General features: G+C 45.7%; 4 protein-coding genes, 1 long non-coding RNA gene and 1 pseudogene across 13 annotated transcripts; 2 read left to right on the top strand and 4 right to left on the bottom strand.

Moving 5' to 3' along the window:
* Positions 1-13,325: 13,325 nt before the first annotated feature.
* Positions 13,326-16,832, bottom strand: LOC129469605 (E3 ubiquitin-protein ligase RNF126-like; annotated as a pseudogene).
* A 21,764-nt stretch (positions 16,833-38,596) lies between these two features.
* Positions 38,597-68,044, bottom strand: SCPEP1 (serine carboxypeptidase 1). Its single transcript, XM_055258822.2, has 13 exons — positions 67,898-68,044; positions 64,892-65,040; positions 59,951-60,040; positions 57,593-57,748; positions 57,152-57,226; positions 54,056-54,128; positions 50,226-50,263; positions 49,605-49,733; positions 48,186-48,279; positions 46,754-46,867; positions 44,270-44,407; positions 43,076-43,239; positions 38,597-39,192 (listed from the first exon to the last, which is right to left on the bottom strand). Exons 1-13 carry the CDS (start codon positions 67,971-67,973, stop codon positions 39,130-39,132), a joined length of 1,359 nt encoding a protein of 452 aa, XP_055114797.1. The 5' UTR covers positions 67,974-68,044; the 3' UTR covers positions 38,597-39,129.
* A 4,632-nt stretch (positions 68,045-72,676) lies between these two features.
* Positions 72,677-93,746, bottom strand: LOC129470728 (uncharacterized). Of its 5 annotated transcripts, XR_010117985.1 has the most exons (6): positions 93,275-93,739; positions 80,383-80,690; positions 79,453-79,720; positions 74,909-75,032; positions 74,689-74,835; positions 72,677-73,815 (listed from the first exon to the last, which is right to left on the bottom strand). It is a non-coding gene; the product is annotated as an uncharacterized lncRNA (long non-coding RNA). The 5 variants fall into 5 exon arrangements; XR_010117982.1 differs by lacking the exon at positions 79,453-79,720 and having other exon boundaries at positions 93,275-93,729; XR_010117983.1 differs by lacking the exons at positions 79,453-79,720; positions 80,383-80,690 and having other exon boundaries at positions 74,689-74,770; positions 93,275-93,746.
* COIL (coilin) lies at positions 93,437-117,769 on the top strand. Of its 2 annotated transcripts, XM_063628437.1 has the most exons (8): positions 93,472-93,716; positions 103,517-104,624; positions 104,746-104,832; positions 105,079-105,126; positions 107,721-107,790; positions 112,399-112,487; positions 115,367-115,450; positions 117,645-117,769. In XM_063628437.1, exons 1-7 carry the CDS (start codon positions 93,472-93,474, stop codon positions 115,448-115,450), a joined length of 1,731 nt encoding a protein of 576 aa, XP_063484507.1. In that variant the 3' UTR covers positions 117,645-117,769. The 2 variants fall into 2 exon arrangements, with proteins under 2 accessions (XP_055114795.1, XP_063484507.1); XM_055258820.2 differs by lacking the exon at positions 117,645-117,769 and having other exon boundaries at positions 93,437-93,716; positions 115,367-116,318.
* On the bottom strand, positions 102,114-102,847 carry LOC129470727 (small ribosomal subunit protein uS8-like). The gene is made up of 2 exons (XM_055258824.1): positions 102,744-102,847; positions 102,114-102,411 (listed from the first exon to the last, which is right to left on the bottom strand). Exons 1-2 carry the CDS (start codon positions 102,839-102,841, stop codon positions 102,114-102,116), a joined length of 396 nt encoding a protein of 131 aa, XP_055114799.1. The 5' UTR covers positions 102,842-102,847.
* A 4,388-nt stretch (positions 117,770-122,157) lies between the features above and the next one.
* LOC129470725 (TBC1 domain family member 3G-like) lies at positions 122,158-135,147 on the top strand. Of its 4 annotated transcripts, none has more exons than XM_063628440.1 (14): positions 122,158-122,267; positions 123,500-123,569; positions 123,732-123,814; positions 125,108-125,147; positions 125,619-125,699; positions 126,152-126,259; positions 126,592-126,701; positions 127,956-128,004; positions 128,530-128,650; positions 129,365-129,459; positions 129,845-129,916; positions 130,380-130,479; positions 130,849-131,001; positions 131,982-135,147. In XM_063628440.1, the coding sequence occupies exons 1-14, from the start codon at positions 122,251-122,253 to the stop codon at positions 132,473-132,475; spliced, it is 1,593 nt and encodes a 530-aa protein (XP_063484510.1). In that variant the 5' UTR covers positions 122,158-122,250; the 3' UTR covers positions 132,476-135,147. The 4 variants fall into 4 exon arrangements, with proteins under 4 accessions (XP_063484510.1, XP_063484515.1, XP_063484514.1 ...); XM_063628445.1 differs by lacking the exon at positions 131,982-135,147 and adding an exon at positions 131,283-131,832; XM_063628441.1 differs by lacking the exon at positions 122,158-122,267 and adding an exon at positions 123,092-123,222.
* The last annotated feature ends 2,878 nt before the right edge of the window (positions 135,148-138,025 follow it).

Raw genomic sequence — 138,025 nt, 5'->3', positions numbered from 1 at the left:
AAATCATTTTTGTCACTCAGGCTAGAGTGCAGTGGCACAACACAGCTCACTGCAACTTCCATCTCCTAGGCTCAATGCGTCCTCCTGCCTCATCCTCCTGAGTAACTGAGACTACAGGTGTGCACCACTGTGCCAGGCTACATTTTCTTTTTTTTTGAGAGGAAGTCTCACTCTGTCACCCAGGCTATGGTCCACCCAGGCTGGAATGCAGTGGCGTGATCTTGGCTCACTGCAACCTCTGCCTCCCAGGTTCAAGCGATACTTCTGCCTCAGCCTCCCGAGTAGCTGGGACTACAGGCACGTGCCACCATGCCTGGCTAATTTTTTTTTTTTTTCTTTTGTATTTTTTAGTAGAGATGGGGTTTCGCCATGTTGGCCAGGCTGGTCTCAAACTCCTGACCTCAAGTGATCCTCCTGCCTCAGTTTCCCAAAGTGCTGAGATTACAGGCATATGAGCCACCATGTCCAGGTAATTTTTCTACTTTTTGTAGAAACAGGGCATCCCTATGTTACCCAGGTTGACTTTGAACTCCTGGACTCAAGTGATCCTCCTATCTTGGCCTCCCAAAGTGCTGGGATTACAGGCACATGCCACTGCTTATGGCCTAAATAGTTGTAATACACTGTTTGTTTGTTTGTTTGTGTGTTTGTTTTGAGATGGAGTTTCACTCTTGTTGCCCAGGCTGGAGTGCAATGGTGTGATCTCGGCTTACTGCAACCTCCACCTCCCGGGTTCAAGTGATTCTCCTGCCTCATCCTCCTGAGTAGCTGGGATTACAGGCATGCACCACTACGCCTGCTAATTTTGCATTTTTAGTAGAGACAGGGTTTCTCCATGTTGGTCAAGCTGGTCTCGAACTCCTAACCTCAGGTGATCCACCCGCCTCAGCCTCCCAAAGTGATGGGATTATAGGCATGAGCCACTGTGCCTGGCCCCAAAGTCCTGGGATTACAGGCTTAAGCCACTGCTCATGGCCTAAATAGTTGTTATACTCTATTGTTTAAAAAACAATAATCAAAAAAAGTCTGTACATGTTCAGTAGAGATGCAATATTTTAAAATATGTTTGATCCTTGGTTGGTTGAATCCATGGATTTGGAAACTACAGATATGGAGGGTCAACTGTATATCCAAAGTAAATGAAATCAGTATCTAAAAGAGATATCTGCACCCCCGTGTTCATTGCAGCCTTATTCACAATAGCTAAGATGTGGAAACAACCCATGTTTATCAACAGATCAATGGATAAAGAAAATGTGGTATATATACATACATAACGGAACATTATTCAGCCTTTAAAAAGGACATTCAGCCATTTGGGACATGGATGAGCCAGGAAGATATTATGCTAAGTGAAATAAGCCAGGCACAGAAAGACAATTACTCTATGATTCCACTTGCATGTGGAATCTAAAAAAGTTGAACTTGACTTGGCGTGGTGGCTCACACCCGCAGTGCCAGCACTTTGGGAGGTTGAGGTGGGCTGCTTGAGCTCAGAAGTTCGAGACCAGCCTGGGCAACATGGCAAAACCCTGTTTCTATAAAAAATACAAAAATTAGCCAGGTGTGGTGGCATGTGCCTATAGTCCCAGCTACTTGGGGGATTGAGGTCAGAGGACTGCTTGAGCTTGGGAGTTCAAGGCTGCAGTGAGCTGTGGTACCACCAGTGCAAGTCCCTGTCTCAATAAATAGATAAATAAAATAAATAAAAATTTAAAAATTAAAAAGTTGAACTCATAGAAGCAGAGTAGAATGGTGGTTACCAGAGGCTGGGGTGTGAAGGAAGTGAAGAGATGTTGATGAAAGGGTACAAACTTTCATTTATAAGATGAACAAGTCCTGGGCATCTAATTTACAACATAGTGTAACTTGCTGTATCATTTACTTGAAATTTGATGAGGGAACAGAATTTAAATGACCTCACCCCACCACACACACACACAGTGGTAAATATGGATGATGACAGGTATGTTAATTTGATTGTGATGATCATTATATAATGTATATGTATATCAAATCATGTATATATTAAATATATACAATTTTTATTTGTAAATTTGTAAATTAAATTTTTTAATTAAAAATATTGACTGCTGCAAGCTCAAAAGACTAAAAGGAAAAATAAAATGGATGCTGTGTCTCAGACGCCTCCCGTTTCTTCATTTACCTGTAGTTTTGCTCCCACTTCTTGCCTCTCCCTGGTCCACAGCCACTTGGGAGCACCCTCGAGTTAGGGCCAATCTGTTCTTCCTCCTGACAGGTGCTTCAGATCCCATCCAGCAAGGATCATTTTCAGAAACTTTCACTTTCATATCTATCCAGAGCTGGAAACTGGGCATGTCCTTCCAAACAGTTGGCAGGAAGCTGGTTCCCAACCGCTAAAAAGCAATAAAACCAAGGCCACTCCTGCAGAAGAAGGCTTCTAACAGCACAGGATTCAAGCAGCAGTGTTTGTAAGTGTGGCCGGATCAGCAGCTGTGCGATCAAAAAGCTTATACACCATGATCAAGTGGGCTTCATCCCCGGGATGCAAGGCTGGTTCAACATATGCAAATCAATAAATGTAATCCAGCATATAAACAGAACCAAAGACAAAAACCACATGATTATCTCAATAGATGCAGAAAAGGCCTTTGACAAAATTCAACAACCTTCATGCTAAAAACTCTCAATAAATTAGGTATTGATGGGACGTATCTCAAAATAATAAGAGCTATCAATGACAAACCCACAGCCAATATCATACTGAATTGGCAAAAACTGGAAGCATTCCCTTTGAAAACTGGCACAAGACAGGGATGCCCTCTCTCACCACTCCTATTCAACATAGTCCTGGAAGTTCTGGCCAGGGCAATCAGGCAGGAGAAGGAAATAAAGGATATTCAATTAGGAAAAGAGGAAGTCAAATTGTCCCTGTTTGCAGATGACATGATTGTACATCGTCTCAGCCCAAAATCTCCTTAAGCTGATTAGCAACTTCAGCAAAGTCTCAGGATACAAAATCAATGTACAAAAATCACAAGCATTCTTGTACACCAATCACAGACAAACAGAGAGCCAAATCATGAGTGAACTCCCATTCACAATTGCTTCAAAGAGAATAAAATACCTAGGAATCCAACTTACAAGGGATGTGAAGGACCTCTTCAAGGAGAACTACAAACCACTGCTCAATGAAATAAAAGAGGATACAAACAAATGGAAGAACATTCCATGCTCATGGGTTGGAAGAATCAATATCGTGAAAATGGCCATACTGCCCAAGGTAATTTGTAGATTCAATGCCATCCCCATCAAGCTACCAATGACTTTCTTCACAGAATTGGAGAAAACTACTTTAAAGTTCATATGGAACCAAAAAAGAGCCCGCATCGCCAAGTCAATCCTAAGCCAAAAGAACAAAGCTGGAGGCATCACACTACCTGACTTCAAACTATACTACAAGGCTACAGTAACCAAAACAGCATGGTACTGGTACCACAACAGACATAGATCAATGGAACAGAACAGAGCCCTCAGAAATAATGCTGCATATCTACAACTATCTGATCTTTGACAAACCTGACAAAAACAAGAAATGGGGAAAGGATTCCCTATTTAATAAATGGTGCTGGGAAAACTGGCTAGCCATATGTAGAAAGCTGAAACTGGATCCCTTCCTTACACCCTATACAAAAATTAATTCAAGATGGATCAAAGACTTAAATGTTAGACCTAAAACCATTAAAATCCTACAAGAAAACCTAGGCAATACCATTCAGGACATAGGTGTGGGCAAGGACTTCATGTCTAAAACACCAAGAGCAATGGCAACAAAAGCCAAAATTGACAAATGGGATCTAATTAAACTAAAGAGCTTCTGCACAGCAAAAGAAACTACCATCAGAGTGAACAGGCAACCTACAGAATGGGAGAAAATTTTTGCAACCTACTCATCTGACAAAGGGCTAATATCCAGAATCTACAATGAACTCAAACAAATTTACAAGAAAAAAACAAACAACCCCATCAAAAAGTGGGCAAAGGACGTGAACAGACACTTCTCAAAAGAAGACATTTATGCAGCCAAAAAAACACATGAAAAAATGCTCATCATCACTGGCCATCAGAGAAATGCAAATCAAAGCCACAGTGAGATACCATCTCACACCAGTTAGAATGGCAATCATTAAAAAGTCAGGAAACAACAGGTGCTGGAGAGGATGTGGAGAAATAGGAACACTTTTACACTGTTGGTGGGACTGTAAACTAGTTCAACCATTGTGGAAGTCAGTGTGGCGATTCCTCAGGGATCTAGAACTAGAAATACCATTTGACCCAGCCATCCCATTACTGGGTATATACCCAAAGGTACAAATCATGCTGCTATAAAGACACATGCACATGTATGTCTACTGCGGCACTATTCACAGTAGCAAAGAGTTGGAACCAACCCAAATGTCCAACAACGATAGACTGGATTAAGAAAATGTGGCACATATACACTATGGAATACTATGCAGCCGTAAAAAATGATGAGTTCATGTCCTTTGTAGGGACATGGATGAAATTGGAAAACATCATTCTCAGTAAACTATCGCAAGGACAAAAAAACCAAACACCGCATGTTCTCACTCATAGGTGGGAATTGAACAATGAGAACTCATGGTCAAAGGAAGGGGAACATCACACTTCAGGGACTGTTGTGGGGTGGGGGGAGGGGGGAGGGACAGCATTAGGAGATATACCTAATGCTAAATGACGAGTTAATGGGTGCAGAAAAACAACATGGCACATGGATACATATGTAACAAACCTGCACATTGTGCACATGTACCCTAAAACCTAAAGTATAAAAAAAAAAAAAAAGTGTGGCTGGATCAGTATTTCAGAATTCCCCTCTACTCTCATCAAATTCCCTTAGGACCTCCCTGCACACCTCACCTTTTGTGACTGAGTCACTGGCCTGCAGAACCAGAAAACAAAGAAGGTGAATTCAGGACAGTTATATCCAAAAATGCTGCTGGGCTGAGCCAAGACAAAGATTGGAGGACACATTTGCAGAGGAATATGATTGTGTTTTTTTGCGTCTTTGTTTGTTTGTTTTCGTGTGAGACAGAGTCTCTCTCTGTTACCCAGGCTAGAGTGCAGTGGCACAATCTCGGCTCACCGCAGCCTCCACCTCCCGGGTTCAAGCGACTCTCCTGCCTCAGCCTCCCAAGTAGCCGGGATTACAGGCCTGCACCACCATGCCTGGGTAATTTTTGTATTTTTAGTGGAGAGAGGGCTTCGCCATGTTGGCCAGGCTGATCTCAAACTCCTGACCTCAAGTGATCCACCCGCCTCGGCCTCCCAAAGTGCTGGAATTACAGGCATGAGCTACAGTGCCCGGCCCTGATTGTGTATTTTTGGCTGTCTTTTAAAGTGTTTGGGATTTCCATGTTTTCCCCTTAATCTATAATGAGAACTTGGAGTCATTTGGAGAAAATCTGAATGTAGAATCCTTCTAGATGGGGACAGCTTTCTTCCAGTCATTCATAGTCATTTCAACCAAATCCCATTTCAGTGATTTTTTTTTTTTAGCAATTCTCCCTTTTTGAGAAATTCTAAGATATCTAATATGGATCTTTCTTCTTTTCTCCTTATCTTTAAAAAAAATTAACAGACATTTTAGAGCAGTTTTAGGTTTACAGAAACACTGAACAGAAAGTACAGTTTCTACATCCCTCCTCTTCCCAGGCACAGTTGCCCCTACTATGAACATCGTACAATGTTAGTTATTACAAATTAGTGTGCTACATTTATTACAACTGACGGATCAATATTGACACATTATTATTAACTCAGGTTCATAATATATATTAGGGTTCATTCTGTGTGTTGTACAGTTCTATGAGTTTTGACAAATGCATAATGTCATGTACAATATCAGAATCGTTTCACTGCCCTAAAAGTTCCCTGTGCTCCACCTATTCATTCCTCCTTCCCTTCTAATCCCTGGCAACCACTGATCTTTTTACTGTCTCTATAGTTTTATGTTTTCCAGATTATTGTCAGGGTGCATGGCTCATGCCTGTAATCCCAGCACTGTGGGAGGCCGAGGCGGGTGGATCACCTGAGGTCAGAAGTTCGAGACCAGCCTGGCCAACATTGGAGAAACCCTGTCTCTACTAAAAAATACAAAAATTAGCAGGGCGTGGTGGCACGTGCCTGTAGTCCCAGCTACTCGGGAGGCCGAGGCATGAGAATCACTCAAACCCAGGAGGCAGAGGTTGCATTGAGCCAAGATCACGCCACTGCACTCCAGCCTGGGCCACAGAACCAGACTCTGTCTCAAAATATATATATATAAAATATATAGTTACAGAGTCATACAATATGTATCACTTTCAGATTGGCTTCTTACATTTAGCAATATGAATTTAAGTTTCCTCCATGTCTTTATGTCTTTTTTGTTTTTGTCTTGTTTTTCTTTTCTTTTTTTTTTCACTCTGTCGCCCAGGCTGGAGTGCAGTGGCACAATCTCAGCTCACTGCAAGTTCCGCCTCCCAAGTTCAACGATTTTCCTGCTCAGCCTCCCGAGTAGCTGGGACTACAGGCGCTCGCCACCACACCTGGCTAATTTTTTTTTATTTTTAGTAGAGACGGGCTTTCACCATCTTGGCCAGTTTTTTTAGTAGAGACAGGGTTTCACCATCTTAGCCAGGCTGGTCTCAAACTCCTGACCTCGTGATCCGCCCACCTGGGCCTCCCAAAGTGCTGGGATTACAGGCGTGAGCCACCGCGCCCAGCCTTGTTTTGTCTTGTTTTTTGATTTTTGAGATGGGGGTCTCACTGTTTTTCCCAGGCTGGTTACAAACCTCCATGTTTTTTCCTGGCTTGATGCCTCATATCCCCCCTCCCCTCCCCATTTTTTTATTGCGGTAAAATACACACAACATAAAATTTACCCCTGTAACTTTTTTTTTTTTTTTTTTTTTTTTTTTAGGTGGAGTCTTGTTCTGTCACCCAGGCTGGAGTACAATGGCATGATCTCAGCTCACTGCAACCTCCACCTCCCGGGTTCAAGCAATTCTCTTGTCTTAGCCTCCAGAATAGCTAGGATTACAGGCATGCACCACCACACCCAGCTAATTTTTGTATTTTTAGTAGAGACATTGGCCATGTTGGCCAGGCTGGTCTCAAACTCCTAACCTCAGGTGATCTACCCACCTTGGCCTTCCAAAATGCTGGTATTACAGGCACGAGCCACCATGCCCAGCCCACTGTAACCATTTTTAAGTGTACATTTTAGTGATATTAAATACATTCATAATGTTCTGGTACCATCACCAGTATTCAGCTCCAAAACCCTTTTCATCTTGTAAAACAGAAACTCTATATCCATTAAGTAATAAAATTCTCCTTCCTCCTTGTTTTTTACAGATATGGTCTCATTTTGTCCCCCAGGCTAGAGCACAGTGGCACAATCACAGCTCACTGCAGCCTCGAACTCCTGGGTTCAAGGGATCCTTCTGCCTTAGCCTTCCAAGTAGCTGGGATTACAGGTGTGAGCCGCTACACCTGGCTTGCTTTTCTGACAGGTTCTTGAAGGGAATCCATTAAAGCCTAATTAATCAGAGGTATCCCAGGAGCGAGCTTTCCTTCACCCTTTTGTATAAAGCTTCTCTTTGCTTTGTGAAGATCTCAGTGGCTATTGTTACAATGTGAATCAGGTTTCACTCTTAGGCAGTGGGTTCAGTAATAGAAAAAACACCAACTTGCTGAGACACGTGTATCAAATGGCAAGATGATCTCACCAAGCACTGTCCTCCTCAGAATTTATTTTGGGTGCAACACACATTAAGGACATAGTGGTAAACCAGGCTTCGAAGCCATCTGTGTGAGAGATTTGCCAGAGGCATGAAGACATCATATCCCCAGTGTCTCTGAAAAGGAGAGCTCTTTGCCTTCCATCACAGGCATAGGCAAGTACCCTGCAAATCGCTTCCCACTCAACACAATAGTTCTTGTTGCTATTTTATTTGTGAGCTACGTCATACATGCAGAGGAGTAAAGAAAACATATATGTGTCGTTCAATTGTCAGTTTAAATTGAACACCCATATAACCACCACCAGGTCTAGAATAGTATTCAGCCTCCTCCCAGCAGCCCTTGTGTGTCCCCCTATTCCATCCCCTTCCCTCCCCCAGAGTGGCCACAATCCTAACTTGTGGAAACCATTTTCTTTCTTTCGTCTTTAGTGTTACAACTAAGTGTGCCCCATAAACAAGCATCAGTTTGTGAATGTCATATAAATGGAATTAGACCGGGTGTGGAGGTTCATATCTGTAATCTCAGCACTTTGGGAGGCCAAGGCAGGTGGATCACCTGAGGTCAGGAGTTTGAGACCAGCCTGGCCAATGTGGTAAAACCCTGTCGCTACTGAAAATACAAAAAAATTAGCTGGGCATGGTGGCAGGCACCTGTAATCTCAGCTAGTCGGGAGGTTGAGGCAGGAGAGTTGCTTGGACACTGTGGTGGTTGCAGTGAGCCGAAATCACACCACTACATGCCAGCCTGGGCAACAGAGGAAGACCCTGTCTCAAAAAAAAAAAAAAAAAAAAAGAAAAAGAAAAAGGAATGATACTGTATGTATTCTTTGTGACTTGTTTCTTCCTCACAATTGTTCTTAGACAAGATGTGAAGAGGCCTTTTTGGTGCCTCCTGATGTTTTCCAGGTTGGTGGATTCAGGAGTATGCTGTCTTCACAAACATTTCTGGCCTCAAAGTCACACTGAGCAGCTTGGGCCTCCTAGCTCAGCCACTTACTAACTGTGTGACCTTTCTTGTCCTCCTTTGTAAAATCAGAACAAATTATTCCTGTAGACATGAGCACCTCAAGAGCAGCAGTGTTCCTCGTTTGCCATTCTGTTCTCAAGAACTCTCAGTGCCTGGTGCTTAATGAATCCTGAGTGAACACAAGAGACATGGTGAGATCATGTATGTAACGGCCTAATACCACCCCTGATTTATAGCAACTGCTCAATACATGGGAGCCAGTCTTATTATTGCCACAGTGTTATTTATTTGAATATGGGAGGCAGCCTCTTGGATGGACGCCAAGGAGTCCGACCTCCTGGTATTCTTGTGTTTGTACATCCCTAGACTGTACACCGGATATATTCACTCACTCCTAAGAAATAGAATGCAGCAGAAGGGATGGAATGTCACTTCCAAAATTATAAAAGACCATGGCTTTTATTTTGGGTCCTCTTTCTCACTGAGGTCTCTTGGATTGCTCACCCTGGAGGAAGCCAGCTGCCATGTCATGAGGCAGCCCTGTGGGGAGGCTCATGTGATGAGGTGACCAAGTCCTGTAGACAACCACAAATGTGAGCTTGGGAGTGGATTCTCCATCCATTTGAGTCTTTGGATGGGGCTGCGGTCCAGGCTGACAGCTTGACTGCCACCTTATGAAAGACCGTGAGCCAGAGGCACCCAGCTAAGCCATGCCTGGATTCCTGACCCACAGAAACCGTGAAATAACAAATGTTTGTTGTTTTCCACGACTACATTTTGTGGCAATTAGTTACACAGCAATAGATAACTAATTCAGTGCCTTTTCTTGGGTGAAAGAGTGCTGACAATTTTTAGAGCCTGTGGCAGACAAGGAGATGCACTTTTCAGACCCCCATTTAAGGGTGGGCTCACTGCCCAGCTGCAAAGAGTTCAGTTCACTAACAGCCTTCAAGTCCAGCTCAGCTTTCCAGCTGAGATCATGCTCTTCTTGGGATATTCTCCCGAGTCAATGACTGGGCAAGGGGGTGGAATAATGGCCTAGCCATCTCTGCTCAATGCTGGACCCCTTCAATGGGTAGTTTTTGCTTTAGAGCTTCCTGTTTGGCTGGTAGAGACTTTGACAGGTCTCCTTCCATGGGTGTTGCTCCCCAATAAACCTTTCTATTTTCCATCCCCATCATAGCTTCTGCTTCCAGAGAATCCATTCTGTAATGAAATATCTACTACACAGAAACTCAAGCTTTCAGCCAGGTGCAGAGGTTCTCATCTGTAATCCCAGCACTTTGGGAGGCCAAGGCAGGAGGATCTCTTGAGCTCAGGAGTTCAAGACCGGCCTGGGCAACATAGCAAGACCCTGTCTCTGTGACACACACACACACACACACACACACACAAATTAGCTGGGCATGGTGGTGCATGTCTGTAGTCCTAACTATTGGGAGACTGAGGCAGGAGAATCACCTGAGCCTGTGAGTTCTAGGCCGCAGTGAACCATTATCCTACCTCTACTCCAACCTGGGCAACAGAGTGAGAGCCTGTCTCTAACAAACAAACAATCAAATAAAGGCTTAAGCTTTGTAGCCAACCCAGACCTGAGTCCAAATACAGTCTCTGCCCCTTGCTAGCTCTGTGACCCTGGGCAAATTACTTAACTTTTCTGAGCCTTGATTTTCTCACATGTAAAATGGATGACAAATAATGTAGGAGCTGAAATGGGATACATATAGTGTAAAACAGAGTTCCCAGCTTCTAGTAATAGTTAAAGGATACTTTTTTTTTTTTTTTGAGATGGAGTCTCACTCTGTCACCCAGCCTGGAGTGCAGTGGCGTGATCTCAGCTCACTGCAACTTCTGCCTCCTGGGGTCAAGTGATTCTCGTGCCTCAGCCTCCTAAGTAGCTGAGATTACAGGTATGCACCACCATGCCTGGCTAATTTTTGTATTTTTAGTAGAGATGGGGTCTCACCAGGTTGGCCAGACTGGTCTCGAACTCCTGACCTCAAGTGATCCACCTGCCTCGGCCTCCCAAAGTGCTGGGATTACAGGTGTGAGCCACTGCGCCTGGCCAGGAGAACTATTATCTATCCACAGACTACACACCAACTGCTCTCTTTACATTTTCCATAAAATGTTACTGGCAATTGATACAATGCATTTCCTATTATATCTATAGTAGACCTTTGACATTTGTGAGGATCATATCCTTTACCTTTATGAAAACTCAAGCTACCAAACACCACTGTAGCACATATTGTCACATACAAAACAAAATAAAGTACAACTGAAAATTACACATTACTCTGGTGTGTGTGTGTGTGTGTGTGTTTCAAGACAGGGTCTCACTCTGTCACTCAGCACCCAGGCTAGAGTACAGTGGCATGATCAGAGCTCACTGTGGCCTCGAACTCCTGGGCTCAGACAAGTGTTCCATCTCAGCCTCCCAAGTAGCTAGAACCACAAGTGCACATCACCACACCTGGCTAATTTTTATTTATTTATTTATTTATTTTATTTATTTATTTATTTTGAGACGGAGTCTCGCTCTGTTGCCCAGGCTGGAGTGCAGTGGCGCAATCTCGGCTCACTGCAAGCTCTGCCTCCCGCGTTCACGCCATTCTCCTGCCTCAGCCTCTCCGAGTAGCTGGGACTACAGGCGCCCGCCACCACGCCCAGCTAATTTTTTGTATTTTTAGTAGAGACGGGGTTTCACCGTGGTCTCGATCTCCTGACCTCGTGATCCGCCCGCCTCGGCCTCCCAAAGTGCTGGGATTACAAGCGTGAGCCACCGCGCCCGGCTTATTTTATTTTTATTTTCGTAGAGACAGGGCCTCGTTATGTTGCCCAGGCTGGTCTCGAACTCTTGGGCTTAAGTGAGACTCTTGCCTCAGTGCTAAGGGCTGGGATTTAACAGGCGTGAGCCCCTGTGCCCGGCCTTCACTACTCTTTTAGATCCTTAACAGTTCTACAAGTAAGGAACTAAAGCTGTATAAAGCTATTAAAAATAAATATGGCTTCAGGAATGCCAAAGCAATTTGGAGGATTGCTTCTCTTGTTGGCACTGAACCTTATCACATCAGAGGGCTGAGCCACTGCTGAATGCCACCCTTTTAATAAACCCAGACATCTGAAATTTAACAGGTCAAAACCTGTTTCTCCTACAGTCTGTGTCACCTTGATAGATAATTCCAAGCCAGAAAACAGGAAGCCATCAGTGATAGCTCCCTCTTATCCCTTACCTCCAATCCAACATCATGTCTTACTTATCTATTTGCTTTCCTTCAAAATGGCCTAAATCCCCTCACCCCTTTCCATTCTCACTGGTACCACCCCAGCTTCTTCTCTTTCAAGAGCCTGCTCACTCGCTCTCCTCTAGTTTATTCTCCACGATACAGCCAGATAGCTCTTTTTAAAATGCAAACAATGATGAATTTCCATAATTCCCCATGCATTTGGAATAACCGCTGTACTCTATCTGTGCAAGCTACCCCCAGCACCTCTCCACAATCTGACCTGCACTTCCCCAACATTCCCTTCCAGGAGTCAATTTCTGTCTTGTCTTAGATCCACCCAATCCATAGGCATCCCCTGTGTCTGGAACTCTCTTCTACACCTCTGGCTGCAGGCTCCTTTTTCTCCTTCAGATCTGAACCTAAACATCACCTCTACATGGAAGCCTTTATTAAGCATCGTCTGAAATATGTTCCACCACATAAAGCTTCCTTCTATTATTCGCAACCACAGCACCCACGTCATTTCCTTCTTTGCATGCATCCCAGTTGGTCAGGACACACTTATTGGTTTATTGGAGGTTTTCCTCCATTTGTTGCAGTTTCTTTGAGTGCAGAGGGCTTATTCCTTGTGTTCATCCGGAGCCAATCCCAGTGCTGACCACAATACAGATTTCATAAATACAGTAAATCCAGTAGTTCCCCCTTACCCATGGGGGTCATGTTCCTAAACCCCCAGCGGATGCCTAAAATCACAGATAGTACCAAATCTTTTTTTTTTTCTTTGTAGGTAGTGTATTTTAAATAGCTTTCAAGACACACATATTTTTTCCTTTAAAAAAGTCTGTTGGTGGCCGGGCGAGGTGGCTCATGCCTGTAATCCCAGCACTTTGGGAGGCCAAGAAGGGCGGATCACGAGGTCAGGAGTTTGAGACCAGCCTGGGCGACATGGTGAAACCCCATCTCTACTAAAAATACAAAAAATTAGCCGGGCGTGGTGGCGCAAGCCTGTAATCCCAGCTACTCAGGAGGCTGAGGCAGAAGAATCGCTTGAACCCTGGAAGCAGAGGTTGCAGTGAGCCGCCGAGATTGTGCCACTGCGCTCCAGCCTGGGCGACAGAGCTAGACTACCTCAAAAAAAAAAAAAAAAGTCCGTTGAAGCAGTTTTGTTCTTGAATTTTGCTGGTCATTCTCATGGTCCCGAGCCCCCGAACTCCGGGTCGTGGAGGCAGCCGAGGGGGAGGCTGGGAGCCCACGTGGCCTATCCTGACGGCGCTTGCAGCACTGGTGGAGCAGCTGTGTCCCCCGTCTTGCCACAGATCATGCATGGCCGCCATGTGAGCTAAAACTTCCATTTATTTCAAAGCAGTAATAATTTAAAATTCTAAAAATCTTTCCACCGCTGAACGTTTAGAGGGTGAGGTTAGACAAAAGACGCGGAGGCTGAGGACGCCCGAGAGGGGACCATGTGGCCCACGCCTTCCCGAGCCAGGGAGCCGGTGGGCCGGGCCAGAGTCCTGCCCTGGAACAGGCGGGGTCTGTAGCGCTGACCAGCCAAGGGTGGCGCCTCTGGGGCAGCCAGTCTGTGGGTGCCGTGCGGCCCTGGCTGGGGGTGGTTGGGAAAGGCCCCGCGGTCTCCCCGCAGCCTCAGGTGCAGCGGGGCAGGGGTGGGTGCCGGCCCACGCGGGCTCAGGAGTTACTTGTGGCGTTCTCGTTGCTGGGCGAGCTGGAGGAGGGGGAGGACGACGAAGAGGAGCAGCTCATCCCAGTCGGGCCGGGGGCGGGGGTGTTCGTGGCCGTGTTGTGTCCCGGGAGGCTTTTTCGGCAGACGGGGCAGCTGTGGTGCTGCTCCAGCCGGTGCACGATGCAGCCATCGTGGAACAGGTGGTTGCAGGGCAGCTGCTCGCCCAGCGCGTAGTCGTCCTTGCACACGGGGCGCTCGGGCCCGGAGCCTACGTGCTCATCGGTGGCGGGGACGGTGGGGAAGGGACTGGATTTTCTCTTCATCTGCGGGTGGGGGACCCGTGTTTTCAAACTGATTGAGGAGCTGTGCGAAGGCGTCCAGCCCGTTGGCCACTCGCGCGTAATCCATAGGGTTTGAGTGAAGGACTCTCCAAGGACCCAGGCTGGGGATGGTGGCGGGCGTGATGATGCCGTTGACGAGCTGCTGGATGATCCCTTCTAGCGTGGGGAGGCGGAGGCGGGGCTGCCGGGCGCAGTACGGGGCCGGGACTGATGCTCTCTCTCCCACGGTCTCTCAGGGCCCTTGCTGCCGTCAGCCTGCGTCCCAGGAGGGAACGTGGGGATCTCGAAGCTGTCGTCAAAGACGCCGAAAGCAAACTGTCCGGAGCCCTGCGGCAGGTGCTGGTGCACGTTCTCCAACGGCGGCCGGCTCTGATCCGTGGGGGCAGTGGAAGGGGCAGAACTGTTTTCTGTGCTCCTGGTCTCTTCAGGAAGCTCCTCGATAAAATCAGACGCGCATCTTGGGCACATATAATCCGATAGGCGCGGGACGATGTCCAGGGAGCAGCAGTGGCAGAAGAACCGTCCTAGCTGCGGCGACGCCTCGGCCCTGGCCACCGCCCCCTACTCTGCGCCGCCCGCCCCCCGCGAGGCGCCAGCCGCTGGCCGTTTGCTGCTCCCTCGCTGATCGGCGCCCAAACCTTTTATATACTATGTTTTTCCTACCTACATATCTATGATCAAGTTTAATTTACAAAATAGGCGCTTACAAAGGAAGCGATTAACAACAATAACGAATAATAAATAGAACAATTGAGTCAAATAAGGGTTACTTGAACACAAGCACTGCAATACCATGGATTGGTCTGATAACAAACAGCTACTAAGAGACTAATGGGCAAGTAGCATCTACAGTTCAGATACACTGAACAGCCGGAGGATTCACAGGCCGGGAGGGGTGAAGCAAGACGGTGTGAGATTTCATCATGCCACTCAGAATGGCAAGCAACTGAAAACATGAATTATTTCTGGAATTTTCAATTTAATATTTTTGGACTACAGTTGACCGCAGGTAACTGAAACCGTGGATAAGGGGTACTACTGAATCTGTATTTTGAATTTTCTAGCTAAGAATATCACCTTTTTTTTTTCTTTTTTGAGATGGAGTCTTATACTGTCGCCCAGGCTGGAGTGCAATGCCACGATCTTGGCTCACTGCAAACTCCGCCTCCCGGGTTCAAGTGATTCTCCTGCCTCAGCCTCCCAAGTAGCTGGGATTACAGGCACCCACCACCACACCCGGCTAATTTTTGTATTTTTAATAGAGACAGGGTTCCACTATGTTGGCCAGGCTGTTCTCAAACTCCATCCGTCCGCCTTGGCCTCCCAAAGTGCTGGGATTATAGGCATAAGCCACCGTCCCCAGCCAGAATATCACTTTTTTACAACTTTTTTTTTTTTTTAATTTTGAGACAGGGTTTCTCTTTGTCACCCAGGTTGGAGTGCAGTGGCGCCATCACAGGTCACTGCAACCTCTGCCTCCTAGGCTCAAGCAACCATCCTGCCTCAGCATCCCTAATAGCTGGGACGACAGGTGCCCACAGCCATACCTGACTAATTTTGTGTTTTTTGTAGAGAAGCATTTCACCATGCTGCCTAGGCTTGTCTTCAATTCCTGGGCTCAAGTGATTCACTTGCCTCAGCCTTTCAAAGTGCCAGGATTACAGGCATGAGCCACATGGCCAAGAATATCACTTTTACCTTTAACAGATATTTCTTTTTCTTCTTCTTCTTTTTTTTTTTTTTTGAGACAGGGTCTCATTCTGTTGCCCGGGCTGGAGCGCAGTGGCATGAACAAGGTTCACTGCAGCCTCAATCTCTTTGGCTCAAGTGATTCTCCCACCTCAGCCTCCCAAGTAGCTGGGACCAATGGCATGCATCACCCTACCTGGCTACCTTTTAAAATTTTGTGTAGAGACCAGGTCTCACTATGCTGCCCAGGCTAGTCTCAAACTCCTGACTCAAATGATCCTCCCGCCTTGGCCTCCCAAAATGCTGAGATTACAGGCATGAGCCATCGCGCCTGGCCAACAGTTATTTTTCTTTACTGCGAGAGTCTTACGTTGTCATGGTAGAAAAGATTAGACTCCATAGATTAAATAAAAACATAAAATCATGTTACCCCACATTTAGAGCCAGCCACTATTAGCCTTCAGATATATTCCTCCAGGGCCTTTTTAATGAATCTCGATGCAGGGATATATATGCTCCCAAGTCCTTCAACTTTCTGTGGTCGCCTGTTCTTTGACAGCCAAATAAAATGTCTTGGTCCCATGCCACGTGCTGAGGGACATCAAGTCTTCTTCCAGTAATTTTCCAATCCCTGGTTCAGCTGAATCCTCACATCCATTTCCTAAAGTTGCTGTCTGCTCTCTTCTCTGCTTTGTCCCTGCACCCTCTACTTTGTCTCCATCTATCGCCTCCTTTGTCTGTCCCTAAAGGTCACTAAGCACTAAGTGGATAACTAAGTGATGATTCTTCTTTACTGGAGTTTGGGATCAAGAAGGTGATCCCCAACCAAGCACAAAGTGGGAGATGACATAAGTTTCAGCGCTGGCCATTGCTGCCAGCAATGGAGATTTCTTGTGTACTTCTGCGTCCAAGGTCTTGGCCTGCTGCTATCTTGGTCTTCTCCTTTCCACCTCCAACCAGGTCCTTCTCCACTTTGCTACACATATCAGGACCTTGAAAATAGAGTCTTTCTGACCTATTAGAAAGAAAGATCAGATTCCTGGCACTTCTGTTGTGCAGAACAGCTTAGCTCATCTATACATCTATACTTTTCTCTCCTGATAGAGCTTGTCCAGGTACCTGCTCTTTCATAGTGGGGGGAGGGGTGACAGTGGGGTGGGGATGGAGACAAAAAAAGGCAGAGATATCAAGAGAGTTTCCACAACTAAGAAACAAGATGTCACAGGGCCCTACGACCACCCTCTGCTTCAATGACTCATTTGAAAGGCTCACAGAACTCAAAAAAATGGCTAGACTCATAGTTTAGTTTATTGCATTGAAAGAATACAGATTTACATCCTGATCTAGTTTGAATGAAAAAAGAAAAAGAAAGAAGGAAGGAAAGAAAGAAAGAAAGAGAAAGAAAGGAAGGAGGGGAAGAAGGAAGGGAGGAAGGAAGGAAGGGAAGGGAAGGAAGGAAAGAATACAGATTACCAGCCTGGGCAACATGGTGAAATCCCATTTCTACCAAAAATAAAAATAAAATAAAATATAATATAATAAATTTTAAAAAATTAGCTGGGTGTGGTGGCGGGCGCCTGTATTCCCAGCTACTGGGGAGGCTGAGGTGGGAGGATCACCTGAGCCTGAGAGGCAGAGGGTGCAGTGAGCCAAGATCACACCACTGCACTCCAGCCTGGCAGACAGAGAGAGACTCTGTCTCAAAAAAAAAGAAAAAAGAAGGAAAGAAGGAAAGAAGAAAGAAAGAAAGAAGAAAGAAAGAAGAAAGAAAGAAAGAAAGAAAGAAAGAAAGAAAGAAAGAAAGAAAGAAAGAAGAAAGAAAAAGAAGGAGGGAGGAAGGGAGGGAGGGAGGAAGGAAGGGAGGGAGAGAAAGAGAAAGAAAGGCGAAGGGAGGAAGGACCATTATTTGCTTAACAGATCCCATATTATTAGACATTAACTTGTTTTCATTTTTTACTGTAATAGATAACACTTTAACAACATCCCTGTAATTATGATGGTGGTGCTATGTCCAGTGCTGTTATGACTCAGAGAGAAATTCCCACATGATTACGTCCTGGTTCACCTTATGAGGAGGGAGAGCTCCCCTCAGGCTAAGTCCTAACACATCCAGTCTAGGGGGCCTTACAAGTGTTGTGGCCCCAGGATAGTTACGGGGGGCTGTTTATAGACAATGGGACAATGAGAAGCTGGCTACCTTGACTCCCTGCCCCATCCTCCAAATGGAAGGTGCCTCTCTCTAGAATCCATCTTGAGGGCTCCGGATTCCTCCTCCTCATTTTCCTCTTCCTCTGTTGTCCCTCCCCTCCCCCACCCCACCCCAAGCCCGGGTGCATCTCATCTCGGAGTTGTGAGGGAGAAGGCTCCAGACCCCTCCTGTGTCTCAGCCCAGCAATTGCTTTTACAGAGGTGTAAGGAGGGAGGAAAGCAAACCAAACCTTAGGGTACAGGGAATGAACAAGAGAAGGAGAGGAATACATCAAAAATATTCATTGTGAGTTGGGCACAGTGGCTCATGTCTGTAATCCCAACACTTTGGGAGGCCAAAGCAGATGGATCGCTTGAGCCCAGGAGGTCGAGACTGGCCTAGGCAACAAAAATTAGCCAGGCATGGTGGTGTGCACCTGTAGTCCCAGCTACTTGGGAGGCTGAGGTGGGAGAATCACCTGAGCCCAGGAGGTTGATGCTGCACTAAGCCATGGTCTAGCTACCACACTCCAGCCTGGGTGACAGAAAATATATGCATTGTGACATTTGGAGCTACAACTCTGCCATAAAACAACAGCAGCATCTGCATCCTTCATTCAATATTTCCTTAAGATAGGTTACTACGTATTAGGCATTGATATGGTTTGGCTGTGTGCCCACCCAAATCTCATCTTGAATTGTAGCTCCCGTAATTCCTGAGGGTTGTGGGAGAAAGCCGGTGGGAGATAATTGAATATTGGGGGCGGTTCCCCCCATACTGTTCTCGTGGTAGTGAATAAATCTCACATCTGATGTTTTTATAAGGGGTTTCCCCTTTCACTTGGGTCTCAATTATCTGTTGCCTGCGGCCATGTGGGACGTGCCTTTCTCCTTCTACCATGATTGTGGGGCCTCCCCAACCACGTGGCACTGTGAGTTCATTGAACCTCTTTTTCTTTGTAAAATCCCCGGTCTCAAGTATGTCTTTGTCGGCAGTGTGAAAACAGACTAATACAGGCATTGATTGTTACAAGTGCTTTCCAAATATTAACTTAATTTTCCTAGTAGCCTACGAGCTTAGGAACGTTTATTATCCCCACATTACAGATGAGGAAATTGAGGCATGAGGACATTGAGTAATTTGCTCAAGGTCATGCAGGTGTAATTGGCAGAGATGAGGTTCCAACCTAGGCTGTCTGCCTCTCTGTTTGCTATGTGGCCTCTCCTTAGGAGGGAAATTGAAAAGAATGCATGCATTTCAAGGGTTTCAAAATAGGTGCCCTCCTGAAGGTTGTTTTCTATTTTGAACTTCCGTGTAAACAGAACAGTATTCATTTAATAGTTATTTGTTGAGTGCTTACTACGTGCCAGATGCCGGGGCCACATCGACGAACCAGACATAAGCCTGCTATCAAGGAGTTTCTAGAAAGCAGGACAAACACCATACTTGGCTGGCTGTGCTGTGGTATAGACAACAGCAGGGTGCCCTGGAGCAGTCAGAACCATACTTAGTTTAGTTTTAGGGTTAGAAAAGACTTCTGGGCCCAAACGCAGTGGCTCATGCCTGTAATTTCAGCATTCTGGAAGGCCAAGGCAGGAGGACTGCTTGAGTCCAGAAGTTCAAGACTAGCCTGGGCAACATAGTGAGATCCTGTCTCTACAAAATTTAATTACTCAAGTATGGTGGTGCATGCCTGTGGTCCCAGCTGCTTGGGAGGCTGCGGTGAGAGGATCGCTTGAGCCTCAGAAGTCAAGGCTGCAATGAGCCATGTTGCGTCACTGCACTCCAGCCTGGGCAACAGAGACCCTATCTCAAAAAAAGAAAAAAGACGTCCTGCAGGGCACGATTTATGAACTAAGAGCTGGACTGATGAGGAAGAGTTAGCCAGGAGAGGGGGGACTTTGAAAATGTAAACAGTGGGGCTACACTATAGATTTTGAGGGCCCTAGGCATTTTACTTTCATGGGCCCCTCCCTCCATTAAACAAATATATTAAAATACATATTTTATGGCTGTGTTGGTATAAACATATAAATTACTATTATATATTAAAACACCTTTTGCGATTTAAAAGTCCATTGTTTTTCTTTCTGATTTTAAAGAAATTAAAACATGTTCATGGATCCCTAAAAATATTGTGGTCCCCAAGTGCTGTGCCTTCAGAAGTCAGCAGAAATGGAGCCTGGAGGTGGCAGGTGCAGGTGAGAAAGACCTTTGTCAGCCAAGGAAAGGGTTTAGATGTGATCCCGAAAGTTGTGGGAGCTACATATGGGTTTTAAGGAGGGCAGTGTGAATGGGTTCATTTCAGAAAGATCCTGTAGCTTCAGTGCAGAGCATGGCTGGGAGGGGAGGCTGGAGGTGGAGTCATGAGCTCTGAGTGTGTCAGAGGGATCCAGCAGAGATCTGAGGGCACACACAACCAAGGAAGGAGCCCAGGGAAGGGGACAGACAAACTTAGACACTAACGGGGTAAAATCAACAGGACTTGGCAATTGGTCAAATGCAGGGGTGAGGAGAGGGGGCATCCAAGGAGATTCCCAGGTGTATGACTTGGGCGCCTGAGTAGAGTCATTTGTTACACTGCAGATGAAAAGAAAAGGAACAGATTGGAGCGCATGGTGGGAAAAAATAGTTAAGCTTTTATTTTTCAGCAGTATTGAGTTTGTGATGCCTTTGAGATATCCATAAGGAGAGATTTTTCAGAGGCAATGGGTCAAATGGTTCTAAAAAAAATTGCAGTGATTTAAAAAGTATCATGCCACTATCCACTGTCAATAGAACATATACTCTATAGCTTCAAGGGACTTCAGAGTTCTTAAGGTAATATCACATGTGTTTTCATTTTGTGCTTCTACTATCATGGTTAAGGGCATGAACTCTAGGCCAGGCACGGCTCACACCTGTAATCCCAGCACTTTGGGAAGACAGGGTGGGCAGATGGCTTGAACCTAGAGTTTGAGACAAGCCTGGGCAACATAGTGAAACTTTATCTCTACAAAAAAAAATACAAAAAAAAAAAAGTAGCCGGGTGGCATGCACTTATAGTCCCATCTACTCAGGAGGTTAAGGTGGGAGGATGCCTTGAGCCCAGGAGGTTGAGGCTGCAGTGAGCATGATTGTGCCATTGCACACTCCACCCTAAGTGACAGAGTGAGACCCTATCAAAAAAAGAAAGGGAAAAGAAGGAAGGAAGGAACGAAGGAGAAAAAGAAGAAGAAAAGAAGAAAGAAGGAAGGAAGGAAGGAAGGAGAAAAAGAAGAAGAAAAGAAAAAAGAAAGAAGGAAGGAAGGAAGGAAAGAAGGAAGGAAGGAAGGAAAAGAGAGAGAGCATGGGCTCTAGCCACAGACTACATGGTTCAAATCTCATGAGTGCCACCTTGTAACTGTGTCATATTGGGAAAGTTATTTAAACCTTCTTTGCTTCATGTTCTCCATCTGTAAAATGGGTAGAATAACAGTCCCAGCTCAGAGGTATATGATTAAGTGAACAAACAGCTACAAAACACTTAGAGCAAGTGCCTGGCATTTAGCAAGCACTCAGTAAGGACAGCTGTTACTATTCCTACCGCAGCAGCGTGCCTATTGTCTTCCCCACTGCTTAGACCTTTCTGTGGTAGCGGAGTTTGCAGGAATCCTCATCTGCACTATCTTTCATTGCATCTCCTCCTGGCCACTGTTGCTCATATCTGCCATATGGATGAGAAAGGAGTGTGATGGTGACCAGGGTTTTCTGGAGGGTCTATGATGGGGCTTGGCATCCTGGAAGGAGTAAACATTACAAATGGTGGCATTCAATGGCAAAAGCCTTTACGAAGGTCTCGGAAGGAGGGAGGAGTTGCTAAAATGGAGACCTGTTCAAAGCTGGAGGAAAGGGGGAAACATTTGGTTCATGGTAAATGAGCTTGACTTCGTTTAGTCCATGTTAGCCAATAAGTTTCCCAGAAGTTCTCAAAGCAACTCCTTTTGCTGACCTGACACTGCAGCTGCAGTCAGGGTTCAGCCAACCTGCGTAGCAAGACGCTAAGGTGAGGCCAACTGGCTTCCCAGATAACATAGAAGGAACAAATCCCCGAGTTTGTTTAATTCCGGCCAAACTTAACCGAACGTAGGAAAAAAAATTGATTTCCTAGGAGGTCTGAGAGCTGTTGAGAATATGTGTATAGTAAAGCAGACTAGGGCAGGGGAGTCCCAGATCATCTTGTGATCAAATCAGATGGACAGGACTTTGCCAGGCGCTTTTCATATTAGTTCACCCTCCCAACAATCCCACTAGCAAAGTGTTATTCACCTCTTTAACAGAAAAGTTAAATAATTTTCCTGCAGTGATCCAGCCAGGAAGGGGTAGAGCTGGGACTGGAGCTGGGTCTGTTTGACTCCAGGACCTAAACTCTTTCTGTGGATCAAAAAGATGGATAGGCCGGGTGCAGTGGCTCACACCTGTAATCCCAACACTGGGAGGCAGAGGTGGGAAAATTGCTTGAGCCCAGGAGGTCGAGACCAGCCTGGGCAACATGGTGAGACTCCATCTCAAAAAAAAATAAACAAAATAAATAAAAAATTAGCCAGGTGTGGTGGCACGTGCCTGTGTTCTCAGCTACTTGGGAAGTTGAGAGGGGAGAATCACTTGAGCCCAGGAAGTTGAGACTGCAGCGAGCTGTGTTTGCAACTCTATGTATGCTCCAGCCTGGGCAACAGAGCAAAACCCTAACTTGAAACAAAAATTAAAAAGATGGATAGCAGTGCTGAGCTTTGGGGCTGTTCATGGCACTGTTCTGTGTTGTTGTTAGCAAATAATAATTAACATTTATTACCCTGTGCTAAGACTCTTATGTATATAATTTCATTTGCTTCCCCTAGTAACCCTATAGAGAAGATACTATTATTCCCTTGCTTTTGCAGATAAGATTAAGGTATGGAGACTCTGAATAATGTGTCCAAGGTCACACACCTAGTAAATGGCAAAGCTAGGACCCAAGCCCAGGGAGTCTCCAAAACCCATGCACTCATGCCGCATGCTGTTCTCCTACCAGAAACAGGAAGCAGCAGCTCTCAGCACTAACCCCAACCCCAACCCCAACAGTTCTAAAGTCCTGTTCAGGGGCAGGAGGAGGAAACTGCAGGGCCAGATAATTCCTGCATGAGCTTTGGAACCAGGCAGCGCTAAATTCACACTGAGCCTGGCAACTCACCGTGAAGACTGCGTCTCAGCTTGGCCTCCAGCCTCCTCTTCTCCATCCAGACCCAGCTGTGGCTGCCTGCTCCTTTCTGCCATTTTCCAGGATTGTGGTGTGAACACACAGGGAAACAAAAGTGCTACAACCCCGTCTGTGTCCGGCCCCGTTCTCTCTTGCTTTCCGCCCAGCATCAACAGACCACAGCGCCCCCTCAGTTTCCCCAGAAAGAGATTGCTCACCTACACTCACAGCAATAGTGAATGATGTGAAATTAACTGAAAGTTTCAAGGCAGAGCTGGGGAAGGGGATCTACTGAAAACGATTTCTTTTTTATTCTTCCATACTTCTTTTCAGCCTACCACCCATTTCTTGTCACCCCACCACCTGGCTTTTCCCTCCACACATCCCCTGCCAGGGTAGGGGTGGTGACCCAGAGGGGACTTCTCTCTTCTCTATGTCTTGCTCTTCTCTGTGGTTTTTCTTGGATCCCTGCTCCAGTTAACCGCCATCTTTTCTTATCCAGCACACCGTTGGGTGCCTCCCTCCACAGTAAGTGCCATTCTCTCCCTGCAAGAGGCTTCCTTGGCCAGTACCCCTTTGCTAAAGCTCTTTAGTAAAAGGACTACAGTGAAAATGGTCATTACAGCCGGAGCTGTAGTGCTTATCTTGGGAAGGGAAGCGCGACTGCCTTTGCCTGCACTGGCCTTTCCCCCACTTCCTCCATTTCCAAAGGTCACTGGTTTCAAAGTTCTCGGCAAGTCTGCCCTGAGCTCCTCTTTTCCCATCTGTGGGTTTCTAGCTCCTCCTAACAGCAAGAGGGATTTGTCTCTGAAGGTTGCCAAAGGGAGTGGCAAGAACCTCTCAGAGAGCAATTACCTTGAAGAGCCCTCCCTGGAGAACAGGCTCTTTCTTTTCCAAATTGGAAAATCCTCACGTTGTGCCAATTAGTCCAGAGGGCGCTTGGAACTTTACCAGCCGAAACACACAACTCTTAAGGGGAAAGTGAGCAAGAAACAAAGGCAAACTTCAAGGGGCTGTGGCAGGAGCCAGGTGGCTTTTAAAGAAAAAGCACAAGGTAAGAACGAGCTGTGACCCTGGTGGAACACAGCGTTAAATCCATCTCAGAAACAACCATCACTGATGAAGTGCGGGACTTTTTTCTCCTAATAAAGTGTAGATTTCATTGCCAAGTACTACAGCCAACCCCAGTACCCTGGAGGTGAAATGTCTATTTTGAAAAAGGCGTAACATCAGAAACATCCTGATGCCCATAAGTAAAGGGATGATATGACCCACTGAAGGTTAGTTAGTTATTATAGTAACAGAATAGCCCCAGCCTGGACAACATACAGAGACCCTGTCTCTACCAAAAATTTCAAAATTGGCTGGGTGTGGTAGTGTTCACCTGTGATCCCAGCTACCTGGGAGGTTGGAGGGTCACTTGAGTCCAGGAGGTCAAGGCTGCAATGAGCTGTGACTGCGCCACTGCACTCTAGCCTAAGCGACAGAGCAAGACCCTGTCTCAAAAAAAAAAAAAAGAAGAATGGCTGTCTGGGCACAGCACGATGGCTCACATCTGTGATACTAGCACTTTGGGAGGCTGAGGCTGGTAGATTGCTTGAGCTCAGGAGTTTGAGACCGGCCTGGACAACATGGTGAAACCCCATTTCTACAAAAAATACAAAAGAATGGTGGCTCATGCCTGTACTCCCAGCTACTTGCGGGCTGAGGTGGGAGGATCCCGTAAGCTTAGGAGGCAGAGGTTGAAGCGAGCCGAGATTGCGCCACCGTACTCCACCCTGGGCGACAGAGTGAGACCCTGTCTCAAAAAAAAAAAAAAAAACAAGAATGGCAAACATGGTTACATGTTTCTTTTTAATCATATTGGCTTTGGGATGCAGTGTAAGATTTATTTTGAAATATATTTGCTGCCGTTTTTATACTTTGCCAAAGACAACACCCAACTTTGTTTCCTGTCCCCAGGTGAACAGCAGCTGATTGTTTGGAGGAGCCTGAAGGTGTATGCAGGCTGGCAGAAGGAAGCTGGCTTGGATGAACATCTTGCCATATAGAGTCACAAATTGAATGGCCCCTTTTCAGCTTGGTTGAGAGCAAGCTCCTGAAGCTTTAATCTGGGGTCAGTTTGGGGAAAAGAAGAAATCTTACAGAAACTGGCCAGGACATATCACATGTAGGTTGGAAGAGGGACATTGACAGGGGCAATCTAGTCCAGAATGAGTTCTGTATGCCAGAGGACACCAGACCAAGCTATGTCACTGATGATGCTATTTAATTCCAGAGGGAGTCAGTTGGATGCAGCTCTTGTTTTGAGTCTGGCCCTAATGCTTTTGGCTGACAAATTCCTTTTTCTTCTTTTGAGGCAGGGTCTCACTGTCACCCAGGCCGGATGCAGCGGCGCCATCACAGCTCAGGTGGTCCTCCCACCTCAGCCTCCCAAGTAGTTAGGACTACAGGCATGCACCACCATACTTGGCTAATTTTTGTATTTTTTTGTAGAGACAGGGTTTCACCGTGTTGCCCAGGCTTGTCTATAGCTCCTTGGCTCAAGCGATCCTCCCACCTTGGCCTCCCAAAGTGCTGGGGTTCCAGGCATGAGCCACCATGCCCAGCTTGGCTGACAAATTCTAATGGCAGAAAAGATCAAATACCAAGATTGCTTGTAAACATCACAGCAAAATATTGCACTTACTTCACTGACCCCTGAAGTGACCACGTTTTTCTTTTGTTTTGAGACAGGGTCTCACTCTGTCACCCAGGTTGCAGTGCAGTGGCATGATCATAGCTCACTGCAGCCTCAACTTCCTGGGCTCAAGTGATTCTCCCACCCCACACTCTTAAGTAACTGGAACTATAAGCATGCACCACCATGCCCGGCATTTATGTTTATTTTTATTTTTATTTTTATTTGTAGAGATAGGATCTCACTATATTGCCCAGGCTGGTCTAGAACTCCTGGGCTCAAATGATCCTCCCACCTCGGCCTCCCAAAGTGCTGAGGTTACATATCTGAGCCATTGTACCCAGTCAGTGACCACTTTTGAGAAACAAAAAAACATTCCCAATCCTAACATATAGATCTGAGCCCCAAAGCGTCTGTGTCTTCGCCAGATTTGATTTACTTTAACTAAGTACATTGTTTAAAAAAAATTAAAATAAATAGAGAGGGGGTCTCCCTATGTTGCCCAGGCTGGTCTTGAACTCCTGAGCTCAAGCGATCCTCCATGTTGGCCTCCCAAAGGGCTGGGATTACAGGTGCCAGCCACTGCATCTGGCTTTAACCAAGTATATTCGAACACATGTTCTTTTAATTTAGGGTTTTGGGGTTTTTTTCTTTGCTTTTTTACATTGGTATATTTATTTTTAAATATTTTCTCAGCAGTTGCTTTTTCCTAATTCAGATGAAAACAGGGCCTGGCTTGGGCTTTAGCAAATTAAAACAGGTTATGCTTCTAACGAGCAGAGTTAAATGTGTTCCCAGAGAGTTGCCAGTGCCACTTTATTTTTGGTTACAGTTCTCTCAAGAGGACCTTTTAATAGCTCTTGAAGTAGGGGCAGTAATCCTTGGAAACAAGACAAACCAGTTTTCTCCCCTCTACCCCACAACTCCCTTTTGCCTTTTACACTTGAAGCAACTAAATTAGAAGTTGAATGTCATGAATCCTATAGTTTTACTTGAAATTTCCTGCCGCTGACACTAATGTTTTCTTTTTTGTTAGAATCAGGAACACTTAAAAAGTCAAACCTCCTCATGACCTGATCTCAAAGTACATTTGAAATGTTTTTTTTTTTTTTTTTTTTGAGACAGAGTTTTGCTCTTTTTGCCCAGGCTGGAGTGCAATGGCGCGGTCTCGGCTCACTGCAACCTCCACCTCCCAGGTTCAAGTGATTCTCCTGCCTCACCCTCCTCCTGAGTAGCTGGGATTACAGGCACCTGCCAGCACACCCAGCTAATTTTTGTATTTTTAGTAGAGACGGGGTTTCACCATGTTGGCCAGGCTGGTCTTGAACTCCTAACCTCAGGTGATCTGCCCACTTCGGCCTCCCAAAGTGCTGGGATTACAGGCATGAGCCACTGCGCCCGGCCTGTAATGTTTTTTTCCCATGGCAACATTTCTCAGCTATTCTGGGCTTATGAAGAAGAGTATAACAATGCCTTTCCCAGTTTTAAAACCACATTGTATTTAGTCAGAATTAGGCATGGCTGTAAGTGGTAGAAAAAACAAACCAACAGTAGCTTAAGATAGAAATTTATTTCTCTCCCATGTAAAGCGAGAAAAAGAGTACAAAGGTGGAATGGTGGCTCCAGTCCTCAAAATCCGCAGGGACCTCGGCTCATTCTAGCATATCTTCCTACCATGATCCCAAATGGTTGCATTCACATTCCAGCCAGCAAAATAAAAGAGGGGGAAAGGGAACAAAAGGCACACCAAAGGGGACGGTTTCCAGCTGCTGCCAGAACACTTCTGTTTATATCCCGGTGGCCAGAACTTAGTCACGTGGCCACACTTAACTGCTGGGAAATGTAGTATTTTTTTTTTTTTCTGGATGGCTGTGTGCCCAGTTAAAAATTCTACCTCTATGCCGTACACCCTAGGGCCTATGGTCTTAAAATTTACCAATTTCTATCAATTTTGCCTTGAGAATTTGAAACACCTCTTGAGATTACTAAATAACAATATAAGGTGGTATAAAATCAGTATCAGAAATACCCCCACTCTTTATAATATTCACACAACATTTTACCAGAATTTTGCTTTTGGGAATCCATAGTAATTAAATAACTCTAAAACCAGAAAAAGCTTTAAGCAAAACAATGTTCATCAGTTATTTATAATCAGAAAAACTGAAATGACACTTTGAGAGGCCCAGGTGGGCAATTGCTAGAGCCCAGGAGTTTGAGATCAGCCTGGGCAACGTGGTGAAACGCTGTCTCTACAAAAAAATTTAAAAAATAAGCCAGGCATGGTGGTGCACACTTGTAATCCTAGCTACTCGGGAAGCTGAGGTGAGAAGATCACATGAGCCGGGGATGTCGAGGTTGCAGTGAGCCAAGATGGCACCACTGCACTCCAGCTGGGTGACAGAATAAGACCCCGTCTGAAAACAAGAGAAAGAAAAAGTGAAATTTGAATAAATGTCAAAATATGGAGGACTGGTCAGATGAAGTGTACAACATTTTCTTAATGGAATATTATGTATCTGTTAAAAATGATATTTACAAGGCCAGACACAGTGGCTCAGGCCTGTAATCCCAGCCCTTCAGGAGGCCAAGGCAGGAGGGTTGAGGCCAGGAGTTCAAGACCAGTCTGGGAACCAACATGAGACTTTGTTGCTACAAAAAATTGAAAAATTAGCAGGGTGTGGTGGTGGCACCTGTAGTCCCAGCTATGCAGGAGGCTGAGGCAGAAGGATCACTTGAGCCCAGAGGTTCAAAGCTGCTGTGAGCTATGACCATCCCACTGCACTGTGTTCTCCAGCTTGGATGACAGAGCAAGACCTTATCTCTTTAAAAAAAAATTATACCGACAAAGAACTCACAGTAACATAGATAATTCTTATAATGCCCCGTTAAATAAAAAATATAGGGATATGAATTAAGCCAAATGACTTTTTTGGGTAATGAGACTTTTAATAACTATTTTCCTACATTTCTTTATTTTCTAAATTTTGTTACTATTACACTTACTAGTTTATTAGAAATAAAAAATATCGCTGGGCACGGTGGCTCATGCCTATAATCCCAGCACTTTGGGAGGCCAAGATGGGTGGATCACCTGAGGTTAGGAGTTCGAGACCAGCCTGGCCAACATGGTGAAAACTGTCTCTACTAAAAGTACAACATTAGCTGGGTGTGGTGGCACATGCTTGTAATCCCAGCTACTCTGGAGGCTGGGGCAGAAGAATCACTTGAACCCAGGAGGCAGAGGTTGCAGTGAACCGAGATGACGCCATGGCACTCCAGCCTGGGCAACGAGAGTGAAACTCCATCACAAAAAAGGAAAAATAAAATAAAAAATATCCTATCCTCTAGTCTCTCTAGTTACCTACACTTGACCCATCTTTAGGTACCTACACTCTACCCATCTCATAGGGCTCAGTTTAATCTGACCTCCTGTCCAAAAGTTTTTCTGGCCATTCCCTCTCTTCTGCATTATTGCTGACACCACTTGTAATGGGAAGTCATTTCTTTTTTTTTTTTCGGAGCAGGGGAAGAGCCTCACTTGGTTGTCCAGGCTGGAGTACAGTGGCATGATCATGGCTCACTACCTTGACCTCCCAGGCTCTCCCACGTCAGCCTCCTTGAGTAGCTGGGACTATAGGTGCACACCACCATGCCTGGCTAATTTAAAAAATTTTTTATAGAAATGGGGTCTCCCTATGTTGCCCAGGCTGGTCTTGAACTCCTAGACTTAAGCAATCCTCCTGCCTCAGCCTTCCAAAGTGTTGAGATTACAGATGTGAGCCACTGCGCCTGGCAAAAGTCTTTTTTTTTTTTTTTTTGTCTTGCCAGCATCAGGCAGAATCCTCTGATGAGAAGCTACTGGGGCCTCAATGAGGTTATACCTTTTCTCTCTCTCCTCCTTGGTAGATACAGAGTAGTCCTGTAGGCCCACTAATCAGATGCTCCAGCCCAGGACTTTGAATTGGTGGAAATAACTTTGTAGTCTACGTGGGCTTTGGATATTTGAGGATATTAAGATATTTTTAACTTGGGGGGTAGTAGGGGAGTGATGATGGTATTATGGTTGTTTTTAAATTCTATTTTTAAAATGTAGGGGTTCAAGTCCAGCAGAAATGTTCTATCTCTCCATATATGGAACCGAATTGCCTATGGGATAGTACTGAAGAAGTGGGGCTAGGGACCGGGGCAGTGGCTCATGCCTGTAATCCCAGCACTTTGGGAGGCTGAGGCGGGTGGATCACCTGAGATTGGGAGTTTGAGACCAGCCTGACCAACGTGGAGAAACCCTGTCTCGACTAAAAATACAAAAAATTAGCCAGGCATGGTGGAGCATGCTTGTAATCCCAGCTATTCGGGAGGCTGAGGCAGGAGAATCGCTTGAATCCCGAAGGCAGAGGTTGTGGTGAGCCGAGATCGTGCCATTGCACTCCAGCCTGGGCAACAAGAGTGAAACTCCATCTCAAAAAAGAAAAAGAAGAAGAAATGGGACTGGCACAAGTGCCTCTTGCCTGTAATCTCAGCACTTTGGGTGGCCGAGGTGGGAGAATTCCTTGAAGCCAAAATCTCGAGACCAGCCTAGTCAAAATAGTGAGACCCTCTACAAAAAAAATAATTAAAAAAAAAAAAAAGAAAGAAATAGGGCCTTTAGGAGTGATTAGTGGGGATGGAACCCTCATGAAAGGGCCCTCACCAGGCACCACACCTGCTGGCATCTTGGTTTTGCACTTTCCAGACTCCAGAACTGTGAGGAATAAATTTCTGTCATTTATGAAGGGCCTAGTCTAAGGTAATTTTGTTATAGCAGCTGGAAAGGACTGAGACACTATGTAGTTTCTATGACACCAGACACAAGGCATTTAGAAAAAAAGGGTTTTCTTCTTCTTCACAGCGAAAGGAAAAACTCAGTTCTTCACTTGTGACACCAGATGTGTGTGTGTTTAGCGGGGGTTCCTATACCAAGCAATTCTCCAATTCTCTGGAGACACCAGCTGGGTATACTACAATGCAGTTCTGACATGATCTATCTGAAGTTAGTACCTACCCCACAGCTGGTTGCCAATCAAAAGTCCAGGTTGTCACCTGGTGTTTCTGACAGGCTGTGAGTCAGAGGGTCCCATGATCCCTTTCTTGAGTTTAATCGTTTGCTAGAACAGCTCACAGAACTCAGGAAATGTTTGTTAGTCCATTCTCACATTGCTGTAAAGACATACCTGATTGAGAGGCCGAGGTGGGCGGATCACGAGGTCAGCAGATCGAGACCAACCTGGCTAACACGGTGAAACCCCATCTCTACTAAAAATACAAAAAATTAGCCGGGCCCGGTGGCGGGTGCCTGTAGTCCCAGCACTTTGGGAGGCTGAGGCAGGAGAAGGAGAATGGCATGAACCCAGGAGGCAGAACTTGCAGTGAGCCGAGATCGCACCACTGCACTCCAGCCTGGGCAACAGAGCAAGACTCCATCTAAAAAAAAAAAAAGAAATACCTGAGACTGAGTAATTTGTAAAGAAAAGAGGTTTAATTGGCTCATGGTTCTGCATGTCGTACAGGAAGCATGGTACTGGCATCTGCTCGGCTTCTTGGGAGGCCTCAGGAAACTTACAATCATGGTGAAGGTGAAGGGGGAGCAGGCACCTCACATGGCCAGAGCAGGAGCAAGAGAGAGACTGAGGTGCTGTGAGAGGCATTTGAACCAGAGCGACTCCATCTTGAATAGGGACTGGATGAAATAAGGCTGAGACCTTCTAGGCTGCATTCCCAGGAGGTTAAGGCATTCTTAATCAGAGGACGAGCTAGGAGGTCAGCATGAGACACAGGTCATAAAGACCTTGCTGATAAAACAGGTTGCAGTAAAGAAGCTGACCAAAATCCACCAAAACCAAGATGGCAACAAGAGTGACCTGTGGTTGTCCTCACTGCTACAGTCCCAGCAGCATCATGACAGTTTACAAATGCCACGGCAATGTCAGGAAGTTACCCTGTATGATATAAAAGGGGGAGAAACCCTCAGTTTTGGGAATTACCCATACCTTTCCCAGAAAACTCATGAATAATCTACTGTCTTGTTTAGCTAAAAATGGGCAACCAGCAGCCCTTGGGGCTGCTCTGCCTATGGGGCAGCCATTCTTTTGTTCCTTAACTTTCCTAATAAACTTGCTTTCACTTTACGCTATAGACTCCCCCAAAATTCTTTCTTGCGTGAAATCCAAGAACCCTGTCTTGGAGTCTGGATCTGGACCACTTTCTGGTAACATCTTTCTGGCAACCACGAAGGGACTATACTGAGGAGACCCCTGACCCACAGGAAATAGACTGCAGCACCGATTGGCTGACTGTGGGTAAGTGATGGGGTACCCGAGTAAAGGATGGGATTGGGCTAGAGGCCCAACTTAGAGGAGTTAGAGTCTCTCCTGAGACAGAGAGGGTTAAAGGCCCCAAGAAAAGGCAACGATGCTTGACCGAACCTGGGTTCGAGGCCCAACTTAGGAAGGTGAGTTCTTCCTAAGATTTAGTGGGTAAAGTCCCTCTCAGCTAAGTACAGGTTTGGCACTATGGGACGTTAACTGCTCTTCTATTTGGATTAATCTGCCTTGCACTCTGCTGACAGCTGTGGGTGACAGGATTAGGCATGCACAGGACCATGGGACATGGGGAACTATTTTTCTCCCCAAAAGGGGAAACTTGCGAGCTGATGGGACTCCTGGAGAAGATCCCTTCACGACTGACAAGCAGCCATCTGAACTTTTGGGTCAATGTTGCTGCAATGGCTGGGTCTTTCTCTGGCCTCCCTGATTGCCTCGCCTTCCCCACCCTGCTGCCACCAATGCTTTTCTCACTTTCTCTCCTTTCCCTTTCTTATCTTTTCTGCTACTCAGGGTGATCATCTTGCCCAGAGACCACATATTGAAACTCTTGGTCGGAGGTTAAATTAAAGATGACAGGGCCCAACCCGGGGCAAGTTTGAGCTTTGCCAGTTCAATGTTGGGTGCTAAGCAGAGGGGTTCATGTCTTTGTTTTGTCACACGTATTTTACTCTGGCAGGAATGGAAAATGTTAATTCGGGTCCCCTGTGTAGCCGGTTGCAGGGGGCAGCTTACAATATTGAGAGGCTTTTGCCTGTGGTTCCATGATTTTCCTTTGTGTTGCAGCTTGGCCCCCAGCGCTTTGATGCAGCAAGCAAGGTCGCTAAGACCGCTCAAGGAAAGAAAACCCAGAAACCTGATACAGAAGTTAAGAAGAAATTACTTAGGCAGATAGTGAGGATACAGAAGTCCTCAGTAAGGTTTTCCTTTTAATGAAAAGCAGCCCCAAATCATTTACCTTTCTAACAAAGAGCAGCCTATAAAATCGAGCTGCAGACATAGATGCCGGCAGTCATGTCAATCATGTTCAAAAGGGCGGCTCTATCTTCTCTTCTCTGCCAACCACGTGTATATTAAGGAGCAGACAGGATGGCACCGGCCAAAGGGAAAGTTCATTTGCATAATAAGATTAGGGTGGGGCAGCCAGCCTTCCCAGTGCACTATGTAAACATCATATCTGATCGAACCAATCAGCCCTAGGTAAATCAGCCGTCACCTCCTCAAGCCTGATTATAAAATTGGGTGCATCCACCACCAGCCAGTCTTTTCCTCTAAGAAGTCCCCTCTCTCTCACTAGAGAGAGAGCTGTTTTCCTCTTTTTTTCCTTTCTTTTGCCTATTACACCTCTGCTCCTAAACTCCTTGTGTGTGTCCATGTCCTAAATTTTCTTGGCACGAGATGACAAACCCCGGGTATTTACCACAGATAACATCACCACTTCACTGACATGTCAGCCAAAGGGTAAGAATTTCTTACCAAAGTTCTGGCGTGTGTGTGTGTGTGTGTGTGTGTGTGTGTGTGTGTGCAAACTGGCCGAATAAATGGTAAAAAGCACTGTTTTTTCTTTTCTTTTTTTTTTTTTGAGACAGAGTTTCACTCTTGTTGCCCAGGCTAGAGTGCAATGGTGTGATCTTGGCTTACCGCAATCTCCGCCTCCCAGGTTCAAGCGATTCTCCTGTCTCAGCCTCCCGAAGAGCTGGGATTACTGGCATGAGCCACCATGCCCGGCTAATTTTGTAGTTTACAGAGATGGGGTTTCTCCATGTTGGTCAGGCTGGTCTCAAACTCCCAGCCTCAGGTGATCTGGCCCCCTCGGCCTCCCAAAGTGCTGGGATTACAGACATGAACTACCATGCCCGGCCCAAAAATCACTGTTTATCGCCTCCACAGTTTTAATTGAGAAAAAGGATTCATGAGGCTTGTCTTAAGCTGCGGCAAATCTGGTATGTTTTGTGTGTTTTTACGTATTGTTCTGTCAGAAAGAGGGGTACCTTAAGATGGAACACAGGCCTAGGACCCCATAAGCCCACCGTTCAAGATGACCCAGCAAATTGGTCAGTTATGTCTTTGGGAGCTTGACCTTATAACCAAGCTCCTCTTGGTTTTTGCCATCCAGGGAACAAGAATTTTGAGGTTCATGTTATAGTTAGCCCTATAAATTATCTTGAGCAGTTAAAAGCTTTTGCAAGTTTGAAACTGGCTGCTCTGACACCTTCTGGGAAGTGCAATAGAAACCACCCAATCCTGGCCTGGCGCGGTGGCTCACGCCTGTAATCCCAGCACTTTGGGAGGCCGAGGCGGGCAGATCACTTGAGCCCAGGAGTTTCAGACTAGCCATGGGCAACATGGTAAAACTTCATCTCTACAAAACTTTATCTCTACAAAACTTCATCTCTACAAAAAATACAGAAATTAGCTGGGCATGGTGGTGCATGCCTGCAGTCCCAGCTACTGGGGGCGCTGAGGTGGGAGGATAACTTGAGCCCAGGGAGGTGGGGGGTGAAGGCTGCAGTAAGTTGTGATTGTGCCACTGCACTTCAGCCTGGTTGACAGAGCATAACCCTGTCTCAAAAAAAAAGTTTTTTTGTTAATATTTATGAAAATAGATTCACATCAAAAGAAGAAATACTCATAATTATTACAGTCCTCGTTTCTACAGTGGGTCACAAGGTCATAGTACTTATGACTGCCCTCATCTATGATTTATTCTGCGTATCTTTTGCCCTCGGCAAGCACTTCAGTTGGTCATGGCTTTTTGCCTGATGGAATGACTTAAATCTTTTGTGAAGGGTCTCGGCCATTAGCGGTCTTAATTGGGTTGTTGTAGCTCTCCATTGACCTCAATCAGAGGATATGGCAGTACTAGGGGATGCCCCAAAGGATCTCCTGCATTCTCCCTTCTTACGTCCATTGTGTAGGAGCAACCCCATTTCCTCTTGATAGTCAGGATCAATCACTGCAGACAGCACTTTGCCTGTTGATGCAGTGCCCAAAGAGGCCAGATGGTGGCTTCAAGCTCCAATTTCACGGATTATCTGCTGTGTCTCCTAGAGAAAACATTTCTCTCGTTGTAACTAAGACCTCTAGACCAGCAAAACCTAAAGTTGCAGGGATGGGAAGCAAAAATTCTACCACTGGATCACTAGGGTTAACAGTGAGAGGAGTCACTTTCATTTTTATCCCTTGATAACTGGACTCATGAGTCCTGGGTATGGGAGAAACAAGGCTGTTGATTTAGAGCACATACCACATACAGGAGGGTGGTGCCCCAGCCCTGCAATCTATCCCCACCTAGCTGGCACTATAACTGAATTTTCAGTTATTCAACCATCTGTCAAGGCAGTTGCTTCAAGAGGATGGGGAACATGGTGAGAGCAGTCAATTCCACATGTATAAATTCACTGCTGCCTTTCATTTGCTGTGAATACCATAGTCATGGATAAGGCACTCCGTAGGTCCACAGATGCTAATTTTGGCAGAAGCATTGTGGGAAAGGAAGGCACATCTATGTCCAGGGCAAGTGTTAATTCCATTGAAAACACAGTGCTGCCTGCCTCATAATAAAAGTGGTCCAATGTAATCAGCCTAACACCAGGTAGCTGGCTGATCTCTTCAGCAGTGATGCCACATTAGGGGCTCAGTGTTGTTTCTTCTGCTGGCAGATGGGGCACTCAGCAGTGGTTGTGACCAGGTCACCCTTAGTGAATGGAAGTCCATGTTGCCAAGCCCATGCATAGCCTCCATCCCCACCGCCATGGCCACTTTGTTCATGAGTCTACAGGAGTGGCTGAAGGAAGCTAATAGCCACAGAATGGGTCATCTACCTACCTGATTATTAAAATCTTCCCTTGCCCTAGTTGAATATTCAGATGGAAAACAATGATCTTCATACTTGGCCATTCAGAGATCTAATCTCATACCTCTTCCTCAGAGCTTCTTGTTATCAATTTTCTAATCAAGTTTTTTTTCTTTTTGAGACAAGGTCTCACCCTGTCACTCAGGCTGGAGTACAAATATGGCTCGCTGTAGCCTCAACCAACCTCCTGGGCTCAAGTGATTCTCCTACCTCTGCCTCTTACGTAGCTGAAACCACAGGGGTGCACCAACATGCTGAGCTAATGTTTTTATTTTCTGTAGATACAGGGTCTTATCATCTTGCTCAAGCTGGTCTTGAACTCCTGGACTCAAGGGATTCTCCCACCTCAGCCTCTCAAAGTGCTGGTATTATAGGCATGAACCACTGTGCCCAGCCTTCTAATCAAGTTTCTCCAAAGTTCCTGAATACCCAGCTAAATCATGAATTGGTGCAGACTTATTCTTCTGTTCATTTCCCCTTCCAGGGAAAATGAAGAGCTGAGTGCACTGTTCCAAGTTCTGTCCACTGGGAGGATTTCCCTTCACACCATCTTTCCGGGCTGTCCTGGAGCGTGGCCATGGTGCTATAGCCATGCACATTCAGGTGACGCATGCATACTGTGGAGCACTGCCTGTAAATCAAGCCTGAGAGTTGTCTTCCTTTGTCAACTGATCACAGGGATTCCCTAGGAAGGTAGGGGTGTCTGTTGAAGGAGAATGTTATACAGCAGGAATAAGAGCCCTGGGCAAGTCTAGGAATTTACTTCAAGATCTTAGGGCAAGACACGATTAACCTGTCCAGACAGCAATGGAAGGGCGGCTTCTAATGGCCAAAAAAGTTTGAGGTCCCCTAGCTTCATCTGCCCAGGTGACTCATCTCAATGTTCAGAATTACATTTCTTCTCAACCAATGCACTAACTTTTAACAGAAGAGACTCTGTGAGGTTGGGAATTCAACTTGCTTTATGATTCACTGCTTTGTTGGATGGTTCACCAAGACTCACAAGGCTCAGTAGCAGGTTATACTAATAGCTAATTTTTTTTTGTAACAAAAGATGCACATCAAAAGCACAGGTAAAAAGGATACACATTGGTGACGTCCAGGGGTATCCAGCACAGGCTTCTAAGGTTCTTCCTTTCCATGGGCACACTGGAGTTCTTGCTAACAGTGAACCACAGCGACATGTGTAGTCTCTGTCCCAGGAGCCTATTTTTAGTCTCAGGGTCTGAAGGAACTGGTCATGTAGACATAACCTGCTGTTAACTGTTTCCTCACAGTCTGCAGGAATAAGCTGTGGGTTTTTTATTTTTTTAATTTAATTAATTAATTAATTTATTTATTTTTGAAGAAGAGTCTTGCTCGGTTGCCCAGGCTGGAGTGCAGTGGCGCGATCTCGGCTCACTGCAAGCACTGCCTCCCGGGTTCACGCCATTCTCCTGCCTCAGCCTCCCAAGTAGCTGGGACTACAGGCACCCGCCACCACGCCTGGCTGATTTTGTGTGTGTGTGTGTGTGTGTGTGTGTGTAGAGACGGGGTTTCACCATGTTAGCCAGGATGGTCTCCATCTCCTGACCTCATGATCCGCCCGCCTTGGACTCCCAAAGTGCTGGGATTACAGGCATGAGCCACCGTGCCCAGCTGTTTTTTTAAATCTCAGCCTTTGGCCAGGCTTGGTGACTCATGCCTGTAATCCCAGCACTTTGAGAGCCCAAGGCAGGTGGATTGCTAGAGCCTGGGAGTTCGAGACCAGCCTGGGCAACATAATGAGACTCCAACTCTACAAAAAAATTTTAAAAATTAGCTGGGTGTGGTGGTGCATGCCTGTGGTACTAGCTGCTTGGGAGGCTGGGGCAGGAGGATCACTTGAGGCATGATTGTGCCACTGCACTCTAGCCTGGGTCACAGAGTGAGACCCTGTCTCAAATAAATAAATAAATAAATAAATAAATAAATAAATAAATAAATAAAATCTCAGCCCTGCAACTACAGAGGTGATATTTCTTTCAGACAGTCCTAGAAGCTGTTAGGATCCCCTATGCAGATTTTTTTTTTTTTTTTGAGATGGGGTCTCTGTCACCCAGGCTGGAGTGAGTGGCTTGATCATGGCTCACTGCAACATCAACCTCCCTGGCTCAAGTGATCCTCCTGCCTCAGCCTCCTGAGTAGCTGGGACTACAGGTATGTGCCACCATGCTCGGCTAATGTTTTTATTTTTTTTGTAGAAATGGGGTCTCCCTATGTTGCCCAGGCTGTTCTTGAACTCCTGGGCTCAAGCAATCCTCCTGCCTCGACCTCCCAAAGTGCTGGGTTTATAGGTGTGAGCCACGGTGTCAAACCTCCTTTTGTAGATCTTGAGCTATGAATAAAAAGTTAAAAGTCCTGAGCTAATTATTTTGATTTTAAGGAAATGTGGCAATCCTTTGACTAAATAATTACACTTTTATGAATTTATTCTAAGAAAATAAGGAGGTACAAAAAAATCTAACTATCAGGGTGAATCAACAGAGCACTATGTATAATAGCAACAAACTAGAAATTATTATACTTGTCGGAAACAATTGGGAATTTTGTAAATAAACTAGAGTACAACCATAAAGTAGAATGCTCCACAGCCATTAAAAATGTTATAGAAGAACATTTATTGACATGAAAAGGTATTTCGGATATACTGATATGTCAAACAAATAGTAAAACAACATAAAGTAATGATTCATTTTGGTAAAAAATATATATGTATATATATATATAAAACAAATTCTGCAAGGACATATGCTAAATTGGCAACAGTGCTTACCCCGGGAAGGGGGTATAAAGATGTTGATTTACTCTTTGGGTACCTGTATTTCCTAGTCTTTCTATAAATCACATCATTTGCTTCTGTCATAAGAAAAAATAATATCTATTATCATCCTTTATTTTGATCAAAACAAATCAATTTTTAAAAAAATCTTAGGTTTTTTTAAGAAGCAGAAATAATTTCCAAATTGCCTCCAGACAATGATTTTTGTCCTCTGCGGAAGTGGTCAGAACCTTCTTGATCACAGCCCCAGTTAGATACAGGAAAGAATGGCGCTTCCTACAGCTTCAGCGGCCTCAGCTCCACTCTGTGCCCCAAGGCCAAACCAGCTCATCTCCAGCTCCATCCATCCTATTCTTGCTGAGTCACCAGTCTCATCATCTTCAGAGCCATGTCCCCTTGGTCAGAAGGAACCTAGAAAAAAATATCTGAGTTAGTGTTCCTGGTGCTATTCCTGGGGCTGGGGTCAGAGGCAACATCCTGAAACCTTGCTCCCAAAAGGGAGCCAGCTCTGTGACAGCAATCTGTGCACATCCCTGAGAGTGGGTCCTTCCTGAAAATGACTCCTGCACTGGATGAAAGCTCTTCTGGGCCCCGACTGGGCTGGGTGGCAGGGACCTGGAGAAGTCAGCATTTAAGACAAGAACCGTCTACTCCATTTGGGGCTGATCTGTTGATTTCTTGGTAAGGGTCATGCTCATGGTACTAGACCTAGCCTGTTCAAGGAAGAAGAAAGATTCTAAACATTTTAAAGGAGTCTGTCTAGAAGAGATCCCAGATTGAGAATAGAGAAATGGCTGAGAAGGAAGCTCACAGGAGAGAGCCGCAATTAATAAAAACAAACAGGGCCCTTTGGATGGCATCCGATTTTCGCATTGTTATTCAACTTTCTTTTGTTTTCCCTCAGATTTTTAGAATAAGTCCTTCAAAATTTCCTTCCCACACAGCATCAAAAGGGGGAAGGGCAGAGGCCTCAGTTTCTCCCCTACACAGAAGGGGTTGGAGTGTATGGTCTCCCCATTATGCAGTTCCCTGGCTCCATGATTCTCTATGGAGTGTATGGTCTCCCCATTATGCAGTTCCCTGGCTCCATGATTCTCTATGGCACACGCATCCTTGACTCTTCCGCCAAGAGTTCCCAGGAGGCACAGGCACGGTGGGGCATCCTAAAATGTCATTTAATCAATGAAAGGGGAAGTGGTTTGGGGACGACTTAACAATAGTCTCCAAGGGCTATTTTAAGCCTGTCCCCAACTGATCTGTTGTTTTATATGTGACAAAAGAGGAAATGGGCCTGAACTCTAGTATACGAGCGCGTGGTTGGCTTGTTCCATGCCCTCCTACCAGCCTCGGCAGGGACTTCTCTCTAGTGCAGGCTGAGCATCCCTCATTGGAAAATCCAAAATGCTCCACAATTCCAGCCTTTTTGAGTGCTGCCATGAGGCCACAAGTGGAACATTTCACACCTGCCCCATGGGCGGCTGCATTCAAAATGCAGGCGCACAACACACAGTTTATTTCTGCATCCCCAAGGGGGTTACTGTACAGTAACCTTTTAATCAAAACACAGCATTGTAGGTAGAGACCAAAAGCTGCTGTTGCTTGTTGTTGCTGTTATCTAGCAGCTGACACAGATATTCTGGTCATGCTACTGTGCTGCTCAGTTACTCTGAACACAGTTTTTCCACTGTATTAATGGTATGTTGTATTTCTTACTGTGAAGTACTTATGTGTGACTATGTGCAAGAAAAAGATTGCTTATCGGCAGCGTATAAATTTGGAGTCAGAAATGATATGATGCCCGACAACCACAGATTGGTTGAAGAGCCATGGGTGGCTGAAACAGCCACCCTTTGCTCTCTAATAACTCAATGCACACAAACTTTGCTCCATGCACAAAATTATTTAAAATATTGTACAAAAGTACCTTCAGTCTATGTGTATAAATAAGGTGTATATGAAACATAAATGAATTCCATTGCCTAGACTTGGGTCCCATTCCCAAGATATCTCATTATGGATATGCAGATATTCCAAAATCCAAAAAAACTAAAAATCTGAAACATTTCTGGTTCCAAACATCTCAGATAAGGGGTACTCAACCTGTAACAGTGCTTGGCTCTAAGACTTCCTAATTTTTTTTTTTAGTCAATATTGAAGGTACTCAGATCCTGAGAGCCACAAATAATGCCCTCTCCCTCTGTGCCCTGCTGCCTTGTTTGTTCTCCCTTTAGATTAAGTCTATTTGTTTATTTATTTATTTACTTTTTGAGACAGAGTCTCACTCTGTCACCCAAGCTGCATGCAATGGCACGATCTTGGCTCACTGCAACTTCCGCCTCCCAGGTTCAAGCGATTCTCCTGCCTCAGCCTCCTGAGTAGCTGGGATTACAGGTGCCCACCATCATGCCCAGCTAATTTTTGTATTTTTAGTAAAGATAGCTATGTTAGCCAGGCTGGTCTCGAACTCCTGACCTCAGGTGATCCACCTGCCTTCGCCTCCCAAAATGCTGGGATTACAGGTGTGAGCTACCACACCCAGCCTAGATTAAGTGTCTTTTGAGAGTGGGCTGCTTTCTCTGGCTTCTTAAAGGAAGCTACTGTCTCTTCTCCTCACTACCCATTCATTTTCTCCAGTCTTTCCATTCTGGCTTCTGAGCTTGCCACCTCACCAAAATATCTCACCAACGCAGGTGCCAAGGACATCAGTGTAAGCACATCATCACTCACGATCCAGCCCTTCCTGAGTTCTCACTTGGCACTGCAGGCCCCTCCCTGCTTTGGGGATGCCGCACATCCCTGGTCTCCCTCCTCACTTATCTGGCTGCTCCTTTCTCAGTCTCATTTGTAGGCTCTTCTTCTGCCTTCTGTTCTATAGGCAATTCAAACTCAGCTTGTGCAAATTCCCTCCATCCCAAACCACAATGCTGGAGTAGAAACCTGCAAGCCACCCTTCAGTTCTTTTCCACCCCAAATGATTACCAAGTCCTGCCAATTTTCCCTTCTTTACACTTCACCAAATCCATCCACTTTCCTCCTTTCTGGATTTACCTGACAGCCTCATTGATTGGTCCTTGGCCCCAGGCTTGCCCCATGCCCTCTACTGCTAGAATGGTGTTTCTTGGACAAATCTGTTAATTTCACTCCTTTGCTTAAAACCCCTGCTTGGTGCCCTACTGTCTGAACTCCTTAGTGTGGACTGGCTCCTCTGCAGCCACCCCCCTCCAGTGTCCATTCCAAGGCCTCGCTGTCTGAGGCTCCTCTGGACCTTGTATTCACTGCTCTCCATGCTCCCCACCTCCTCCTCTTTCCTTAAATCACTCCACGCATCACGTGGGGCACAATCTTCCAGATCTGCATGCCTGGGCAGGGCACCCTTCCCTGGGCCAAGCCCCCTCTTAGCATTGCTCGCCCAATGCTGTTGACAGTCTCCTTGCCTGTCTGTCTCTAGACCACAGGCTCCTTGAGGACAGGGACTGAGCACCACTCACCCTTGTGCTCGCAGTGCCTAGTGCTAATAGCGGAATTTTGTTAGGAAACTCAAAACGCTCCCAAGCCCTAAGTATTTCTTTTTTAATTTTTTTTTTTTTTTTTTTTTTTGAGACAGGGTCTCGCTCCGTCACCCAGGCTGGAGTGCAGTGGCATGATCTTGGCTCACTATAGCTTCTAACTTTCAGGCTCAATCAATCCTCCCACCTCACTCAGCCTCCTGAGCAGCTGAGACCACAGGCATGCGCCACCGTGCCTGGCTAGCTCTTGTTCTTTTTTGAGACAGAGTCTCACTCTGTTGCCCAGGCTGGAGTGCAGTGGTGCTATCTTGGCTCACTGCAGCTTCCACCTCCCGGGTTCAAGCGATTCTCCTGCTTCAGCCTCGCAAGTAGCTGGGATTACAGACATGTGATACCACACCTGGAAAATTTTTGTAGAGACAGGGTTTCACCATGTTGCCAAGGCTGGTCTTGAATTCTTGAGCTCAGGTGATCCACCCGTCTCAGCCTCCCAAAGTGCTGGGATTGCAGGCATGAGCCTCTGTGCCGGGCCTAATTTTCATATATATTTTTTGTAGAGACAAGGTTTCTCCATGTGGCTCAGGCTGGTCTCAAACTCCTGGGCTCCAGCAATCCACCTGCCTTGGTCTCCCAAAGTGCTGAGATTACAGGCGTGAGCCACTGCACCTGGCCCTCAGGCCCTCGTACTTCTTACAAGACCCACCTGGGCAGTGGACAGAGGCATAATAACTGCCTGTGGCTTCCCTCTCAGGATGATTTTTAAGTCTGGAACAAAAGCTCTCTCTTACCATGTGACCAGCTTTCAGAATCCAGTAGAAAGCAAGATTCTTGTAGGACTTGACGAAAGCAGATGTTTCCAAAGATTTAGGGTCACTGTACAGGGCCTTCCACTTCAGCTGACTGAATTTAGGCAGTTCTGGCCACTTCAGTTTCCGCACCCAGGCCTCCTGACCTGGTGAGAAGGACAAAGAGAAAGGCCTGGCATTAACAGCTGGGTAGAGTAGGAAAAAAGTCTAGGTCCTAAAAGTTGGTGCTTCCCAAACTGCAATATGCATGAAACTCACTCAGGATCTTGTTAAAATGCAAATCCTGATTCAGAAGATCAGGGTAGGGCCTGAGCATCTGCATTTCTGACTCCCGGTGAAACCTAGGCTGCTGGGAGAAACTTAACAGCTGCAAGGCCTGACTGATTTTGCCTCTGCATCTCTCACTGCCATCTGCTCTTTAGGAAGGGAACTGGGGACCTCTGGAGGCAGACAGGCCTGTGAAGAGGACTGAGAGATGTCGGGAATGAGATAGTGATAAGGATCACCCGGGCAGTTCATGGAGAAATGCAGCAGCTTTCCAAATTGTCCTTGGTGTCCCTTGCTTACCAGTCACAAAAATATTCAATCCTTCTGGTTTCACGAGGCACGTCACATCCGTCAGACCTTGTGCCTCTATTAGCCTGCCAGTTCAGAGAACCTGTCTCTGAGCCTCCACTAGGCTCTATTTAATTTGGAAGTGAGCACATTAAATAGGTGGTAGGTGATAGGGCAGGAGTTAGGATTCCACAAAGACCATTTCCCCTGGGTCTTCAGAGTTACAGTCGTTAGGGTTTAGTTTTAATTCACTCTGCAGTGGTTAACATCGACTGTGATGCCGCACAAAAATGAGGCTCTCCCTTAACTAAATAGCACATTTGCCCAATAACCAGGAAAATGTCTTTCTAAGTTTTGTGGTAGAGACAGGTGGTGTTCTTTTCTTTAATCATACCTAAGGGCCCCCAAACCCAGATAGGCCCAGGCTTCTGAGGGGTCACAGCCACGTGCAGCTCCCCACTTTTGGAATAATCAAGGTCGGGGTAGACAGATGTAATGGGAAATGGCCTTCCACCTGGCATTTCAACATCACCCACCTCAAGACTGACACGTCCAAAGCCAGTTCCCTTCCAGTTGAACCCATAAAACTGCCTCTATGTGCCTCTCAGAGTCAATTCCTACCCATGGTATCTACGATGAGATCAAGCTGCCCATTATACACGGTCACGTTGATCCCTGCCTCCAGCAACTTGTCCACAATGCTAATGACTGGCTTCATGAAGTCCTCCTCCATGTTCACAAAGACGTTGGTAGCCTGGCCTGCACATGGGAAAGGAGAAAGAGGGAGAAGCTTGGAATCTGCCAAAACAGGAGGTACCTTTCAGCCCAGAGCATCTGAACAACGACTGAATGCACAGATGCTTCACAAACAGGGATGAACCAGCCCAGAAATTTGTGCCGACTGGTCAGGTGTAAGGCACACATAGAAAGTACATGGGGTCCATTCTCTTGAGAGTTTGTGATGACAGCAGGCACCATTTTTAATGAGGAATTGACACCTGGAATAGGCTACTGTCCAAGGAAACAGGGAGGGAGAGGCCCAGGAAATACTCATTAGGCTGGTACACTCAGGGAATAAATTGTGCTTTGGGCCAATGTCAGTTTTCCTGTTTTTTTGAGTAACACCAGGGCCAAGTTTCAAGTCCTGAACGGGTGGGCCTACCTTATAATAAACCAGATCAAACCTAAACCAATTCAGAGCTGGCCCTCAGGAAAGCCAAATGAATAACAAGCCCCAGGCAAGAGAGGAGCTGGTACTCTTGCTAGCTCCTGCCCATCAGCATTATCGTAACATGAATGACAGCAATAACAGTGGCAGCCACCATTATTTGCTAGTCACTGCCAAGGAGGCATCTGACAAGCAACATCCCATTTTCTTCTTCATTACCCTGGGAGATAAGAAAACTTTTTTTTAAAAAAATTAATTTTTATTTATTTATTTACTTATTTGAGACAGAGTCTCACCCTGTCACCCAGGCTGGAGTGCAGGGGTACAATTTCAGCTCACTGCAGCCTCTACCTCCCATGTTTAAGTGATCCTTCCACCTCAGCCTCCCAAGTAGCTGAGACTACAGGTGCACACCACCACGCCCAGCTCTTTTTTTTTTTTTTTAGACAGCGTTTCACTCTTATTGCCCGGGCTGGAGTGCAATGGCACAATCTTGGCTCACCGCAATCTCTGCCTCTCGGGTTCAAGCGATTCCCCCACCTCAGCCTCCCAAGTAGCTGGGATTACAGGCATGCGCCACCCCACCCGGCTAATTTTGTATTTTTAGTAGAGACAGGGTTTCTCCATGTTGATCAGGCTGGTCTCCAACTCCCGACCTCAGGTGATCCGCCCGCCTCAGCCTCCCAAAATGCTGGGATTACAGGCGTGAGCCACCACACCCGGCCACACCCAGCTCTTTTTATTTGAGCTAATTTTTCTTCATTTCTAAAATTCCCTCAGCACTCAGGAGTAATGAAAAAACCAGGGATAGAATGAGCCCTCTGGTGACTGCAGGTTGGGAGAGGAGGGGCCATGTCCCCTGAGAAAGCTCCCAGCAGCAGCAAATCATAGGCTCCCAGCAGCAGCTGCAGGACCACTGACCCCATATCCTTGGGGTATCTTGAACACACATGAAACAAAACCCTCTTAGGCTTGGAGTGTTTTCCCTTCAGAAATCTGAGATCTCTGCTTGCTCAAGGCCTTCCTATAGGACTAAAGTAGGAACTTTTCCAAGATTTCTACCTGGCCCTGGTCTCTAAGGATTTCACTATTTCCTCACCATGGCCTTGAGACCAGAATGCAGTAATGCCCGGCCATATCCAGCATCAGGATGCCTGGGGAGGTCAGCAAGAGAGAGCTGGTCAAAATCTACCCAAGCACCTGGGCGTGTCTGACATCCTGCAAGGACGTTTGCCACGAAATCTCATCTGCAACCAACTGTGGCCTTGGATGTAGCTTTTTTATCTTAATTTTTTATTACGGAAAATTTCAAATGGATACAAAAGAGAAGCATACAACGTTCCAATGTACCCATACCAGGCTTCAACAATTATTAACTCACAACCAATTACACGTTATTTCCCTCCCCACTCAGCTCCCTACCAACCCCTTATTTTGAAAGAATTTTGACAAATCTTTTTTTCCTTCTTTTTAAGAAACAGGGTTTCTCTCTGTTGCCCAGGCTGGAGTGCAGTGGCACAATCATAGCTCACTGTAGCTTCAAACTCCTGGGTTCAAGCAATCCTCCCACCTCAGCCTCCCAAGTAGTTAGGACTATATGCCACATGCCACCATGCCCAGCTAATTTTTCTGGTTTTTTTTTTTATAGAGATGGGGGTTTTACTATGTTGCTTAATTGTGGCCTCGAGCAATCCTCTCAACTCAGTCTCCCACAGTGGTGGGATTATAGGCGTGAGCCACTGCATCCAGCCCTGACAAGTCATTTACTGTCTCTATATCTATTTGCTCACCTACAAAATGTGGATAGTAATATTGTTTACCTATAATGTATCATCACCAACAACAAAACCCACCCTACAAATTCAGGTCTCTGAATTTGCACCTCTTCTCTCCCCTAATAACTCTACAAACGGCACTTAATTAGGTGGTGTAAGTACCTCCCCAGGATTGATCCTCAGGAATAATTTTGAGCTTCTTTCTGATGGGGCCATTCATGAGCTGGCTTAAGGCATCTCGTTGTAGGTGTCTCACGTGGCGCTGACAAAGATGAACTAAAACCAAACTGGTAGATGGTGAGTCAAAGGACTGGAAGTAAGGCCAAGAGGACATCTTTTTTTTTTGACACAGCATCTCGCTCTGTCGCCAGGCTGGAGTGCAGTGGCGCGATCTCGGCTCACTGAAACCTCCGCCTCCTGGGTTCAAGAGATTCTCCTGCCTCAGCCTCCTGAGTAGCTGGAACTACAGGCGCCTGCCACCATGCCCAGCTCATTTTTGTATGTTTAGTAGAGACGGGGTTTCACCATGTTGGCCAGAATGGTCTCGATCTCTTGACCTCATGAGCCTCAGCCTCCCAAAGTGCTGGGATTACAGGTGTGAGCCACCACACCCGGCCATGATGACATCTTTACCAAGCTGCTGGGGATGCTGCACAGCAAGAGGAAGGGTTTCAGATTCAGCTGGAAAAGGAAAAGCGTCACCTTGATTCAGCCCCAGCGGGAGGAAGGAAGTCAGAAACACATTGAGAGTGGAGAGGCTTTATTATTAGGTTGGTGCAGAAGTAACTGCGGTTTTTGTCACTAAAAGTAATCGCAAAATTTCTAAATTTCAATGGCACTCCAGCCTGGGCAACAGAGTGAAACCCTATCTCTTAAAAAAAAAAAAGAGAGAAAAAATAGATTTGTCAAAATTGGTTCAAAATAAGGGGTTGGTAGGGAACTGAGTGGGAAGGGAAATAATGCTTCATTGGTTGTGAGTTAATAATTCTTGAAACCTATCAAAAACCGCAGTTACTTTTGCACCAACCTAATAGTATTGATTGTACATTCTATAGACGTGGGGGCCATTGGGATTCTCCAGAATGGCCAAAGAGAATCATCTAGGAAGTGGAACCTAGGGTATCCTGCAGCCTTTATATGCTTCTTGGCTGGCTGAAAGACGACTAAATTCAGCCTTGAATTGCTGTTGTAATTTGGTGTACGGAAGCTGGTTTCTAAACTTCAAAAACATCATGCTATGTGACAGAAGCCAGTGCAAAAGACTAACTATTGTGCGACTGTATTTATATAAAATGTTCAGAGAAGGAAGATCTAGAGAGACAGAAGGCAGATGAGTGGTTGCCTGGGGCTGGGAGTGGGAATGAGAACTGTCTGCAAGCAGACACGTGGGATCTCTTTGGGGTGACGGAAATGCTCCATAACTGGATTGCAGTGATGACTGCACAACTCTGGGAAAATACTGAAAACCACTTACAATGAGTTAATGTTATGGTATGCAAATTATATGTTAATAAAGTTTGTTTTTTTTTATAAACAGGTTTCTTTTTGCATGGAGGCTGAGGCAGGGACTTTAATAACTTCAAGGTTCACTCACCTAGGTGGCTCTGTGTGAATTCTAGACTCGACTCCATTGTAGACGTGGGAGTGCTTTTAGTTAAGATGTTATAGAAGTTCACCCCATCTGTGTTCTGAAATATAAAAGTTTATTTGGCTGTTTGTTTCATTTTCCTATCATCAAAGCTTCCAAACAGAAAGACACATGGCTCTTTATCTTATCCAAGGACAGGTTTAATTTTGTATATCTGCTTGGATCAGAAAGAAATACAGCTTTGGCTGGGCCTGGTGGCTCATGCCTGTAATCCCAACACTTCGGGAGGCTGAGGTGGGTGGATCACTTGAGCCCAGGAGTTTGAGACCAGCCTGGTCAGCATGGTGAAACCCCTCTCTACTGAAAACACAAAAATCAGCCAGGCATGGTGGTGCTCACCTGTAGCCCCAACTACTCTGGAGGCTGAGGCATGAGAATCACTTGAACCCAGGAGGCAGAGGTTGCAGTGAGCCGAGATCAGGCCACTGCACTACAGTGTGGGTGACAGAGCCAGACTTGGTCTCAAACAAAAAAAGAAAGAAAGAAAGAGGCCGGGCGCGGTGGCTCAGGCCTGTAATCCCAGCACTTTGGGAGGCTGAGGTGGGTGGATCACCTAAGGTCAGGAGTTCAAGACCAGCCTGGGCAACACAGTGAAACCCCGTCTCTACTAAAAATACAAAAATTAGCTGGGTGCGGTGGTGCGTGCCAATTATCTCAGCTACTCGGGAGGCTGAGGCAGGAGAATCACTTGAGCCCAGGAGGCAGAGGTTGCAGTGAGCCAAGACTGTGCCATTGCACTGCAGCCTGGGCAACAGAGCGAGACTGTGTCTCAAAAATAAATAAATAAATAAATAAAGGAAAAAAGAAAAAAAAGAAAAGAAAAGAAAGAAAGAAATGCAGCTCTGAAGGCTCAGAAACCAGCTGTGTCAGCCCACTCTCCCTGGAGTGGTGAGCATCTCATATGAGCAGTGATCAGGCCCTGCAGGGAAAAAACCAAGGGCCTAGGGGTTAATTTACAGGGAGAACACAGTTGCAGAGGGGCCTCCACTCCCAAGTCCTCAGCCTACACATTCTTTCCTTCTGGCTCTCTGGAGTCAGAACGTTGCTTGGCAAGGGTCCCAGTAAGGGAATGTGTTGTCTCCACACACTCCCCTCTGCAAGACAGTCTTTTTTTTTTTTTTTTTAATAGAATCCATACATTTAGTGAAGGACAAGCACGTCTTGCATGCCTGGGTGGCTTTCTGACTCTGTAAGGAGCCACTACATCACTGCTCAGACCCAAGAGATTTATTACCCAGCATGCAATCATTTGCAGATATGTGGGGAGCCTCAGTATAGACTCCAAGTTTGACAACACCAACCATGGGCCCTGTACCCACCAGAAAAAGCCAACCAGGCTGGCCTCCGAGTGTTTCCCCTTTTTACCTGTTCTATGATCATTTCTGCTTTCCCCCACAGCTCTGTGGCCTCTCTGTAGAGCCCCTTATCTACGGCATTCAGTACTTGCTCTGCAACCTTAGACACCTCTGCCAGACCTTTGTCTTCGAGAAGAGACTGGAATGCAAACCAAGAGCAAAAAGACCCACTTTACTTGGGAACATCAATCTGGTATTGCCGCAGTTAGGGAGGGGTAGGAGAAAGAGGGGAAGGAAGGAGAACGGGAGCTCACGTATCAAAGTGTATTGTTACAAGCCACATGTTTATTGGAGGAAACACAGCAAATTGTTAACTGAACCTAAGTAGGTATTCACAGTGATCTTTCAACGTTTTTGCATATTTGAAAATTTTTGTAATAAAAATTTAGGGCATTGGAAAAATGTGTTTCTTATATCTGGAAAAAAGTGATGTGTGCTGATTTTCTTTCAATTTGTCCCTGAGGTGAGTGAGCTCTTGCTTTGGGTCTCCAACTCTATATGGATGACTAGTCCCTAAAAAGCAGTGTCAACCACATAGGCAAACTCATCCAGCATCTCTTTTCCTGGGGTCACAGCCAGAAGAGATCGGCTGGGCTGTTTGCCCAGAGGGCGCAGATGTGTATCTACTTACCATGCTGTACAGGTAAGGTCCCCAGGAGAGCACCGAATCTAAAGGAAACCACATATGTACAAATCAAGTATGTCATACCTCTGTCTTTCCAAAGACAAACCTACTGTCTTCTCTCCAAAGAAGAAAGAGACAGAAGGAAGAAAGCCGGTGGCTTTGGATTGCCAGGCTTCTCAATTCACCTGTACCCGTGCAGGAGGCAGGCGGATGTCTCAGTGTCTGGAAGGTGGGATAAGGGTGTGGGGGCCTTTCTGTTGACTCTTAAGACTAATGGCACATTAATTTGGCCTGATACTGGTCCAGCAAGTGAGTCATTGCCGATGACAGCATCCCCACAGGCAGGCTGTAGGTATGCAGGTGGAGGCTCCTATCTGTGGACCTCTAGGCCTCTTGACAGCTTAAAATATTTCCCCACCCTCACATTTCTGCTCTGCATCTTATTTGCTCCACCAGTTTGGAGATATTAGCTTCTGCCAAGGAGCTAAACAAGGAAGATGACTAATGAGTTTGCAACAACGCAAGTGGCTACATTGCCAATTGGCTTATTCCCATCCCACAAACATATTGAGAATTTACTAAGGGTCTGGAGGCGGCAAAGGCTTAAGATATAAATGTGAGTAACATAATGCCTGTCCTCAAAGAGAATAGTAGTTGACCTTGGTTTAGACAAGCTCACAACTATTAAATACTGTATCACTAGGTAAGACAAGTGCTATTGAAAGACACGCCAACAAAGAATCAAGGAACTCAACTTATAAAGCACATTTGAGTATGTCTCTCCTTAGCTTAAAAGTATTCAATGGCTCCTTAAGGCAAAGTGTCTCAAAGTAGGTTTCAAGTAGTCTTAGTTCTGCAGGAACTAAGTCCATGTTGCCCAGTCTGGTCTCGAACTTTTGGGCTCAAGCAATCTGCTCGCTTTGGTCTCCCAAAGTGCTGGAATTACGGGTGTGAGCCACCATGCCTGGCCTGGACTGGTATTCTTTAGAGTACACTCTGAGAAATGCAGGCACACCAGGACTTCCGTGGCCTAGCTGTTAATTGCCTCCCGGGCTTAACCTTCACACTTGCTTCTCAGTTTCTTGAAACACAGGATTGGTTTCAGTTCTCCAATGCACCCCACTTCCTGTTTGATCTGGGCCAGAGATTGGTAAACTTTCTGTAAAGGGACAGATAGTAAATAATTTTGGCCCTGCAGGCCAGCCTATCTCGGTTGCAACTACTCGACTCTGTTCTTACAGCCTCCAAACAGCCATAGACATTAAATGAACTTTTACCGGCTGGGTGCAGTGGCTCACGCCTGTAATCCCAGCACTTTGGGAGGCCGAGGCGGGCAGATCACCTGAGGTCAGGAGTTGGAGACCAGTCTGGCCAACATGGTGAAACCCCATCTCTATTAAATATACCAAAAACATTAGCCAGGCGTAGTAGCGGGCACCTGTAATCCCAGCTACTCAGGAGGCTGAGACAGAAGAATCGCTTAAACCTGGGAGGCGGAGGTTGCAGTGAGCCGAGATTGCGCCATTGCACTCTAGTCTGGGCAACAAGAGCAAAACTCCGTCTCAAAACAAACAAACAAAAAAACTTTTTTTACCAGAGCAGGCAGCAGGGCAGACTTGACTCATGGGCCCTTGTTTACCAACCTTTGACGTAGGCCTGCATTGTTCAATAGAACTTTCTATAGTAATGGAAGTGTTCTATATCTGTGCAGTCCAAAGTGCTAGCTAATAGCCCCATGTGTCTATGGAGCACTTGGGTGTGGAGAGTGCCACTGAAAAAATGAAATTGTATTTAAAAATTATAATTAAATTTATATAGTCACGTGTGGCAAGTGGTTACCATACTGACATGGTCACATGGGCTTAGTGACAGTGCAGATCAAGACCTTCTTGAAGATCAGGAGCATATCTGTGTATCTTTGCCTGGCACCTAGAACAGTATCTACTACCTAGCAAGCAATTAACAATTGTTCATGGAAATTAACAATACTTCTCCCTCCAATGTTTCTGGGATAGAGGGGCAATACTTAAAGTGGATCTGGAAGGATGGATTACGATCCAGACAAACAGATTCATAAGGTAAAGTGGGTCACGGCAAGGAGAAAAAGGTAGATTCCAAACAGGATGAATAACACTTGCAAAGCCAGGAAGCGAAGCTTACTGATCTTGGAGAGATAGTGTAGCAAGGTGGTTAGGTTGCTTGGATTCCAATACCTGCTGCCTGGATTTGAATCCCAGTCCTACCATTTAGCTCGGTGACTCTAAGAAAGTTGCTTAACCTTTCTGAGTCTCAGTTTCATCATTTACAAAATTTGGATAACAATAGCATCCATCCCATGGAGTTGTTGTAAGGATTATATGAAGTTAGCACATGTAAAGTACTTAGTGCTATTGTGAAACTGAGGAGACCCATGAGGAAGTGAGAGGGCCAGCATCATAATTTTGAGTCATAAACAACTCTTATCTGTGTTCCCAATGAGGATGCTCAGTTATGAAACAGCACACCTCTGGGTTGCAAGACCTGATGGAGACTCTGTCTTGCCATCAACATGAATAAAAGAGCAGTATCTGACAAGAACTCTCATGCTTCTGACCTAGGCTTCTGCAGTTTTATGACGTCCTACGAGATCCATCCAGGAAGGAAAAACAGATAAACAAATAGCAGCTCTCCTCTTCATGCTGACTCAGTTTTATGCTACTTCAGTCCTACCCTGCAGATGGCAAACATGAGGGTAAGAAATAACCATTCCAAGTCGTAACAGTTATTGGGAACATGGCTCTGTAACAAGCAAAACCCTATCGTTTCGGGGTAAATATTACCTTTTATAAATGATTATTTTTAAAAAACTGAGCCATAATCACAAATCACAACTGTACCTTCAGAAGAGTTTTGATGAATGCATATGCCTGTGTAACCACCCCCTGCAATCAAGATAGAGTTTCTTCATGTCCCTTTCCTGCTTATTTCCCTCCCTTGCCCCCAGGCAGCCTCTCTTCTGATTTCTAACTTGATAGTTTGGTTTTGCCTGGGGAAAATCACGTTTTGTCAGGTTAGAACAATGGTTGTCAATCAGGGATGGTTTTGTTCCCCAGGGAGACATTTCTGGTTGTCACACTGGGGTGGTGCTACTAGCATCTCCTGAGTAGAGGCCAAGGATGCTGCTGATAATATCCTACAATGCACAGGACAGCCTCCCACAAAAAGAACTATATGACCCACAATGTCAATAGTGCTGAGAAACCCTGTGCTAGAGTGAATGCCACCAGGATGATTGTTTCAGATGTCTGGGGCCACACCCCGGGTGTCTGCAACATAAACAACTGTTATTTATGCTCGCAACACGGATGCTCAATTACGAAACTGCACACTTCTGAGTTGCAAGACCAGACGATAACCTTGTCTTGCCATCAATATGCGTAACAGTTGGGAATTTTACCCTAAACACTTATGTCAGCATCAGGGAAGCAGAGGGGCCAGGATGACAAAACAGATTTGCCTTTGTACTGAGCCGCACAGACCTGGATTTGAATCCTGACTAGGCCACTCATCCCATGCGGCGGAAAGCACATTTCATGACCTCTCTGAGTCTTCAGAATGCCTCCAATTGTAAAATTTGATCCTTTTGTTGTGATAATTAAATTAAGAAAACTCAGTTCAGCCCTTAGTGGTCCATGGTAGGTACTCTGTCCCTATATTTCTTGGATGCAGCAAATACTTTCTCTACGGGCCCAGAACATTCTGCTGTTTAGCTCTTTGATCTGGACAACACAGCCCAAAGTCCCAGGAAAGGATGGGCAAAAGGGCAGTGAAGAAATGCCTGAAAATGCCATACTTACCAACAGGGGAGATCCAGGAATCACCCAAGGCAACCCCGGCAAAGTTGCACTTGATGGTCCCTTGCTGAATGGCCTGAAAGAGGAAACAAGAAATGTCCTCAGGCCAGATGCAGTGGCTCACACAGTAATCCCAACACTTTGGGAAGCTTAGGCAGGAAGATCGCTTGAGCCTAGGAATACAAGGCCAGCCTAGGCAATGTAGTGAGACCCCCATCTCTACAAAAAGTTAAAAAATCAGCGGGGCATGGTGGTATGTGCCTTATAGTCCCAGACACTCAGGATGCTGAAGTCAGAGGATCACCTGACCCCAGGAGGTCCAGGCTAGCCTGGGCAACATGGCAAAACCCCATCTCTACAAAAAATACAAAAAGTAGCCAGGCACAGTGGTGCTTGCCTGTAGTCCCAGTTACTCGGGAGGCTGAGGCAGGAGGATGGCTTGAGCCCAGGAGGCAGAGGCTGGAGTGAGCCGTGATCATGCTACTGTACTCCAGCCTCTAGCCTGGGCAACAGAGCAAGATCCTGTCTCAAAAAAAAGAAAAAAAGTCTGAATATTTGAGATGAAAATTTACAGAAATAGAAAGTTGAGAACTACTGATTGAAGAAAGCAGGCTGAAACCAGTATGTATAATACGATCTCATTCAGCTAAACAATTTTATATAAATGTGCACAAAAATATTTAGAAAGCTATATACCCAGGTGCTAACTATAATGATCTCCATCAGGTGGGAAGGTGAAGTTTTCATTTTAATTTATGCTTGCTATAGTTTCCAATATTCTATAATGTACATATGCTGTTTCTATAAGTTTTTTTAATTAATAAATCTTAAAAAAAAACCCTTATTTAAGCTCACTGATATTCAAACATAGGAGCCAGAAGGAAATGTGAAGGTCTTTTACTTTGCCTCATTTGTGCCCTCACACTCACCAACTGACTGCATTTAAGTGTGTCATGTATCCTTCTAACCCTTTTGTTTGCCGTCACAGCATGCAAATCTATCTCCACATATGGAAGTGTTTTTGACTTACAAACAAGGTTATCTCATATTGTTCCACAACTAAATACCCAAAGGACAACTTTCCACACTCAGTACATATAGCTCTCTGTATTCTTTCTTTTTTCTTTCTTGTAGAGACAGGGGTCTCACTATGTTGTCCAGGCTGGTCTCTAACACCTGATCTCAAGCAATTCTCCCACCTCAGCCTCCCAAAGTGCTGAGATCCATTCTTTTTTTTTTGAGAAAGAGTCTCGCTCTGTCACCCAGACTAGAGTGCAGTGGCGCAATCTCAGCTCACTGCAACCTCCGCCCCCTGGGTTCAAGCAGTTCTCCTGCCTTAGCCTCCCTAGTAGCTGGGATTACAGGCATGCACTACCATGCCTGGCTAATTTTTGTATTTTTAGTAGAGATGGGGTTTCACCATGTTGGCTAGGCTGGTCTCCAACTCCTGACCTCAAGCGATCCGCCCGCCTCGGCCTCCCAAAGTGCTGGGATTATAGGCATGAGCCATCGCGCCCACCTGGATCCATTCTTTATGCTGGATGCAAAGCGTTTCATCTTGGAAAGATGTACCTATTTTATTTAAGCAATCCTCTACTGACAGCCAACCAGCTGTTTTCAGTTTATAAACATTATAAACAATGGCATAATAAACATTCTCTGACATATACATATGTGTAAGTATTCCCATAGGACAAAATTATTGGGTCAAATGACACATACATTTAAAAAATTGACAGACATTGTCAAATTGTCTTTTTAAATTTAAATTAATTTGTATTCCCATCAAAAGTGCACGACAGCACTTATTTCCCTGACTTCTTACCAAAACTGGGTGTTACCAGTCTTTTAAATATTTACAAATCTCATGGACTTGGCTTACTAATAAAAGCTAAAGATTTTTCTTATGTCTAAAGGCTGTTTATATTTCTTCTATAAATTGCTTGTCCACATTTGTCTTTGCTCATTTTTCTACTAGGACAGTGGGTTTTTGTTTTGTTTTGTTTTTGTTTTCCTGAGACACGGTCTTGTTCTGTCACCCAGGCTGGAGTGCAGTGCCATGATCACAGCTCACTGCAGCTTCAACTTCTTGAGCTCAAGCAATCCTCCCACCTCATCCTCCCAGGTAGCTGGGATTACAGCCAGGAGCCACTGTGCCCAGCTTATTATTATTATTTTTTTTTTGTAGAAACAGGGTCTCGCTATGTTGCCCAGGCTGGTCTGGAACTCCTGGTCACAAGCGGTCCTCCTGACTGGGCTTCCCAAAGTGCTGGGATTATAGGCATGGGCCACTGCATTCTGTCCTAATTTTTATTTTTGTGTTTAGATTTTAATCTATCCAGAATTAATATTTTATACAAGGCAAGAATACAAGTTTTCTATTTTCCAAAGTGACAGACATTTGTCTCCATAACATTTATTGACATTCTATCCATGCCCCCATGATTTGAAATGTTATCTTATATTTATATATGATCATATATAATACAAACATATGATACATACACATATATATGTGTGTGTGTGTGTTTCTGGATTCTATATCCTGTTGCAATTAATCTATTTGTCTGTTGCTATGTCAGTACCACATTCTTTTTTTTTTTTTTTTGAGACGGAGTCTCGCTCTGTCGCCCAGGCTGGAGTACAGTGGCGCAATCTCGGCTCACTGCAAGCTCTGCCTCCTGGGTTCATGCCATTCTCCTGCCTCAGCCTCTCCGAGTAGCTGGGACTACAGGCGCCTGCCACCACGCCCGGCTAATTGTTTGTATTTTTAGTAGAGACGGGGTTTCACCGTGGTCTCGATCTCCTGACCTCGTGATCCACCCGCCTCGGCCTCCCAAAGTGCTGGGATTACAAGCGTGAGCCACAGCGCCCGGCCAGTACCACATTCTTTTACTCACTCATGCTTTATATCTTGTTCCAGATCTAGTAGGGCTATCTTCACTCTTCTTTTAAAAACTTTTCATGGTTATTACTACAGATTTAATCTTACTCTGCATGTACATGGCCCTGTTCAAAGTATATTTAATATCACGTGAGTATATAAAAGTAACATAATTTTTTGTCCAAAACCATAACAACAAAGTTATTTTCCATTACCTTATAAAGCTCTAGACCAATGCCAGCTGCCATTTTTCCTCCATAGGACTCTGAGAAAATGTAGAATGGAACTGTCTAGCAAGAAAAGGAATTTATACAGAATTAACTACCTTGATTGCTTTTTGAGTCACACAAATTAATTTCAAATTTCTATTGCACGTAATGGCCAGAAAAAACAAATCTGCTTTGTCTTCCTCCCCGACCACTCCGTATCTGATTATTGCGTCTGATTAGAATGCTCACTCCAAGGTCATTCTTTCAAGTTAAATATCAACTTTAGAGATGACAGAAACAAAAGTCCACAACCCAATCTTGGGAATAAAAAAGTTTTCTCTGAAATCAGTTAGGCATTAAACTCTGGAGGCAGTTCAGGTTTATGCTGATGGATGTAGAGTTGCTATTGCCAGCCCTTTACTTCGCTGTTCCTGATTCTTTGCTTACCTGGAATTCTTTGTGGCAATTGAAGAAGGTCTTCAGGAGAACCATCATGTCTGAAGCCACCATAGCCAGGTCCTTGGCATAGGCACCACTACCATTCACGTAACTGAACCCAGTGCCCACGGGATTATCCACAAATAGGAGACTGGCAGCCTGGAGCTATGTACCATAGAGGAAAACGAAATGCTGCAATCAGACATTTGGTCACCAATTATCTTTGGATCATTTCCTACTAGCTCAGCAAAACCCACACATGTGAGGATACCAGTGTGGTGATGATATCCCTGTTGCTAAAAGAGATTTTTAAAAATAAGGGACAGGTACATAGAAAAAAAAAAAAAAAAAAAAAGAAAGTCCCCCTGCCCACCCCCGCCCCCTCCACCGCTGCAAAAAAAAAGGGAGAGGCAGGAAGGAAAGATTAACACACACGGGGATCAAATAATCTGGGCTGTTGCTTTTCACACAATACAAATGTACTAAATGTAATAAACTAGTGCAGAAAGACGCATGCAGAGACAGTCTATGCACAAACTCGAAGAAGCCAGAGGACACTCAAAGTCTGGACACACATCAGTTTTCTTGGAAATGCATCCAATTTCCACATTGGCCTGGCTTCTCTGTACACTGCAAGAACAGAATTTATTCTAATACCTTTTCCAAAGAGGTTGACAGTTATAAAATTTACATATAAAAGATTCTGAATAATGACACAGTCCAACCATGTCCCTTGATGATGAGGAAATTAAAGCCCAGAATGTGTCTAAGGTCACAAAATCAGACAGGCAGTGGCAGCATCAGGACTAGGACCATGGTCCTCACTCATATGGCCCTTTTAGTTCTAGGAGGCTTGGGGACAAGTGGGGGTGGTGGGTGGAGGTAGGGGATGACGACAACCACTTCTGCAAGTGAGACTTCTGTTAGAACCACGTACTGGAAAGGCCCAGGCCAGGAGGACAGCATGTACGAAGACCCGAGGCAAGAGTAGGAAGCACTTAAGAAAGACCAGAGGCCGGGTGCGGTGGCTCACGCCTGTAATCCCAGCACTTTGGGAGGCTGAGGTGGGAGGATCACAAGGTCAGGAGATCGAGACCATCCTGGCTAACACGGTGAAACCCCGTCTCTACTAAAAATACAAAAAATTAGCCGGGCGCCTGTAGGCCCAGCTACTCAGGAGGCTGAGGCAGGAGAATGGCGTGAATCCGGGAGGCGGAGCTTGCAGTGAGCCGAGATGGCGCCACTGCACTCTGGCCTGGGCGACAGCGCCAGACTCTGTCTCAAAGAAAAAAAAAAAAAAGAAAGAAAGACCAGAAAGCAGCTGGGCACGGTGGCTCACGCCTGTAATCCCCGCATTTTGGGAGGCTGAGGCAGGCGGATCACAAGGTCAAGAGTTCAAGACCAGCCTGATCAGCATGGTGAAACCCCATCTCTACTAAAAATACAAAAATTAGCCAGGCATGGTGGCACATGCTTGTGATCCCAGCTACTCAGGAGGCTGAGGCAGGAGAATCGCTTGAACCCAGCAGGCAGAGGTTGCAGTGAGCTGAGATTGCGCCACCGCACTCTAGCCTTGGCGACAGAGAGAGACTCCATTTCAAAAAAAAAAAAAACCAGAAAGCTTAGCTCCTAATGCGAGAGGGAGGCTGGAAGAGGAGCACTGAGGAAAGTGGAGAACATTCATAGCAATAAGCGCAGCTGGGAGAGCCGGAGCACAGGGAGAGGAACAGCCACAAGCCTTGAGTGGGGCCCACGCTGTGCAGCAGCCCTAGGGTGGGTGCGCAGTTCTGCCCACGGGCAGCCTGGGCGTCAGGGCTAAGCAGGTGGACAGCGGGAGTGACCCGAGGCTGGGTTTGGCAAGGCTGTAAAGGGAGAAGGATATGGGAGTTGATCACAGGAGGGTGAGGGAAGGAGGAGACGCTAAGAATGAGGGGGAGGTGTGAGAAGGACAGCAAGAGAGACATTGAAAGGGGAAGTCAAGATACAAGTAGGAGGAGAGGAGAGAGAGAGAAAAGGACAGGGGGCTGTGGCTGGAGGGTGCAACCATGATGTCTGAGACTGTGGAAATGGCCAGCGTGCATAACACAGGGTCCCAGGTGTCTGCTCTAGTAAGTTTTTGAAGGCAGCTGGAGAGAGGGGTTGTCTTGGAGAAGGCGAGGCAGACTGGTGCAAGATAAGCTGTCCTGAGAAATGGGAGAGAAGCCAGGCCAGAGAGGAAGCCTGCAGACAAGTGCCCATGGCCTCAGTATTCACAGGAAGAGGAAAAGGACAGCGAGGGATTGCTACATTTGTGGCCCCTCCCAGAGTTGGGCAGGGCCTCTGAGAGGCCACGGGACAAGGTTTAGCTCAGGACCGTCCTCACCGTACCCAGGTGGTTTTCCGTGGTTTGAGATCACTGTCAAGGGGCCCAATTTCCTCAAAGTTTCCAAATCCAGTGCTGGAACCGCCTGGACCGCCCTGTGGAAAAGAGAAGAAACAAACAAAAATTTTAGTCAAATCTTAGTCTTTACAATGAATGACCACGTTTGCTATAGATGGTTTATGAGTTAGTGATGGCTGGGTCAATTTGCACAAAAGACACAATTTCTCCAGTGAACCAGGGACTTCCACATTAGCAAAGCTCCCCTAGTAACTGCTGAGGTTTTTCTCTTTGAAAGGAGCAGAGCTGAGCTAAGGGGTCCTCAACAGAATGTTCCTGACTCTTGCTCTTTTCTTTTCTTTTCTTTTCAGACAGGGTCTAACTTTGTCACCCAGGCTGGAGTGCAGTGGTGCAATTTCGGCTCACCACGGCTTCTACCTCTGGGGTTCAAGTGATCCTCCCGACTCAGCCCCCTCAAGTAGCTGGAACCACAGGCGCACACCACCATGCCTAGCCCGGCTAATTTTTGTATTTTTTGTAGAGGTGAGGTTTCACCATGTTGCCCAGGCTGGTCCCGAACTCCTGGGCTCAAGCAATGCTCCCGCCTCAGCCTCCCCAAGTGCTGGGATTACAGGTGTGAGCCATCACACCCAGCTGCCGCCTGATTTTCTGAGCTGGAGCCTTGGCCTGCCGTAGGCCTTGCTGACCTGAAGGAGCTCTAACAGGACTAGATACTGGGCCTTCTGACTCTTCCTCCATCACCCTTTCCCCAGGAGATGGGAGACTCTTCAGAGTCCCTGTGGATTGATAAGGGACCCAGACTTAGAAGCAGTTTGATCAAGCAGATTCTGTGGATATAATGCAGCAGATTCTGAAGTCCCAGGGCAGGGAGAGTTTGATACTGTGAGTATCCATGAGAGAGGCAAAGGCAGGATTCTGAACCGCAGCTCTGTGTTGGGGGCAGTTCTATGGGCTCTGAGGGCTTCAGAGAGAAAAGAAACTAAGAGGCAAATAGGACGGGTTGGGTGGGCTTTCTAATTGAGACAAGAGGAGGCCCTTTGGGAGGTGGTCAGGGGAAAAGATGGTCAGTGCTTTTTCTGGACGAATCTAGGGGCCAATTGAGGTGGGGAGTCTATGAGGAAGGCCCTGTCAGCTGAGGCGAGGGAAAGGGCTGAGGACCTAGAATAAAAGGATATGGCCTCTCTGTGCACTAGCAGGATGGGTAGGAGAGGGAGATATGAAAAGACGAAATGGGGACTGGACGCGGCAGCTCATGCCTGTAATCCCAGCACTTTGGGGAAGCCAAGGTAGGCAGATCATTTGAAGTCAGGAGTTCGAGAGGAGTTCGAGTCCTGCCTGGCCAACATGGTGAAACCTTGTGTCTACTAAGAACAGAAAATTAGCCGGGTGTGGTGGCGTGCGCCTGTAGTCCCAGCTACTCGGGGGGCTGAGGCACGAGAATCACTTGAGCCCAAAAAGTGGAGGTTGCAGTGAGCCGAGACTGTGCCACTGCACTCCAGCCTGAGTGACAGAGCGAGACATCATCTCAAAAAAGAAAAAGAAAAAAAAGATGAAAGGGAATACCTTGGGAAAAACAGAAGCCAGGGCTATTTGTGTAGGGAAATCTAAAGAAAAAAGAAAAAAAGACAAGATAGAGTCAGGGCTAAAGGGTAACTAGCAACAGCAAGACGGCCCCAAAAGGGAAAGACTTTACAACACTAATGTTTTGAACTTGGACCAACCTAACTCTGATAAAATTGGAAGGCTATACATCCCCCTGATCATATGCCCTTTGTATCTTATTCCTAACACAGTAGTAAAAAGTTCACAAACCAGATGAAGACGTTAACTGCAGTCCCATTAAAAATAACAGCAGAAGTAATGGTACAACTCAAATGTCCCCCAGTAGGGGAACAGGTTAGGCAACTATAGCACATCTACAGCATGGAATGCTACATTGCCACTTAGAATCATGAACTATAAAAAACGATGTGGCCACATTGAAAAATATTTATAATGCAATATGCAATAAATTAAAGCCAGGGATCTACCCTCCAATGAAAGCTGGGTTCCTTTTTCCTCATGGACTTATTAGGATGAGGTGGGATCAAAGCAAAAGGAGAAAAGCTGGAAATCCTGGGGGTTGGGTCTTTATGGGAGAAATCTCAGTTCTCCTCTGCTTCTGGTAAGCCAGGGAGACAGCAGAAGATGACCTCTCCCTCTCCTCTCTCCTCATCCCCCTCTCTTCAAAAGGCAATGAGATGCTGGCTGGAGGAAGCCTCTGTTCTACATGAATATATCCTGTTGTAAAACCTCTTTTTGGTCTAGAACTTTGGGATAGGGTGCTAGCATGGCCCAGGGCTATCCAGAAACTCTGAGACACAGTCAGTGTGTCAGTGGACCAACTGAAATGCTTCGAAGACTTGAAAGTGTCCCTAATATAGTTTGCTAACCCACTTAGAAGACATGACTTCAATCCTCAAAGATTCTCCCCAGAGAAGTCAGCACACATGTCCTCAGTAGGCTGCTAAAACAGATCTCCTTTTCATCTAAATTAGTTATTTCTTCTGTAAGCATAATCTTTTTTCTTCTCTCTTGGGCCTCTGGGTAAGTGAAGAGCAATTTATTCTCTTCAGTTGATAAACTTCAAATAGCATCTCAGCTCACCGGGCGCAGTGGCTCACGCCTGTAATCCCAGCACTTTGAGGGGCCGAGGTGGGCGGATTACCTGAGGTCAGGAGTTTGAGACCAGCCTGGCCAACATGGTGAAACCCTGTCTCTACTAAAAATACAAAAAAAAAAAACTTAGCCAGGCGTGGTGGCACATGCCAGTAATCCCAGCTACTCAGGCGGCGAGGTAGGAGAATTGCTTGAGCCCGGGAGGCGGAGGCTGCAGTGAGCTGAGATCATGCCACTGCACTCCAGCCTGGCTGACAGAGCAAGACTCTGTCTCAAAAAAACAAACAAACAAACAAACAAACAAAAAAATAGCATCTCAGCTCAAAGTGTTAACCCAACCAAAGGTCACAAACCCAATGGCCTCCAGGAGCCCAGCAGAGGCTGTGGAGCAGAGCATATCAGAGGGCAGCAGAGGGGCCCCTTCCTCCAGCAGCTCCCACCCTGTAGGAAAAGGGGCCACTACCACGCAGCTTTGGGGACAGTGAGTTCAGGCCCCAAACTGCTATATCTCATGATTGTTGGAAAGAGGAAGCAAATGTCCTAATTTTAAAATGTTAACAACTAATTTAACAATCTCACTCTGCTGTCAACAAAAAGGACAGCTTGCAACTTCTGAAATTCAGTGTTTGTTTCAAACTGTTTTCCTAACAGCCCAGAATGTATCCCTGGGACAAAGGAGAAGCACCAGCCTCAGCACTTGTGCTTTTTGTCTGCTTTGTCTCCCCTTTGTAAGCTTTCATTTGGGGGTAAACAAAAAAAAAGTTCTGCTGATGAACAAAAAGTTTGAAAACCACCAAAATCTCCCAGATTAGACAGCCAAGGCCCAGAGAAGGAAGTATCTTGCCATGGCTCTAAGTGGCAGGTAGGCACTGAAAACCCGGGGCTCCTGACAGCAGGCCTGAGCTTGTCCACGGCCTGGCTCTCCCTGCCAATTGTGCCGCACCTTTGTCTCCAGCCACCGGAGGTGAGCAGGGCTCCCCGGGCTGACACACAAGGGTTCTTCTTCTGCATCATTATCATATCCGCACCTGGGGCTGAGCCTCAGCTCTAGCCCTCAGAGGTGGCACAAGTGATAATTCCAGAGGAGAAAGGCCCCTCCCTGAAAACTGCTCATTTTCACTCTATCTCACTAGAAAGTCTGCATCAACCATCCTGGGAGGCAAAACCCAGGTGGTGGGAGGCTGCTCATAAATACCAGCATTGTTGGAAGATGTCCCAGCAGCATCCTATGGAGGTGAGCACCACGGTCCCTATTTACTGATGAGGGGCCCAGGGTTCCAGCTGGGCCATGCCCACATTTTCCAGAGGCAAGACCATGTTCCTTAATTCCTCCCTGGTGAGTGGTCTTCCAGGTAGGGGTGGGCCATCTCTGGACAGGTATTTCAGAAATGCCAGAAAAGAGCCTCTGCCTGTCCCTAAAAATCTTTCAACCAGCTCCCTGCCTTCCATCCTACAATCAGAGCTCAAGGTTAAAATGCGAACACACTCAGGGAAAGGGGGAGGACGCAACAGTCACAGGAAGGTGCAGAAGGCTGGTAGCAGTCCCTTCAAAAGATCAGCTTTTATGGGGGTAAGAAGTCAGGGTTCAGGAAAGGATTGTGGGGAGACGAAGGGAGGGTCAGACTACCTCAGGTCTTTGCTTTGGAACCTTCCATAACACTTTCTTTTCTTTTTTTTTTGAGATAGGGTCTTGCTCTGTCACCCAGGCTGGAGCGCAGTGGCACGATCTCAGCTCACTGCTACCTCCGCCTCCCAGGTCCAAGCAATTCGCATGCCTCAACCACCTGAGTAGCTGGGATTATAGGTATGTGCTATCATGCCTGGATAATTTTTGTATTAAATATTTTTAGTAGAGATGGCGTTTCACTATGTCGGCCAGCCTGGTCTCGAACTCCTGGCCTCATACGATCCACCCGCCTTGGCCTCCCAAAGTGCTGGGATTACAGGCATGAGCCACTGTGCCCGGCCTCAAAACACTTTCTATCACTATGTAATCAAATGTATCATCAGGAGTTTTCAGTGAGCTTTCTTGTGACCATCTGGAAATATAAAGAGACTCTGGCAAAAGGCTAGAACCCCCTCGCCCTCTGATTTAGCCTCCTTGGCTATACCATGGCCTCAGCCTACCTCAGAAGCACGCTGAACCCCCAGGCCACACGGCTGGACCAAATCGGCCCTTCACTGCTGAGACATGAACCCAAATAGCAAGCAAAGAGCCACACAGGAGAGACTTGGCCTCGACCTCAGGCCAGGCTGGGAAGCTACTTTACCTGAAGCCACATGACCAGGGGCAGTTCCGAGAAGTTCTTGCAGGAGTTGGTGGCATAATAGAGCCACCAGAACATGTAGGCATCCTTGCGGACGGTCACATAATCCCATACTTCCTTGCCCTCCTCTGTGGGCCAGTCAATGACAGCTCCTGAAACAGAAGCTCAATTTCACTTTCCAGAAGAGTGCCTAACGTACAGGTAAAGTCCAAGCCTGGTAGAGACAGCCATGCTAGGCTAGATATGATTTGTTTTATAGTTTGGTAATTTATCCACCCCGATACATTGCAGGAATAAGGAAAAAACCTCGGCTAAGAAAAAATAAACCAAACTTAATAGCGGCATAAGAGGCCAGAGGCTTTCACTTTTTCCTCTACACCTTACTGTAACGTTTGGATTTTTAACAATAAATATGAAACACTTTTTTTTTTTTTTTTTTTTTGAGACAGAGTCTCCCTCTTGTTGCCCAGGCTGGAATGCAATGGCGCAGTCTCGGCTCACCGCAACCTCTGCCTTCCGGGTTCAAGCGATTCTCCTGCCTTAGCTTTCTGAGTAGCTGGGATTACAGGCATGCACCACCATGCCTGGCTAATTTTGTATTTTTAGTAGAGATGGGGTTTCTCCACGTTGATCAGGCTGGTTTCGCACTCCTGACCTCAGGTGATCTGCCCACCTAGGCCTACCAAAGTGCTGGGATTACAGGAAATACTTTTATAATTCTGTAAAAACAAGAGAGAGATTTATATTTTGAGTAAAAAAGTAAAAATCTCAGAATGCAATATACTGGTTTTTATATCGTATTTAATACATGAATAAGACGCCAGGCTTGGTGGCTCACTCCTGTAATCTCAACACTTCGGAAGGCCAAGACAGGCTGATAGCTTGTGCATAGGAGTTCGAAACCAGTCTAAGCAACATAGCAACACCCCATCTCTACAAAAAATGCAAAAATTAGCTGGGCATTATGGCGTATGCCTGTGGTCCCAGCTACTTGGGAGACAGAGGTGAGAGAATCACTTGAGCCCAGTAGGTTGAGGCTGCAGTGAGCTGTGATCACACCAGTGTGCTCCAGCCTAGGTGACAGAGGGAGACCCTATCTCAAAAAAACAAAAAACCAACCAACCAAACAAACAAAAAACATGAGTAAAGAGGCATTACAAATTAGTGGGGCTGAGAACATTCAATATACAGGAATGGAGCAACAATTACCTTTTTTGGAGAAAAAAAGAGAAATTTAGGTCCTCTCAACACTATAAACAAAATAAGTTCCATGAGGATCAAGTACTTAAATTTTAAACTTTAAACATTAAAAATAATACAAAAATATAGTTAAATATGTTTCTGATGTCTGGATGAGGAAAGAATCTAAGCAAACCCCGGAGACTGTACAAAAGAAATAATGATGGAGGTGAGAACAGAAACTTGTTATATTTCTACACAACAAAATTTCTGTACATCAAAAATAAAAAGGCAAACAGCAAAGAAAGAGCTACAACAAATATGAAAAAGGGCAATTTTCCTAACTCATGTAGATGATTTTTTTAAACTGAACGATATATATCTGTGTATGTGTGTTTAATATACATATCCTATAATCCCCTAACTCCAATTTTCCTTACTTAACTTTTCTAGCATCCATAAAATATGTTTTAGAAAAGAGTAGGCTAAATACATTTTCTTTGTCACTTTTTGCTAACGTAACAATTTCCAAGTTATAGCATCTTTTTTTTTTTTTTTCTCTCAAAAACCACTCTGGGGAAAAAAAAAAAGTAGGGGGGCTGATGTTAAAAGGTGATGGGAGGGATCCCCTCGGTGACTGGAGTTTTCTGTCTTCTACTTCCTCCCTTCTCAAATTTCAAGCCCCATTGGTCAGTAAAAGAACACTGGTCCCAACAGCCAAAGAGATAGGAGTAGAGAGGAAGACAATGAGACCACGTCTTGTAAATAAGAAAGAGCCAGGGTGGTGGCCTGTGTCTGCAGTCCCGGCTACTTGGGATGCTGAAGTAGGAAGATCACTTGAGTCAGGCAGTTCCAGACCAGCCTGGGCAACATAGTGAGACCCTGACTCAAAACAAAACAATGGAGATTAAGAAAACCAGAAAGTGTCCTGAGGAGCAAAACAGATGACTAAAACATTACAGACTTAGCTATAAGGTTCTATATACAAGTAACACACGATTATATTGTTCTTGACAATAACAGATAAGGCTGGGCTCCCTTGAGAATGACAGATAAGGCGCAGGTCCGTTTTGACCTAACCCCAGGCACTTCTCCCTTGCCTGGCAGTGACTACTGGTAAAACTGGCAGAGCTACTTATTTTATAAAATCTCCCAGACACTCGCCAAAGGGCCAAATGATCCCCATTTTAGAAAAGGAAAACAAAACTGTTCAACGACTTGCCTAAAGTCACAAGGCAAGCTTGTGGCCAGTTCCAATTACCAGTTCTTGCTTCAAACTAGGAGAGGTTTTGCCGAATGAAGAGTGAAAATCAATTTGCAAGTCATCCTATTAAACACAAATCTTTTTTTGCCAGAAAAGATCGCTGTGGGGGAAGATGTTATCTTGTTTGTTTTGATCAAGAGAAGAAAGGGCCTTATTTCAATGAAATGTCCCATTCCTGGTAGGATTTAAGGGTACTTTTGACCGCAGATTTCAGCTTAAAATAAAAAGACCTTATATCTTCATTTAGCAGCCAATCGCGGCCTTTGAATCGGGGAAACCTCATTGACCAGCAGTTTCCCCAAATCATACATTTCTGCACACAGCGTCTATCTAGGCGTAGGAGAGAATGGAAGCACTCAGACCACCCAGAGCCAGAAAAGAATAAAAAAAAAGCACTTTGAATTTTTTAAGGAAAAAAAAAGAGTGAGATTCAAAAGCAATATAATTACACAAGGTAAGAACCGGGGAAAAGAGACGTGTTTTCAAAAGCACAAACCCAATAACAAACTCTCACGCCTGGAGAAAAAAGAGGCACGGCAGCTGGTGCGCCTCTTGCTTGAACCTACCTGCGCTCAGGCCCAGCAGCAGCGGCAGCAGCAGCAACCACCGCGGGACGGGAGAGCGCCGCAGTGCCAGCTCCATGACGAGTACCGCACGGCAGCATCAGCAACAGGCTGGACCCGGCGCCCCATCACGTGACAGAGGCGGGCGGGGCGGGGCCTGCGGGTCGGGGGCGGGGCCTGAATGGGCCTGGGGCGGGGCCTGGGCGGACCTAGCAGCTTGCTGAGACCCGCACGCCCTCTGCCCGGCAAGCCCACCAGGACCCCTGCAAATGCGCAGGGGCCGTTCTGTCCGCCTGGCCAGGTTCTCTGTCATTTTAGGGAGTGTATTTCGGAAAGGAGACATTTGATGCAGATGTTGGATTTAGGCTGTGTGACCGGATCGAAATACTAAAGGGAATAACCACCGCCCTTTCTACTCCTTCCATCTCTTCCTTCCCTCAGCAAAAGAACTGACGTTTTCCAACACTGCTACCTCTGCGAAAAGTCAGATTAAGCCAGCTGGTCGTTGCAAACAGCGGGGTTTCATTTTCAGATTTGTATTTTTTTAACTTATTTTTCTTTTAAAATTATGTATGTTATAAACGTTTTGGAAATATGAACAAAAAAGTTATACATTAACTATTGTTGGCATTTTTTTCCCATAGTCTTTTACGTCATTTTTAAAACACTAATAAAGATTTTTATTTTGTTTTTTTTTCTTTTTTGATAATTTGTCATTAGTATTACTCTGTGTTACATTATCTTTCCAACAGTCATTTTAAAGAGAGAATCGAGGGTCTGGGGACGGGAAAGGAAGAAAAAGTGGATGACAGAGATGTTTTCCTTTGTGTGTGTGTGTGTGTGTGTGTGTGTGTGTGTGTGTCTATCTGAAGGTCATTTTTATGTTGGAGGGAACTGAATAACACCTCACAGTTAGGAAACAAGCTACAGCAGGGGCTGTAGGAGAGGCTACTTCCAAATACTGTTTCAAAAGTACATATAACAAAAAGCAAAAAACAAAACAAAGTACATGTGGCCACTTCTCTTTCCCTGCTCCTTTCTCCCTTCCCTCACTCTTGACCCCCATAAATAGAAGTGCTTTTTACTCTGCAACCATTGTCTGGACAGAGCCTTGACCCCGCCCTGCCTGTGAGGTTCCCCTGCGCTGAAAGCTGTGGCAGAGAAAAATATGCCGCCGGGTTCTGTCATGCTTTACGTATGGATGGTCCCGAATGCATAAAATCCATAATGCCTGGGCAACATATTGAGACCCCCTCTCTACAAAAAATAACAAAAATTAGCTGATGTGGTGACATGTGCCTGCTGTCCGAGCTACTCAGAAGGCTGAGGTGGGAGGATCACTTGAGCCCAGGAGTTCCAGGCTGCAGTGAGCAGGTGTTCCATGCCATTTGGGAGATACATAAAAGTACATGCTTAGTTAAAAATAAGTAAATATGTAGCAAACTTTTCCTGTCTGAAGCTTCCAAGTTGGTCTGTATCACTAGGGCTTAAAATACACTTACCCCTCCACTGCAGTCAGAATTCTAGAGTTTCAATTTTTTTGCCACAAAAATAACACTACAGCCCGGGCACAAGGTGGCTCACACCTGTAATCCCAGCAGTTTGGGAGGCCGAGGTGGGCAGATTACTTGAGATCGGGGGTTTGAGACCAGCCTGGCCAACATAGCGAAACCCTGTTTCTACAAAAATACAAAAATTAGCCAGGCGTGGTGGCACTCGCCTGTGGTCTTAACTACTCGGGAGGCTGAGGCATGAGAATCGCTTGAATCCAGGAGGTGGAGGTTGTAGTGAGCCGAGATGGTGCCACTGCACTCCAGCCTGGGTGACAGAGTAAGACCCCATCTCACACACACACAAAAAAATTGTGCATTTTATAATATGCTAATATGACTTCAAAAGGAAAAAATATAAATAAAATGTCACTTCTAGTTAATGATATTCATATTAAAGTGTTTAGGGGGAGGTGTACCAGTGTATACAATTTTCTTTGAAATGTATCCAGATGCTGGCGCAGTGATCCATGCCTGTAATCCAGCTCTTTGGGAGACCAAGGTGGGATGATTGATTGATTGAGCCTAGAAGTGTGAGACCAGCCTGGACTATATAGTGAGGCCATGTCTCTTTAAAAAAAAAAAAAAGTATCCAGAATATAAGATGGATTGATGGATAGGATAGAAAGAAGGTTGGATACGTGGATAAATACATGATAAAGCAAGTATTACAGTAACATTTTCTTTTTACATTACAGTTTATAATCACAGGAACAAAATAAACAAAAACCACATGTAGAAACCAGATTAAAGCTTGTTCTCCTTATAGGCAGTGGCGAAATTCCAATCTTCAGGGTTGGAGGGGTCTTTGTTTAAGAAAAATACCTCCTTGGTTCATTGAAGTTAGGAGTTGGGAGCTGATGGCATAGTAGCTGCAGCCAAGGCAACAAAAGATAATTGCCAAACTGTGCGGCCCAGGAGAAATTTTGTTTTGCTCCTAGGAGAGGAAAGAAGAGAGAAAGATGAAAAGAACTGAAGGCTATAGAGAGAGAAAGATTAGCCAAAGAGAGTTGAGGCTGGAAGAAGAGCCAGTAGAAATTTCTCCGATGAGGAGTGGCTATGCAATCCCCCAATGGGTTCTTTTTGCCTGCTGCCCAGATAGAGCCAGCCAATTTATGAAGGCAGGGGAATTGCAATGGGGAAACAGTTTAATTCATACAGAGCTGGCTGAAAGGAAGACTGGAGTTTTATAATTACTCAAATCAGTCTCTGAGGAGTAGTTTCAAAGATAGTTTAGGGGTAGGAGCAGGGGTGGCTAGGCAATGGGTGCTTGCTGCTGATTGGTTGAGTTGGAGATGAAATCACAGGGAGTTGAAGCTGTCTTCTTGCACTGATTTGCTTCCAGGTGGGGCCGCAGGAGCAGTTGGTAGGTCCAGGTGGAGCCAGGTGTCAGACATGCAAAAAAACCTGAAAAGACATCTCAAAAGGCCAATCTTAGGTTCTAAAATAGTGATGGTGTCTGCAGGAGTAATTGGAGAAGTTGCATATTTTGTGACCTCAGGAATAATGGCTGGCAATCCTTAGCAGAATTAAGCCTCCTCTATTTTCTTAGCCTGGTGGTCATTTAGCGTGAAGTTTGGGGAAGGGCTATTGTAATTTAACCTATAAACTAAATGCCTCCCAAAGTTAGCTTGGCCCAGAAGTCCAGGAATAATTAAAGGCAGCTTGAAGGCTAAAGGCAAGATGCGGGTTGGTGAGATCAGATCTCTCCCACTGACATAACGTTCTCACTGATAGAATTTATGCGAAGGCTGTCAGCTACAGAACATTTTTTAAAAGTTATGCTTGTGGTTCAATTTGAAGTGGATTGCATTTCTACAATGTAAACCTGTCCTCTTGGGGCAGCTAAAAACTATAATAGGACTGCGCCAGGCGCAGTGACTCATGCCTGTAATCCCAGCACTTTGGGAGGCCAAGGAGGGCAGATTGCCTCAGCTCAGGAGTTCCAGACCAGCCTGGGCAACATGCTGAAAGCAAATTAGCCGGGTATGGTGGCGTGTGCTTGTAATCCCAGCTACTTGGGAGGCTGAGGCAGGAGAATTGCTTAAACCCAAGAGGCAGAGGTTGCACTGAGCCGAGATCATGCCAGTGCACTCCAGCCTGGGCGACAGAGTGAGACTCCATCTCAAAAAAAAAAAAAAAATTATATGTATATAAAATACGGCTACAAAGGAGGCAATAGGACTGGAAGAAAGATACTGGGTACTGAACCTCAAAACTGTTTTTAAAATTATATATTTATTCTGAGAAGGGTTTGGGAGGCTAATGGAAATTGGTTGGGAGCTCCTAAAGACACATCCATCGAATTCTTTGTGCAGATGCTTGTGGTAAACCTTGGCATTATGTGACTATCTTCTCATGTGTCTTCACATCATCTTCCCTTTGAGCATATCAGTCTCTGTGCACTTGTGTCAGGCAAGCTAACCAGAGTGACTCCATCTTGAATAAAGGCCAGAAAAAGCCAAATCTGCTGGGTTATATTCCCAGGGAGTTGGGCACTCTTGGTTACAAGATGTTTATGGTTGAGGGAACTAGTTAATAATGCTAACTAACAGCCCTTTCCCAAAACAAACCCCCTTCTTGCCTGGAGACTAGACTGCCTTTGCAGGACTAACAAATTAGCCACAAGATTAGAATTATGGATTAGAAGTAATGCGGCTGGAGGCTGCAAGATTCTGAGCCTTCCCAAATTGCTCCTGGGGATAACATCACTATAGTTAAACCTAAGATCAGTGCTTGAGATATTCAGCAGACCCTGAGCTGGATGGATCAGCTGGCATCACCCAGATCGATAAACTGGCTCATCTGTTCTGGTGGCCCCCACCCAGGAACTGACTCACAAGAGGACAGCTTAGATTCCCTATGAGTTCATCTTCAACCTGACCAATCAGCACTCCTGACTCACTGGCACTCCACCAACCAAATTATCCTTAAAAACTCTGATCCTTGAATGCACAGGGAGGCTGATTTGAGTAATAATAAAACTCCTGTCTCCTGCGCAGCCAGCTCTGCATGAATTACTCTTTCTGTATTGCAATTCCCCTGTCTTGATAAATTGGTTCTTTCCAGGCAGTGGGCAAGGTGAACCTGTTGGGCAGTTACAGCAGGGGCTACCATGTTCAGCCCCAAAATTCTTTTCTTTTAATTTCCATCCATAAAACTCTACTTGATGTAGGTGCAAACATTCTTAATAAAATATTAGCAAATAGAATTCAGCATTTCATAAAATGAATTAATTCACCATAACCAAATATAATTTATTATAAGGAAACATAGATGGTTCAATATTTGAAAAACAATCAAAATGATAAACCACATTAAAAGGAAAAGGAAGAAAAATCATATAATCATATAAATCAATGCAGAAAAAATACTTGACAAAATTTAACATCACAAGTTTAACACATAATTTTTAAATTTATTATTTAAAAAATTCAGAAAATGGGAATTGAGGGGATCTTCCTCAACTTGATAAAGCGCATTTATAGGCAAGCTACTGTGGCTCACGCTGATAATTCTAGTGTTCCCGGACAAAACTGAAGGTTGGGCTGCTATTTCTTGTGCCCCAATAATGAGATGCAGATGAAGTGGGGAGAGAGTTTTTATTTCTGTAACCAGTTACAGGGGGAAGGTCTGGAAGTTATTGCCAGACCAACTCCAAATTACAACATTTTCCAGAGCTTATATACCTTCTAAGCTGTATGTCTACGTGTAAGAGTGCATTCTTCTAAAGGCATAAGTGATTAACTACTTTTAATCTATAATTAAGGTCTGAGTCCTGAAGACATTCCTCTGGAGCATCAGTAAATTTACTTAATCTAAATGCGTCCAGGTGCTGGGGTGGTTACCCCTATCTTGTCTCCTGCTAAATCATGGAGGTTTAGGGAGTTCCTTCAGACCTCCAATAAACTTGTTGTGGAGGCCTGGAAAGCTTCTTCAGACTCACGATAAAACTTGTTTAATCCTAAATGGGTCCTGTTAAGAATTCCTTCATTATTTTGTCATGCTTTAAGGCCCAGGAAAGGCCTATGCAAAACTCTTGGTGGGCTTTTGTTCCATCCCAGCCTTTGTATAAAGGCCACTGGCTTTTAATATTTAACTTAACAACTCAGTCAATACTGAAACAGTTGTTACAGAGGCCTGCTTTAGTGAGATCCACCTGCCACAATCTCCACTGTCAATTTGCACATATCTATCATGCTTGTATATTTATTTGTCACGAGAATTGTAGGGAGATGGGGCATCATAACCTTTCTGGCTACTTCCTGCTGAGAGAGGGTCGTCATTATGGGGCACCGAATGCAGCACTGGAGTGGAAGAGGTCGATTAGTTCTTGGTAGCACTCTCTGTTTTGGGGCTTAGAGGCAGCACCTGTTGAAACATAATAGTATGCAACAGCAACACAAGTAAATACTTTGCAACAGCATAATAGTATGTAACAGCAACATATAAATAGGTTGCTGCTGTTTTCTTCTGAAATTTAAGTTGTTTAGTCTTCAGTTCACAGGGCTTTAAGTAAGCACAGCTTAAGTTTCAGTGATTTCCAATTGAAAGAATGGGGGAAAAGGAAACGAAAGAGGAAAAAATTGAAAACATTATTTTGGAGACCTGTAGCCAGAAAAATTAGAATTTAATCCATACTGTAGAAAGTAATAAAAACCGAAAAACATCAGGCAAGACTAGAATTTAACAGTAAGTGTACTATAGTTTTTGAAACATAACTTTTCTGTCTCCAGTTTCCCATTTTTACTAGAGACAAATCATGATAGGACCAATTTGCTTTATTACACTTGGCCAGAATATTTGTTTGTTTGTTTCAGACAGAGTCTCAGTCTGACACCACGCCATAGTGCAGTGGCGCAATCTCGGCTCACTGCAACCTCCACCTCCCAGGTTCAAGCAATTCTCGTGACTCAGCCTCCCGAGTAGCTGGGATTACAGGCACGTACCACCACACCCAGCTAATTTTTGTATTTTTAGTATAGATGGGGTTTCACCATGTTGGGCAGGATGGTCTTGATCTCCTAACCTCGTGATCTGCCCACCTCGGCCTCCCAAAGTGCTGAGATTACTGGCATGAGCCACTATGCCCGGCCGGCCAGATTATTTGCACAAACTGCAGCAAGAATAATTATTTTTCACATAGACCTTTTAAACTGGCTTTGATGGAACTTTGTTCCACAGCAGGAATCTCAGATAAGACTTTAAAGCCAAGCCCAGTCATGGATTTGTACCATCAAATACCTATGTGTTGAGTGAATTTCTCTCCTCTTCAGGTTCTAAGACAACTTGGGGTTCCATTGGCTCCATAAGTCAGGTTTGATTTCTTAAAGGAAAGCATACCATTCCAGTCAAAGCTGTGGTAAAATGACCAGTTTTTCCAATTGTGTCCTGTTACAAAAGAAAACAGATTCTTATTGCACTTATCCAAATAACTATATTGCCATAGATTAAGAATACTTACAAATAGTTTTCAAATTCTGGAGAAAATCAGCTAGAGAGAAACAAATATGCTCCAAATTCTGTTCATGGGAGTATACTAAATTGTTAAAAGCTGTCAATAGCTCAAAAGAAAAGTTTCCTTGACTCTGAAAAACAAAACAAAGAATTAGCAATATTTTAAGCAAAAAGTCAAAAGATCACTTCAGTCTCCTATTAGTTCAGTTAATGCAGTTAATTCCTGTCCTGCTTGATATTAATGAGCAGTTTAGCTCTTCAAGAGTCCTGAGGCCTGGTGCGGTGGCTCATGCCTGTAATCCCAGCACTTTGGGAGGCCGAGGTGGGCAGATTGCCTGAGGTCAGGAGTTTGAGACCAGCCTGGCTACCATGGTGAAACCCCATCCCAACTAAAAATACAAAAAAATAGCCAGTCATGGTGGCACATGCCTGTAGTCCCAGCTACTCGGGAGGCTGATACAGGAGAATTGCTTGAACCTGGAGGTGGAGGTTGCAGTGAGCTGAGATCACACCACTGTACTCCAGCCTGGGCGACAGAGCAAGACTCTGTCTCAAGAAAAAAAAAAAGTCTTGAACATTTTTCCTCAGTTCTGATGTCACAATCTCCAAAGTTATCAGAAACCTGCATTCAAGAGCACCTGTTAGAGCTTTATAGCTGATTATAAAACCACCTTCTAAAGAGGACCAAAAGGGGAGAACAATTGTTTATGGATAACAAAAAGTTTTAGGGTAGCCATAGTTAAAGATACAATTGACAAGGAAATCTGCTACCTCTGTGGTACACAATAACTTAACACAACAATTATAATTATTATTGATAATGTACACTAAGATATATTAGAATTATGAGTCTCCCATAAATTTGGAACACATACCAATAACATATTTGTACAAATATAGCCCAAAGAAAGTCAAACACCATTTCATAGTTGACAATTCTTCCTGCATAATCTTTATACCAAATAAGCCAATTACACCTTTACATTAGTGTACTATTAATGTTAAACCCAACTCTTAGTAAAACCTTATAGACGTATTTACCCCAATTTTAATGTTTGACCATAAGGTAATATTTTTATAGACCTTTTATAACCCTTTACTAAAAATACAAAAAATTAGCTGGGCATGGTGGCGGGCACCTGTAGTCCCAGCTACTTGGGAGGCTGAGGCAGGAGAATGGCGTGAACCCAGGAGGTGGAGCTTGCAGTGAGCCAAGATCGCACCACTGCACTCCAGCCTGGGCAACAGAGTGAGACTACGTCTCAAAAAAAAAAAAAAAAAAAGCCCTTTACAATTTTTGTTAAAGAGCAGGTTAGTGCTCTAAGAGAAACCCAGTGTGCTTTTATTTTAATGCTCAATTGACAAAAACACTGGATGATACACCTTTAACTTTAGCCAATATGTTTACACAAAGAATTTCCTTTACAATCAACCTTCCACAACTTGCTTAAACCTTCATCTGTATTTCGTTCAATTTAAAACAATCCTTTAACCTTTAAATTTAAGTAAAAATCCACATTCTCAGGCCTGGTTATAATCTTTTCACCAAAAGTATATTTTACTTTCCTTACACTGCTTGCATGTAAACTGTTTCTTTAACAGTCTTAAATACATGTTACACTTTTAACTCTTGGCAAACTTTACTTTCGTGAAAACCTTGCTCAGTTTGAGATTTTAATTATCTACTAAGTGTGGAGCCTAGAACCTAGACAGAAGTGCAGGTTAAGTCTGATTTATTCCAGCATCTAACTCCATGTGTCCTAGGCCTTACCTAGCTGTATAGCAGGCAAGTTTTACAGCTAAGAGTCATAGAGGCAATTTTTTAAATAAAGTAAATTTAGGAGGCCTAATCACCTTTAAATTGTACAACATTTCTTGTGTAAATTCCCTTTCATAAATTCTTTCATGACTTACACAGGCAATCTACGACATGCCTCAACTTTCTGACTTGTCCTAAGTAGCCCTTTCTTTAAACAACCAGTTATTTTACTTTAGGGCAAGAATTTACCATACAAGATCCTTTCTTATATAAATTCTCTTTTCTTTAATAGCTTGTTTTATATATAACCTTTAAATAAGTTTTGAATTAGACAAAAATTAGTTACCCTTTACAAAGGACACAATTTTTAGAATGTTTTCCTACCATATTTTTTTTATTTTTATTTTTTTTGAGATGGAGTCTCACTCTGTTGCCCAAGCTGGAGTGCAGTGGCGTGATCTCCACTCACTACAAGCTCCGCCTCCCGGGTTCGCACCATTCTCCTGCCTCAGCCTCCCGAGTAGCTCCTACAATACATTTTTATTGGAAAATACCCAAATAATAAAACCTCTGTTGTTTAATATAACTTTAGATTCTAAATTATGACAAGTTTGTTTATGAGTATTTATCTCATTACATTTATCTAATTATTTATTTTAATCATTTACCTAGATTATTCATGAAAACTGTGATAGTCTTCATTTAAAGTTATGAAACTGCCATTGCAAAATCACAACTGAGCACCAACATGGCACATTTATACATATGTAACTAACCTGCACGCTGTGCACATGTACCCTAAAACTTAAAGTATAATAAAAAAAATTATAACTGAGACAGTGAAAATGATGTGACCTGACTCCATCTTGCTTCTAACCTCCAAGCTATTCTTGTTCATTAGCTTAGTTTATAGTTTATAGTTTAACTTTGAAACAAAGATGATAACAGTCCTTTTGCAGAACAAACTTTCTTTATGTCTGTGGACTAGACTGCCTAACACAAGATTAGAAGTTTGGGTATTTAACTAAATAATTCAAGATCTGGCTTCTTCATTAAATCAATATTAATGTTTCATTTATTAAAAATTACACAAGCAAAGATCATTCTGTATTGGGCTGAGTCATACTTTTGTAGCCTCTACGCCAAATTTTGACACCTTCTAGTATTTAGCAGAGATAAGTATGAAATTGCTTGATCAATAAATGCAAACAAAAATGTACACTGGCAACTCCTAAGACATTTCTAATATTACTTTACCAATAATTTTTAAAGTTAGCCTATTTATTAAAGATGTTACTTAAGTCACATAAACTTGAAAAAGCATTTGACTAGTCTTTCCTTTGTTCTGTTAAAGCATTTAAGTGCTTTTATTTTTCTTTGAGCCAATTAATTAGAACTCCTTTATATATTTTCAGTAGCGAAACATGGTGTACACAAGACACAAATATATACATGCATTAGGCATGCCAACAGAAGCACATTTTAGAGATTCATAAGACCTCCTTTTTCCTCTTTTAACCGGATCTTTGAGTTCTGGACAGAGCCCATACGTAATCTTGGGTTTTCAAAAGGGAGACTTATTATGAGGCTAGACCATGTGACCAGCTTTTACTGTGCACTTAAAAAATATTTTTTCAAACAAAGTGTCTAAATTATATTTTTAGACAAGAGTAGGCCGGGCGCGGTGGCTCATGCTTATAATCCCAGCACTTCGGAAGGCCAAAGCGGGCAAATCACGAGGTCAGGAGATCAAGACCATCCTGGCCAACACGGTGAAACCGTGTCTCTACTAAAAAGTACAAAAAATGTGGCGGGTGCCTATAGTCCCAGCTGCTTGGGAGGCTGAAGCAGGAGAGTGGTGTGAACCCAGGAGGAGGAGCTTGCAGTGAGCTGAGATCGCACCACTGCACTCCAGCCTGGGCGACAGAGCGAGACTCTCCACCAAAAAAAAAAAAAAAAAGACCTAGAAGAGCTTCTGTTGCAATAGCTATTAATGAAGAAAACAGAATTTAGTCAACTGAGAAGAAAAACCTTTGCTCAAAAAGACAAGGTCCTAGAAGAGAAATAAACAAACATAAAAACAAAAACATGAAGACCTTTTATTTTTATTTATTTATTTTTTGAGACAAAGTCTCACACTGTTACCTAGGCTGGAGTGCAGTGGCATGATCTCGGCTCACTGCAACCTCTGCCTCCCGGGTTAAAGCGATTCTCCTGCCTCAGCCTCCTGAGTAGCTGGGATTACAGGCACCTGCCACTACGCCCAGTTAATTTTTTTGTATTTTTAGTAGAGATGGGGTTTCACCATGTTGGCCAGGCTGCTCTCAAACTCCTGACCTCATAATTTGCCCGCCTCGACCTCCCAAAGTGCTGGAATTACAGGCATGAACTGCCATGCCCAGCCCATGAAGGCCTTTTAAATACAATATGCACATATACATATACACATCTTGAATGCTAGCTTTTAATTAAGCTGACTTTTAGCCATTGAGCTCATAAAAAAAATGTTTCCTTCCCAGAGGCCTCTCAGCAGCAATGGACCCAATACCTCCCATTTTCATGTTTATATGATATCAAAGGGAATAAGACGGATACACAAATAAGTGGAGACAAATTTTGGGCAACACAATGGGGAGTGCACTCAGGCAAAACAGACTCAAAACCAACTCAAAAGCTGGTCAACCAAAATTCAAAGCAGGTGTATGCATGAGCCCTGTTAATTCCCTTGGCAGTACCAGACAAATGGCTTAACAAGTTGAGACAGGAAAACAATAGGCTTGCGATTAAGTCACCCTTTGAGTGCATCCCTCCTGATCTCCATTCTTCCCCAGTAGTGAAAGAGATGTGCAATTTTGTGCATGAAACAGCCTTCAAGAGTGTCCTTGGGAAATCTCATCGGCAGCTGCTGGGATCCTCCTGAAGATTGTCTCGTTGCAAGCTGCTAGCCGCTGAACACAGCACCATCCCAGTCTCTCTGGCTGGCTTGCCAAATTTTGTTCCCAGACCAGAGTGAGGGTCGGGCTGCTGTTTCTCATGGCCCAACAACGAGATCCAGATGAACTGGGGAGAATGAAAGGTTTTATTTCTGCAACCGATTACAGGGAGAAGGCCTGGAAATTATCACCAGACCAACTCCAAATTACAAAGTTTTCCAGAGCTTATATACTTTCTAAGCTATATGTCTACATGTTAAGTGTGCATTCATCTAAACGCATAAGTGATTAACTACTTTTAATCTATAATTAAGGTCTGAGTCCTGAAGACCTTCCTCTGGAACCTCAGTAAATTTACTCAATCTAAATGGGTCTAGGTGCTGGGGTGATTACCCTTCTCTTTATCTTCTGCTAAATCATGGAGGTTTGGGGAGTTCCTTTAAGGGAGGAGACCACTCCTCATGCTGTCTTATGCCCAATTTCTGCCTCCAAAGAAAGAAAAAGCAAAAACTAAAAGGCACAAAGGAAATCCACAGGCAGAGAGCCCAGAGCCGCACCCTGGGTCTGGTTAAAGATTGACCCCCCAACCTAACCGGTTATGTTATCTATAGAGTCCAGACATTGTATGGAAAAGCATTGTGAAAAATCCCTGTCCTGTTCTGTTCCATTCTGATTACTGGTGCATGCAGCCCCCAGTCATTTACCTCCTGCTCACTCAATCGATCACGACCCTCTCATGCGGACCCCCTGTAGAGTTGTAAGCCCTTAAAAGGGACAGGAATTGCTCACTTAGGGTACTTGGTTTTTGGAGACATGGGTCTTGTCGAAGGTCCCGGCTGAATAAAGCCCTTCCTTCTTTAACTCGGTGTCTGAGGGGTTTTGTGTGTGGCTTGTTCTGCTACATTTCTTGGTTCCTTGACCGGGAAGCGAGGTGATTAACCGACAGTCGAGGCAGTCCCTTAGGTGGCTTAGGCCTGCCCTGTGGAGCATCCTTGTGGGGGACTCCAGCCAGCTTGAGTGACGTGGATCCTGAGAGCGGTCCCTCGTAGGCAATTGCCCCAGTGGAACGCCTCGTCAGAGCAGCGCATGGCAGGCCCCTGTGGGGGATCAACGCAGTGGCTGAACACTAGGAAGGAACTGGCACTTGGAGTCTGGACATCTGAAACTTGGTAAGTCTGGTCTTTGGAACTTGCCCACTCCATTTGAGTGGAAGCGAGGCCTGATCACCCATGGTGTGCCCGTACCAGCACTTTGGTTTTTGTTTTTGACTTGACTTGGATTGCTTGATACTTTGGTTTTGGTTTTGACCTGGCTTGGATTTCTGGATACTCTGATTTGGTTTTGATTCTGGTTTGGTGTAAACTGTAAAAGTGTGCGTGTGCCCTTTTTACCCATTCTTTGTTTTGTGGTGTGCGTGTGATGTGAGCGTGGTGTTTTGTCTCAAAGAAGCATGGGCCAGGCACAAAGTAAGCCCACCCCACTAGGAACTATGCTGAACAATTTCAAGAAAGGATTTAAGGGAGATTATGGTATTACTATGACACCAGGAAAACTTAGAACTTTATGCGAAATAGACTGGCCAGCATTAGAAGTGAGTTTGCCCTCAGAAGGAATCCTGGACAGGTCCCTTGTTTCAAAGGTATGGCACAAGGTAACCTGTAAGCCAGGGCACCCAGACCAGTTCCAGTACATAGACAGTTGGTTACAACTGGTTTTAGATGCCCCCCACAGTGGTTGAGAGAACAGCAGCATAAGTGGCTGGCACAGGCAAGGAAAGACCAGCAGAGAGAGAAAGAGGAAGAGACAGAGAGACAAAGAGGGATTCAAGGAAAGAGAGAGGGAGAGGCAGAGAGAGAGAGAAAGAGAGGCAAAAGGAAAGTCAAAGGGAAAAAGAGATAGAAAATCAAAGAGAGAAAGAAAGAGAGATATACAAGTAGTTAAGAAAAAAAAGTGTACCCTATTCTGTTAAAAGCCAAGGTAAATTTAAAACCTATAATTGATAATTAAAGGTATTCTCTGTAACCCTATAACACTCCAATATCACTTTGTTGTCAGTGTAAACAAGGGTGTATCCCGAAAGCACTGAGGCCTTCCTATCAAAAATCCTTAACCCAGTAACCCACGGATGGCCCAAATGCATTCAATCTGTAGCGGCAACTGCTTTGCTAACGGAAGAAATTTAAAAAATAACTTTTAGAGGAAACCTCATTGTGAGCACACCTCACCAGTTCAGAAGTATCCTAAGGGGGGGAAAAAAAAGATGATTTAACATTAACCACTGAAAATTCCCTTAACCCAGCAGGTTTCCTAACAGGGGATCTAAATCTTAATTACCATACAAAGGGTCAGCCAAACCTAGGAGGAACTCCCGTCAGGACTGGACGATAGATGGTTCCTCCCAGGTAATTAAAGATAAAAAACAAGCCATCTATACCAATTCTAAGTTAATTTGGACTAAACAAGGTGAATAGCAAAGGATAATTGAAATCCCAAACTTACAAAGTTTTCAACAAAAATAAAGTTTGCTGAAAGTTAACAGTGTAACATGTACTATAGTAACTTCTAATCTTGTGGCCTTAGACAGTCTAGTCCTCAGACACAAAAGCAGTTTGCTTTGGAAAAGAATGGTTATCATCCTCGAAAAAAAAAAGGAAAAAAGGGGGGGCAGAATTTATATAAAAAGGAATGTTATATTGAAAATTCTCATCCTGAAATAAATTAACTAGTTGTTTAAAGAAAGGGAGGTTTGCAATGAGTCAGACAGTTGAGGCATGTCGAAGAATTGTCTGTTAAAGTCATAAAAAATAGTGTTAGAAAAATAAATTTATCCAAGAAAGGTATAATTTAAAAGTAATTAGGCCTCCTGAATGTAAAACTATTGAAGAAAGTTTATATGCAACGTATATAAGAAAAGTAAAATCTACCTTTGGTAAAACGACTATAAAGAGGCATAAGAATGTGGATTTTTACCTACATTAAAAGGTTAAAAAAATTGTTTTGAAGGTTTAAGCAAGTTTTGAAATGTTAATTATAAAGAAAATTCTATGTGTAAACACACTGGCTAAAGTTAAAGGTGTATCATCCAGTTTTTCTGTGAACTGAACATTAAAATAAAAACACAATGGGTTTTTCTTAAAGCACTAACCTGCTCTTTAACAAAAATTATAAAAGGTTAAAAAAGTCTATAAAAATCTTACCTTATGATCAGACATTAAAAATTAAATAAATATGTCTACAAAGTTTTATGGAAGCATTGTCAAATATAAAAAGGTGTTTGGCTTTCTTTGGTCTAAAAACTAATAAAAATAGGTGCTAAATGAAGTTTCTCAATAAGAAGGCACCAAGGACTATAAAGTCCACTGCTGATGTCCCCACATTGAAAACAAAAGGTCAATTTCTTAAAAATTATATACTTGTTTTATCTTCCACTATCCTTTCCCTCAAAACTAAAAGTCTTTTAGCACATGTACCACCCCTAGAATTTCCAGTAAACCAGCACCAGCCTGAAGATCATGTTCTCATCAAAGGGTGGAAAGAAGGAAAACTCGAGCCAGCCTAGGAAGGACCCTACCTTGTGCGGTTAACCTCCAAGACCGCTGTTCGTACAGCGAAAAGGGGATGGACTCATCACACCCGAGTCAAGAAAGTGCCACCCCCTGCAGAGTCGTGGGCCATAGTCCCAGGGGAAAACCCTACCAAACTAAAGCTAAGAAACATTTAACTCCTTCATCTATTCTAATACTCTTTCTTCTTTCCTCACTGTATTTCTGACCATCTAGTTATTAACATAAACAAGTCAATTTCGCCTCAAACTATTGCATTTGATGCTTGCCTTGTTATACCCTGTGGGGACCTGCCAAGTCAAAGACAGCTCTCTACTTCAGAAAAGTACCTCTGTCCCTCCTGACTCTCCTCAGACTGGGCATTAGTAAATTGGGACCACTTAATCCAGGGAGATTTTGATAAAGACCCCAGTGTCAACCAGGAGTCTTGCCCCTCGATGTAGAGCTTTTATGCCGTAGTTGGTCCAACGTTCTGTGGACCACTATAGAGCAAGGATAGACTGCCCCAACTGGGTTTTGTAATTTCCTAAAATCATACATTCATTTTACTAGAGGATCATAGAAAGACTTAAAACAAACTTTGGCAACTAAGCAGGATACCAAGATGCAAATGCCTGGTTGGAATGGATCAAATATTCCGTCCACACGTTAAACAAAAGCAATTGTTATGCTTGTGCACATGGCAGGCCAGAGGCCCAGATTGTCCCCTTTCCACTAAGGTGGTCCTCCAGTCAATCAGGCGTGGGCTGCATGGCAGCTCTTTTCCAGGATTCTACAGCCTGGAGTAATAAGTCGTGCCAAGCTCTCTCTGCTATATCCCAAAGCCTGACACCCTGTGGGTCAGCCCCTGAGGGCCATCCAGCCTCTGTCTCCCAACACTAAGTTCACTTCATGTCTCTCACGACAGGGAGGAAACTTAGCATTCCTTGGAGACCTGAAGGGATGCAGTAAGCTTAAGAATTTTCAAGAGCTTATCAATCAGTCAGCCCTTTTTCATCCCCGAGCAAATGTGTGGTGGTATTGTGGTGGACCTTTACTGGGCACTCTGCCGAATAACTGGAGTGGCACTTGTACTTTAGTCCAACTGGCTATCCCTTTCACCCTGGCATTTCATCAACCACAGGGAGGAAAAATAAGACATCATAAAGCCAGAGAAGCCCCTTATGGGTCTTTCGACTCTCATGTCTATTTAGATGCAATTGGAGTCCCACAGGGAATACCAGATCAATTGAAAGCCCAAAATCAAATAATTACAGGATTTGAGTCAATATTTTGGGTGGGTGACAGTTAATAAAAATGTAGATTGGATAAACTACATCTATTACAACCAACAGCAATGAGTTTTTCATGAGTTAAAAGAAAAACTCATGTTGGCCCCAGCCCTGGGGCTACCTGACCTCACAAAACCTTGTACACTATATGTGTCAGAGGAAAAAAAAAAAAAGGTGGTTGGAGTTTTGACCCAGACTGTGGGGCCCTGGCTGAGATCCGCCTACCTCTCCAAACAGCTAGATGGAGTTTCTAAGGGTTGGCGCCTGTGCTTAGCAGCAACAGCCCTGCTGGCAGAAGAGACAGATAAGCTCACTCTTGGGCAAAACCTAAACTTAAAGGCCCCCCATGCTGTGGTGACTTTAGTGAATACATCATTGTCTAACAAATGCTAGATTAACCAAGTACCAAAGCTTGCTATGTGAAAATCCCTGCATAACCACTGAAATTTGCAACACGCTAAACCCTGCCACCTTGCTCCCGGTATCAGAGAGCCCAGCTGAACAAAACTGTGTAGAAGTATTGGACTCAGTTTATTCTAGCAGGCCCAACCTCCGAGACCATCCTTGAACATCAGTAGACTGTGAGCTGTATGTGGACGGGAGCAGCTTCGCCGACCCCTGCAAAGTGACTCTGAAGAAGATGACAAGCCCTGCTCCAGTCACACCTGGAAGCTGACTGGTCCACGCACGGCCAAGGCATGAGAAAACTCATCGCAGGACTCATTTTCCTTAAAATTTGGACTTGTACAGTAAGGACTTCAACTGACCTTTCTCAGACTGAGGACTGTTCCCAGTGTATACATCAAGTCACTGAGGTAGGAGAAGAAGTTGCTACAGTCCTATTATTTTATGGTTATTATAAGTGTACCGGGACTGTAAAAAGAAACTGTTTTTATAATGCTATTCTATACAAGGTATGTAGCCCAGGAAATGACCAACCTGATGTGTGTTATGACCCATCTGAGCCTCCCATGACCACAGTTTTTAAAATAAGATTAAGGACTGAGGACTGGTGGGGGCTTATAAACGATACGAGTAAAGTGTCAGCCAAAACAGAAGAAAAAGGGGTGCCCAAACAAGTCACCTTGAAATTTGATGCCTGTGATGTCATTAATAGTAATGAGTTAGAAATAGGATGTGGTTCTCTTAGTTAGGAAAGAGGCTATATGGCAGAAAATAAGTACATGTGTCATGAATTAGGACTGTGTGGAAATAAATATAGATAATGGTCTTGTGTCATTCAGGCTACTTGGATAAAAAATAAAAAGAATCCTGTCCACCTTCAGAAAGGGAAAAGTGGCCCTTCCTGTACCAGTGGTCAGGTACAGGACTCTTAGAACTAGTAATACCCATAGAACTAGTAATAACCAACCCCCTTGATCCTCGCTGGAAAAAAGGGGAGCATGTAACCCTAGAAATTGATGGGGCTGGACTGGATCCTCGAGTGAATATCGTGGTTTGAGGAGAAGTTTATAAACTGTCTCCTGAGCCAGTATTTCAAACCTTCCATGATGAACTAAATGTGCCAGTACCAGAAATTACAGGAAAAACAATAAATTTGTTTTTGCAATTGGCCGAGCATGTAGCCCAGTCTCTCAATGTCACCTCATGTTGTGTATGTGGAGGAAGTGTAATGGGAGATCAATGGCCATGGGAAGCCTGAGAATTAGTACCTACAGACCCAGTTCCTGATAAATTCCTGGCTCAAAAGAATCACCCTGATAACTTCTGGGCCCTAAAATCCTCAAACATTAGACAATACTGTATAGCAAGAGTAGGGAAGGACTTCATGCTTCCTGTGGGAAGACTCAGCTGCCTTGGGCAAAAGCTGTATAATAGTACTACGAAAACAGCCACCTAGTGGAGTTCAAACCACACTAAGTAAAATCTATTTAGTAAATTCCCAAAGTTGCAAACCGTGTGGACCCACCCGGAGTCCCACCGGGACTGGACAGCCCCCACTGGATTATACTGGATATGTGAGCATAGAGCTTATGCCAGATTACCCGACCAGTGGGCAGGTAGTTGTGTTATTGGCACTATTAAACCATCTTTCTTTCTACTGCCCATAAAGACACGCGAACTCCTGGGCTTCCCTGTCTATGCTTCCCATGAAAAAAAAAAGTATAGCTATAAAAATTTGGAAAAATAATGAATGGCCCCCTGAGAGAATCATACAATATTATGGGCCTGCTACTTTGGCACAAGACGGCTTGTGGGGATACCGGACCCCCATTTACGTGCTCAATTGAATCATACGGTTACAAGCTGTCTTAGAAAAAATCACTAATAAGACCGGCAGAGCCTTGACTATTCTGGCCCAGCAAAAAACTCAGATGAGAAATGCTATCAAAATAGATTGGCTCTCGACTACTTGCTAGCAGCTGAAGGAGGGGTCTGTGGGAAATTTAACCTTACTAATTGCTGTCTACACATAGATGATCAAGGGCAAATAGTTAAAGACATAGTTAGAAATATGACAAAACTGGCACATGTGCCCATGCAAATGTGGTATGGATTTGATCCTGGGGCCATGTTTGAAAAATGGTTCCCAGAGCCAAGAAGATTTAATACTCTTATAATAGGAGTTATAGTAGTAATAGGAACCTGCTTACTGTTCCCTTGTTTTCTACCTGTACTTCTTCAAATGATAAAAAGCTTCATCACTACCTTAGTTCACCAAAATGCTTCAGCACAAGTGTACTATATGAATCACTATCGATCTGTCTTGCAAGAAGACATGGGTAGTAAAAATAAAAGTGAGAACTCCCACTATTGGGTGAGTCTTAAACGCGAGGAATAAAGGAGGAGACTGCCCCTCATATTGTCTTATGCCCAATTTCTGCCTCCAAAGAAGGAAGAAGTTACAACTAAAAGGCAGAAATGAAACCCACAGGCAGACAGCCCAGAGCCGCGCCCTGGGTCTGGTTAAAGATTGACCCCCCGACCTAACCGGTTATGTTATCTATAGATTCCAGACATTGTATGGAAAAGCATTGTGAAAATCCCTGTCCTGTTCTGTTCTGTTCTGATTACCAGTGCATGCAGCACCCAGTCACGTACCCCCTGCTTGCTCAATCGATCACAACCCTCTCATGCTGACCCCCTTAGAGTTGTAAGCCCTTAAAAGGGACAGGAATTGCTCACTCAGGGAGCTCAGTATTTGGAGACGTGAGTCTTGCCAAAGCTCCCAGCCAAATAAATCTCTTCCTTCTTTAACTCAGTGTCTGAGGGGTTTTGTCTGCGGCTTGTCCTGCTACACCTTCAGACCTCCAATAAACTTGTTTGTAGAGGCCTAGGGAGCTTCTTCAGATCCACGATAAAACTTGTTTAGTCCTAAATAGGTCTGTTAAGATTTCCTTCATTATTTTGTCATGCTTTAAGGCCCAGGAAAGGCCTGGATAAAACTCTTGGTGGGCTTTTGTTACATCCCAACCTTTGTATAAGGGCACTGGCTTTTAATATTTAACGTAACCCCTCAGTCAGTACTGAAACAGTTGTTATGGAGGCCTGCATTAGTGAGACGTGGCCTGCCACACTAGTACTTTAGGAGGCCAAGGCAGGAGGATGGCTTGAGCCCAAGAATTTGAGACCAGCCTGGGCAACACAGTGAAAACCCAACCCTAACAACAAACAAACAAACAAAAAAAGAGCATTTGTGAAAACCTACAGCTAACATTATACTTAATGGCAAATGACTGAATGCTTTCCCCCTAAGCTTGGGTATAAGGCAAGAGTGTCTACTGTGAAAGGAAAATACCTTGGGCCCCCAAAATCACTAAGCTAAAAGGAAAATTCAAGTTGGGAACTTCTCAGGGCAAATCTGCCTCCCATTCTATTCAAAGTCATCCCTCTGTTCACTGAGATAGATGCATATTTTGTTTGTTTCCTTTGGAAAGGCTTATCAGAAACTCAAAAGAATGCAACCATTTGTCTGTCACCTACCTGTGACCTGGAAGCCCCGTCCCTGCTATAAGTTGTCCGTGCCTTTCTAGACAGAACCAATGTACTTCTTACATATATTAATTAATGTCTCATGACTCCCTAAATGTAAAAAATCCAAGGTGTGAGCCTGGGTGTGGTAGCTCATGTGGTAGCTCAAGCCTGTAATCCCAGCACTTTGGAAGGCTGAGGGCGGGTGGATCACGAGGTCAGGAGTTCAAGACCAGCCTTGCCAAGATAGTGAAACCCTGTCTCTACTAAAAGTACAAAAATTAGCTGGGCATGGTGGCAGGCACCTGTAATCCCAGCAACTTGGGAGGCTGAAGCAGAGACTTGCTTGAACCCGGAGGCAGAGTTTGCAGTGAGCTGAGATCATGGTACTGCACTCCAGCCTGGGTGACAGAGCGAGACTCCATCTCAAAAAAAAAAAAAAAAAAAAAATCCAAGCCCTGCTCTGACCACTTTGGGCACATGTCATCAGGACTTCCTGAGGCTGTGTCATGGGCTTGCTTCCTTAACCTTGGCAAAATAAACCTTCCAAATTAACTGAGACCTGTCTCAAATTTTGGGGGTTCATACTACTTTTATCACTCATATTCAACATAGTACTAGCACTTGTAGTCAGTGCAATAAGCAAAGAATAAAGAAAAGGCATACAGGTTGGAAAGGAAGAAATAAAACTGTCCCCATTTGCATATAATATTATGTAAATAAAAAATCCCGAGGAATCTACGCACATACACACAAGGAAATAGGTACTTATAAATCTAACAACACCTGTATGGGATTTGTATGCTTAAAACCATACAACACTGATGAATGAAATCAGAAAGCTGAATAAATGGAGAGACATGACGTGTTCATGGATTTATACTCAACATCCTAAAGATGTCAATTCATACCAAATTAATAAATAGGTGTAGCACAATTTCTACCAATATCGCAGCAAGATTTTTTGGAGATATACGCAAACAAGATTATTTTAAAATTTATAAGAAAAGGAAAAGGAAGTAGAATAGCTAAAGCAAATAGGGCAAAGCATAAATAAAGTGAGTGAGACCTGGCGCAGTGGCTCATGCCTGTAATCCCAGCAATTTGGGAGGCCAAGGTGGGCAGATCACTTGAGGTCAGGAGTTCAAGACCAGCCTGGCAAACATGGTGAAACCCCATCTCTACTAAAGATACAAAAAATTAGCCAGGCATGGTGGCACCTGCCAGGAGTTTGAGATCAGTCTGGAAGACATAGCCAGACACTAGCTCTACAAAAAAATTAAAAATTAATGGGCACGGTAGTCCTAGCTACTTGAAAAGCTGAAGTGGGAGGGTCACTTGAGCCCAGGAGTCTGAGGCTACAGTGAGCTATGATCACACCACTGCTCTGCAGTGTGGGCGCAATCTGTCTCTAAAAGAAAACAAGGGCCAGGCACGGTGGCTCAAGCCCATAATCCCAGCACTTTGGGAGGCCAGGTGGGTGGATCACTTGGGGTCAAGAGTTCCAGACCAGCCTGGCCAACATGGTGAAACCCTGTATCTACTAAAAATGCAAAAATTAACCTGGCATGGTGGTGTGCACCTAGGAAACCCTGTATCTACTAAAAATGCAAAAACTAGGCTGGCGTGGTGGTGCGCACCTATAGTCCCAGCTACTCGGGAGGCTGAGGCAGAACTGCTTGAACCTGGGAGGCGGAGGTTGCAATTAGCCAAGATCACGCCACTGCACTCCAGCCTGGGCAACAGAGTGAGACTCCCTCTCAATAAAAAAAGAAAAAAAAAAGAAAAAAGACTGTGTGGTGTTGGTGGAGGGATAGACATATAGATCAATGAAACAGAACAGAGAATCCAGAAATAGATGTACACAAATATGCCCAACTGATTTCTGACAAAGATTCAAAAGATTCAAAATGGAGGACATATAGTGTTATTAACAAATAGTGCTGGAGCAGTTGGACATCAAGAGGCAAGCAAACAAACAAAAATGAACGCTGATATAACTCTTACCCAAAAATCAACTCAGGCTATGGCTCACACGACTAATTCCACTGCTTTGGGAGGCTGAGCTGGGAGGATTGCTTGAGCCCACAAAGTAGGGGCTGCAGTGAACTATGATCTTGCCACTGCCCTCCAGCCTGGACAACAGAGCAAAAAACAGACAGGCTGGGCACAGAGGCTCCCGCCTGTAATCCCAGATCTTTGGGAGACCGAGGTGGGCAGATCACCTGAGGTCAGGAGTTCAAGACCAGCCTGACCAACATGGTGAAACCCTATCTCTATTAAAAATACAAAAATTAGCCAGGTGTGGTGGCAGGTGCCTGTAGTCCCCAGCTACTCGGGAGGCTGAGGCAGGAGAATCACTTGAACCTGGGAGGCAGAGGTAGCAGTGAAGAAAAAATTGATCGACTGGACTTCATCAAAATTTAGAACTTTTGGTCTGTGATGGGCCATATAAAGAGAATGATTAAAAAAAAAAAAAAAAGCTCCAGAGTCGAAGACAATATCCGCAACCCACATATCTGACAAAGTACTGTTATCGGTGGAGGGTGTTCTTGGCAGCTTGAACAGAGAATTGGACAAAACGCACAGACAAAGCAAGGAAAGAATGAAGCAACAAACAAAAGCAGAGATTTACTGAAAATGAAAGTACGCTCCACAGGGTGGGAGCAGGCCCGAACATAGGGGCTCAAGGGCTCTGTTACAGAATTTTTGGGGGCTTAAATAGCCTCCAGAGGTTTCCACTGGTTTCTTGGTGTATGTCCTATGTAAATGGAGAGGATGAGGTAAAGTTAGAAAGTCATTTACTCCTCGTATGCCCTATGTAAATGAAGAGGATATTTCCTGTCACAGCTGAAGTATGAATTGGCCTTATGTTCCCTGCCTCCAGATCCTATTTTCCTGCCTCAGTACTACTATCGAGAATATATAAAGAACTCTCAAAATTTAACAATCTAATAAGAGCAGATGTAGAAGACTTGAAGAGAATTTCACTGAAGCAGCACATAAACACAGGAAAAATGTTCAACATTATTAACCATTAGAAAATACAAATTAAAACCACAAGAAGCTGGGCATGGTGGCTCATGCCTGTAATCCCAACATTTTGGGAGGCTGAGGTGGGAGGATAGCTTGAGCCCAAGAGTTTGAGACCAGTCTGGGCAATGTGACAAAACTCCATCTCTACAAAGATTACAAAATTTAGCAGGGCATGGCAGTGCATGCCTGCAGTCCCAGCCACTCAGGAGGATGAAGTGGGAGGTTCATTTGAGCTTCAGAGGTGAAGGCTGCATGCAGTAAGCCTTGTGATCATGCCACTGCACTTCAGCATTGGAGGCAGAATGAGACCCAACCTCAGAACAAACAAACAAACAAATACATAAAACCACAACATACCACAGCACATCTACCAGAATGACTAAAAAATAGTGACAATGCCAAATGGTAGTCAGGATGTGGAGAAACTGGGATTACAGGGGTGAGCCACTGCGCCCGGCCGGAAATGCCTGAAAGTTATCCTGTATGGTATAAAAGGGGAGTAACCCTCAGTTCTGAAGGAAATCCCTGCCCCTTTCCTTGAGATACAGAAAACTCATGAATAATCCATCCTTTGTTTAGCATACAGTCAAGAAGTAACTATAAGTGTACTTGACTGAGTATACTTATGTATGGGCTTGCTGCTCTGTCTATGGAGTAGCCATTCTTTTATTCCTTTAATTCTCTAATAAACTTTCTTTTGGTCGGAGGTGGTGGCTCACACCTGTAATCCCACCACTTTGGGAGGCCAAGGCAGGCAGATTGCTTGAATTCAGGAATTCAAGACCAGCCTGGCCACCATGGAAAAACTCTATCTCTACAAAAAATACAAAAATTAGCTGGGCATGGTGGCTCACACCTGTGGTTCCAGCTGCTAGGTAGGCTGAGGTGGGAAGTCACTTGAACCCGGGAGGCAGAGATTGCACAACGGCACTCCAGCCTAGGTGACAGAGCAAGACTCTAAAAAAGGAAAATCCAAAAAACCCTTATTTTCAATTAAAAATTTTTGTTTTCAATTCATCTACTGACTCCCTGGTATCTACAACTTAACTAGTCTAGTGAACTTGGGGAAGTTACTTCTTTTTTTTTTTTTTTAAAGACAGAATCTTGCTCTATTGCCCAGGCTGGAGTGCAGTGCCATGATCTTGACTCACTGCAACCTCCACCTCTTGGGTTCAAGCGATTCTACTGCCTCAGTCTCCCGAGTAGCTGGAATTACAGGCACATGCCACCATGCCCGGCTAATCTTTATATTTTTAGTAGAGTTGGGGTTTCACCATTTTGGCCAGAGTGGTCTCAAACTCTGGTCTCAAGTGATCCGCCCACCTTGGCCTCTCAAAGTGCTGGGATTACAGGCGTCAGCCACTGCTCCTGGCCTCTAGTTACTTCTTAAACTCAACCTTGTTTTTTTAAAATCCTCTAAATAAGGATAACAGTTCATAATTCCTAACTTTTGTCATGAAAATTAAAGGAGTTAATATATATTACGTGGAGAAATGTAAATTCTAGTTCAAAAAATAGAAGAAATAATGTAAATACTGATTTATTTGGTGAGAAATGCAAGGACATTTTTGTTTGGTGGTGGGTATTAAAAGGCTAAGGTATTTATATTCCACTGGATACATTTGGAAGAATGATTAACAGTGTTATTTCAAAATTTCAACATTGAGAACACACTAGGACTTACATCTTTTTCAACTCATTATGATGAAAAATGTCAGCGAAATGTGTTACGATTGTTTTATAAAAATCTTTCACATCGATGAGCAAATATCTTAGAAGACTACTGCTGAGGAGAAATGTTATTTATCCAGAGACTTGCCTTAATTAGGAGACCCTACATAGCGCCCAGTAGAAATGTAATAAAGGCATTTCACTTACTCCCTTCCTCAGCCCTGCCGTGAACAAAATTGAATGAAATCAACCTCGCTCCGAGTTCTCGCCTGGACGCAGCCTGTAGTAGCAAGGTTCCACCACTAGGTGGCAAACGCCAAAGGCTCCGGGGAGGGGCGAGCCGCCCGAGCACGCCTCTCGGTAGCCCCGTGGTATCTCTCGGCTTCCGTTGAGCACCGAGCAAGATGGCAGCTTCCGAGACGGTTAGGCTACGGCTTCAATTTGATTACCCGCCGCCAGCTACCCCGCACTGTACGGCCTTCTGGCTTCTGGTCGACTTGAACAGATGCCGAGTCGTCACAGATCTCATTAGTCTCATCCGCCAGCGCTTCGGCTTCAGTTCTGGGGCCCTCCTAGGCCTCTACCTGGACGGGGGGCTCCTGCCCCCCGCCGAGAGCGCGCGCCTGGTGAGAGACAACGACTGCCTCAGGTGCGCGGCGCAGGGAGCGCGACGGCCGGGTGGGCGGCAGGCGGGGGACGCGCCTGCGCATGCCCGGGCCTGAGGCCGCTAGACCTGGTAGTGGAGGGGATGGGGGATGGGGAAGGGGACGAGGGTTGGAGGGGGTGGGGCTGTAAAAATGCACGTTCGCGAACCCCGGAGATCCTGATTGGTGTAGTCAACTGTGGGGCTCAGGAATCTGCATTTTATTATTTTTTACTATTTATTAATTTTTTTTTTAGAGACGGAGTCCTGCTTTGTCCCCCAGGCTGGACTACAGTGGCGCGATCTCGGTTCACTGCAACCTCCACCTCCCGGGTTCAAGCAGTTTTCCTGCCTCAGCCTCACGAGTAGCTGGGACTACAGGCGTCCGCCACCACGCCCGGCTAATTTTTGTATTTTTAGTAGAGATGGGGTTTCACCATATTGGTCAAGGTGGTCTCGAACTCCTGACCTCAGTTGGATCCGCCTGCCTCGGCCTCTGGAAGTGCTGGGATTGCAGGCATGAGCCACCGCACCCGGCTCCTATTATTTTTGTTTTTGAGACTGAGTCTCATTCTGTCACCCAGGCTGGAGTGCAGTGGCGCGATCTCAGCTCACTGCAGCCTCCACCTCCCGGGTTCAATCGATCCTCCTGAGTAGCTGGGCTTACAGGCGGGCGCTACCATGCCCGGCTAATTTTTTTTTTTTTTTTTTTTTTTTGGTATTTTTAGTAGAGACAGGGTTTCACCGTGTTGGCCAGGCTGGTCTTGAACTCCTGACATTAAGTGATCCTCCTGGCTTCCCAAAGTGCTGGGATTACAGGCGTGAGCCTCCGCGCCTGGCTGGAATCTGCACTGTAACGAGCATCCTTCCCGGGATGCTTCTGATGACAGGAGAATCAAACTTGGAAAAACCCTGATGCCTAAGGGCAGGGCCAGGCTTTCTTTCAGCCTTGATTTAGCACATCCGCGCTTAGCTAGGCACTGTACGACTGTGTTCCGTGCCCATGGTGCAGATGTGCGGGAGACCCGGCCTTACCCATGGCGGCCTTCAGGGTCAGGTGCAGGAAGCCGACAAAGGGGAATCGTTGCGTTTTCTTCATAACATGCTGTTGTCCAACCTTAGTTCTCATGTGCCCAGTGTCCCCTGAGACTTCTGGTGGTGTATCATTCTGTGTCTCACCCAGATATTTTGGGGTTCTCTCAAATAAGTGTCTTGAGTCCTTTTGGGCTGTAAATTGGGAAACACAAAATAATCTTAAATATGCTTTTGGAAGTTAAAAAAATGATAATGAGGTGAGTATCCAGGAGCAATTGTAGTATGAATTGCTGAAATGTGGTTGAGTTGCCACAGTAAGATGATGGTATCTGATCATTCCAGTTTGGATTCATATCTGGGACTGATTTATTCAGGCTTTTTTTTTTTTTTTCTTTTTTAAATAAAGAGACTGGGTTTCCCATGCCCAGGCTGGAGTGCAGTGGTACGATCATAGCTTGCTGTAACCTCGACCTCCTGGGCACAGGCAATCCTCCCACCTCAGCCTCCCGAGTAGTTGGGACTTCAGTCCAGGCAACCACTCCTGGCTAATTTTTGTATTTGTTGTAGAGACAGGGTTTCGCCATGTTACCCAGGCTGGTCTCGAATCCCTGGGCTCAAGCTGTCCTCTCACCTCAGCCTTCCAAAGCACTGGGATTACAGGCGTGAGCCACTGTGCCAGCCTTCCTTCCCCCCACCCCCTTTAAGCTTCAGCTACAGTGAATTAATTCGAGTTGTGAACCAGGCTGTTTTCTCTTGCTGCCCTTTGTCGTTGAATATTCCTTACCCTCAAGCATGTCAGATTTCATAAGATTTCTTCAGAACATCAGGGAATTTAATTTGGAATGGTAACTGCATCTTCAAATCAGGATGTTATGATTTATTCAATAATGTTCAGCTGTTTCAAATGACAATTTGAAATAATCCAAATTTCAAAGAGTTTTTTCCCCCTTTTTATTGACTGTGAAATAGGTCACTATTCTCTCTGCAATTCAAGGATTATTTAAATGTTACAATTCTAAGGATTGTGTCCCATCTTATTAAGTTTACTTTCTGAAATGTCTCTCGCCTAATGAGTTAATAACTTGTAGCTAACTATAATTATACTTTAATGAATCATCTGGGCATTACATTCTTCATAATGAAGTTAACAATGACAAAAACAAACCATGAAAACTGTTATAAGTAATAATTACAACACGATGACAGGCAAATCTTTCCTAAATGCTTCAAATGCATAGCTGCATGTGGCAAAAAATACCTCTCTAGTGGCTTCAGTGGCAAATGGGCAGACCGTAGAAAAAGATGAATCTGGAAACTTCATCTTTGTTTTTGTTGTTTTATGCCCACAATCATTGTTTTTCCCTGACAAATTCACTTTTCTTCAGAGCTACAGAAGAAAACATAGTCTCTATTCTCAAAGTACCGAATATTGTTGAACTGGGACCCAAATAATGAGTTTCATACCTTTGTATATTACCTTCTGTGATACAGACAATTAGACTGAATAGTTAGACCAAGTTATACCGGTAAGTGCAGAAGCTGGTTGAGAAAAGGGAGGTCAGCATAGAACAAAATGGTTAGGGAATTGAGCAGTACCTTGAAGAATGGGTGGGAAATGTTGGATGATCAAAGCACAGCTGTAGAGACAAAAGCTGGCTGGACTTGGTAAAAAGATGAGTCTGACCAGCCAAAGCATTCTGTTGGGATCATTGGCAGTACTGAGAAGTCTAATGAGGAAAAGTGGAACCAGGTTGTGGGAATCCTGAGAAACAGCCTTTGAGGCTTTAGATGCACCACATACCTGTATTCCACTGTTGTTTCCTCATAGCCCATTCTCTTAAGCCCCAGGAATCTGGCTTCGTCTGCCCCCAGGTTTCTGACTTCTGACAGCGAGTTCCTAAAGGTGGTCTCTAACTCTCCTGGGAGGAGGAGGCGGTGCTTCCATTGGCTTGGAGCCCCCTGTGTTAGTTTGCTGGGGCTGCTATAACAAAATACCACAGGCTGTATGGCTTAAAAAATGGAATTTTATTTCTTACTCTTGGAGACTAGAAGTCCAAGATCAGGGTGTTGGCGGATTTGGTTTTTTTATTTTATTTTAATTAATTAATTTATTTATTTTTCTTGAGACAGAGTCTCACTCTGTTGCCCAGGCTGGAGTGCAGTGGCACGATCTTGGCTCACTGCAACGTCTGCCTCCCAGGTTCAAGCGATTCTCCTTCCTCAGCCTCCCGAGTAGCTAGGATTACAGGCACTTGCCACCGTGCCAGGCTAATTTTTCTTGTATTTTTAGTAGAGATGGGGTTTCACCATGTTGGCCAGGCTGGTCTCGAACTTGTGACCTCAAGTGATTTGCCCTCCTCAGCTTCCCAAAGTGCTGGGATTACAGGGGTGAGCGACTGTGTCTGGTGGTTTTTAATTTTTTTACTTAATTTTTTAATTTTTTTTAATCGTGCAGCCCTCAGAATTACAGTAGATTCAGAGAGACTCCCTTATTTTTTGAGACAGGGTCTCACTCCATTGCCCAGGCTGGAGTGCAGTGGCGCAACCTTGGCTTATACAGCCTCGAACTCCTGAGCTCAAGGGCTCCTCCTGCCTCAGCCTTCTGAGTAGCTGGGACTACAGGTACAGTTTTTTATTTTTAGTAGAGAGGTCTCACTAAGTTGCCCAGGCTGGTCTCAAACTCCTGGGCTCAAGTAGTCCTCCCACCTTGGCCTCCCAAAGTGTTGGGACTACAGGCCTGAGCCACTGTCCCCGGCCTGAGAAACTCCCTTTTGATGAGTCAATTCTGTAAGGAAACAGTGCATTCTGTCCTCCCTGACCCTTTTAACTCTGGCAATTAATACTTGATGAAGGCTGGGCGCCATGGCTCATGCCTATAATCCAGCACTTTGGGAGGCCGAGGCAGGCCCATTGCCTGAGCTCAGGAATTCGAGACCAGCCTGGGCAACATGGTGAAACCCCATCTCTACAGAAAAATACAACAAAATTAGCTGGGCATGGTGGCACATGCCTGTAGTCCCAGCTGCTTGGGGGGCTGAGGTGGGAGGATCATTTAAGCCTGGGAATTAAAGGCTTCAGTGAGCTGAGATGGTGCCACTGCACCGCAGCCTGGGTGACAGAGTGAGATCTTACCTCAAAAAACAAAACAAAACAAAACACATTGATTAAATATTAGAGATGGGCCAGGCATGTTGGCTTATGCCTGTGATACCAACACTTTGGGAGGCCAAGGTGGGAGGATCACTTGAGTCCAGGAGTTTGTGACCAGCCTGGGCAACACAGGGACACCCTTGTTCTACAAAAAAAAACCCCCAAAAAACAAACAAAAAAATTAGCCAGGCTGAGTGATGGATGCCTGTAGTCTTAGCTACTTGGGAGGCTGAGGTGGGAGGATCACTTGAGCCTCGGAAGTTGAAGCTGCAGTGAGCCATGATCGTGTCATTGCACTCCAGGCTGGGCAGCAGAGCAAGACCTATCTCAAACAAAACAAAATATTAGAGATCAGTTCTCATTTCACATTGCTGTAGTTAGTGGCTCCTTGGATAGTCCAAGGTAAAAAGTTTCCTACTTCTTTTATCATATACTTTTTCCCACACCTCACTCTCCAGAAGTATCCTTGGTTAAGTTTGGGGTATGGGGTATATCTTTGCCAGATTTCTATACATGTGCAACCATATGTACTTATACTTTTAAAATACAAATATCATAACATACTGTTCTGCATCTTGCTTTTTTACCTATCATGGGCTATCTCAGTATGTAAAGTATGTGATGTCCATCATTCTTTTCTGTTTGCTGCATAGTACTTTAGTGAATATTCTTGTATTTTTTTTGTACTGGGAAAATGATTCAGTTGGATTTATTCTTAGAAGAGATACTCATTGGTCTAAGAGAAGGTACATATAAAAATTGATAAGTGCTGTCAGATTAGCTTCCAGAAAAGTTATACAGACTTGTACAACTTTTAAACATTCACCAATTTACCCATGATAGGACTAACAACATTCGTTGTATTAATAAAAATTAGAGCTAACATTTGGATATCACTTGTTCTGAGTCAGGCATGCTCTCTCTGTATAATAATTCACTGAGTACTGTAATTATTGTCATTATCCCCATTTTTATAGATGAGAAAGGCTGAGGTAATGATTTTTTAAAAAATTACAGTGGCAGAAATAGCATTTGAACCCAGGCATTCACTTTGGCCTTGGCAGGCAATGGGTAGGGGGTATCAGGTTGGACAGATGGGCATGTCAGTGTTTCTGCATAACAGAATCCTAGAAGGTAAATTGTAGATTTTAAGGGTGGACTTACGTTTTGATAATACCACCCAGTTTGCCTTGCAAAGAGTTAGAATGAAAAGTGGGGATGGCTGGGCATGGTGGCTCACGCCTGTAACGCTAACACTTTGGGAGGCCGAGGTGGGCGAATCAACTGAGGTCAGGAGTTCGAGACCAGCCTGACCAACGTGGCAAAACCACATCTCTACTAAAAATACAAAAAGTTAGCCAGGCATGGTGGCAGTCGCCCGGAATCCCAGCTACTTGGGAGGCTGAGGCAGGAGAATCACTTGAACCCAGGGGGAGGAGGTTTCAGTGAGCCCAGATCATGCCACTGCACTCCAGCCTGTGTGACAGAGCGAAATTCCATCTCGAAAAAAGAAAAGTGGAGATCTGTTTTTAAAGATTTTTGTAATCAACTCTCTTTCATCACTAGTGACCTAGGTAATTCACTTCTGCTTGTGAAAGGACAACTGCATGTACTTTTGTTTGTAAAAGGATAGCTCTATTCTTTGTTTGTAATCCAGGTAAAGAAATAGAGAATATTGCCAGGGAAGGTGCACCTGACAGGAATGGTAACTAAGCAGACCCAGGAGAACCATTTCTTTTTCTCTGGATGGTATTTTGCCTATCAATCTTAATATTTTCTTTCTTTTTTTTTTTCTTCCCAGATGAGGGCTCACTGTGTTGCCCAGGCTAGTTTTGAACTCCTGGGTTCAAATGATCTTCCCTCTGCCTCCTGAGTAGCTGGGATTACAGGCATGTGCCACCACACCAGTTTATAATCTTAATATTTTAAAAACTGAAATTACTGTCTTGGGGAACAGTAGGTAGTAGGGCTGCAGGAATCACAGGTCATACCTTCAAGCCAAATAGCTGTAGATGCATGGTCTTTTTTTTTTTTGGAGATGGAGTCTCTGTCTGTCGCCAGGCTGGAGTGCAGTGGCGTGATCTCGGCTCATTGCACCCTCTGCCTCCCGGGTTCAAGCGATTCTCCTGCCTCAGCCTCCCGAGTAGCTGGGACTACAGGTGCACGCCACCACGCCCAGTTAATTTTTGTATTTTTAGTAGAGACTGGGTTTTACCATGTTGGCCAGGCTGGTCTCGATCTCTTGACCTCGTGATCTGCCCACCTCAGCCTCCCAAAGTGCTGGGATTATAGGCGTGAGCCACCGCACCTGGCCAATGCATGGTCTTAAGAATAGGTGAGACGATGCCAAGAGCTGCTTTGGAAGGATGAGGGTGTTGCCAGCTTCCGGGAAAGGAAGGGGTTCTCATCAACTGGATGTTACATGTGCTGTTTTCCAGGGCCTTAATAAACCACAGTGACTGAACAGAGTCTTGCAACCATTTTCAACATTTGACAGAAAGTTTGGTCCTATTTGGTCATCTCAGAATTGAAGCTTGAATCATTGCTACAAGTGAAAACAAATTGATCAGAAATGTCAAGAAAAAAATCTGATATTGTAGCGCTTCCATGGTAGTTCTTAGATTCACAGGATGCCAAACTGGCTTTTGCCATATTAAGAATTATTTCCTTGCTATTAGATGCCAAGGTCCCCAGCTGGGAACAGAGGGGAATGTGTTTTTATAATTTAAAATCCCTGGTCACTCAGCATTTTATTTCTCTCTTTCTCCTACTCCTGATATCAGTAACTCTTATTTTATCTTGATTTGTGTGTCTGTATAGTTATGTTTTCTGACAAATAATTGAGGAGTTTTTTCAACTACCACATTGAGGTAAATCCACGGGATTACTATGCCTTAAAAAATTTAAAGAATGCTTGTAACATATGCTCCTATCATTCACCAGTTGTTCTTTATTTTCAAATACGATTGTCTACATCTTTCCCTGGCCACTAAAAAAAACTTGATGAAATATATAGCTGGATGTAAATGCCTTGTAAGTATAATGTGTGTTTTCAGCAGTGGCGCAATCACAGCTCACTGCAGCCTCGACCTCCTGGGCTCTAGTGATCCTCCCACCTCAGCCCCCCAGGTAGCTGGGACCACAGGCATGTGCCAACCATGCTTGCCTAATGGTTGTTTTTTGTTTTTTGTTTTGTTTTTTTTTTTTTTTTGAGATGGAGTCTTGCTCTGTTGCCCCGGCTGGAGTACAGTGGTGCAATCTCGGCTCACTGCAAGCTCTGCCTCCCAGGTTCACGCCATTCTCCTGCCTCAGCCTCCGGAGTAGCTGGGACTACAGGTGCCCGCCACCACGCCCAGCTAATTTTTTGTATTTTTAGTAGAGACGGGGTTTCACTGTGTTAGCCAAGATGGTCTTGATCTCCTGACCTTGTGATCCGCCCGCCTTGACCTCCCAAAGTGCTGGGATTACAGGCGTGAGCCACTGCGCCCAGCCTAATGTCTGTATTTTGGAGAGACAGGGTCTCCCTATGTTGCCCAGGCTGGTCTTAAACTCCTGGGCTCAAGCGACCCTACCACCTTAGCCTCCCAAAGTTTTGGGATTATAGGCGTGAGCCACTGTGCCTGGCCAACAGGCATTTTTGAGTACTTACAATTTGCTTAACATCGAGGACAATCTCAAGACTTCATCATCATCAGACTGCAAATACGAGGATTAGCTGTTGCCTGTCGATGGAGGAACAAAATTGCTTTCCTATAGTGAAATTTTGGATGAAGTAGGGTTATTCAGAGAAACATTACCAGTAAGACACACACACACACACACACAAATACTCACTCACTCACAGACATGGGATTTATTGTAAGGAATTGGCTCATAGGATTGTGGAGGTTGAGAAGTCCTAAGTTCAGTTGGTAAGCTATAGACCAAGGAGAGCCAATGGTATATTTCTAGTTCAAGTTCCAGTTTGAAGGCAGGAGAAGACTGATGTCCCAGCTTGAAGAGTCAGGCAGAGAAGCGAATTCTCCCTTACTCAGTCTTTTTGTTCTATTCAGGCCTTCAGCAGGGGTTGGATGAGGCCCACCCACATTGGAAACAGCAATGTACTTTACTCAGTCTAGCAATTTAAATGTTAATCTCATCCAGAAACAACCTTGCACATACTCCCAGAATAATTTTTTTTTCCACGAGGCAATATATTTGTAAATATGTATTACATCATTATAAAAAGAATCGTAGGATTTTTCCTCGTATGTGTTTTCGTCTTGCTTCTTCGTGGTCTATGATGCCAGCCGAGGTTGTCAGTACAGTGAAACCAAACTGGTGGGATGGGAGCAGATTATTCTGCCATTTTTCTGGATCTTTGAGTTGCACATCAAATCTGGGGCTGATTACTCCATACTTGTTTAGCCTGCCTGTGAGGTTCACAACAGTTTTCCCAGCTCTGTGATCATCAGTGATTTCAGATTTGCCAGTGTAACCATGCTTCATCATTATAGTTAGAAACTGGACAATGGGGCTGGGCGCGATAGCTCATGCCTGTAATCTCAGCACTTTGGGAGGCCAAGGCAGGCGGATCACTTGAGCACTTGAGGCCAGGAGTTCAAGATCAGCCTGGCCAACATGGCAAAACCCCATCTGTACTAAAAATACAAAAATTAGCGAGGCATAGTGGCAGGTGCCTGTAATCCCAGCTATTTGAGAGGCTGAGACACGAGAGTCTCTTGAACCTGGGAGGGAGAGGTTGTAGTGAACTGAGAAATGCACCAGCGCACTTTGGCCTGGGTAACGGAGTTGGGACTCCGTCTCAAAAAAAAAAAAAAAATTAAAATTAAAATAAAAAAAAGAAACTGGACAATTACTTTGGAGCTCAGCCTATTAAGAACCTGGCATTTACCTTGCTTTTCAGCTTTGTTGATGCTCTTGAGAGCATCAGCCAGTATATTCATGTGCACCACTGTGGTGGTATGAAAAGAGCCAGCATAATTTTAACCAGATATCTGGACACCCAATAGCCCAGACAAATTGATACATAAAATTAAGCTTCACAGAGTGTCATGGAATTGTACAGATGGCTGCCACTACCCCAGAGAACATAAATTGTTTAGTATTCACCTAACTTAAAACAAGAGTAAAATCTTATTAAAGAAAGCAGCCCACATTCTGAAACAAAATGGATAATCAGCATTATCACCTTTTAGGGTAGGTGACATGCATATCGTGGAAAGATTGTGAGTTTGAAGTTAGACAGACTGAAGTTTGAATTGCCTTTCTGCTACTTACCAGCTCTAGATTTGGGGCAAGTAACTTGTCTGAGCTGTAATTTTGCGATCTGTAAAATTAAAAATACCTACTTTGTGTTGGTGTTTGGAGAAAAAGGTATAAAATATATTTGGGATGCAGTAGCTATTCAATAAATAAAACTAGCCATTTGAAAGTTGACTGTGAATAATGCTATTATATAGGCCATTTTGCCAGAAAGAGTCTTTTGTCTTTAAGGGATGTGACATTTTTTCATTGACTGATGGAGTTAGATTTTGTAGAGTCATCTCAGTATATAACTGTGTCCTGGAGATGTGTTTACAAATTGCTCACTCTAGCTTTCTCTCTTGTTCTTTTGACAGAGTTAAATTAGAAGAGAGAGGAGTTGCTGAGAATTCTGTAGTCATCAGTAATGGTGACACTAATTTACCTCTTAGAAAAGCAAAGAAGCGGGCATTTCAGTTAGAGGAGGATGAAGAAACTGAACCAGATTACAAATATTCAAAGAAGCATTGGAAGAGTCAAGAGAACAATAACAATAATGAGAAGGTCTTGGATCTGGAACCAAAAGCTGTCACAGATCAGACTGTCAGCAAAAAAAACAAGAGAAAAAATAAAGCAACTTGTGGCACAGTGGGTGATGATAACGAAGAGACCAAAAGAAAATCACCAAAGAAAAAGGAGAAATGTGAATATAAAAAAAAGGCCAAGAATCCCAAGTCTCCTAAAGTACAGGCAGTGAAAGACTGGGCCAATCAGAGATGTAGTTCTCCAAAAGGTTCTGCTAGAAACAGCCTTGTTAAAGCCAAAAGGAAAGGTAGTGTAAGCGTTTGCTCAAAAGAGAGTCCCAGTTCCTCCTCGGAATCTGAGTCTTGTGATGAATCTATCAGTGATGGTCCCAGCAAAGTCACTTTGGAGGCCAGAAATTCCTCAGAGAAATTACCAACTGAGTTATCAAAGGAAGAACCCTCTACCAAAAATACAACTGCAGACAAACTGGCTATAAAACTTGGCTTTAGCCTTACCCCCAGCAAGGGCAAGACCTCTGGAACAACATCTTCTAGTTCAGACTCTAGTTCAGAGTCAGATGACCAATGCGTGATGTCATCGAGCATCCCGGAGTGTGCTGCGGGTTTCTTAAAGACACTAGGCCTTTTTGCAGGAAGAGGTCATCCAGGCCCAGGGCTGTCATCACAGACTGCAGGTGCTGCTGGGTGGAGGCGTTCTGGCTCAAATGGTGGTGGACAGGCTCCTGGTCCTTCTCCCAGTGTGTCTCTCCCTGCTAGTTTAGGAAGAGGATGGGGTAGAGAAGAGAACCTTTTTTCTTGGAAGGGAGCTAGGGGACGGGGTATGCGGGGGAGAGGTCGAGGACGAGGGCATCCTGTTTCCTGTGTTGTAAATAGAAGCACTGACAACCAGAGGCAACAGCAATTAAATGACGTGGTAACAAATTCATCTACTATTATCCAGGTAAATATTATTTTTTGTAAGTTACCTCCTCCCTTTCCCCTTAGAATGTGTGTGGAGTTCATGTCATGGATTCACATTTTCTCACCAGTAATGATGTCACATGACTAACACTGTTTTTCAGAATCCAGTAGAGACACCCAAGAAGGACTATAGTCTGTTACCACTGTTAGCAGCTGCCCCTCAAGTTGGAGAAAAGATTGCATTTAAGGTATATTTCAAAACAATAGTCACAGCAAAAAAGGTTCATTCCCCTTCCAAGTAAACTTACTTAGCAAATCAGGTTAAATGTGTTTGTAAAAGCCCTTCCCACTGGAACCCCAGTGTTGTCATGGGTTCCTGGTAGGGCTCCCAAACTGGTGGGGGTGGACACCCCAACATGGCATGATGGAGGAGCTGTGGGAATGTGAGAGGATAAGAGGGCTTATGTATTTGTGGGTTTTTTCTTCTTCTTTAGCTTTTGGAACTAACATCCAGTTACTCTCCTGATGTCTCTGACTACAAGGTAAGGATGTTTATTTAAAAGTAAGTTGTCAGTATATTAATAAAACTAAAGTCATATTTAATACTACTTGTATGGATAATACAGATTTGTTTTTTTACTAAATAAAAATACCAGAAAGTAGAAAATGAAAACATTAATGGAAATGTCAACTTTTTAATAGTATCACTGGGAAGTCTCCCAGTGTTATTTACCTTATACTTGGGAAGAATAGAGTAGGAGAATGATGAACTTAATTTTTACTTTTTAAAAAAATATATTAATTTTTTGTTTTTACGTAGAGACGGGATCTTGCTATGTTGCCCAGGTTGGTCTCAAACTCCTTGGCTCAATCAATCCCATCTTGGCTTCCCAAAGTGTTGGGATTACAGGTGTGAGCCACCATGCCCAGCCAGTTTAATTTTTTTAGTTACTTTTTTCTAATTAGTTTAGACCAACTTATTTGGGTATTCATTCCCTCATGATTCTAAACTTTGAAAGAAAATAAATAGTTCTCAGCAAGAAGATTTGATTATTTTCATCATGGGACTCTATTTTACATATTTGTGAATTACTTCTGGTTATTATGATCTAGTATGATTTCTTTTGCATTATCAGTTAACCACAGGTAATTCATAAATATTATCCATGGAATTTACTTACTTAATATCTGTATGAGTCTTTATATTGGCATGTGAGGTTTTTCATAGTTCAGTAAAAGCTTAACTCAGTCAGTGGGATCACAGAATTACATGTTTCTTTTTCACCCACCAAAATTTTGTTGAAAATCTTGTTAAAGTGCATTCTTTCTTTTTTTTGATGTACTATATGGAATGTAAGACCATTTTTTAAGGTAATAATTGGTAATGTTAATATAGTAACATAGATAAAACACAAGGGAATTTGATTTAATCCGGATTGATGCCTTGGAAGACTTTTAAAATCTTTATAAAAACCTTCCCTCAAGGCTGGGTGTGGTGGCTCCCGCCTGTAATCCCAGCACTTTGGGAGACCAAGGTGGGTGGATCACGAGATCAGGAGATTGAGACCGTCCTGGCTAACACAGTGAAACCCCTTCTCTAGTAAAAATACAAAAAAAAAAAAATTAGCGGGGCGTGGTGGTGGGTGCCTATAGTCCCAGCTACTCGGGAGGCTGAGGCAGGAGAATGGCGTGAACTCGGGAGGCAGAGCTTGCAGTGAGCCGAGATCACGCCACTGCACTCCAGCCTGGGCAACAGAGCGAGACTCCATCTCAAAAAAAAGAAAAAAAATCTTTCCTCAAAAACAGGCTGGAAGAATCAGTTAATGAAGGGATCTGGTGGGTTAGTTCTAGGTCGTTGGTGTTTTGTTTTTTATCTTCTTAGGCACTTACTATCTCCTTTGGATGAGGTGATCATGTAATTTATCACCTAAATCAGGATACTTGTGAGTCAAAGGGAGTGCTATTAATAGTTATGCTGGAAAGATGTACAGACCTGTCTTGAACAAACCAGGGTGTTTTGTCATCCTACCGTAGATAACTAATTTAATTGTGTGATATATGAGGAAATGGAAATGAACATTGTATTGATACATCCCACAACCTCTATAAATTGTAATTCTAGATGATACTGATTTTTAAAAATTGCATATTAACGGCCAGGCGCAGTGGCTTGTGCCTGTAATCCCAGCACTTTGGGAGGCCAAGGTAGGTGAATCAATTGAGGTCAGGGGTTCGAGACCAGCCTGGCCAACATGGCAAAACCCCATCTCTACTAAAAATACAAAAATTAGCCTGGCGTGGTGGCGTGCACCTGTAGCCCCAGCTACTCAGGAGACTGAGGCACAGGAATCACTTGAACCTGGTAGGTGGAGGTTGCAGTGAGCTGAGATCATGCCACTGCACTCCAGCCTGGGTGACAAAACGAGACTTAAAAAAATTGCATATTAAATTGGTATTAGTCTTCATAGTTATTAACGTTGGAAGGTGATTTGCCTACTTTAGTTGGCAAAATTTTTTGAAGATTTTTGAAATTGCTTTCAAAATCATTTTAAGAATGAAAATTGGTCCTACTTTTTTGCTTTGACCTCAGACGCAGTTATCCAGCTTGATCATCTGCTTTATTCATTAACCTTGTCTCCAAAAATTAAACTGGTTAAATTCTGTACTCAAAAATGTAGTCTCCCAAGCCCCTGATTCCCTGTTGAGTCTGGTTTTAAAAAACACTGTTGACTGTGCTCAGAAATTCTCTCCTGATGAATGCTGTGATGGTCAATGCTCACTTGAATATGTCAACCTGGTGTGATTTTTTCTCCTTTTCCCTTATTCAGTCACTTTTGGTTCCCTGGTATAATCTTTACTTTCATCGAGTTATTTAAGGTAGCGTCTGCCATTTATGATTTAAATGTTTTATTTTGCCTCTGAAGATATTTCTGTATATTCACATAAAGTGTTTATCAGTCCACCTATTTTTATTTTCTTTATATGTGGATTTATTTTTTAATTTTTCAACTGAGATAAAATTCACATAACATAAAATTCAACATTTTAACCATTTTCAAGTCTACAATTCAGTAGTTTTTAGTATATTCACGGTGTTTTACATGTTGATTTTGACTTGGACTTTTATTTTTGAAAGGAAGGAAAAATATTAAGCCACAATCCAGAGACCCAGCAAGTAGATATAGAAATTCTTTCATCCTTACCTGGTGAGTCGCTTTTAGAAAAGAATTTGAAAATGTAGACTCTATCTACAGTGGTTTATAAATAGCTTTTATACACAGGAGATGTTCTCTTCCTTGGCCTCCATATAACTGGCGCTCCCCACTTCTTTCAGCACACTGTAGCCCTGGGGGCTCATAGAGATGTTGGATATATTCCAAAGCTGTTGGGCTAGTTCTTATTACTGTAATTATATAATTTCATGAAAGATTATATGAACTGATGAAAATTGATTATAAGAATTATTCCTGGGAAGCCTAAGTTGAATGCTGACTCAGGAAATGCTATGAAATTATGGATGAGTGGGTCAGCTATAAAAGATTGGGAGGAATTTTGTAAAAACTGAGGAAGATTCAGCACTTAGATTGCCTTGCAAATTTTTGCAACCTTGCCTTATTTAAGAAAAACCCAGGCTGGGCATGGTGGCTCACGCCTGTAATCCCTGCACTTTGGGAGGCCAAGGGTGGTGGATCACTTGAGGTCAGGAGTTTGAGACCATCCTGGCCAACATGGTGAAACCCTGTCTCTACTAAAAATACAAAAATTAGCCGGGCGTCATGGCACGCGCCTGTAATCCCACCTACTGGAAAGGCTGAGGCAGGAGAATCGCTTGAACCCGGGGGGTGGAGGTTGCAGTGAGCCGAGATCGCGCCACTGCACTCCAGACTGAGTGACAGAGCGAGACTCAGTCTCAAAAAAAATAAAAAAAACCCCAAAACTGTAAATTGTGGAAATTGCAGACAATACAACGGTATGGTTTACAAAAAAAAGAGCTCTATTCAGTGAACTCATAAGACCTACTCAGCTCTATTTCAAAAGATTGTCAGATGAGTATACTTTTGTATATTAAGTCAAAACAAAATGTCTAAAGTGTGTATACATACACTTTCACATATCATTTTAAATGGTTACTGGCTTTATCTCTGATGAACCCCACCTGTTACTGGAACTGAATGCCTGGAATAAGAGGGCTTTTATAATATGTAGCTTAACTTGGGCTGTACTGTAGGGGCCCCTGGCCAGAGGGCAGGGGGGATCCCGTTTCCTTTAGAAGATCCTAAAGCAGTTAATTGTTTTTTTTTTTGGTTTTTTTTTTTTTTGACAGAGTCTCACTCTGTCGCCCAGGCTGGAGTGTGGTGGCGCAATATTGGCTCACTGCAGCCTCCGCCTCCCAGGTTCAAGCGATTCTCATGCCTCAGCTTGCAGAGTAGTTGGGATTACAGGCACACACCACCATGTCCAGCTAATTTTTGTATTTTTAGTAGAGATGGGTTTTGACATGTTGGCCAGGCTGGTCTTGAATTCTTGGCCTCAAGCATCCACCTGCCTTGGCCTCCCAAAGTGCTGGGACTACAGGTGTGAGCCACCCTGCCCAGCCTGTTTTCTGTTTATTTATTTATTTATTTATTTTTGAGACAGAGTCTTGCTCTGTCACCCAGGCTGGAGTGCAGTGGCACTATCTCGGCTCACTGCAAGCTCTGCCTCCTGGGTTCACACCATCCTCCTGCCTCAGCCTCCCGAGTTGCTGGGACTACAGGCGCCCGCTGCCATGCCTGGCTAATTTTTTGTATTTTTAGTAGAGACGGGGTTTCACCATATTAGCCAGGATGGTCTCGATCTCCTGACCTTGTGATCCACCCACCTCGGCCTCCCAAAGTGTTGAGGTTACAGGCATGAACCACCGCACCCGGCCTTCTGTTTATTTTTAAATAAGGGATTGAATAAAAGATTCAGCTAACAGTAATCAGTCAAAAGAGTTTTTGAACAAAGTTCCTTTATGATATTAAGTAAATGTTTATATATAACTTACACTGGTTTCCTACCTTTCTTTTTTTTTTTGAGATGGAGTCTCACTCTGTTGTCCAGGCTGGAGTGCAGTGGGCGATCTTGGCTCACTGCAAGCTCTGCCTCCCAGGTTCACGCCATTCTTCTGCCTCAGCCTCCCGAGCAGCTGGGACTACAGGCACCTGCCACCATGCCTGGCTAATTTTTTGTATTTTTAGTAGAGACGGGGTTTCACTATGTTAGCCAGGATGGTCTCGATCTCCTGACCTCGTGATCCACCCGCCTCAGCCTCCCAAAGTGCTGAGATTACAGGCGTGAGCCACCGTGCCTGGCCAGGTTTCCTACCTTTCTTCTGATGAGGTTTCATTTATAGAAATCCCCTTTCTTAGGAATGGTGGACAGAAAAGTTTGTCCACTGTGAAATTCTGTACATACAGCCTGATCAGTGCTTGTCAGGTGATTAATAGTGATGACATCCACTTAGAACTTTTCTTCTTTAGGGCATTAGGAAATGGCGGCCGGGCATGGTGGCTCACGCCTGTAATCCTAGCACTTTGGGAGGCTGAGGCGGGCGGATCACGAGGTCAGGAGATTGAGACCATTCTGGCTAACACGGTGAAACCCCGTCTCTACTAAAAATACAAAAATTAGCTGGGCGAGGTGGCGGGCGCCTGTAGTCCCAGCTACTCGGGAGGCTGAGGCAGGAGAATGGCGTGAACCCTGGGGGGTGGAGCCTGCAGTGAGCCGAAATCGCGCCACTGCACTCCAGCCTGGGTGACAGCGAGACTCCATCTCAAAAAAAAAAAAAAAAAAAAATGGCTTCGGAGGCCAAAGTGGGAGGATCACTTGAGCCCAGAAGTTCAAGACCAGCCTGGGCAGCATAGTGAGACTCTGTCTTAAAAAAAAAAAAAACAACACATAGCTGAGTGTGGTGGTACATGCTTGTAGTCCTCGCTACTTGAGAGGCTGAGGTGGGAGGATCACTTGAGCCCAGGAGGTCGAGGCTGCAGTGAGTCATGATTGCGTCACTGCACTCCAGGCTGAGTGAGCAAGACCCTGTCTCAAAAGCAAAAAAAGAAATGGATTTATCTGTTCTCTAATAGCAATGTCACTTGTCCTTGATGTGGTGGTTCTGATATACATAAATTTCAGTTACCCTGGTTTAGTTAAGTAATACCAGTCTCCCAGCAACATTGCATATGTTAACTGTAAGTGCATGAAGTACAGCTAGCTCTTTAGTCCACATATCACCGTATAACATAAGTAACAGATACGCGTCATGATCCATTACCAGTCAAGTCAATACTTTCAGAGTCCATCAGTGACTGGTCACTGTGCATCTGTTATTCAGTTCACATACAGAGCAGAGCATGCAGTTGTGGTGCCTCCTTGTCTCTCACTGATAAACCTGCATGACATTTTACAACACGTATAATCGAAGTAGGGAATTGGCCCACAAAGATAAAGGCACAGCAAAGAAACAAAAGTGGTGATGCTGAAAGTGCCATCCAAACTGAGTTTAAGGAGAGTCTGTAGAAGAAATAGCTCACTGTAGGAATGTTGACACTGCCAGTAAGGTGAACTTGTTGGCATAAATGAGGAAAGTGGTCGTGGCAAAAAGGATGAAAATGTCCCCAAAGTGACACCAGCAAAAACAAAGATTTTACAAAGTAAAAAACAAATTCTTTGAGCTATTTCATGACATTAGAAGTTCAAAGGATAAAATGTAGAAAGCAGTTTCAAACTTAGAAAAGAGTACAACAGTTGTACAAAGCAGAGAGAAGATGCTTGCTCTGTATTATAAGTTACAGGGCAAGAACACAAGCACTGTTCAAACTCCCCTTGACAAGTTTCTTACAAAGAAATAAAACGTGTAGAAAGAAAGAGAAAAAGAAAGTTAGTTCTCAGTGTTCCTGATGTAATTACAGTGTACTCATAAGTACAGTGTATTTACTTTACTATTTTTTAATTTCCCTATGTAGTAAAGGTTTTTAATGTTTTGGCAAAATTTTTTAAAGCTCATAAGACAATAATAATTTTTCCTATTGATTATTAAGATTGTTTTGCATGGTTTCAGTTTGCACAATCATTTTTCCAATCCCATTTTACCATAGAAAGCAAGGACTGAGGCCGGGTGTGGTGGCTCACCCCTGTAATCCCAGCGCTTTGGGAGGCCGAGGCGGGCAGATCACTTGAGGCCAGGAGTTTGAGACCAACCTGGCCAACATGGTGAAACGCTGTCTCAACTAAAAATACAAAAATTAGCTGGGCATAGTGGTGCATGCCTGTAATCCCAGCTACTCAGGAGGCTGAGGCACAAGAATCACTTGAACCCAGGAGGTAGAGGTTGTAGTGAGTCGAGATTGTGCCACTACACTGCAGCCTGGGCGATAAAGCAAAACTCTTGTCTTAAAAAAAAGGGGGGACTGCCTGTGTTACCAAATAGTAGGAAGCATATGTGATTTCTAAGGACAGAGCAGCATTTCATATTACCTTCCCTTGTTTAAACACATAATTAATTTTGGGGATTATCTTGTGGTGCCATATTCAATTCTGGTAGTATAATGACAGTTCATCAAGCTTATGAAGGAAAGATTTTCTCTGATAAATGGCTGAGAAGTCCCCCTGGTCCAGGGTTTTTCTCAGGATCCGCCTGTATTGAGCATCTCCTCCTTTCCTGTACGTACCCAGCCTTCACATTAATTGACTGTTTGTGGCTGTTTTTTTAATGATATAAATTCCCCGTAGAGGAACGTTTTTAACTATTGAAAAATGACTTACTCTCTTTCCTCCCTATCTTCTTGTTTCAGCCTTGAGAGAACCTGGGAAATTTGATTTAGTTTATCACAATGAAAATGGAGCCGAGGTAGTGGAGTACGCTGTGACACAGGAGAGCAAGGTAGGTGTGCTTCTCTTCTTGCGTTGCTTGGCCATTCGTTCTCTCTTGACCAATTACCTGTGGTTTGGAAGGTGACATTGCACTACAGTCCCTGGGGGGGAATCTGACCTTCTTATGGTGTGGCAATACCAGTGCCAAGTGCCAAATAGGCGCTATCTTGGCCCTCATAGAGCCTATGTGATAAGATGCACAAATAACAAACTTTTCTTCAAGAGTGTACAGTTGTTTAAAATTATAGCTATATAAGGATTCCAGTAGGAAAGGGTAGCATATTTAGAAACTTTATTGGCATACACATTCAGAGAAGCACATATAATTACATGGCTTGAACAATTTTCACATGAACATACCCATGTAACCAGACCCAGATCAGGAAATAGAATATAACACCCACTCCCAGAAGCCTCTATTATGTCCCCTTGCAGTCACCACTATCCCCCAAGTGTTACCACAGTTCCAACTTTTGGTTTTTGTGAGAGACTCTCACTGTGTTGCCCAGGCTGAAATGCAGTGGCATGATCTTGGCTCACTGCAACCTCCACCTCCCAGGTTTGAGTGATTCTCGTGCCTCAGCCTCTGGAGTAGCTGGAATTACAGGCGCTTGCCACCTCACCCAGCTAATTTTTGTATTTTTGGTAGAGACGGGGTTTTACCATGTTGGCCAGGCCGGTCTTGAACTGTTTACCTCAAGTGATCTGCCCACTTAGGCCTCCCAGAGTGTTGGATTACGGGCGTGAGCCACCGTGCCTGGCCCGAGTTCCAACTTATAATAGCACAACAGTTTGAAGAGTGACATAAAATGATGATCCCATCCTCTGACTTTGTTTAAATCCTTAAATTGCCATTTTAGGAAGTATATGGTTTATACCTTTTTTTTTTTTTTTTTTTTGAGACACTCTGTCACCCAGGCTGGAGTGCAGTGGCACGATCTCGGCTCACTGCAAGCTCCGCCTCCCGGGTTCACGCCATTCTCTTGCCTCAGCCTCCCGAGTAGCTGGGACTACAGGCGCCTGCCACCACGCCTGGCAAATTTTTTGTATTTTTTTTAAGTAGAGACAGGGTTTCTCTGTGTTGGCCACGATGGTCTCAATCTCCTGACCTCGTGATCTGCACGCCTTGGCCTCCCAAAGTGCTGGGATTACAGGCGTGAGCCACCGCGCTCGGCCGGTTTATACCTTTTTGAGCAGCCAGACCTACCGGAGTTGCTGGCAGTGGCTAGCTCATTAGGTTATGGTGGCATTAAATAGAAGTTAGATTTAAGAAAATGCTCTCTTTTAAGGTGTTTATACTTGAAATGTTACAGATATTATTCTTTAAGTTTCAATATTGCAAACATATTTTTTCTGAAGTGTGAACTTGGAGAAACCCTAGCCAGACTGTATGTTTTACCTTGTCTTTAAGGTAGATGACACTTTTAGGGATTTATTCCAGAAACACATTTTTAGTGTTTGTGGTAGGATCAGCAGATTTGGCCTGGTCTCCTGTATTTCTTTATTTGCAATAGTTTTTTTTGGTTGAAATTGGAAACCTCATTGGAAAATTAAACCTTGGAGGCTTTTCTCTCTATGCCCTAAACAGAGGCTTGAAGTAGAATAGAAAGCCTGTAATTAGGCTGGGCAATGTGGCTCATGCCTGTCATCACAGCACTTTGGGAGGCTGAGGTGGGCTGATCCCTTGAGTCCAGGAGTTCAAGACCAGCCTGGGCAACATGGCGAGACCCCGTCTCTACAAAAAAATGCAAAAATTAACCAGGAGTGGTGACACACGCCTGTAGTCCCAGTCACCTTTGGGGGTGGTGGGGGCGAGGCAGGAGAATCGCTTGAGCCCAGGAGGTTGAAGCTGCAGTGAGTCCTGAATGCCACTGCATTCCAGCCTGGACTATAGAGGTGAGACCCTGTCTCAAAAACAAAAAGCCTGTAATTACCTTTCTTGACACTAGATGGCCCTCATCATTCATTCATAGGACCAAGCCTTAGCGTTTTTCTCTTGGTGGGCTGTGAAATAATTCCTGTTTTTAGGTAGTGTAGGATAAGAACTACAGAGCGGCGCAAAAGGGCATCAGCAGCCTAGTGATACCCATCTGGACCACATCTAGTTCCCAGAAGGTCTCCAGGCCACCTGTCCACAGGGCAAATCAAATGCAGGGGTTGGGGGGGCTACTCCCTCCTGCAATCCCTGCATCTCCTGCTCTGAATTAAAGAAAGATGAAATATGTTTAATGTAAAATTTAGCTTCCTTCTAAGTAAATGAGTTATTTATTTATTTATTTATTTTCCCAGCACAGAGTTTCACTCTGTCACCCAGGCTGGAGTGCAGTGGCGCGATCTCTGCTCACAGCAACCTCCACCTACTGGGTTCAAGCGATTCTCCTGCCTCAGCCTTCCGAGTAGCTGGGACAACAGGCATGTGTCACCACGCCTGGCTAATTTTTGTATTTTTGCAGAGACACATGTTGGCCAGGCTGGTCTTGAACTCCTGACTTCAGATGATCCACCTGCCTTGGCCTCGCAGAGTGCTAGGATTATAGGCATGAGCCACCATGCCTAGCATCTTTTTTTTTTTTTTTTTTTTTTTAATTAGAAAAAAAAAATAGAAATGGGGTCTCACTAGGTTTCCCAGGCAGATCTTGAGCTCCTGGGCTCAAGCATTTCTCCCCCTTGGCCTTCCAAAGTGCTGGGATTACAGGTGCGAGCCACAGCGCCTGGCCTAAAGAGTTACTATACTGCAGTTGAACTCAGTTTATTGGAACCCAAACTATTCCCGTTCTTCAATCATTCTACACAGATGGGAAATTTACTTGGCTGAAAATTTTAACTTACTAAAACCTGTATGACCTCAAAATGAAGTGCCTAAACTGGGTATTTTGTCTTTTTCCTCAGATCACTGTATTTTGGAGAGAGTTGATTGACCCAAGACTGATTATTGAATCTCCAAGTAACACATCAAGTACAGAACCTGCCTGAGTATGACCTCTCCACCTTATAGTTTGTGAATGTCTTGTTTGTGAAAGTGACTATAACCCGAACTTTTTTTTTTTAAGAGGATTTGGAAGTTGTATGGATTTTTTTGTTATCTTCACTTTACTGCATAGGAAACAATCTACCTCATCATTTAAGATGACATGGGTGTCGGTTTTGTAGATCTTTGGTTTTTTTGTCAGGTTTAATTTCAGTTAACAAAATGTAAAACATGACATTCCCTGCAGATATTGTTGTATACCAGTATGGTTTCTTCTCTTTCTTTAAATGTTTTTGGCCATCAAGTAGCAATCGTCAGTAGGAGTTTATAATACCAAGAATGTGCTGCGTATCTTGTCTCAATAAGTTTTAAGTAGCATTTAAAAATATTAAAGCATGTTACTTGACCTAATTTTTTAGCATTTGAGTTGTTCCATTAAATGGAGCATCTTGTAAATTTCAGGTATTTTATACTTGGAATTGTTAAGAGTTAAAAGGTAGTTGGATTTGTCACAGACAATGAGTTAAGGAATCCTTTCACGTTCTTCCCAACTTTAAAATTAAGGATTCTCAGGGCCCTGTGTAGAGCAGTGAAAATAAGGTGTGTGTATGTGTGTGTATGTCTGGAGAATTGGTGTTCCACTTGAGTGAAAGGATTGGCTGTGAGCTTCAGACCAGGAAATGTGTCATCTTGCCAGGCACCTGGCTGAGTGTGCTGGAGTGAGGATCTTGAACAGAAACTTCCTTTTCTGTTATTACTCACTACAAAGCTAAAATGGCCAAATATATACTGTGAAAATTGGTTTCATTTAACAAAAAATCAGATCCCTCCTTCAGCTGTACACATTTTTAAATAAAATCATATCGAACTAAACATCTCTATGGAGTTATGCTGAGTATTGCAAATTGTTGCCTTATTTTACAATAACGTGAGAGATTACAATTTTCTGTAATAAGAAGGTTTGCTTTGACTGATGAATCTGATGTTGCAAAGTTTGGTCCAGTGGAGTTCATCTGATCTGGGAGCCACTGCACCAGTGGAGATCCTGGCCAGTTTTACTTTGCATGACATGAATGTGTTTCGAAAGGTGCATTTATTGATTTGTAATGAGAAGTATTACTCCCGAAAGGATGAGAGTAATGTGAACGGTGAGATCTTGGGACTGGGGTTCTGTGTAGCACAGCTGCCTTCCAGGGTTTGGAAAACAAATTAAGATAACTAGTAAACATTGACCAAAGGAAAATGTTGACCTCAGGGTGTGGTTTCCTCAGATTATAACCAGTTTGTGAGTCACTTTTTTCCTCTGTTGTGTTTGTCAGACTATGGGGTCCCCTAGAAGGATTATGAAGTCAATTTAGGGGGGCCATGACCAGCATTTTGAAAAATAAAATACAATAGAATAGAAAAGCAAAAAGTGCATTACATCCAGCTATGCTTTTCTTTTTTTGAGACCAAGTCTCACTCTTTTGCCCAGGCTGGAGTGCAGTGGCATGATCTCTCTTGGCTCACTGCAACCTCTGCCTCCCAGGTTCAAGTGATTCTCCTGCCTCAGCCTCCCCAGTAGCGGGGATTGCAGGCGCCCGCCACCATGCCCCGGCTAATTTTTGTATTTTTAGTAGAGACGGGGTTTCACCCTGTTGGCCAGGCTGATCTCAAACTCCTGACCTCAGGTGATCCACCCGCCTTGGCGTCTCAAAGTGCTGGGATTACAGGTATGAGCCACCACGCGCGGCCACCATTTTTCCGTTTTCTTGAAGTGCTTAAGTTCTCCAACTCCAACCATATCACTGATACAGTTGGTCTCTTCTTTGCTGTCCTCCTGTTGGGCACTGCGGTGGTAACTTAATTACCTGCTAACCTTCCTGTTTAGCTACTTCCAAATCTGTATTTGTTGGGTCATTCACTTTCTGCTCCCTCAACTGTTCCAAAGGGATGACATCACAAAAACTCTTTTTCACAGGCAAAAGAACTAGCCCACTCAACACGTGGATACTGTTTGGTTCTAATTTTCAACTTCTTTATACTTAAAAGCAGCTGTTGCAAACTTTTTCCTTAAGCCTTCTTCCCCCAATGTCAGCTTGACAACCTTTTGCAGTTCACAAACCAAGACAGGCAGGAACATGTACCTCTCTTTTGTGCCCTTCCCTTCATTGTAATGAATGCACTGATCTGTTTTTCTCCCCACTTGACTGTTCACAGCTCTTGCTTGCAAGACCTGCTATATCAGTGTAGGTCTCATCAGGAGGGAGAAACCACATAGTAATCCAAACAGGAAAAGTTTAAAGAATTCCTGATTCTCACTGGCGTCGGAGTGATGAGGAACTGGCTAGTAAGTAAAGAGAACTCAAAATACAGGAATAGCAGATAAAAGGAGCAGCTACTACCCTGGGGCTGAGATAGACACCCAAGGAAGAGCCCCCACACTCCGCCCTCAGGCTGTGAGCAGACTCCTTTGGGAAGGCATGGCTCCACCTCACTGAAGGACATGAGGAGTCACCGCGATACTGCACCAGCAGAACTTGCTGGAAACCTGTCATCTTCCAAATGTTGACACATTTAATTAAGCGATATTTTAAAATTGTATTTGTTAATATTGCCAAATACGTGATCTTACCAGGCAAGTCTTAAGTATCGGGAAGTTGTCAGCTCACGATGACAGATACAAGTTTTCCAAAATTCTAATTTTTGCTTGAAAGCTCAGTTTTTCATTGGCAACAAATACTGTTTGTTCTTGAATTAAGTGGCTCACTTTATTGTCAAGAAAATATGGGCCAGGCACAGTGGCTCACACCTGTAATCCCAGCACTTTGGAAGGCCGAGGCAGGCGGATCACCTGAGATCAGGAGTTCAAGACCAGCCTGGCCAACATGGCAAAACCCCATCTCTACTAAAAAATACAAAAATTAGCTGGGCGTGGTGGCACGTTCCTGTGATCCCACCTACTCGGGAGGCTGAGGCAGGGAGAACTGCTTGAACCCGGGAGGTGGAGGTTGCAGTGAGTGGAGATCGTGTCACTGCACTCCAGCCTGGGCAACAGAGCGAGACTCCGTCTCAAAAAAGAAAATGTATACCAATCACCAAGTCTGAATGACCACAAGTTTTCTGTCAGTATTTCAAGTAAACATGATATTTTCTTGAAAAATATGGCTAGTTCAGCTTACAATTCAAATAATTGCATAAGTGCTGTTCCTTGAGACAACCATTGTATTATGGAATGCAGAAGTGCTTTATGTATTCTTATGAAGGTGTGTCTCTAAGGGTCAAGACTTAATAATGTTAATAATTGTTACTCTATCAAGGATATTAAGGACAGTTGGCTTTGCCCCTTACTATGAGTGCATGGCCCAGTGGTGCCACTGGCTAGCAGATTTGCGCTGAAGTGCAGCGGTTCGTTCCGTATTGGTTTTGCACCATCAGAGCAAACATCAATGCTGTGAAAAGACAACATCATAATAGTAGCTTTGACCTTGCAGATCCCTAAAAGGGTATTGAGGGCAAGAGTCCATAGACCACACTTGGAGAACCACTGACATCGTGGAAAGAAAACAGGTTTTGAAGTCAGATTTGGGTCCACATCTGAGCCAGGTTACCTAGGGTGAATGTCTTCATTTGTAGCATGGGCCTAACCCATGCTCAGACTTACAGTGAAAAGTTAAAATCATGCTAGACTAGACCCTGGCACACAGCAGATGTGCAGAAAGTATTGATCTATTCTTTCTTTGGGGGGGGGGGGTACGGAGTCTGGCTCTGTCGCCCAGGCTGGAGTGCAGTGGTGCAATCTCGGCTCACTGCAAGCTCCACCTCCCGGGTTCACGCCGTTCTCCTGCCTCAGCCTCTCTGAGTAGCTGGGACTACAGGCGGCCGCCACCACGCCCGGCTAATTTTTTTTTTTTTTTTTGTATTTTTAGTAGAGACGGGGTTTCACCGTGGTCTCGATCTCCTGACCTCGTGATCCGCCCGCCTCGGCCTCCCAAAGTGCTGGGATTACAAGCGTGAGCCACCGCGCCCGGCAGAAGCGTCAGTTTTTGATGGATGCTTGAGCCCAGGAAGGCAATAGACAAGACATGAAGGTTCACCGGAAGAGACAACAAAAATGCAGTGAGGAAGGGCAGTAGTCAAAGGTTTTATGCTCCACGAGAAGGGGTTCTCAGGGCTCTAAGCAGCAGGCAGACTTTACTGCATGTGTGGTTAGGTGATGGCGACCTACAGTTTTCACTGGGAACTGGGATCAAGAGTAACTCGACCTCCTACTCATGCACGTCTCTGTTTCTTCGCGTTTTCTGTCTCTCTTCCCATCTCTCCCTCCTTATCCTCTCAGCCTCCTCTGTCTCTCTCCCCATCTCTCTTCCTCTCTCTCATTCCCTTCTCCTCATCCCTCTTTCTCTCTCCTTTTCCAGTTCTCTCTCCCTCCTCATCTCGCTGCACGCCACTGTTCAGGCTCCTGGGGCTCCACGTGGATGGGCGGACCCGGGGCTCCTAGGCTAATTCTCACGGCAAGGGCACAGGGCTGCAGGACCTTGGTCCCCCACCTCCCAGAACCCTCAATGAGAGGTGTGGGGTGTGCCATGCTCTCCTGGGTGGGTACCACACTCTCCAGGAAGCAGAAACTGCAGGACAAAGCTGGCGCAAGTGACATGCCCGCGTGGCTGCCAGCTTCCATCTTGGGATCTGCTGAGGCCAAAGCAGAGGACACCTGCCCAGGACCCACCCTGCACCAGGGTGGGGGTAGGGGTGGGCTTGGGGGTGGGAAGGGCGATGGGAGCAGCCACTGCAAAGCAGTCCCTGGCTGGCTTCCTGCCCTGCACCCTGTCACGCAAGGCCTCTCCTCCCACCCCCACCCCTGCCCCTCACCACCTCTACCCCTAGGCTGTCCAGATCCAGGCTCCAGAAGTCTCCCAGGATCCAAGAACTAAGGGCAACCACTGGGCTCCGCAGCCCCCAGTCCATGAGTCAGCCGCCCCTCTGCATGCTGACAAACCTTGGCTGTCACTTATCCTCCACCCCAAACCAGCCCCAGCCCCATCCTGCTGCAGGCCTGTTGGCTGCTGGAGAGGCCGGGCTCCTTTCCTCTCCCCGAGCCTGCCTGATATGCTTTCTGGATCCTGGAGAAAACTGACCCACTATTCTCATGCTGGTGCAACTTCTTTCAAGACCTCAAAAAGCTGTACCTTTTGAGCCAGTCCTTTTTCTTGTCTCCACTTGCTGGGGCTGTCATTGGGACAGTCCTAGAGGGTCGTGCCAATGGATGAGTGGATGGATGGACAGTAGTCCAGGGATGATGTCCCTGTCTGTCCTGAACCCGGCCCTTCCTCCAATGAGAAGTCTTCCTGAGTGAGTATATACAGTCATCCCTTGGTATCCATGGAGGATTAGTTCTAGGGTCCCCGGGAATGCCAAAATCCATGGATGCTCAAGTCTCTGATATAACATGACGTAGTACTTACGTATAAGCTATGCACATCCTCCCGTATACATTAGACCATTACTAGATTATTTATGATATGTAATACAATGCAGATGCTACATAAATGGTTGTGATACTGTATTCTTTAGGGAATGATGACAAGAACAAAGTCTGCACATGTTCAATAGAAACATAAACATCCAATTTATTTTCTGAATATTTTCCATCTGCTGCCGCTGAATCTACAGATGCAGAGCTCCTGGATACGAGAGCCAAGCGTGCTTTGAGAGTAGGGCGGGTGAGGTTGCTAATGAGTACAGGGGAGCAGGTGTTGATCAGGAGGGCCCCGCACTGGGGCATCTGGACGTCCTGCCTCAGGACTTGAGACTCCAGTTGGATGGCACAGGCAGACTCAGCCCAGGTCAAAGCCCTCCCCTTGAAGCTTCATTTTATCGCGAGCTCTTTCTGGCCCCTGGAATTTGGCATCCTTTAGGCCCTGGGTGGAAAGACAGATGAGCCAGGTTTTAGATAACATGTCTAGAAGAGTGAGCCCCTACTGTGTGCCCGGCACTTTCCCCACAGGATCCTCTAGCTAGAATAGCCAAGGGTCATGGAGAGAAATACCCAGTTAAAATGTCAGAAATGAAAAAGCGATACCATTAGAGACGCTCAAAAGACCATTAGGTAATAGTATTAGCATTTGTATTCTGAGATCCAACAGCAGCAGTCACTTCCCTCCACCCCTATGTGTATCCCAGGACCACCCTGGGCGGGGAGGGCTGAGGTTAGGGAGCACCCATGGATGCTCTGATGCCGGCCCTGGGCCTCGGGGGTGACAGTGATGAGCAACTGGGTGCACACATGAGTGGGGCAGCCGGGCCTGGCCAGAGAAGCAACACACACGTGCACAGACGTGTTTACCCACGTACGCGTGTGCACGCACGTGCACAAACACATTGCAGGCAGGCATGTTGACGCCTCAGGCAGCGGAGGACCCTGACTCTGGGCCCTGCTGACCCGGGCAAGGCCCCATTGTGATGCGTGCCATGACCTCAGAATGCCACTGGTGCTTAGCACCTATCCGCTGTCCGGCCTGCCTCTGTGTTCTACGGCAGTTACTCACAGGCAGTGGTGTTTGTGAGCAGCAGTTTTCTGGTTTTCTCCCTGAGAGGCATACATAACCCAGGCCAGCTGATCAGAATCAGGTGAGTGTGACCTGCTCTCTTCCCTCCAGGCTGACTTGGGGACAGTGGCTATGGTACGGGCGGTGTTGGCCTCTGGGCAGCTACTGACGAGGAGGGTCATCCCTAAGCACTCAAAGGAACCCCTTCTACACTGCCTGTGTAGATGATTTTCTCTTTCGTCCTCACGGTGGCTTCATAGAGTGGGTGCTGTTCCCGAATGTACCCATTCGACAGGTGAGACGTCTGGGGTCAGAGAGACGATAACCGGCCCGAAAATCCAGACATGACCCTGGGTTTTGCTCTCAGCCCTGCTGTGTGCCGTGCTAGACTTCAGGCCTCAACCCTGTGACCTCCCTGCTCGAGATCCCAAATCTGCCCAGATTTCCGATCCCGATGGGGCAGAGCCTGGCCCTGGCAGAGACACTGGGATGGATCCACTGTGGGTGGGGAGGAGGGAAGGGTCCTCAGAACACACCTGGGGCCTAAGCTGGGTCCTGATGGTCACTGTGGGACCCACTGGACACACACGGTCCCTTGTCTGGGAGTGGTGTGGGGAGCCTTCTGCCCTTGGGCAGTTGTGGAAAGTGAAGGAGCCCTGGAAGGCTGGCTGAGGGGAGACTATCTTCCCTTGTGTTCGAAGGGGTCCAGGCACTGGGCTTCTCCCCAAGTATTTCTTATTCTGTCTGGCCTTGCTTTCCTTTTGCCCTGAGTACTCTCAGGAGGGACAGTCCATCTAGATGTTCTCCAGGAGCAAGGACCCACTGTTCTTCATCAGTGACCCAGGAAAATGAAGACCCTCCTATAGGGACAGCTCAGAATGGTGGAGTCCACAGTCCCTCCCTGAGAGATGTGGTTTCCATGAGCGCAGTGGCTGCTTTGGAGACAGTAGATCATTTTCATCCCCAAAACCAAACACACTCCTGCTCAAATGGCGTTATTCCTAAAGCAGCTTCACTGGTTAGACCGAAGGGCCACAGTAGCCCAAGTGATGAGCGAGGTAGAACGGAGCAGTCAGGAGAGATCTTGTTCCCCATAGGAAACTGGGCATCTCTGTGGCCCTGAGTATCCCAGGAGGCTGATCGTACAGAGACCTCTGGTGCCTGACCCCAGTTCGCATCCACAACCCCAGAATAGCCCATCACAGGCCCTTCACCTTGGCAGGTGGATACCATTCAACCTGCCCGGGCAGGTATGTGCCCATTTCATGGCATAAGGGGAAAACGGGATTCTCTGTCCAGGTCCCACTCTTCTCGAGTCCTTGGGAAGATGCTCACCCCTGCTTGCAGCTTCAGACTGCAGAGACTCATGGAGGTGTGGGTCACGGGGTTTGGCCCCTTTTTACCAGAGTACAGTGGTGGAATGAAGGTTACACAACCAACCAGCATCTGGGAGCCTGGTGGGAGCGCTTCAGGTGTTCTCTGAAGCTGTCGGGTACAGGGTAACCTTTAGACAATTTTGTCTCACAGGATGGACGTGGAGGATGCGGATAGTTGGTGGGTGAAGGCGCGAGAGGACATCATCAGAAAATATGCAAAGGTACAGTTCGGTCTGCTTCTTGGAGGGAGGCCTCTTCCAGTGCGCCCTGGTCAAAGGGTCCTGGGTTCCCTAGGAGCACAGGGCAGGGACGGGTGGCCAATACCCCCAGGCCCTTGCACCCTTTACCTTGGACCCCTCACCAAGGCTCCCTCTGGGTTACAGGGGCACCGAGCGGGGCTGCCAGAGGACAAGGGGCCTGTGATTGTTGGGATCTACGGCAACATCGACGACTTTGGGATTGTTCAGTGAGTCCTCTGTGCTCCCCTCACCCCTAAAACATCTGTCTCAGCTCAGGGATGGGTTTGCTTTTAGAAAGGCCTTTCTGACACAGGACATGTCTCGCCAGCTCGGGTCAACCTCCTTTCCAGGGTCAGAACTCCCCCCTGGCTCCCCTGCAGGTCCAACCCGAGGTTGTTGTTAGGCCAGAGGTGCAAGGCCCATCTAGGGAGCCGGTGGGAATGGAGACTGGGCTAGGTCAGGCCCCTGGGCTCTCAGCAGTTCTGTCGGCAAGTCAGCACAAGAGGAGCGGGGCAGCCTGAGGGTCTGGCCCTGTCTACCAGGAGACAACCCCAGTGAGATCCAAGGGTTGTGGCCACAGGGTGAGGAGACACCTGGCCCAGCCTCGGGGCTGTTGTCCAGCAGGTCTCTCAGAGCCCACCTGCCCCTGTCCTCCCCCATTTCCCTAGAGCTACAGCCCTCACTGTCCCCATGGGGAAAGGGGAAAGGCGTGGGGACAGTCGGGGCTTTGGCCCTAAGAGAATGGGGGAGAAGATGGGCAGGGCCCCGCTCTGGGCATCTCAGGGTGAGGCTGGGGAGGCAGCAGGGCTTGTGGCTAAAGACCCTGGGTCTGGTGCTGGGAAGGGATCTGGGGCCAGGTAAGAGGAGCCCAGCCTGGAGCCCATCCCTCAGGGATCAGAGGATGGAGAGACAGCGGATCCCGGGGGACGTAGGGTGGGAGGGAGCTGATGAGCCGTGCCACTTCTGAAACGCAGGGTGTGTGGCTCAGATGCAGGGAGAGGCAGGTGGATGCTGGGAGGTCAGAGCCTGCAAGAGCCTTGGGGCTGTCAAGTGGGATGGGCCCCTGGTGCACCCAGAGTACACCGGGCAGGTCTCAGGGCAGGCTCCCTTGACCCTGGTGGGGTGATGTGGTCGATCCCTGAGGGATTCCTGTCAGGGCCCGGTCGCCCACCCTGGGCAGCCCCCATCCCATCTCAGGGCTGACCTTTCTCAGCTCCAGCAGAAAGCACCACCTCGAGTCCAGGATGGGCAAGCCCCATTGTGCAGCCTGACCACCCCCCACGCCAGGGGCCCCGGTAACCCCGGCCAGGCTGTCCCTGCACTCCTTCTTCTCGCAGGTCCTGGCCCTCCTGGGAGTCAGCCCCACAGGAAGGCCCTTGTCCTCCCTTCCCTGTGGCTTCTCCCGGGCTGAGCCCTGAGCTGGGTAGGGACAGTGCCAGTCCTTTCTCGGGGTTGGCTCCCAGGCTGGGGCGGCTCCAGGCCCTGTGCAGGTCCTCAGCTCTGCCTGGGTTGCCTTACAGTGAGACGAAGCTGCCTCCTCTGACTGCGCGGGAGGCAAAGGTAAGAGCCTGATGCATGGAGGGGCTGATCCAGGGATATAGGGATTGGGCGGGTGGTCAGTGAGGCAGAGGAAGCAGCTGGCCTGGGCGGTGGCGGGTGAGGGCAACACTGTCACTGGGAGGGGCAGCAGAGACCTGACCCCAAGTTGACTTAACTTTGGCAGTTTGATAAAATTCCAAAGTGAGAACCACAGTCCTGGCTTGGGGGTGGCTGCCCGCTTGTGTCAGGAACCCACCTAGAGGCTGGGACCTAAGACTGGTGTGTCTGTGGCCTGAGGATGGCACATCCCGGGGTCCCAAAGCCAGCCCACTGGTGCTCATTTGCTCAAAGGCTGTCAGCCCTTAGGGTCTGCCCTTCCCTGGCTCCTTCCAGCTGGGTCCCACCAGGGCTCCAGAGCCCAAGACCCAGCATCCACGGGCAGCTCTGGGAAGCCCAGCAGCTCCACTAACTCCAACATTCCTCATTTGACAGCGAATTCGGCGGGAGACAAGGAGAAACAGCAAGTGGCTGGAGATGCTGGGCAAATGGGAGATGTACAAGAACAGCGAAAAGGTAATGTGTGGAGGGAGAGGCCCGCAGAAGCACTCTCTGCAGAGACAGGGGACAGGCACCCATGGCTGTGGCCTGGCACCGTCAGCCTCTCAGAGGGCGCGTGGCACACTGTCCTCACCCAGAGGACTACAGGCCTGGTCGCCAGATTGCCTGCCTGTTCGTGCAAGCATCACCTTGCTGGGAGGGAATCTGAATCTAGGGCTGGGACCACCTGGAGCTGAAGGCTAGGGATGCCCTGGTGACCCGAAGGAAGAAAAAGGTTCAGATCAGAGTTTTGACTCTGAGTGTCCATCCACTCTTTCAGTCCTGGGAAGGGAGACCCTGTCCCAGCTCGATCTCACCTCTACTGAGGAATCATGGGGCCAAAACCGACAATTCCCAGAATCCCCGGACTCTGGTCCTCACTGGGGTCACCCCGTGGCCTGTAACACCAGACTGTTTTCTGCCCACAGCTCGTAGATCGCACATACAAGGGGATTCCCAGGAACATCCGGGGCCAGGCATGGTCAGTCCTCCTGAACATTCAGGAAATCAAATCAAAAAACCCCGGCAAATACAAGGTACACTCAGCCAGAGCACAACAAACGGGACAGGCCGTGTCAGGGGCCCAGGTCTCTAGCTGGAGGGAACATCAAACCCACTCTGGGGGGCATGGGGGAGGATGGTCAGATGCACATCCTGGGCATGGACGGTGGCATAGTCACCACAGACAAACTCGGCTCTGGTGACCCTCCCTGGCTTCAATAACAAGCCAAAAAGCAGCTTTCTGCAGAAGGAAACCTTCCTTCTTTCATTCCTTCCCGAAGTGCTGACTGTGGGCTGACTGCCATTTGGGGCAGGGAGTCTTCCATGTGTTCTGAGGCTGCTTCCTCCTCTTGGCCCTGCCCTGCAGCTCATGAAGGAGAAGGGCAAGAGGTCATCTGAATACATCCATCAGATCGACTGGGATGTTAGCAGGACTCTCCAGAACCATGTCTGCTTCTGGCATCGATATGGAGCCAAGTAAGCCTACGGGAGCCACAGGGTCCCAGCGGAGATGGGGTGAATGAGAGGGATGGGGACTTCCCCGGAGCAGAAGCCAGGGTCACCCAGGAGGGATGACAGAGCCACCAAAAGCTCTCCTGGCCCAGGGAGCAGCAGGCACCATGAACCGAGCACCTCCCTGGTTCCAAGCCCTGGGCCAGGCTGGAACATGTGGGGCCAGAGCCCAGGAGGATCCTGAGGAGACAGAAGACAGCAAAGAAAATCATGCACAATGGTGAAAGGTGCTCTCCCTGACCCACGGGGAACCGTGGTAGGACCTACGGGAGGGTGGCAGGATGGAGGGCCCATGAGCCTACCCAGACAACACTGACAGCACCAAACGCTGGGAGAATTATGGGTCCTGGAAACTCTCATCCAGGTCTGCTGGGAACATGACACGGCAAAGCCACGTTGGCAGCCAGTTGGGCAGTGGCTCAGAAAGCTCAATGGATTTGAACCAAGTGTCCCCAAGGTGTCACAGATATTGAACCCACTGATTTGGAAACTGACATCCACATGAAACCTGCATGCCAGGTTCACTGCTTGATTCACCGTCACTCACACACCGAGCCTTCGGGGACGGCCTTCAACACGGGCATGGGGAGAGCAAGGCTGGTCCTCCCTTCAAACGGAAGACCCAGCGAGAAAAGGGAACGAGCCAGTGATGCCCGCACGGACGTGGGTGGATCCTAGATGCATTTTGCTAAGGGAAAGAAGCCAGACCCAATAAGCTACCACAGTAGCATTCCCATTCCTAGGCCATTCTGGAAAAGGCCAAACCACAGGGACTGAGAAGCAGTCTGGGTGGCCAGGGGCTGACGAATCGGGGAGAGGCTGGGTGCATGGGGGCCGCTCTGGAGACTTGGAGGATGAAGGAGTCACTCCAGGAGGGGCTGGAGCGGTGGCCGGGAGACTCCGCACATTGGTTTGGAACTGTGGAGGAACTGTACACCCAGAGACTGAACTGGCGTGTGTGCAAACTGAAAAAAAAAAAAAAAAATCATTCAGAGTGAAAAGGATCGGTCAACGTACTGTACAACTGGGCTATTTGCATGTCACAGATGTGGCTTTTACTGAAACATTTCTTCAACAGTCTCAGGCCCTGAAGAGCTCACTGCTTTTCTGGTGAATCATCTGAACCTGAAATGGGATTTGTCATTAGGCTTTGTAGACAAAGTGAAACTAACAGCATCTGCACAAACCAAACCATAGCCCCCTTTCTCTGTTTCCTAGGCAGCGGGAACTCTTCTACATACTCCTGGCATATGCGGAGTATAACCCGGTGAGTATTCCCGGCAGTGAGGTTCCTGGGCCGTATTTCCATATTCACAGGAGTGGGTGTCTGGTGGGGGTGTCATTGCTTCTTTTAAAGTTGGTATTTGTGACCCACCAGGTTATAGGAGGTAGGATTCCAGCTCCCCGCTGGCATAAACCTCCAAGCAAGGGGGTGGTCTCAAGAGGTCAAGCTGAGACACAAAGGAGTTGGGGCCTGGACTCCTGGTGTCACCTGGGCCTGACCACCATTTCTCAGAACGAGAAATGACACCCTCCTCCTGGGGCTGCCCCAAAGCCTGGGAGCTTGGCAGCGTCACACGCAGGATGGTGGTCTCAGGAGACATTTTGGACAAGGTGCTGAAGTGCCTGATGGACTTGGCTCTTGTCATGAAATGATTTTGCATCCTGAGGAAGCCTCTTCTTCAGAGGAAGCCTGTCCAGTCACCTCTGCCCTCTCCAATGACATGAGTCCTCCCAGGTGACCTCAGCCTTCCCAGCTGATGTCCTTCCATGGTGACTCTGGCTCTTGCAGGAGGTGGGCTACCACATGAACCTGAGCTGCATCGCCGCCTTGTTCCTCCTGTATCTGCCTGAGGAGGACGCATTCTGGGCACTGGTGCAGCTGCTGGCCAGTGAGAGGCACTCCCTGCAGGGTAGGTGAACAGCTGCCCCTGGGGCCTCACGCAGCCAGACCCGGGGACGGCCACCGTGGCCAGGTGATCTCGGCTTTCAGCCAAGGCACCCTCCTTGTGTCGCCGGCTCGTTGGGAGCCTTTAGGACGTCTCTGCTGAGGGTCCCACAGGAGTCCGCAGCTGGCACCCCACAGCCCAAGTCAGACACCTTTCAACCCCATCAGCAGAGGGCATCTCATCCTCCCCGTGGCCACCCTTTGTGTCCCGGAGCCACGCCGTCTGGCTCTGATTCTGTGCAGCTGACTCTCCCCTCCCTGAGAGTCCTCCTGCCCTCCAGCTGCCGGGGCTCCCGCTGCCCTTGGTGCACACGAATGGGCCGACCAAGCCCAGGTGGCAGCATCTCCCCATCCCGTGTCCCCTGGCCCGACCCCACTTCCAGGAGATGACCAGGAAGCCCAGTACCCACACTGTTCTGGCCGCCCTGTTGTGGCCTCAAAGTCAGGCTTGCCCCTTCTGCACCCTGGCCCAGGAGGCCTCCAGGGGAACCTCCAGCCAGGCTCCAGGGAATGTTCCCGCCCCACCTCCCCAGGGTAAAGGCCGCAAGGTGAGGTCACCAGATGGGAAGGTGGGATGCCTTGGGGTTTGGGGGCTTCTCAAGCTGCCCAGCTCTTCCCGCTGATGGCTCCACATCTTGGGGGAAGGCTCTGATTTCATGATGGGCTGGGGGCTTCTCAGGATTCCACAGCCCAAATGGCGGGACAGTCCAGGGGCTCCAAGACCATCGGGAGCATGTGGTACCCACGTCACAACCCAAGACCATGTGGCATCTGGTGAGTTTATGGTCCCCTCGGCTCTTCCCCAGAGGCCCTGCATCCCGTGGGGCTGGAGGAGCAGGGGGGCTGGAGCCCCTCGTGGGGCTGGTGACTGCCTGAGTCCCAGCCAGGGCCTGACCTGGGATGCCGGGTTCTCCATGGGCTGAGAGTTGGTTTCCTTTCCTGCCCTGGAGGAGACAGAGGCACAGGGATGGGGCCCCAGCTCCCGCAGAGCAGGGCAAAGGGCAGTGTGTCCACCGAGAGTGTGGGAAGGGGACGGTGTCGCGGGGAGCCCTGGACACTGCCCAGTGTTCTGCACTAGGCATAGGTTCTTCAGAGGCCCTGGAAGAGGGAGGTTTTTAGGGCAGCTCAGTGGCCTGAGCACCTCTGTTGCTCCCATCAGGACCAGGACATAGACGCTGGTCTATGCGGGCAGCATCTCTTGTTAGGCTGGATTCTCCGGACGTTAATGAAGGTAAGGTGGCATAGGGAGATCCTGGCTCAGGGGCCCTCGTTGCCCTGCAGTGCCCTGCTTCCTCAGTCCGGCAGTCTGGTTCACCCCCAGCCCACAGGAAGTTCAGGCGGGTCCCCGAAGGACACGCAAGCAAAACCCTCTGCCTAAGAGGGGTCATCCCAGGGCAATGGCTGGGGCTCAGGCCCAGCCTCATGGGCAGACTGGGCCAGGACCCGACTTGAGAGGGCTCAGGGAAGCCTCAAGCGCTGGGCAAGCCCCCCTCTCCAGGAGCCACATCTCCACTCATATGAGTGCCCCCCATGAGGAGCTGCAAGACCTTGCCTGACCCAGTGTCCTGGAGGGCCCAGGCGACGCTCATGGGGAAGGTCACTGACTCTGGGGACTGAAACCCCAATGGGCACAGCTCGAGCCACCAGCCCCAGCCTGGAAGGGCCAGGTTCTCCCACACCTGCTGTCTCCACAGATCTCTCTCGGGCTGACCCTGCGCCTGTGGGACGTTTACCTGCTACAAGGAAAACAGGCATTGATGCACATGACCAGCATTGCGTTGGAGGTGCGGCAGAGTAAGTCTACGTGTGCCTAATGGGGCCTGGGGAGCCCTGGGGTCAGACCCCAACTGGCCCGAGGGCAGCTTCCTCACACTGTCCTCACGATCCCCTGTTCTGGCTCAGAGGGAGGTCTGGCCAGGTGGGCCGGGAAGGGCACTGTGACACCGAGCCCATCCCCCACATGACCCAGATGAAAGTCAGGAGTGTGGCGGGCACTTCCCTGTCCAGGTCGCCCCCCAGTCACAGCCTCCTGTGCACATCTGGACCCCTGGGGTGGCCACAAAAGGATCCAGCACCACCCCGTGAGAGGCTGAAGTGGCCATGGGGTACGGGCTGGCCCCCTCCCAGGGAACTCTTCTGGCCTGATGTCCACCCTGTCCCTAGAGCACCTCAAGGAGACCTCCAGTTCTGGCCTGTGTGCTTGCTTTCGGAGCCGGTTGTGCTGTCACTGGGCCAGGGATGATGACACGGTGCTCAAGCACCTCAGGGCCTCTGTGAACAAACGAGCGAGGAAGCAAGCGGACCTGCCACCCCCAGGTGGGCTCCAGTGCCGTGTCCCCTCCCATGTCAACCCTCTGGGACAGTCAACAGTGGGGGAGGGCCCGGGACCTGCAACCCTACTACCTGGGCCTTCCTCTTCACCTTTTCTTCCTCCTCTTCCTCCTGGACTCTAAGAAAGTACAGGAGGCCCACCGGTCCTCAGGGCAGGCGCTCAGTGCCTGTGTACTGGACGTGTTGTGCACGCAGGAGGGGGATGTGGGCAAGACCCTCCCTCAAGCCCCCCCACTTTCCACAGTGTCTCGCTCTCCCCCTCACAGGGCCCTCAAAGTTACTAGAGGAGCCAGACCCATTTGTGGGAGACCCCGCCTCTCCCTGCAAGCACCCACAGCCTCAGAGAGCAGCAGAGGCCTCTCACTCCTGCACGCTCCTCCAAGGTTGCCAGGACAACAAGCCTTGAGCCAGGGAGACAAGGGAATTGGGGGTCCCTGACCCCCAGAGCATTCAGGGAGAGGGCACAGGCGGGACCCCGGGCCCAGAGCCAGAGCCAAGAATTGAGCCCGATGTGGGAAGAGTCAGTCCTGGCGTGGACTGGGCAGCCCAGGAGGGCAGAGGGTGACCCACATCCGGGCCCAAAAACCCACTGCAGAGACGGGTCCCCATGTGAGGTGGCAAGGGGCTGGGTGACATCCAAGGACCCTCCCACCTGAGTTCTGACTGAGGGCCGTATCCCAGGCCCAACAGCCCTGGGACGAATGTGTGTGGCAGGAAACCCACAGCCAGTCCCAACCCTGGGGGCAGTCCCAGGAGCCACCCGCCATGCCACGACAGCTTCCCCACGCCAGGCAGCACACACCCCTCCCTCTGGGATCAGCAGACTACAGGCTTGTCCTCAGTGTCAGGCCACGGGGGCCACACAGAGACCCGGAGGACTACAGAGACGCAGGCAGGTGGGGCCCAGCCCGGAAAGGCCTGCATGGGCTCCCTGGAGACGCTGACCACGTCTGTTTTCCTTTCAGCCAAAGCCGAGCAAGGGTCCTCGGCACCCGGGCCTGTGCCGGCTTCACGTGGCGGGAAGACCTTCTGCAAGGGGGACAGGCAGGCCCCTCCAGGCCCACCAGCCCGGTTCCAGCGGCCCATTTGGTCAGCTTCCCCGCCACAGGCACCTCATTCTTCCACACCCGGTCCTGGTGGGGCTGTCCGGGAAGACACCTACCCTGTGGGCACTCGGGGTGTGCCCAGCCCGGCCCTGGCTCAGGGAGGACCTCAGGGTTCCTGGAGATTCCTGCAGTGGAACTCCATGCCCCGTCTCCCGACGGACCTGGATGTAGGGGGCCCTTGGTTCCCCCATTATGATTTCGAACAGAGCTGCTGGGTCCGTGCCATATCCCAGGAGGACCAGCTGGCCACCTGCTGGCAGGCTGAACATTCTGCCGAGAGAGTGAGATTGGTTTTCGTGGAACTGGACAATGTGGGCATGGACTTCCGGGCCCTGCAGTGTACCCAGCACTGATTCCAACCAGGACACCTCCTTCGCAGCTAGGGAAGAGGAGCAGTGCACTCCCACCTCAGGACCTTATTATTTAGTTAATAGGATTGTACTCATGTTACATTTCTCAATTTTTTTAAGAGATAAAGTCTCATGCTGTCACTGAGGCTGGAGTGCAGTGGTGCAATCATGGCTCACTGCTTCCTGGAACTCATGGGCTCCAGCAATCCTCCTGCCTCAGCCTCCTGACTAAGTGGGACTATAGGCACACGCCACCGTGCCTGGCTAATTTCTTTGACTTTTCTCTAGAGACTGGGTCCACCCACGTTTCCCAGGCTGGTCTCAGACTTCTAGACTCAAGTGAAGCTGAACCTCCCGCCTCGACCTCTCAAATTGCTGGGATTACAGGTGTGAGCCACCACACCCGGCCTAAATTTCTTACGTGCCATGCTACTACAAAACGTCATTATGGGGGCAGCAGGATGGAAGGTGTAGGAGGATGCTGTAGTGCCTTTACGATATTTCTGTATATCTAAAATCATTTCAACAGGAAACATTTATTTCAAAACGTGAAGGTTTTGACGACACCATGAGCCTGCCTTTGTACTTTAAACTCATGGAAGGAGAACCACCTTCACGTTTTGAAATAAATGTTTCCTGTTGAAATGATTTTAGATATACAGAAATATTGTAAAGGCACTACAGTGTCCTCCTACACCTTCCATCCAACCTCCCCTCATAATGACGTTTTGTAGTAGCATGGCACATAAGAAATTTAGGCCGGGTGTGGTGGCTCACACCCGTAATCCCGGCAATTTGAGAGGTCGAGGTGGGAGGTTCAGGTTTACTTGAGTCTAGAAGTCTGAGACCAGCCTGGGAAACATAGGTGGACCCAGTCTCTAGAGAAAAGTCAAAGAAATTAGCCAGGCATGGTGGCGTGTGCCTATAGTCCCACCTAGTCAGGAGGCTGAGGCAGGAGGATTGCTGGAGCCCATGAGTTCCAGGAAGCAGTGAGCCATGATTGCACCACTGCACTCCAGCCTCAGTGACAGAGTGAGACTTTATCTCTTAAAAAAAGATTAAGAAGGGGGTACAATCATATTAACTAAATCCTATTAACTAAATAATAATGTGAACTACTATCTAAGGTTATGAAGATTAGAATTATCCCATTTTTGCCTAACTTCTCATACCTGTCCTAAGATCCCACCTGAGACTCACTCTCTGCCTTCAGCTCATGTCTCTTCAGCTTCCTCCACATGGTCCAGCAAACACACACCTGATGAGCGATTGCTCATACACAAGGATAGACCTGTGGGCAGCGATTTTCAAATTTATACAGTAAATGAATTTTCCATGGTGTTCCGGAGAGCACTCTTTGAGAGACACTTTGACAGTGGATCTAGGCCTCAATATCCATCAGCTGCTGTAGCTTGAATTTTGTTCAAGCTCAGTGAACACCTGCTCTGCCGGGTGCATGTGAAAGGGGCAAGGATGAGTAAGCTGCAGATAAAGAAGACAGGACACAGAGGGTCTGTCTAAGCTCTATCCCCTGCCTTCAGCACTGACGGATCCAATCCAACTCTTAGGCAATGGTGGCCACGTGCTGGGCCAGCCCCGGGCTCTGAGGATCTGACAGTGAGTGACGCAGAGCCAGGCCTTGCCCGTGGGGAGCTCTCCAGCATACATCTCCCTCTCCCCTCCCAGCGCCCTGCAAAGCAGGCGTCAATGCCATTGTTAATGCACAGAGGAGGAACCTGACTGTTAGAATAGATAGTAAATCCATTTAATAGTAATCATATTGTCCAGAAAGAATGAGGCATATTTATGTGACATGGGAAGATCCACAACTAATGTTAAATGGTAAAAGATATAAAATGTTATGCCCAATAAAATACTTTCTGTGAGAGAATATATGTTAATTTATGCAAGTGGCATCAATGCCATTGTTAATGCACAGAGGAGGAACCTGACTGTTAGAATAGATAGTAAATCCATTTAATAGTAATCATATCCAAAAAGAATGAGGCATATTTATGTGACATGGGAAGATCCACAACTAATGTTAAATGGTAAAAGATACAAAATGTTATGCCCAATAAAATACTTTCTGTGAGAGAATATATGTTAATTTATGCAAGTGGCGCCAATGTGGAGGGTTTATGCTAATTTCATTATACCTCACAGACAGAGCTGGGCTCTCCCACTCATTATCTGTGTGGCCTAGGGTAAGTCATTTAACTGCTGTAAGCCTCAGCTTCTTCATCTGTCAGGCAGTGATACTCTGACTACTCTGCAGGGTAACTCTTGAGATTTAAGCGTGATCATCTCAGAATATGCCTGGCAAACAGTAGGAGCTCAGAACTTGATGTTTTTTTCCTACAGCAACTGCTGTAGGGGATAGCAGCTAATGCAAGAGGTTGGTAAATCCTTATATATATCAAATATTGTAGAAACATAACTACATGCTCCTATTTTTTCAAACCCTCCCCTCACCCTTTTTTTTCCCCTGAGACAGAGTCTCGCTCTGTTGCCCAGGCTGGAGTGCAGTGGCGCCATCTCGGCTTGGCTCACTGCAACCTCTGACTCCTGGGTTCAAGCGATTCTTGTGCCTTAGTCTCCCAAGTAGCTGGGATTACAGGCATGTGCCACCGGGCCCAGGCAATTTTTTTGGTATTTTTAATAGAGACGGGGTTTCTCCATGTTGGCCAGGCGGGTCTCCAGCTCCTGGCCTCAAGTCATCTGCCTGTCTCGGCCCCCCAAAGTGCTGGGTCAAACCTCTTATACCCAGTAAAACAGCCTCACTGGGTCAATGGATATCATGTGGCTGCCTAACATTTTTACTTTATAAAAGGTCTTCCTGAGGCCATTTGAAAGTACGAACAGGGCCACAGGTTTGCATGAGCCTTGTCAGTGGACCTCCAGGATGAAGACCAAAGTAATTGTGCAATTTCTAGTGGAATAATTGACACTTAAGATCTTATTTATTTATCAAAAGACTGCTGTGAGGTATGAATTCTTAACCCCAATTTGCAGAAACTGAGACTTTGCCTGACACCACAGAGCTAGGAAAAAGTGGGCATAAGATCCTCACCAAGTCTCACTTCCAAAGGAAGTTTTGAAAAGAAACCTCCTTGCTACATGCCAAATCTCTGTAGAGCCAGCAGCCATGTTCACACATCAAACAGGACAATGACAATAGGACCAGGAATAGCTACTCCTGGTCAGATGCCCTCATGAGCTCAACTCCACAGGATGGGGACACCAGGCCCTGCCTAGGGGAAAGGAAGGGGGTTTGTAGGGGAAGCCCAGCCAGCCAAGCAACCAGAGATGGGAAAAACCCATTGAGAAGAACTTGCTTCCTGTAGCTGGGCTTTGCAAAACACAGGAAAAGATGAGTCTGCACAGACAGAAATGGTCTAGAATGGCTGAATGTTTCATGTAGAAATTTTATTTTATGATTAATACACTTGTGCCATTTCTTAGAATCATTTGCTTGTTTAATTCTAGTCTATCAAGTGATACTTTTGTTGATATTTAGTGGCTCCTCAGTTAATTTCTGTGGGATTTTTGGTTATATTTAACAAGGAAAATAATATGAAATGTCTAAGAAAAAAAGAAACAAAGCCAATTATTCCTGAGAATGTTTAAATTTATTAAAGTACACTTGTTAGTATAGAACCTACATTTCATAATAGAAAACCTTGGACTTGCCAGTGGTAGCTGCTGGAATGAGGTGTTTGTCCAGTACATCCAGAACGTCGCCACAGATTAACTTTAGCTCAGTCTCAACCTGAAAAAATAAAAGTAAATTTAAAAAAATCAGATCGTTGAAGTCTAGAAATTCTATAAATTATTACACATTCTATGTACCTCTGTTTTTGTGGAAGAGAGCTTAGTGTTACAGAGAATTCATTTCCTCTCCAAACTCCCGTCTTCCCTTTTGACACAAAAGCAGAGAAAAGCTGCCTGTCGGTTATCAAAAGTATCTTTTCCTTTCTCCATGCAATTAAGTGCTACACACACACACACCACCCCCCACCCCAACACCCCCTCACAGTCCAACTGCAGAATCACCAATGACTGAAGCTAAACACTGATGCTACTTGGTAAATGCTGGTCAATTGCATGAATATTTCACAAGGTAGCAACTATTGTGTCCATTTACTTGGGAAAAACAGAAGCTAAGACATTTGCTTAAAGATCATCCCCTTAAAAGAACTTAATAAGCAGAGCTAGGATTTGAAGCCAGGCAGGGTGCAAGGGACAGAACAAAATTCAAACCCAGGCAGTTTGCCTTCAGTACTTATATTCCTAACAACGTTCAACAGGCAGTCCCTTTAGTGGAAGAGATCAAAAACTAGTTAAGATACCAAAAATCTGTGGACCAAAGTAATTATTGCCATTCATTTATATTCATTTATAATGCTGAAAATGCACACCACCTCTAAAGGCACATACCCAGTTTATTTCTTCTTTTTTTTTTTTTTTTTTTTTTTTTTGAGAGGGAGTCTGGCTTTGTCGCCCAGGCTGGAGTGCAGTGGCGTAATCTCAGCTCACTGCAACCTCCACCTCCCGGGTTCATGCCATTCTCCTGCCTCAGCCTCCGGAGGAGCTGGGACCACAGGCGCCTGCCACCACGCCCAGCTAATTTTTTGTATTTTTAGTAGAGATAGGATTTCACCATGTTAGCTAGGATGGTCTCGATCTCCTGACCTTGTGATCCGCCTGCCTCGGCCTCTCAAAGTGCTGGGATTACAGGCATGAGCCACCACGCCTGGCCTATTTTTTGTTTTTTAGACAGAGTCTTCCACTGTCACCCAGGCTGGAGTGCAGTGGCCCTATCTCGGCTCACTGCAGCCTCTGCCTTCCAGGTTCAAGCAGTTCTCATGCCTCAGCCCCCTGAGTAGCCGGGATTACAGGGATGCACCACTGTATCCAGTTAATTTTTGTATTTTTAGTAGAGATGGGGTTTCACCATGTTGGCTAGGCTGGTCTTGAATTCCTGGCCTCAAGGGATCCACCTACCTCGGCCTCCCAAACTGCTGGATTATAGGTGTGGGCCACGCGTGGCCCAACTCTACTATTTCAATGAAGCTCCTGTACCCTAGGTCATCACTGACTTCCCAGTTGCTGAATCCGGTTGTCTTTACTGAGTTGGTCCTTTTTTTTTTTTTTTTTTTTTTTTTTTGCAGCCAAGAGATCTTTATTGGAGAGGTAGAGGTCAGGTCACGCGGGGGAGAGAGAGGAGAGAAAAGAAGGGAGAGAAGAGAAGAGAAGAGAGAGCTACTGAGTTGGTCCTTAATTTAACTTTCTTTTGCATTGAAGCTACTGACTGACCACAGCATTTTGAAACTCTGTTCCTCTTATTACTGTGATTCTACTTTCCTTATTTTTCATCTTTTCTCTTAAGTCTGTGGCTTCTCAGACTTCCTCACAATTGATTGCTTATTTTAAAAATTCAAAAATTTAAACCTCCTGAGCAGTTCAAAAATAATATAGCTTTGAAATTTTTTAAACTTTTCAGAGTTGCAAGAATAGTTCAGTGATCACCAGTTGTTACCATTTTGCCAT

The sequence above is a fragment of the Symphalangus syndactylus genome, chromosome 20 (genome assembly GCF_028878055.3).
Source record: "Symphalangus syndactylus isolate Jambi chromosome 20, NHGRI_mSymSyn1-v2.1_pri, whole genome shotgun sequence".
In the NCBI taxonomy this organism is placed as follows: domain Eukaryota; kingdom Metazoa; phylum Chordata; class Mammalia; order Primates; family Hylobatidae; genus Symphalangus; species Symphalangus syndactylus.
Note: the sequence above shows the minus strand (reverse complement) of the source record. Positions and strands in the feature narration are given on the sequence as shown.

Coding starts and splice junctions, on each gene's coding strand:
- COIL (XM_063628437.1), top strand. CDS start 93,472: ATGGCAGCTTCCGAGACGGTTAGGCTACGGCTTCAATTTGATTACCCG. Junction 93,717..103,516: donor AGAGACAACGACTGCCTCAG/GTGCGCGGCGCA, acceptor TTCTTTTGACAG/AGTTAAATTAGAAGAGAGAG. Junction 107,791..112,398: donor AATTCTTTCATCCTTACCTG/GTGAGTCGCTTT, acceptor TTCTTGTTTCAG/CCTTGAGAGAACCTGGGAAA.
- LOC129470727 (XM_055258824.1), bottom strand. CDS start 102,841: ATGAATATACTGGCTGATGCTCTCAAGAGCATCAACAAAGCTGAAAAG. Junction 102,412..102,743: donor AGCTCCAAAGTAATTGTCCA/GTTTCTTTTTTT, acceptor TATCGCGCCCAG/CCCCATTGTCCAGTTTCTAA.
- LOC129470725 (XM_063628440.1), top strand. Junction 123,815..125,107: donor GACGACTTTGGGATTGTTCA/GTGAGTCCTCTG, acceptor GTTGCCTTACAG/TGAGACGAAGCTGCCTCCTC. Junction 128,651..129,364: donor TGAGAGGCACTCCCTGCAGG/GTAGGTGAACAG, acceptor GGGGCTTCTCAG/GATTCCACAGCCCAAATGGC.
- SCPEP1 (XM_055258822.2), bottom strand. CDS start 67,973: ATGGAGCTGGCACTGCGGCGCTCTCCCGTCCCGCGGTGGTTGCTGCTG. Junction 57,749..59,950: donor AACCACGGAAAACCACCTGG/GTACGGTGAGGA, acceptor TATGGTACATAG/CTCCAGGCTGCCAGTCTCCT. Junction 49,734..50,225: donor GACCTTACCTGTACAGCATG/GTAAGTAGATAC, acceptor TTTGCATTCCAG/TCTCTTCTCGAAGACAAAGG.